The following is a 120,471-nucleotide window of genomic DNA, read 5'->3' on the forward strand; positions in this document are numbered from 1 at the left end:
AAGACAGGGGTAAATATTTCCCTCCAGAGCTTCTTGCTGACATAGAGTCTTTTGGCCTCTTTAGTGGACTGTGCTATGTGTCATAACTGAAACAATCACTTCGTCCTATGCCAAAGGAGCAAATGAAGGCTTATTCTGGAAGGTCTTTTGTGCTAAAATGATTTGAAGGTCACACTGCTTGGCACGGTGTTTGGACTGTCCCCCAAGCATGCCACCTCTTAGGGGACTCTCCCTGCTGGGCCCTGGAAGAAGCTTCTCAGAAAAAGCATGATTTCAGGTGGCTTTTGGATGAAGGGGAAGCAGATGGCCGAGTATTACATCACCTCGGGTAAAGGAAACAAATACGAAAATAATAGGATGTAGAAAAATAATAGCCTAATCTCCAAATCATCAGTGAGTGTTTGGGAAATGTTTATTCTCAGCGAACCCCAGGGATAGCAGAGAGCTAATAAATGATGAAGCCTGGCCCTGTGCTCCCCAATTCAAGAGCAGAACCCACCTTTTCTACCATTTTGTTAACATAATAATGATCATTCATCTTAATTATATTTATTTCTAACCACCACTATTTCTCAAACTCTAGAAGGTAAATATTATCAAATCTTTTTTTTTTTCCCCATAGGAAGAAACTGCACTTGGAAAAATGCAGTGAGTTACCTGCCCCAGGCCACACAGCTTGATAAGTGGCAGAAACTGGGCTACCTAATGCCAGAGACACCCCCTTACCTGAAAACCACCAGAGGGGCCTATAAGGAGGACCATTTTTCTGACCATGTTATAATATACCAAAATGATGCATAGAATTCTAAACACCTAGTCATTTTCACCAGTGAGATATGTTTTGGAGAACCAGGTTTAATTTTTTTTCTCCATATATGTTCATCGAGAAAAACTGGTGGGAGGTACCCCAGAAGGATAGTAGCAGGTATATGTTAACATACTGTGTCTATTGGTCTCTCTGTTCTGTTCTCTGTTTCTAAGTTTTCTCTAATGGAAAAATTGTCACATTGTGAAAATTCTCCCTCAAATAATCCTCCTGTTCTGGTAGATCTCCACACCCCTAGAACACTGCCATTAAATCAAATTCCATATATCCTGCTCCTGAAACCACCAGGAATAGTGAAATAATTGGATTACCATGCAGCCATGGTATTCGGCAAGAAAACATTCTATATGTGTTCATAGACGTAGGAGCGGGATCTGTGCAGTTTCACATGACGTGACCTCCTCACTTAGAAAAGCCCTAAGTTCTCCTTAATGCTCTGCTGCTGCCATCTTGAAATACTTAATGGATTTTGAAGAAGGGGCTGTGCGTTTTCATTTTTCAGAAGGACCTACAAGTTATGTAACCGGTTCTGCCTGGTATAATGGGTAGAGCACAGGGGTCAGCAAACTTTTCCTGTAAAAGGCCAGAGAATAAATAAGTTAGACCATGCAGGCCATGTGATCTCTGTTGAAACGACTCAACTCTGCCACAGTTGTAGAAAAGCAGCCCGAGCTGATGTCAACGAATGAGTGGGCGGTGCCTTAGCAAAAAATCTAATTACAAAAACAGGCAGCTGGCTATATTTGGTCTACAGGCTTTGGCTTGCCCATCCCTGGTAGAGCACGATCTTTCTTAAAGGCATATTATTGCAAAGTAGTAAGAGTAAGAGTCATAACACAGTCCATTTTCCGTACACAGACCATGGGAATGTGTGCCTTGGCCGCTGAAAAGCCAAACGGGACAATGCGTGAGTGGATGTACCTGCTACTTTCCATTTGTCCTTGCAGATCTGCTCTCCAACCTTCTCCTCCCTGCTCTGGACCCCAGAGGTTGACCTGTATGGACTGCATTCACGGGGTCCCTGTCCCTGTCTTCTGGGTTGAGTTCTGCCAATAGCAGGCACCACCAGATGGGAGAGTCGGAGCACAGTGATGTCGGGATGTTTATTCCTCCAGCTTCATCCCTGCAGTTCACCTGGAGGTGGCTGCATCCCTCAACTGAAGGCCACAGTCCCTGCCCTACAGCTGTCTTCATCCAGCTACCTTTGCCATAGCCTAAGGGTGACAGAAGCTCCTTGCTGTTACTAGCCCGGGGTTACCGTGTCTCCTTTGTTAGTTTATCAGAACTCTGCCAGGGACGCCTGGGTGGATTAGTCGGTTGGGCATCTGCCTTCAGCTCAGGTCATGATCCCAGAGTCCTGGGATTGAGCCCCGCATGGGGCTCCCTACTCAGCGGGAAGCCTGCTTCTCCCTCTCCCACTCCTCCTGCTTGTGCTCCCTCTCTCTCTCTGACAAATAAATAAAAAAAATCTTAACAAGGAACTCTGCCCACCCCTCTATCAACAGTTCCTTTACTAAATTTTCTTATTATTTCCTTGGTCAGTTTTACCAGCTGTCTCCCGAAAGCCCCTGGCTGAACAGTGAGGCAATCCAACAACTCACATCAGCACGAGCCACCACCACTCCTGGAGCTGAAAAGACAAAAGGGGGTGCTGCCAGAGCCCACGGGGCCCTGGTCACACCTGAGAGAAAATCTGGGCCAGGTCTTTCCCCTGGGCACTGGAGCCATGAAGGTGATTCAGAGGCAGAGAAAGAGAAGATAAATGCTCTGGCTTCTGCCTTCCTCCTGCCCTCCAATCTCAGGCCAGTGACTGTTACTGGTTCAACCCAGCTGGGAGTCAGCTCACAGGAGAGCCTGGAAAATGCAGGCTTTGGGGATCAGTGTCTGTGCTACAGCACAGGGCAGGTGAGGAGTGGGAAAGGACTCAGAGGCCCAGGCTTAGCACAGGAAGGAGAGGTTGTACTCGTAAGTAAGCAAACTTCTGAAAGGCTATTCGGAAGGACTCTTGAGAACATGCATTCGAAAAATTTCACAGTGTTTTCCAGAAAACAAACAAACAAACAAACACTTTTGTTTGTCAGTAGATTAAAATATTAAGGGTGCCTCTGTTTAACTTTTAGACTATGTTGGCAGAGTTCATTGACTAGGAAGACATTGATCTCTTTATCTGATAACAAAAGTAGAGGCAATCAAAAGAAAAGTAGATTAGGTTGGACTACGGCTTAATTAAGAACTTTTGCACATCAAAGGACACTATCAAGAGAGGGAAAGGGAAACCCATAGAATGGGAGAAAATATTTGCAAATCATATATCTGAAAAAGGGTCCATATCCAGAATATATGAAGAACTCCTACATCTCAACAATGACAAAAGAACAAACAACTCAATTGAAAAAACGGGCAAAGGACTCGAATAGACATTTCTCCAAAGAAGATATACAAATGGCTCATAAGCACATGCAAAGATGTTCATCATCACTAATCCTTAGAGAAGTTCAAAAGAAAGCCACAGGAACACCTGGCTGGCTCAGTCAATAGAGCATGTGACTCTTGATCTCAGGGTCATGAATTCCAGCCCCATGTTGGGTGTAGAGCCTATTTAAAACCAACCAACCAACCAACCAACCAACAAAAAACCCACACAGTAAGATAGTACTTTGTACCCAGTAGGATGGCAATTATAAGTAAATAACAAACAAACTCAAAATAACAAGTGTTGGTGAGGATATGGAGAAATCAGAACACTTGCACATTGCTGGTGAGTGTAGAAAATGGTACAGCCACTATGTAAAACAGTACGGAAGTTCCTCAACAAATTAAGGAATAGAAGTATATGATTCAGCAATTCTACTGGGTATATATACCCAAAGGAATGGAAAGCAGGGACTCACACAGATTATTTGTACACCCACGTGCAGGGCAGCATTATTCACACTAGCCAAAAGGTGGAAGCAACCCAAGTGTCCTTTGATGGACAAATGGATAAGCTAAAGGTAGTATATACATACAGTAGAGTATTAATCAGACTTAAAAAGGAAGGAAAGAAAAATGAGGCCAAGGAAGGAAATTCTGACATATGCTACAATATAGATGACACTTTTTTTTTAAGATTTTATTTTTCAGTCACCTCTACACCCAACATGGGGCTCAAACTTACAAACCCTGAGATCCAGAGTTGCTTGATCCACCAACTGAGCCAGCCAGGCGCCCCTAGGTGAAACTTGAAGATATCATCCAAGTGAAATAAGCCATATGCAAAAGGATGGATACTGTGTGACTCCACTTATATGAGGTACCTAGAATACTCAAATTCATAGAGATAGAAAGTAGAATGGTGGTTGTCAAGGGTGGATAGGGAGGGAGAGTCAGGGAGTTAATATTTAGTGGGTGGATTATTTAATGGGAGGATGAAAAGTTTCTGGAGGTGGATGGTGGTGATGGTAGCATGACAATGTGAATGTACTCAATGTCATAGGACTGCACACATAAATGATAAATTTTATGTTATGTATATTTTACCACAATTTTTAAAATGGTAAAAAGAGAGAGAAAGAAAGAACAAGTCATATGAACGAGTAGTGCTCTCTATTTAATAACTCTGCCTTCCTAAGATTAACAGCAAATGAAAATAACAATGTTTAATATTTTTTAAAAGATTTTTTATTTGTTTATTTGAGAGAGAGAGAGAGAAAAGAGGGAGGAGCAGAGGGCGAGGGACAAACAGACTCCCGGCCGAGCATGGAGCCGGATGCAGGGCTTGATCCCACAAACCCAAGCCGAAATCAAGAGTTGGATATTCAACTGACTGAGCCATCAAGGTGCCTCAGCCATCTCTAACTTTTACTTTTAATTTTCTTACTTTTTATTTTTTTCATCTTGCATAATGGAAACTTTTTTTTATTGTATTTTACTTTAATTCCTACATAGTTAACATGCAGTGTTATATTAGTTCAGGTGTACAATATATTGATTCAACAATTCAACAATACATTACTCAGTGCTGATCATGTTAAATGTACTCTTTAACCCCTTTATCTATTTCACCCGTCCCCCAGGCACCTCCCCTCTGGTGAGCATTAGTATGTTCTCTATAGTTCAGAGTCTGGTTTTGGTTTTGGTTTTTGATTTGTCTGTTTATTTGTTTGTTTGTTTTGTTTCTTAAATTCCACATATGAGTGAAATCATATGCTATTTGCCTTCCTCTGACTTATTTTGCTTAGCATTATACTCTTGAGATCCACCTGTGTTGTTGTAAATGGCAAGATTTCATTCTTTTTTATGGCTAAGTAATATTCCATTGTGTATATTACTATATACTCTATATATACCACATCTTCTTTTCCATTCATCTATTGGTGGGCACTTGGGCTGCTTCCATAACTCGGCTATTGTAAACAATGCTGCAATAAACATAGGGGTGCATATATCTTTTCGAATTAGTGTTTTCATATTCTTTGGGTAAATATCCAGCCGTGGAATTACAGGATCATACGGTAATTCTATTTTTAAATTTTTGAGGAAACTCCATACTGTTTTCCACAGTGGCTGCAACAGTTTGCATTCCCACCAGGACTGCACAAGGGTTCTTTTTTCTCCACGTCCTCTCTATTTTTTAAAATTAATTAGTAATTTAATTTTAAAAGTAATGAGTTAATAATTTTTCATATTTTACAGTTAAGTAAGCTCTATACCCAATGTGGGGCTCAAACTCATTACCCCAGGATCGAGAGTGAGCCAGCCAGGTGCCCCAATAGATTTTCTCATGTGTTATTTACAGAAATAGTTTTTAGATTAAAAATATTGCTAGCATCAGTCATGTCCATCAGAATAGAGTTTGGGAAAACTGTTGAAACCTAATTAACTGTATTCAAACTTTTTGGAAGAAAGAACATGTGAATAAGAGTGGTACTTTAGAGGCACCTGGATGGCTCAGTCCTTAAGAGTACGCAATGCTGGGCGCCTGGGTGCCTCAGTCGTTGAGCATCTGCCTTCGGCTCAGGTCATGATCCCAGGGTCCTGGGATCGAGCCCCACATCTGGCTTCCTACTCTGCGGGAAGCCTGCTTCTCCCTCTCTCGCTCCCCCTGCTTGCATCCCCTCTCTCGCTGTGTCCCTCTCTGTCAAATAAATAAATAAAATCTTAAAAAAAAAAGTACGCAATGCTTAATCTCTAGGTCATGAGTTCAGGCACCGCACTGGGCCTAGAATGTACTTTAAAAAAAAAAGAGTGGTAGTTTAGATTGATGTTATCTAATATGGTAGCCACTGGCCACTTGTGTCTATTGAGTACTTTGGAATGTGGCTGGTTTTCACTGAGACATGCTCTAAGTAAAATATGCACCAGCTTTCAAAGACTTATTACCTAAAAACAGAGTGTAAAATATCTCATTAATAATTTTTATATTGATTATATGAAGTGATATTTTACCTACATTGGGTTATGGCAAATATACTATTAAAATTAATTTGACTTGTTTCTCTTTCCTTTTTTTTAAAGGTGGCTAGTAGAAAGTTTAAAATTATATATATAGCTCAAATTATGTTTCTATTGGACAGTGCTGTGCTAGATAAAGGATAAGTATGTATCCTTGATTGAGCACTGTCTAAAGGATGCTGACACTGTATCTGGGCAGCTCTAAAGATACAAGCTTTCCCACGGGCATTGTTTAGTTCATCATAGTCTCTGCTAAGAATTCTCTCCCCGGGGCGCCTGGGTGGCTCAGATGGTTGAGCGTCTGCCTTCAGCTCAGGTCGTGATCCCGGGGTCCTGGGGTCGAGTCCCACATCAGGCTCCCTGCTCCTTGGGAGCCTGCTTCTCCCTCTGCTTCTCTCTCTCTCTCTGTCTCTCATGAATAAATAAATAAAATTAAAAAAAAAAAAAGAATTCTCTCCCCAGGCCTCCTCACAAGACCTAAAATTTCTACCTTTTGAGGCCCAAATCAATTTTTTTTTTTTTTTTTTTGAGAGAGAGATTGAGCTTCGCACGATCGGGGTGAGGGGCAGAGGGAGAGGGAGAGAGAATCTTAAGCAGGCTCCATGCCCAGTGTGGAGCCCAACTCAGGGCTCCAACTCATGACCCTCAGATTACGACCTGAGCTGAAATCAAGAGTCTGACACAGGGCACCTGGGTGGTTCAGTTGGTTAAGCGTCTGCCTTCAGCTCGGGTCGTGATCTCGGGGTCCTGGGATCGAGTCCCACATGGGGCTCTCTGCTCAGCGAGGAGTCTGGTTCTCCCTCTCCCTCTGCCCCTATCCTCTGCTTGTGCACGCTCTCTCTAAGAAGAAAAAAAAAAAAAGAGTCTGACACTTAACTGACTGAGCCACCCAGGCAGCACCCTCCCCTCCCAACCCCCTGGGGAAATCAACTCTTACATACAATTTATCTTTACTCTAAGACCTGAAGGAAATCTCCCTTTTCTGACCGATAGAATTATCTTAACCACTCATTTTGACATATAAATGCATTAAATCTTAATTCCCCAATCATATCAATGTAATTTTTTTTTAAAGATTTTATTTATTGGGGCGCCTGGGTGGCTCAGATGGTTAAGTGTCTGCCTTTGGCTCAGGTGATGATCCCAGGGTCCTGGGATGGAGTCCCGCATCGGGCTCCCGGCTCCTTGGGAGCCTGCTTCTCCCTCTGCCTATCTCTCTCTCTCTCTGTCTCTCATGAATAAATAAAAAATTTTAAAAAATCTTTAAAGATTTTATTTAATTATTTGACAGAGAGAGAGAAAGCCCCAAGTGGAGGTTGGCTGAGCTGTCTAACTCGGGGGGGGGGGGGTGGCAAAGGCAATATCAACCAGAGCTTTGTGGGGCATCATAACAGGTCTGGGTTTTATTCCACCTGCAATGCAAAGTCTTTGGAGGATTGTGAGAAAGGGAGAAACGTCATGTATGCTTTCAGATCACTCAGGCTGCCATTTATGGGTAGAAGTGGGAGAGGTAGAGACATTGGTTAGTAGGCTGTTGGAGTAGAGACAACAGTAGCTTGAACTGACCTATCAAGTACACATGGTGGGAAGTGATCACACTTTAATATAATGTTATGGGATATTGGAGCTAAAGCACACAGGCTTACATGAGGGATAGGATGTGGGGTGTGATGTAAAAAAATTAAGATATTTCTCAACGTTTGACCTGAGCAACCAGTGTATGATGATACCATTTATTGGTAAAGGAAAGACTTGGGAGGAGGCAAATTTGGGTGAAAAGTTCTGTTCTGACCATGTTAAATCCAAGATGTGTTTGAGATCTCCAAGGAGAGATGCAAGCTGGGAGCTGGATATATAAGAATGTGGCCTGAAGCTGCAAATTCAAGAGTCATCAGCTTAAAGATGGTGCTTGAAGGGTAAGTGTGAAATCAGTGTTAGAAATAAGTATCTCAACAAAAAGGAAAGTTATGTATTTTCAACTGCAATTAGGCAAACTTAAAAAACCCATGAATCATCCATCTTAAAGGCCTTTACACATCCCTAGAAGCCCCCTTCAAAATCACCAAGTATGCAACTCTTGCTCTTGGTATTCTAATTAAACCTGCCTTAGAATCTCAAGCACCACTCACAACAAGCAAAAAGCCTTGTATCATCATTGGTGAAAAAGACCTTCTCTGATGTATTTGCATCACATCAGTGCTGCTTTCTGGTTTTTAGAAAAATTACCATTGTGCAATATTGAGACCACCCTACAGTTTAGAGGGGCTTTTCCAGATTTGCCTTGGGGAAGTAACCAGTTGATGCTGTCTCCGTGGGGAAACAAAGTATACCCTTTGGGAAAGCAACCTGCTGCTTACAAGTTAAGAAATGCCACTGCATGCTTTTAACCAGCCCCAACCCCTAACTGCAAGAAGTTTATAATGTAATAATAACAGTAGTCGTGCTAGTTAGCATTATTTTCTAAGCATCTACCACATGCCAGGCACTTTATAGACAGAATTCTAACCTTCACACAGTCTTGATGGACAGGTATTATTCTCCCCATTTTACAGATGAAAATATCAAGCCTCAGAAAGATTGTGCATCTGGCTAAAGAAGCAGGTCTGCCTTTCCTTAGACTTTTTCAACAAGCCTAATTATTCAGGAAGCCTTATTCTACATAGGTGCATTTCACTTAGCTTTCGCATTTGCTCGCCTAAAAGTAGAAACCCTGTCATTCTTTTTTTCTTTTCTTTCTTTCTTTCTTTTTCTTTTTTTTTTGAATTGACCATGGTTTCCAGCTTATAATGGGTACTCAAATATTTACTGAAAGAATAAACTAGAGACACAGATATGACTACCCAAAAAACAACAGATTCATTAAAGGGGTAGCATGGAATTCTAAGAGTCCTGGAATATCACTTAGTCTAGAGGTCATTACCTTGCAGGCCCCAGGTGATGGATGGCCTCAGGAGTGTTGTGAGTGAGTGGCTTTCAGATTCTGCAATAAAAACAAAACAAAACAGAGATAATTCGTTAGATTACTCCTTTCTGCCCGTGGACGCCGCCGAGTAAGCATCGTTAAAGTCTCCCCTCCCACCGCCCTCATGTCTAAGTCAGAGTCTCCCAAAGAGCCTGAACAGCTGCAGAAACTCTTCATCGGAGGTTTGAGCTTTGAAACAACCGATGAGAGTCTGAGGAGCCATTTTGAGCAACGGGGAACGCTTACGGACTGTGTGGTAATGAAAGATCCAAACACCAAGCGCTCCAGAGGCTTTGGGTTTGTCACGTATGCCGCTGTGGAGGAGGTGGATGCGGCCATGAGCGCAAGGCCACACAAGGTGGATGGAAGAGTTGTGGAACCAAAGAGGGCTGTCTCAAGAGAAGGTTCTCAAAGACCTGGTGCCCACTTAACTGTGAGAAAGATTTTTGTTTGTGGCCTTAAAGAAGGCACTGAAGATCTTCTAAGAGATTATTTTGAACAGTATGGGAAAATTGAAATGATCGAGATCATGACTGACCGAGGCAGTGGCAAAAAGAGAAGTTTTGCTTTCGTAACATTTGATGCCCATGACTCTGTAGACAAGATTGTCATTCAAAAATACCATACTGTGAATGGCCACACCTGTGAAGTAAGGAAAGCCCTCTCTAAGCAAGAGATGGCTAGTGCTTCATCCAGCCTAAGAGGTCGAAGTGGTTCTGGAAACTTTGGTGCTGGTCGTGGAGGTGGTTTTGGTGGGAATGACGACTTTGGTCGTGGAGGGAACTTCAGTGGTCGAGGTGGCTTTGGTGGCAGTCGAGGCGGTGGTGGATAAGGTGGCAGTGGGGATGGTACAATGGATTTGGTAATGATGGAAGCAACTTTGGAGGTGCCGCAAGCTATAATGATTTTGGCAGTTACAACAATCAATCCTCAAACCTTGGACCCATGAAAGGAGGAAATTTTGGAGGCAGAAGCTCTGGCCCCTATGGTGGTCCAGGAGGCCAATACTTTGCCAAACCACGAAACCAAGGTGGCTATGGTGGTTCCAGCAGCAGCAGTAGCTACGGCGGTGGCAGAAGGTTTTAATTACTGCCAGGAAACAAAGCTTAGCAGGAGAGGAGAGGGACAGGGAAGCTACAGGTTACAGAGATTTGTGAACTCAGCCAAGCACAGTGGTGGCAGGCCCGAGCTGCTACAAAGAAGACATGTTTTAGACAATCCTCATGTGTATGGGCAAAAAATTCAAGGACTGTATTTGTGACTAACTGTATAACAGGTTATTTTAGTTTCTGTTCTGTGGAAAGTGTAAAGCATTCCAACAAAGGGTTTTAATGTAGTTTTTTTTTTTTGCACCCATGCTGTTGATTGCTAAATGTAATAGTCTGATCATGACGTTGAATAAATGTGTCTTTTTAAAAGACAAAACAAAACAAAAAAACACAAAAGAGTGCCTGGGTGACTCAGTCGGTTAAGCATCTGCCTTTGGCTCAGGTCATAATCCCAGGGTCCTGGGATGGAGCCCTGCCTCAGGCTTCCTGCTTAGCGGGGAGCCTGCTTCTCCCTCTCCTGTTCCCCCTGCTTGTGCTTGCTCTCTCTCTCTCTCTCTCTCTCTCTCTCTCGGTGTCAAATAAATAAATCAAATCTTAAAAAAACTACAAAAACCACCAAGTTATATTAGTTCTCAACATTCCAAACATTGGGAAATTGCGAACAAGAATTCAGATTTTTTTTCTTCTCTTGAAATCTGACAACACTGGACCCACATTCCTACAGGTTAACAAGGAGAGAGGGGCTGAGTAGGGGCTGCTCTTAAGCGCATTTAGATTTCCATTTAGATTTCCATCTAGGCTCGTGAAGGCATTTAAATTTGAACCTCAACTGTCAAACTCCCTTGTTATAGAAGCAAGAAAAATGAGGCCCTGTGTAGCATAGTGACTTGCTATAAGGGATCCAGGGACCTTCACTCCATGCCTTTTCCCACACCCTGCTGCCCAGGATATGCAGCATTGTAAAAGATCCGTGTTTGTCATGACTGTGCATAAACACACAGCTACAAAGGTGAGAGTATATTTTCAAGATGAGGAGAACGACTAAAAATATAGATTGGGTTTATTTTTAAAAATCTTGTCAGTTAAAAAATCACAAAATTTCTATTGCCCTTGGTCACAAAGTCGGCCTTTTTTTTAATGTTTTTTAAGTAATCTCTACAACCCAAGATGGGGATCAAACTCATGACCCAGAGATCAAGAGTGACATTCTCTCCCGACTGAGCCAGCCAGTCACCCCAAAGTTGGCCTATTCAAATCTGGAACTCTTCTTCGTATTCGTTAAGGAAATAATAAATCCCGGTTAATATTTATTCCAATTTGGAGCCAGCCTTGGTTTCACTTTCTAAATCACTCAGTAGTGATCTGGTGAGATGGTGAGGAAAGAATGAAATTAGACATTGGAGGGTGGGAGAGTAAGAACCAGTTGGTTTACAAGGGGGCCTCCAGGGACTATATTACATAAAGTGGTGCTTAATAATCTGGTGAACAGCACACCTCCAGAACCATGTCCAAATGTTAATTAAAATGTTTCTTCCTGCCTACCTCATTCTGTAGGGCCCCCTTAAGGTGCTCATTGAATTTAATTCCTCTCCCCCTGCTGTTCTCCCTTCCCCCAGCCAGGGCATCCACCGATGGGGGAGGGGGGCGAGGGAGTGCCACAGAGAACCGGAAAGACAAAAGCAAGAACCTCTGGACCCAATTCAGTAAATCATTGATCTGTAAGTCAGAAATACTTCAGATGTGTTTTTTGCACCCAAAGGTCAGTACTGGTCACATTTTTTTAAAAAGATTTTATTTATTTATTTATTTTTGAGAGAGAGAGAGAGAGAGAGAGAGAGAGCACATGCGAGTGAACATAAGCAAGGGGAAGGAGCCGAGAGAGAGAGAGAGAGAGAGAGAGAGAGAAAAGGAGAAGCAGACTCCCCACCGAGCAGGGAGTCAGATCCCAGGACCCTGAGATCATGACCTGAGCCAAAGGCAGATGCTTAACCGACTGAACCCCTCAGACCCCCCAGTGCTTGTCACATTTTAATGTGCTTTCCAGTCACTGGGGATCCTGTGAAAGTGCAGAAGGCTTCAGCAAGTCTGGGCTGGGGCCTGAGACTCTACATTTCTAACCAGCTCCCAGGCCATGCTGAAGCTGCAGGTCCAGGGAGCACGTTCTTGGGCCTCAAGGCCCTAGAGTAAGACCACTGGTCCTCAGACTTGCCCACCTGAGTCACCCGGGGGATCTGGAAGAAGTACTGATGTCTGGGTCTCCCCCACCAGATCCTGATTTAATTTGTGTGGGTGAAGCCTGGGCATTAGGATTTTCCATGGCTTCCCAGGAGCTTCTAGTACAATGCTCAGTTTGAGAAGCAATGCCCCAGGCTACAGCAGTGTGGTTTGCCAACTTTAGCATACCTCAGGGTCACCAGAAGGGTTTGTAAAGACACACACATTGCTAGGCCCCACCCTGCGGGATTTTAGTTGGTCTGGGTGAGGCCTGAGAATTCCCACTTCTAACCAAGTGCTGCTGATTCCGCTGGTCTGGGGAATCACACTTGGAGGACCACTGCCCGTGGGCCAGGAAAGAGAGAACACAGAGACGAGTCCTGGGGAGGCACTGATCTTCACTTAAGCACTTAAGTCAGCATAAATTACCAGAGCTTGGAAGCTATGTTGGCTGTGTTCATCTTGTCACCTGGAAAGGACTGTACACCATTTACAGCCACTGCATGAACCTGCTTTATGTCAGCACTCCAACCTGTCCATGTCGTGTGGACAACCCCCTTTGTGATGGTTCGGGCCAGTTGTAGCCCCTCTAGAATAGAAGCTGGTGGCCTCCTCGTCTGTCCCCAGAGAGGTGGTGCTGATGGTGAGAGTGAATGCCTGGCCCTGGGCAAGCTGGAGATTTCCCACCAAGTCTGGATGGTGGTAGAACATCCAAACTCGCTTTGGTTAAAGTCCATGATTCCATTCCAGAGGTGCTTTTGCGGCTCTGCTTCTTAGGCAAAGGGGGGAAGAGCTCAGCTGTAACCACAGGGACATTGAGAAGTGGTAGAAGGAGTAAGAATTCTTATGGGAACCAGATGGAAGAATGTTCAACATCCAGGGCCGTTCCCGAAAATACTGAGCTCCTTACTCCAAAGAGTTATTTTCCAAATCCATATAAAGTTTCTGCCAGCTTTTAATTCTTTTTTTTTTTTTTACATTAAAAAAAGAAAGAAGCAGGACACCTGGGTGGCTCAGTCAGTTAAGTGTCTGCCTGCAGCTCAGGTCACGATCCCAGGGTCGTGGGATCCAGTCCCATATAGGGCTCCTTGCTCGGCGGGGAGCCTGCTTTTCCCTCTGCCTGCCAGTCTCCCTGCTTGTTCTCTCTCTCTCCCTCTCTCTCTGACAAATAAATAAATAAAATCTTAAAAGAAAGGAAGGAAGAAAGAAAGAAAGAAAGAAAGAAGAAAGAAAGAAAGAAAGAAAGAAAGAAAGAAAGAAAGAAAGAAAGAAAGAAAGAAAGAAAGAAAGAAAGGAAGAAAGAAAGAAAACGCATGCTACAGCTAAGCAAGCATTAAGACAAAGCAGAGGTAAGGCCTAGCAGCTCTTTTTAAATATTCACTTTTATCTTCCCCAAAGAAAATTCCTTTACTTACCTATTTATTTTCTTTCAGGGACATTTTCTTTTTTTTTTTTTTTAAGATTTTATTTATTTATTTATTAGAGAGCGAGCGAGAGAGAAACAGCACCAGAGGGGAGAGGGTCAGAGGGAGAAGCAGCCTCCCCGCTGAGCCAGGAGCCCCATGTGGGACTCGATCCCAGGACTCTGGGATCATGACTTGAGCTGAAGGCAGTCACTTAACCAACTGAGCCACCCAGGCGCCTTTTCATAATCAGTAGTTTGAGTTAAGTAGCATTTTTTAAACTGAAAAAATTTTGATATATAACATTATGTAAATTTCAGGTGTACAACATGTTGATTTGATACATTTATGTATTGTCATTTGATTGCCACTGTACTGATAATTAGCACCTCTATTATATCACATAATTATTTCCTTTTAGTGGTTGGAATAATTAAGATCTAGTCTCTTCGCTGGGGCCTCTGGCTGGCTCAGTCAGTGGAGGAAATGACTCTCGAACTCCTATTCAAGCCCCACGTTGGGTGTGGAGTTTACTTAAAAATAAAATCTTAGGGCTCCTGGGTGCCTCAGATGGTTAAGCATCTGCCTTCGGCTCAGGTCATGATCCCAGGGTCCTGGGATCGAGTCCCGCATCAGGCTCCCTGCTCCTTGGGAGTCTGCTTCTCCCTCTTCTTTTCTCTCTCTCTCTCTCTCTCTCTCTCTCTCTCCCTCTGTCTCTCATGAATAAATAAATAAAGTCTTTAAAAAAATAAAAATAAAATCTTTAAAAATAATAATAAAATAAAATCTTAAAAAAAAAGGATCTAGTCTCTTGGCAATTTTGATGATCAGGATGCAGTACTGTGGTCTATATTCACTATACAATTACTATGCATTAGATCTCTAGGACTTATTTATTACCTGTTGCAAGTTTGTTTAATCCTTACAGAAAAATAACCCTGGAGATGTGGGAAACTTGACATTTATTAAGCACCTTCTAGGTCTCAGGGAGTCCACAAACTTCTTCGCATTCATTAGCTCATGTATTGTGGTAGAAAACTCTGCACTGGGATTATAACTGTTTGGAATTTTTTTGGAAAAAAAATTTTTTAAGCAAAATAGTCTATTCGGATAAAGCATTCTCACAGAGAAAATATATAGACACTAAAGCAGCCTGTAGAGCTCTGAATGTATGTGGGCCATTAAGCCATAGAAACTTTCTAGACCTTGCATGGTGGCTATTAAAACTCCTGCTGAGAGCTAGTGATTTAATTACACCGCAAAGTTTTAGCTATTGCTTCTAATGGTTTTACCAGACCAATGGGGGATCCCGGCAGGGTTAGTGGGTAGTAAGGTTAATTTTTGCCTGCTGGCAGAGACTTTAAGTATTTTTGTTTTGGTTTGTTTTGACATATGTACACCATAAATTATATACCAAAATAAAGTCATATATTAGGCAAGGGACCATCATTTTTTTTTCCTCCAAAATACTGTATTAAATAGTGGCCTTGAAAATAACTATGTTTGGGAGTACCTGACTGGCTCAATCGGTGGAGCATGTGACCCTTGATCTCAGGGTGGTGAGTTTGAGCCCCACACTGCGTATAGAGATTACTTAAAAAAAAAAAAAAAAAGACTATGTTTGTCCATTTAGTAGGTATGTTTTGAACCTACTGTATGCCAGGCACTGGGTTTACAATGGTAAACAAAATAGACATAATCCCTGCCCTCAAAGAGCTTTATCCCAGGACCTTGACACCATGACCTGAGCCAAAACCAAGAGCCAGACATTCAACTGAGTCACCCAGGTGCCCCTCTCAAGTCATACACACGAGAGAAGAATAACAGGAAGATAACTTATACTGGAGGTCCAGGGACAGTGACTTTAGCTGGGCCTTAGAGGATAAGACAAAAAGAGCCAGGTGAGGAGTTGGGGGGAGGGGGGAGAACATTTCAGCTTGACGTGAAATGTCCTTGAGGTAGGAAAGAACTTGGGAACTTCTGGGAACTTAAAGAAGAGTGTGTAGGACAGACAGGGTCTTAGTCAGGATTCTCCAGGGAAAGAAAACCCACAGGAGAGAGAAAGAGAGAGAGAGAAAGGGAATTGGCTCGTGTGATTATGGAGGCTAAATCCCACAATCTGCTGGAAGCCCAGGAAGGCCAGTGGTGTAGTTCCAGTCCAAACTTGAAGGTCTGAGAACCAATGGAACCAGTGGTTGTAAGTTCTGAGTCTGAAGGCTCATGACCCAGGAGTGCTGGTGGTGCAGGTGCCCATCCAGAGGCACGGGAAGACAGGTGTGCCAGCATCTATACTCAGGCAGGGATGGAGAATTCCCTCTTCCTCAGGCTTTTTGTTCTATTCAGGTCTTCAACAGATTGGCTGAGGCCCACCCACATCGGGGAGGGCAATCTGCTTCACTCAGTCTACTGATCCAAATGCTAATCTCCTTCCAAAACAACTTCCCGGGTTCACCCAGAGCGATGTTCAACCAGGTGTCTGTCTGGACATCTCAGGGCCCAGCTCAAGATACCACATAAATTCACCATCACAGAAGGCGATGGCCAGAAGAGGCAAGAGAGGAATGCAGGGATGTGTGGTTTGTATCGGGTCAACTCGATTAAGTTGGAAATATGTTTCCTAGGATCCTCTTCCCTGTTCAGTTTGGCCAGAAGAGGCAAGAGCAGGTGCACCAGCATCCATGCCTGGAAGTCACTGTGGTCAGACACAGTGATAGACAAGAAGATGCAGGGGATGCCTGCAGGTTCCACGTGTCTGCTCTCCTCGGCTCTGCATCCAGCTCTTTTCCTGCCTGCTGACCCTGCTGACCAACAGCTGTCCCTGTCCCACCTCCAGATGCTTGGTGGCAGTAGCTACATAGAGGCACCGCCTGCCAGAGAGCCTTCCCTTGGCTGTTCCATTATGGTGGCCAAACACGCTTGGCTGCTTAGACGGACTGGTGAAGTGCTTCCTTTGACCCTCTAGCTTCCCTCCTGGATCGTCCCTTTCCTAGCTCCTGTTTCACCTCTGTAAGGTCTAAATCCTAGAAGAAATCTCTTATCCCATAACCTACAGTGTTTCTGTGTTGAATCCTGACTGATACAGCGGACCAGACCATGGAAGCCACGGTAAAGAGCAAGAGAGGCTATTAAGGGCCCCTGAGCCAGGCAGCTGGCCTCCAGCTGTGGGGGGGGGGGCTCCTTTGACTACAGCCAAGATTCAAGTACCCCAGGATTCTTTTTTTAAGATTTTGTGTATTTATTTATTTGACAGAGAGAGTGAGAGAGCACAAGCAGGGGGAACGGCAGGCAGAGGCAGATGGAGAGGGAGAAGCAGGGAGCCCAATGTGGGGCTCAATCCCAGGACCCTGGGATCGTGACCCAAGCCAAAGGCAGTTGGTTAACCAACTGAACCACCCAGGCGTCCCAAGTACCCCAGGATTTTAAACAGACCAGGGCACTTGGCAGAAAAAGCTACAAGCCGACTCTTTCCCACATCTGCCCCCTGGCTAGTTGCCTCTGCGTTCTGACTTCGTTGGCAATGGTCATTAATGATTTTGCTCCTCACTCCGGGCAAGAAGAGGTGTTTTTCTCTAACAGGTAGAAGGATTAATGAGCAAGAGAAAGACTCCCGTCCTTTATGGCAGTGTTTAGAGGCAACAGCTTTGGGGCAGGAACAGGAACAGGAACAGGTTAAATGAATTGACTTTTGGACCCAGAGCAGTTGGAAATCTGCCCTCCTCCAGTGTGTATTGGATGGGGCTCCAGGGATTAGTACGTGTAATTGGCTGAAGGAGGGAACAGCGCCTACACTTCATAATCAACTGGAGCGCTTTAAAAATATACACATGCTCCACGGCAGACCATGTAAATCCGATCTCTGGGGGTAGGATTTTTGTTGTTGTTGTTGTTGTTTAGTCCAAAGTGATTTCTCTGAGGCCTTTTTTAGTCCAAAGTGATTCCCAAGAATAGCCAGAGCTGAGAACCCATGCAACCAGAGTGAAGAGGTTGCAAACAAGGGGACCTGTGGGCCATATCTGATCCAGGATATGCTTGGAATATCATGGATATTATTTTTTTTTAAAGGTTTTATTTATTTATTTGAGAGAGAGAGAGAGAACGAGAGATAGAAAGCACGAGAAGGAAGAGGGTCAGAGGGAGAAGCAGACTCCCTGCTGAGCAGGGAGCCCGATGCGGGACTCGATCCCGGGACTCCAGGATCATGACCTGAGCCGAAGGCAGTCGCTTAACCAACTGAGCCACCCAGGCGCCCTTCATGGATATTATTTTTGATAGACAGTCTTTTCTTTCCGGAATCTAAGGAGTTTTTTTTTTTTTAAAGATTTATTCACTTATTGGGGCGCCTGGGTGGCTCTCTAGAAAGGAGAGAATAAATTGTACTCAATAGGAGAGTGAGACTGGGAATCACCTTGTGAGATTGATAGTTTTCCAATGAATAACAGAAAAAGAACCAGGGGCGCCTAGGTGACTCAGCCAGTTAAGCATCCAACTCTTGGTTTCAGCTCAGGTCATGATCTCAGGGTCAGGAGATCAAGCCTCCCCATCAGGCTCCATGCTCAGCACCAAGTCTGCTAAAGATTCTCTCTCTCCCCCTCTTCCTCTGCCCCTAACCCCCCATCCCCTGCTTGCACGCACTTGCTCTCTCTCTCTCAAAAAAAAAGAAAAGAAAAAGAAAAAGAAAAAGAAGCAGTCATTTGACTCAAAAAAAAAAGTTCATTGCTATTGCTTTAACACGGTTACATTATGGCATTAAAGTCACTTTGCAATCATTCAAACTGAGTTATTGTTCTACATTAGATATCTTTTAAATGTGAACACTGTGACATTTATCAAATACAAAATCACCTTTTTACTTGTCATTATTTAACTACTGGCTTTGTTATCATGTACAAGCCTTTGAAAGGATAACCCATTTCACGTAAATAATAATTGAGTTTGTTGAGACAGTGAACCTACCAAACTGAGTGAAAGCTGTCTTTTCTATGATATCACTGTGTATTTTATATTTGAAACTTATTAATTATCCAGGAACTGATATTTTCATTAAAAAAATGAATTTTCTTTCCTTTTTTTTATAAAGCTTTTATTTATTTATTTGACAGAGAGAGACACAGCAAGAGAGGGAACACAAGCAGGGAGAGTGGGAGAGGGAGAAGCAGACTCCCCACTGAGCAGGGAGCCTGATGTGACAGGAGCTCAATCCCAGGACCCTGAGATCATGACCTAAGCCGAAGGCAGACGCTTAACCAACTGAGCCACCCAGGTGCCCCTAGCATTTGCCATTTTAACCATTTTAAAGTGTACAATTGTGTGGCATAAAGGACATTCACAATGTTGTGCAGCCATAACCACTACCTAGTTCCAGAACTTTTTCACCATCCCCAAAAGAAACCTGGTACCCATTAAGCAGTCACTTCCCATGTTTCCCCTCACCCCAGCCCCTGGCAACAGCTAATCTGCTTTCTCTGTCTATGAATTTGCCTATTCTGGACATTTCATTTAAGTGGAGTATGTGGTTTTTTGCATCTGGCTTCTTCCACTAAGCATAATGTTTTCAAGGTTCATCCATGTCGTCTTGTTGATTAGCACCCCATTCCTTGTCGGGGCTGAATAATATTTCATTGTATGGATATCCCATATTTTGTTCATTCATCTATTGATAAGACAGCTGAGTTGTTCCCACTTTGGGTCTGTTGTAAATAGCTCTGTGATAAACATTTATGTACACGTTTTTGTTTGAAAACCTATCAGAGTTCTAAGATCAAGATGCTTTGAGACATGGCTGAGTGTCCCTGAAAAATATGAACCAGTTGAAAAGGACAGTAAAAGGACTGAGGACTTGGATGTAAGGGTCTTGATAGTGGATTTGTTTGCTTGCTTAGTGCCTGTCTCAGCTCCTTGAGGGCCAGGACTATAGCTGGTAGGTTCATTGCCACATCTTGATAGACAGAATAGATGATGAACAATGGCCAGATCTTATATAAAAGCAGAACTCTGGGGCGCCTGGGTGGCTCAGATGGTTAAGCATCTGCCTTTGGTTCAGGTCATGATCTCCGGGTCCTGGGTCCTGGGATCGAGCCCCGAGTCAGGCTCCTCGCTCAGCAGGGAGTGTGCTTCTCCCTCTCCCTCTGCCTCTACCCTTCTCATGCCCTCTTTCTCTGTCTCAAATGAATAAATTTTAAAAAATCTTTAGGAAAAAAAATAGAACTCGGGCCCTCAGTCTGCAGCCCAGTGTCTACAGTAACCAGCCTGGGAGCCACACAACAGCCCTAGTAACAACTGGCCCTAAAAGGCCAGGATTTGATTAGTCACTGACAGCTTCCCTATGTGGTGTCCCTGCTTCTATCTTAGGACCAACTAGAGAAAGCCAAAGGTAGAGAAAGCCTCACCAATCACATAGGATGCCCTGCTTCTAGTTAGCCCACTTCTGACTTCTTCATGCCAATAGCCTCCAATGGGGGCACACCTGGATCCTTCCCTCTTTATTTTTCTTAATAAAGTTTTTACAATTTTTTTCATTTTTATTTTTTAAGTAGGCTCCACACCCAACATGGGCCTTGAACTCACAACCCCGAGATCAAGAGTCGCATGCTCCACCGACTGAGCCAACCAGGTGCTCCCCCCGCCAACTTTTTTTTTTTTTTTTTAACAATAAAGCTTTCCCACTCCTCTGTCTGCCTTTGACTCTCTGCCAAAACGCATATAATGGGGGCCGACTCCCTTGGTATATAGCCAGCTCTGAGTATATAGCATCTATTTGTTCTCCTTTGGATAGTCTTTGTCTATTTCCACAACCTCCATCCCCTGGGCGGGGCCATTGATGGTGTGAGCACACGCTGCTGAGGAGGGGCCAGTGTGGTCCTTCTACAGTCCCCCGCTGGGACACTCAGGCCCACAGCACACTCTCTGGTCTTAGCCCAGCCACACTCTCTCTCTAGACCTCTACACCTGCCCATGGAGTGGCCAGCTCACCGTCTCTACCAGGACATGCACAGGTCCCCTGGGATTAAACCTGTCCCAGACTTACGGGTGACCTCCTCTGTTCCTCTCGCAGCTCTTCACCTAGTTTCCACACCCAGGATCACCCCAGAGCCCTGCCTGGAAGGTAGGAGTCAGCCTACCTCCTCCCGCTTGTTCTCCCCAACCCCGCATCGGGCTCCCTGCTTGGCAGGGAGCCTGCTTCTCCCTCTCCCACTCCCCCTGCTTGTGTTCCCTCTCTCGCTGTGTCTCTCTCTGTCAAATAAATAAATTAAATCTTAAAAAAAATAAAAAGTGCAAAGTGCTACACAGGGCCACAGCCATGCCAAGCCCTTCGCAGTTAAAAAAAAAAAAAAAAAAAGTCCTGTTGGTTCTACTCCAGAATGCCCAGTGAATCCATCCCCTTCCCCTGGCTCCATTCCCGGGTCATTCCTTCATTGCAGCAAGAGCTCAGAACTGGTCTAGCTGCCTTCAGTGTGGGCTCCTCCAAAACAGCCAGGGGACATTTTCCCAAACAACCTATTTCTGCCTTGGAGACTGCTCTGCATAGCAGCCTCCTGGTCACCATCATGTTCTAAACTCTAGAAAGAGGCTTTCTGGAGCCCCCAGACCTGGTCCCTGCCCACCTTTCCAGCTGTAAACCTGGTACAACCTGTATTCTAACAGTGTACACTCAATAGCACGCGCCGCCCTCCCCGCCAGACCCCGCCGTTGCCTCTGCCTCTTCCTCCCCATGCGTTGGCAGGTGGCTTCTCTTTTTTCAAGTTTCAGTGACTCACAGCCTCAGTGGTGAAGCTGCCTTGCTGCTGCCACTATCATTCTGACACCAGATCATTTCGGGCTCATGGCACGAGGATGAGATTTGCTGGTTAGTCCCCTTCCTTCCCCTCAGTGTCTCAGTTCCTTGAAGGCAGGAATTTTTGTTTTTTACCTTTGTGGTCTCAGAACCAAACCTAATGCCTGGCACTTGACAGATATCAAAATGTCAATATTTGTTGAGCAAATATTTGCTAAAGCAAAGAGCTGTATTGGGGCTGGATTACCCAACTGGGATTAGTACCAATAGCCAAAGAGGGGAACCCCCACCCCCGCAAAGAATTTGATATTTGATAGTTGGATAAAAGCAATGAACTTGTCATTCTGCGAAAACAGAAGAAAGGAGAACTTTGTGTACTTCCTTACATTCCTTTTGCTGCCTAGAGGTTTTCCCCCTCTATTACTATGGTCCCAATTTTATTTGTAATAACTGACACATGAAACTTGCTTTTTTTTTTTTTTTCCATTGCAAAAGGTTTATCAAGAAAATAAGAAAGAAAAAAGACTCAGGCAGCAGGAGCCAGGAGTGGCCATGACCTCCTGGGGAGGCCAGGAAACTTGCTTTTGAATACATTTTAGGAATATCAAGGATGAACAATTACAAAACATATTAGTTTTTTTTTTTTTAGGACCCATGGAAGAGACTTCTTTCTTATTTTCTTCCCATCCTTCCAGAAAACATCTTACCCTCGGGGCACCCGGGTGGCTCAGTTGGTTAAGAGTCTGCCTTCTGCTCAGGTCATGGGTTCAAGCCCTGCATGGGGCTCTCTGCTCAGCAGGAAGCCTGCTTCTCCCTCCCCCTCGGCTTGCCGCTCCCCCCTGCTTGTGCTCTCTCTCTTTCTGTCACATAAATAAATAAAATCTTAAAATAAAAATCTTACCCTCTATTAAATAAATTTTTATTTTTCTTAAGATTTTAATTTTAATTAATTTTTTAAATCTTTTTAACTTTTTAAGAAGATTTTTTTTGTTTTAATTTGAGAGACAGAGTGAGCGAGAGAGAGAGAAAGAGCACGAGTTTGGGGAGGGGCAGAGGGAGAGGGAGAAGCAGATTCCCCACTGAGTAGGGAGCCTGGATGCTGAGGCTAGGAGGGGCTCGATCCGGCAGTCCAGGATTGTAACCTGAGCCAAAGGCAGATGCTTAACTGACTGAGCTACCCAGGTGTCCCAGTAAATATGTTTTTTTATCATGTGTTTCCCTCTTTGTCTAGCTTCTGTGAAGCTCAGAGCCACATTTGTGGCCCATATTTTATAATTACATAATACCCCAGTGCATGAATTTCTGACTAGTACTTTCTCAGATCATTATTACACCTTAATTTTCCCCCTGATTTCTCTACCTTTATTTTTTAAGATTAACTATATTATGGTTGTTAATAGACTTTATTTTTTATTTATTTTTTAAAATGTATTTATTTTTTTGTTTTGTTTTGTTTTGTTTTTTAGATTTTATTTATCTGACAGAGACACAGCGAGAGAGGGAACACAAACAGGGGAAGTGGGAGAGGGAGGAGCAGTCTTCCCACGGAGTAGGGAGCCCAATGTGGGGCTCGATCCCAGGACCCCAGGATCATGAGCTGAGCTGAAGGCAGATGCTTAATGACTGAGCTACCCAGGTGCCCCTAAAGTGTATTTGTTTAAGTTGTTAAGTGTATTTGTTTAACCCAGTGTGGGGCTCGAACCCACAAGCCCAAGATCAAGATTCACATGCTCTTCTGACTGAGCCAGCCAGGCGCCCCTAGACTCTTATTTTTCACAGCAGCTTTACACAAAGAGCAGGTTTACAGAAAAATTGAGCAGAAAGTACAGACAGTGCCCTTACATCCTCTCTTCCCTTAAATGTCCTCTATTATTATTAATTTGCATCAATGTGGTAGTTTTGTTACAATTGATGAGCCAATACTGTATGGTATTGTTAACTAAAGCTCATAACTTAACGTTAGGGTTTACTCCTTGTGGTGTGCAGTTCTATGGGTTTCAACAAATGCAAAACATCATGTATACACCCTTTCGGTATCACACAGAAAAGTTCCACTGCCTGAAAAAATCCCCTGTGCTTCAGCTATTCATCCCTCCTCCCACCACCTTGCTGTTGGTTTTGTTTCTATCTTGAACCGCCTAAGAAAAAGGACGAAGAGTAATCATCGTCATTTTATCCTATCATCATCTTCTTATGAAAACTTTCACACACCCCTCAAGTTCAGAAAGAGGATACCATGAGGGCCAGCGCGCCTTCTGCCTGGATTCAACAAGTGTTAACATTTTGTCATTTGCACTCTCTGTTATTTATTTATTTTTGTTTTTATTGGACTTTATTTTTTTTTTAATTTTTCAGAACCAATTGAAAGGAAGTTGCAGACATCATGGACACTTGATCCCTAAATACTTCAGTGCCTGCGCTGTAGGAATAAAGACATTCTCCTGAGAGATCTCCAGGCATCATCCGGCCTAAGGGAATTAACGATAATTATGAACTGTGTCTCTTATCCAGTCCATGCCCCGGTTGTCTTCAGAATGCCTCTAAGACTGCTTTGTTTTCTCAAACCAGGATGCTGTTAAAATTCACGTGTGCCAGCTATAGTCGTCTCTTTAATCTCTTTTCATACAGAACACCCCTCTCATGTCTTTCCATCTTTTCCTTTTTCTCACTGACGTGAAAAAAAATCGTATCAAGCACACATAAGATTTGCCATCCTAACCATTTTTATTTGATTTTTTTTAAAATTTATTTATTTGACAGAGAGACACAGCGAGAGAGGGAACACAAGCAGGGGGAGTGGGAGAGGGAGAAGCAGGCTTCCCACTGAGCAGGGAGCCCGATGCGGTGCTCCATCCCAGGACCCCGGGATCATGACGTGAGCCGAAGGCAGACGCTTAATGACTGAGCCATCCAGGCACCCCCATCCTAACCATTTTTAAGTGTACAGTTCAATGGCGTGAAGTTCATTCACACCATTGTGCAGCCATCACCACCATCCGTCCCCAGAACATTTTCAGCTCGCAGAACTGAAACGCTGCACCTGTTACACATTAACTTCCTGTTTTCCTCCCCCCAGCCCCTGGCAAACCCCGGTCTACTTTCTCAGTGACATGGACTTTTTTTTTTTTTTGATACAGACTGTACATATTCAATGTATATATCTTGATGAGTCTGAGGGTAAGTTTACACCTGTGACACCATCACCATAAAAAGTGTTGTAGGGGCGCCCCCTGCTTGTATCATTAACTATATGTAGTAGGCACTACATGCTGTACGGTAGATTTCTAGGACTTTTCTATCTTGGGTCCCTGAAACTCTGTTCCCTTAGACCAACAACCTCCTGGATTCCCCTTCCTTCCAGCCCCTGGAAACCACCATGCTACTTTCTGCTTCCTAGTTTGAGTGTTTTCGATTCCTAATATGAATGGAAATGTATGGTATTTTTTCTTCTGCGTCTGGTTTCTTTTACTTAGTCCTCCAAGTTCATCTATGTTATAGAATTGATTCCTATCCTTTTTAAACCCTTCCAAAAAAAAAAAAAAATAGAAGAGGGAACACTCCCAAACTCATTTTATGAGGCCAGCATCACTCTGATAACAAAGCTGGACAAAGACATTACAAGAAGACTACAGGCCAATATCCCTGATGAATATAGACGTAAAAATCTTCATCATGGTATTAACAAACTGAATTCAACAACACATTATAAGAATCATACACCATGACAAGACAGACGCATCCCTAGGATACCAGGATAGTTTAACATACCCAAATCAATCAATGAGATACACCAAATTAGCAGAATGAAGGATAAAAATCACATGATTATCTCAATTGACGCAGAAAAAGCATCTGATAAAAATCCAATATACCCTTTCATGATAAAACACATCTGAACAAATTAGCTATTTAAGGAACTTACCTCAACACAATAAAGACCAAATGTGAAAAGCCCACAGGTAACCTCATACTCAGTGGTAAAAAACTAAAAGCTTTTCTTCTAAGATCGGGAACAAGACAAGGATGCCCACTCTCACCACTCCTATTCCACACGGAACTGCAAGTCCTAGCCAGAGCAGTTAGACATGATAAAGAAAGAAAAGGCATCTAAATGGAAAGGAAGAAGTAAAATTATCTGTTTTCAGGTGACATGATTCTAATAGGAAGAAAACCTTAAACACTCCACACACACACACACACACACACACACACACACACACACACACACACACACAGATTAGAACCAAAAGACAAAAATCAGTAGTGTCTCTTTACAATAACAATGAACTTTCTGAAATGAGCGACATTAACTTTTAAAAGAATCAGGTCCGTTGTCACAAAAGATGGCCCACCTTCCAAATGCATCTGATTGGCTTCCTCCTGGTGCTAACTCTCCTCCCTGTCTTTCTGGCATGCTGGAAGTTACTTCTAGAGGCGTGATTGGATTCAGGCTAACTATTTTGGGGCAAGAACATTTCACAGGTGATTTGTCCCTTACAGTGCATTCCATTAGGAAGACACACTGCATTATATGCTGCAATATTTTCCGGGGTTTAAGGCTCCTGAAGGACTTAATCCAGCCTTGAGTTGAATGAAATCTCTGTCCTAGTACCACACCAAGAGTCTCCAAGTTGTTATCTCTACAGTTTTCTATAATTGTTTCCAGCAAACTTCATGCCAAATTTTCTCCCAGCCACTGTATCCTGCCTTCAAAACCAATATTAATCTTAGCAGCCAAGGATGAAAAGGAAATACTCAATTCAATTAGCTGAAAATGTCCCCCTACCACCCGCTGCCTCCCCTGCCTCCCCTGCTTTAATCTCAAGATGTGTTTTTATCCTTTACTTTTTTTGATTGCTAAATGGATACGAAGTTCTTTACTTTGAAGTTATCATCCTGGATGCATTTTCCTTCCAAAGGTGTTAAAGTAGACAATTTCAGAAAAGTTCAAAGAGCCATCTTAAGCTCTAGTCCCAGGTTTAATCATTATCTCTAGCTCATTAATCAGAAATATAGATGTCTAAATGAGCTTAAATTCTGTGCAGAAGGAAACACAAATGGAAAATACTCACATATCTCTGCGTGAGTTTGTAAAGGCTGGAGTAGGGTGCTGGTAATAATGATTATAAAAATAACTACTATTTACTGGACACCTGCATGGGGTTTTTTTCCAACACCCGTTCTCTGATTCTCCACACCAACTGGCTGTCCAACAATTCAGTTCTAATGCTACCCGTAGTGTCAGATCCCACAAGTTAAAGAGTTGTGTCCCACACGACTGCCCCCACTTTTTTTAAAGATGTTATTTTTAGGGGCGCCTGGGTGGCTCAGTCGGCTAAGCATCTGCTTTCAGCTCAGGTCATGATCCCAGGGTCCTGGGATCAAACCCTGCATCAGGCTCCCTGCTCCACAGGAAGCCTGCTTCTCCCTCTCCCACTCCCCCTGCTTGTGTTCCCTCTCTCGTTGTGTGTCTCTCTCTGTCAAATAAATAAATAAAATATTTTTTAAAAATGTTATTTTAAAATAATCTCTATATCCCACATGGGACTTGAGCCCATAACCCTGAGATCAAGAGTCACACACTCCACTGACTAAGCCAGCCAGGTGCCCCAGGACTTCCTCTATTTTTTTAATTAATTAATTAATTTATTTATTTATTTATTAAGATTTATTTAGGGGCACCTGGGTGGCTCAGTCCGTTAAGCATCTGTCTTTGGCTCGGGTCATGATCCCAGGGACCTGGGATCCAGCCCCATGTCCGGCTCTCTGCTCAGCAGGAGCCTGCTTCTCCCTGTGCCTGCCACTCCCCCTGCTTGAACTCTCTCTCTCTCTGTCAAATAAGTTAAGTGTGAGGGGGGCGCACAGAGGGAGAGGGAGAAAAGCAGACTCCCCACTGAGCATGGAGCCTGACTCAGGGCTCCATCTCAGGACCCTGAGATCATGACTTGAGCCAAAATCAGGAATCGGATGCTTAGCTCACTGTGGCACCCAGGTGTCCCACCCCCACTTTATTTATTTAAGATTTTTTAAAAATATTTTTTATTTGAAACAGAGCGAGCAGAAGCAGGGGGAAAAGGGACAGAGGGAGAAGCAGGCTTCCCGCGGAGCAGGGAGCCCGATGTGGGGCTCGATCCCGGGACCCTGGGATCATGACCTGAGCCAAAGGCAGACGCTCAACTGACTGAGTCACCCAGGTGCCCCTCGACCCCACTTTAGATGCCAGGCACAAGTCTCAGGCCACCCACAGACTTCTGACCAACAAATTTGGGGGTTCTAATTTGCTACAATGTTTCACAGAATTCAGGGATATATTTCACTTATTTTTATCAATTTATGACAAAGGCTAAAAGTCAGGAAGCAGCCAATGGAAGAGATGCATAGACAAGGTGTGGAGAGAGAGGTGCATGAAGCATCCTTACCCTCCTCAGGCGTGCTATCCTCCCAGCACCTTGATATGTTCATCAACTCAAAATTCACCAATCTCACTACTTCATGTTCCAAAGTCTTTCTATGGCTCCATCTCCAGCTCTCCGCTCACTCCCCCCCCACCCCCCCACCCCAGAGGTCGGCAGGTGGGGCTGAAAGTTCCCACCCTCTAATCACAAGCTTGGTCTTTGTGGCAACCCGCCCTGGCCCCATCCTGAGGCTATTGAACAGTCCCATCCATAATCACCTGATTAGCATAAACTCAGAGTTGACTAAAGGGGCTTGTTAGGAATAACAAAGGATAATCCTATCACTCTGGAGACTCCAAGAGTATTTGGAGCTCTGTACCAGGAGCCAGGGACCAAGATCAAATAGAATTATTATTTCACACAGGTACATATTTTCTGATTATCTACTCTATGCCAAGCGCTGGAGATATAGTGGGGGGCAGGGTAGGAAAAGCATGGTTCCTGCCTTCACTGAGCTTGGAGTTTAGTGGAGGAGACAGATAAGTAAATAGGCAATTACAATTCAGTTTAATCAGTGGTACTGTTAAAGAGAAAAAAAAAAAAAGAGAGAGAGAGCGAGAGTGAGAGACAAGAGGCCCAAAATAGAGTGACTTGTGTTAAGTCCCATGTCAGCAAACCAAGACTTGATATCTAAGTAAATTGCAGCTTCAGCCTCACCCAGGAGTGTAACCTTCAACCAATCAACATGAAATTACCTGGTCAGTTCTAGGGAGGTAATTTACATGATAGAAACCCCCTGCCCCCTAAAGAAGGTGACCTTGCCTGCAACAATCCACTCTCTATTAGTTCCTTTCCTGCCCTCTTCTGCCTATAAAAGCCTTCTATTTTGTCCAGCTCACTGGCACTTCTTTCTGTTTGTTTGAGATGTTGCCTGTTGCATGAGTCACTGAACGAAGTTTCTAGGTTGACTTTTGTTTTTTAAGAATATGAAAAAGAGGGGCGCCTGGCAGTTCAGTCGGTAGAGCATGTGACTCTTGATCTTGGGGTCTTGAGTTAAAGCCTTACATTGGGCTTGAGCTTACTTAAAAAGAAAAAAAAGCATGAACAAGATATAAAAAGAGTGGGGCGCATGGAGGAAAAGCACTGAAGGGTGAGGGGTAGGGGTTAGGATAAGACAGAGTACTTTACACTGGCTCTGAAAACTGAATATTCACATGCAAAAGAATCAAGTTGTGTCTTCAGAGGGAACACCGTATGCAAAATTAACATAAAGTGAATTAAAGATCTGAATGTAAGAGCTAACACTATAAAGCTCTTAGAAGAAAACACAGGGCAAAAGCTTCACAACCTTGGATCTGGCAGTGTTTTCTTGGATAAGACACCAAAGGCTCTGGCAACAAAAGAAAACATAAACCAGTTGTTTTCATGAAAATTAAAAAGTTTTGTGTATCAAAAGGCACCATCAACAGAGTGAGAAAGCAATTCACAGAGCAGGAGAAAATATTTGCAAACCACATATCTGACAAGGGATTAGTATCTAGAATACATAGAGAACTGTAACTCAACAGCAGCAAAACAACCCAATTTAAAAATGGACAAAGGACTTGAATAGACATTTCTTCAAAGAAGATATACAAACAGCTAATAAGCACCAACAAAAAGATGCTCGACATCACTCATCATTAGGGAAATGCAAATTAAAACCCCAATGACATACCACCTCCTACACATCAGAATAGATATTATCAAAGAAAACAGAGAATGACAGGTGTTGGCAAGGATGTAGGGAAATTATTACACTGTGTATTGATGTTGGGAACAGAAATTGGTTCTGTCACTATGGAACATGGTAGGGTGGGTCTTCAAAAAAAAATTAAACATAGCATTATCATATGACCCAGAAATTCCATTTCTGAAATTTGAATTTTTACAATGTTTCAAAGAATTAAAAGCAAGATCTCTAAGAGATATGTGTACACTCATGTTCATAGCAGTAGAACTCACAATAGGTGGAACCTGGATGGAGCCCAGGTGCCCATCCACAGATGAATGGATGAACACGATGTGCTATATGCAGAGTGGAAGGTTATTCAGGCTTATTAAGGAAGAAAATTTTGACACATGCTATAACATGGATGAAACTTGAATTCAGTATGCTAAATGAAATAAATTAGACACACACACAGAACAACTACTATATGATACCTCTAATATGAGGTACCTAGCGTAGTCAAAATCACAACTAGAATGGTGGTTGCCAGGCGTTGATGGGAGGAGGGAAATGGGGAGTTATTTTTTTTTTTTAAAGATTTTATTTATTTATTTGACAGAGAGAAACACAGCGAGAGAGGGAACACAAGCAGGAGGAGTGGGAGAGGGAGAAGCGGGCTTCCAGCAGAGCAGGGAGCCCGATGCGGGACTCGATCCCAGGACCCCAGGATCATGACCTGAGCCGAAGGCAGACGCTTAACGACTGAGCCACCCAGGTGCCCCAGGGAAATGGGGAGTTATTGTTTAAGGGCTATAGAGTTACAGTTTTCTAAGATTAAGACATCTAGAGATGGATGGTAGAGAGGGTTGCACAAGAATATGAATGTACTTAATACCACTGAACTGTTCACTGAAAAATGGCTCAAATGGTCAATTCTATGTTAATATATATTTTACTACAATTAACAACAACAAAACAGGACAATAACACGTGTTGATGAGGATGTGGAGAAACTGAAACCCTTAAACACTGTGGGTGGGATTGCAAAATGGTGTCACCAGTTTAGAAAGAGTCTGGCAGTTCCTCTAAAGGGTTAACAGGGAGTTACCATTTGACCCAGCAAACTCCTACGTGTAAATACCCAAGAGAAATGGAAACATATGTCCCCATAAAAACTTGTACTTACATGTTCATTGCAGCATTATTGATAATAGACAAAATGTGGAAACAACTCCAGTGTTTATCAGCGGATGAACGGCTCAATGAAATGTGATGTATCCACACAAAGAAATAATACTCATCCAAAAAACAGAATGAAGTATTGATGCATGCTCTAGTAGGGATGAAACTTGAGAACATTACACTAAGCGATAGAAGCCAGATACAAAAGGCCATAGACAGCTTGATTCCACATATGTGACACGTCCAGAACAGGCAAGTCTATCGAGACAGGAAGTAGACTAGTCGTTGCCCGGGCTTGGGGGAGGGGACCATGGGGAATGATTCCTATTGAGAATGATTTTTGTTTTTGAGCTAATGAAAATGTCCTGGGATTAGACAGTGGTGATGGATGCACATCTTTGGGACTATACTAAAACCCAGAGAATGGTCCATTTTAAAAAGGTGAACTTGGGGGCGCCTGGGTGGCTCAGTCGTTAAGCGTCTGCCTTCGGCTCAAGTCGTGATTCCAGATCGAGCCCCGCATCGGGCTCCCTGCTCCGCGGGAAGCCTGCCTCTCCCCCTCCCACTCCCCCTGCTTGTGTTCCCTCTCTCACTGTGTCTCTCTCTGTCAAATAAATAAACTCTTTTAAAAAAATAAAAAATAAATAAAAAGGTGAACGTGGGGCACCTGGGTGGCTCAGTCGGTTGGGCATCTGCCTTCTGCTCAGGTCATGATCCCAGGGTCCCAGGATCGAGCCCCGCATTGGGCTCCTTGCTCTGCGGGAGGCCTGCTTCTCCCTCTCCCTCTGCCTGCCATCCCCCCTGCTTGTGCTCTCTCTCTCTCTCTCTCCGTGTCAAACAAATAAATAAAATCTTAAAAAAATAAAAAGGTGAACTTCTGGTATGCAAATTATATCTCAATTTTTTAAACCTGAAAAAAGAAAGACTCATCTGGAGATCTTGCTACAGTGCAGATTCTGAGTCAGTAGATCTGGGGCTGGGCCTGAGAATCTGTATTTCTAACCTGTCCCTGGGTGGTGCCAACACTGCTGGTCTTGGAGCATACCAAGTGGCAAGTCTAGGCGGAAGTCTGCTCTTGATTTAGCAGTTTGGCTTACACAACCAACAGCTCTATCCCCTGAGCTCCTGGAAGGTCAGCTGCCCAAGAACAGAACCCTGAAGTCAAGGGCACTTCAGCCTCTCAGTGGCTCAGTATAATACCCACAGTCACTATAACTGGACAGTATCATGAGATCAATGTCTCCTGCTATGCAAACAGTCTCTGTGGCTTGGCCTGAGCATTTAGCAGCAAGAGACCATTAGCAGTCGCCTTGTATTACAGCCTCAGCACACACAGAAAAGGTACAACTAAAATAAAAAAGGGACAGTTCACGGACTGATTTAAGTTACTGTTTCTTACGACGGAGCCCAAAGTCAGTATTTTGATACTTTTCCATAAATCTTTTGGTTGTAATTATTAATCCCATGCCAGAAACCTCAGTTCTTTGAATCTGACATCCATAGCCCATGCTGCTGAGGACTGGTTTTAATTTCTTTCTTGAAGTCTGGAATAACGTTATAGTGGAAAGATAGACCCAATGGGAATGATTGAATCCCAGGTGAAAATCCACTGAAGGAGCCACAGACCAAAACCAAAGGCCAACTAACACTCAAAGAAATGTCTTCCTTTTCCAGAAATGATATTGTGTGGCAGAGTAAAAAGACAGTGATATTTACTGAATATCTCGTAGGTACCAGGCACCCTTTACGTGTTACTTGTTTATATTTAAGAATGCTTTTTTTTTTTAAGATTTTATTTATTTATTTGACAGAGAGAGACAGTGAGAGAGGGAACACAGGCAGGGGGAGTGGGAGAGAGAGAAGCAGGCTTCCCACTGAGCAGGGAGCCCGATGTGGGGCTCGATCCCAGGAGCCTGGAATCATGACCTGAGCCAAAGGCAGATGCTTAACAACTGAGCCACCTAGGCGCCCCAAGAATGCTTTTTTTAAGGAAAAGTAACAACATGTGACTATAATAGATATATTCATTAGCTATTGCTAGATAATGAACAATCCCCAAATCTCAGTGGCATATGAGGGCCAACATTTTTTTCTGGCTCATACATCTGTGGATTGGCTGAAGGTGACCGTTGTGGGTTGGGTTTAGTGCCAGGCCATGAGTTTAAGCCCTGCTTCCCACATCTCTTCTGAAACCAGCAGGTTTCTCAAGGCATGTTCTTTTCATGGAAATGGCGGGGATGCAAGATAGCAAATGCAGCTGCACAAACATATTTATTTTAAGGCCTTGCTTCCATTTCATCAGCCAATATCCCATTAGACAATGCAAATCACATGATGAAGACCGAAGTCAAGACATGGGAAAGGACACCCTCCATGAGGCTAGTATAGATGGAGAATTCTACTACAGAGCAGGAAATCATTGGGACAGATCTTCCAACATACCTCTTTGGCTTAGCCAAATAGGCATTTCTGTTTTTCTCCAACAGGGAGTCTGAAAGCAGGCAGCCCATTGGGGCAGTGTTCAATAATAATGCCATCTTAGAGAAAGGGGAACACTCCCACACTGTTGGTGGGAATGCAAGCTGGCGCATCCACTCTGGAAAACAGTGTGGAGGTTCCTCAAAAAGTGAAAATAGAGCTACCCTACGACCCACAAGTGCACTACTGGGTATTTACCCCAAAGATACAAATGTAGGGATCTGAAGGGGCACGTGCACCCCAGTGTTTATACCAGCAATGTCCACAATAGCCAAACTATAGAAAGAGCTCAGATATCCATCAACAGATGAATGGATAAAGAAGAAGTGGTATATATACACAATGGAATATTATGCAGCCATCAAAAATTGAAATCTTGCCATTTGCAACAACATGGATGGAGCCAGAGGGTATTACGCTAAGCGAAAAAAGTCAGTCAGAGAAAGACAATTATGATATGATCTCACTGGTATGTGGAATTTAAGAAACAAAACAGAGGACCATAGGGGAAGAGAGGAAAAAAAAAAAACAAGATGAAGCCAGAGAAGGAGAAAAACCATAAGAGACTCTTCATCATAGGAAACACATTGAGCGTTGCTGGAGGGCAGAGGGATGGAGGGATGGGGTAACTGAGTGACGGACGTTCAGGAGGGCATGTGATGTAATGGGCACTGGGTGTTATATAAGACTGAGGAATCACAGACCTGTACCTCTGAGGCCAGTAATACATTATATGTTAATTTGAAAAAAACAATGGCATCCCAGGCCTTTTCTCTTTCCTTTCTGCTATCTTCAGCATGCTGGATTCTGCCTTCATGCATAAATTTCCATGACTGTGTCACAGCTGCTCCACTTGCATCCCTCTCAGTATTGCCAATCCTTCTAGAATATTTCCTATACTTGTATGTAAATAAATATATGTAATATGTATAACATATATTCATGTAATATATGTTATATGTATGTAACATAGGTAATATGTATACTATTCAAATGGGATAACATTATTATATATTCAAATGGATAACACTATTATGAGCTTGCTTTGTTTTCTTTTTTTTTTTAAAGATTTTATTCATTTATTTAATTGACAGAGAGAGAGAGAGACAGCGAGAGAGGGAACACAAGCAGGGGGAGGGTCAGAGGGAGAAGCAGGCTTCCTGCCGAGCAGGGAGCCTGATGCAGGGCTCGATCCCAGGACCCTGAGATCATGACCTGAGCTGAAGGCAGTCGCTTAACCAACTGAGCCACCCAGGCGCCCGTAGCTTGCTTTGTTTTCTATTTATATTTTATCTATGACAAGACCAGCAGGAGCAAACAGGAAGCAGAAAGGGACAGGATCTGATTCCACAAGGCAAAAGCTTTCCCAGAAGCTTTCCTCAGCTTATTAGTCTTTGACAGAGACCGTGTCACTTGGGCATCATGGAAATGGGCATGCTGATAAAGGCCCATTGCTGCCCCAGGTGGAAGTGGTAACCGACAAAGGGTAGGCAACCATGCTGTTAAAAATTTCACAAAGATTCCCTGAGGGAAACATTATTCCCATTTCAAAGATGAGGAAATGTTGGCTCAGAAAAGTTAACTCAACCAAGTTGCCTCAGCCAGGATATAAGGATGTAATAGGATTGAATTTGAACATAAGACCATGTCCATCATGGGGGCGCCTGGCTGGCTCAGGTGATAGAGCGTGCAGCTCTTGATCTCAGGGTTGTGAGTTCGAGCCCCACATTGGGTATAGAGATTACTTAAGAAATAAAATCTTAAAAAAAAAAAAGACCATGTCCATCATGTTCATTTCACAACAAATCACCCATGCCCTATTTCTTTCCATCACTAATGTAAATGCAATGTGTGACTTTAGACATGTCAGTCAATCTGAGTGGGTCACAATGTCTCCATCTTTCCAATGTCCAGGTCAGAGTCAAATAACTTTATGAGGTTTTTTCAAGTGTGAATGTTTAGATCAATACAGAGCATATTTTCCCCCAGAGCATATATTCCCCCAGAGCATATAAATCATCATATTTCCCCCCAGAGCATATAAATGTAGTGAATTACTTTTCTCTGGCCTTAAAAATAACAGCAAAAAACTAAACTTCTTTTTAGCAAAACCAAAAAAAAATTTTAAGCATGGTTCTAATCAAAGACAATTAATCCTTCTAGAATATTTCCTATACTTGTATATAAATAAATATATGTAATATGTATAACATACATTCATATATGTTATATGTATGTAACATAGGTAATATGTATAACTATATATTTAAATGGAATAACATTATTATGAACTTGCTTTATTTTCTATTTATATTTTATCTATGACAATAAATATACATTATATCATCACTTGGAATGCCTGCTAACATTCCTTTAACTTATACAAATATACTACGGAGGCGCCTGGGTGACTCAGGTGGTTAAGCATCTCTCTTCAGCTCAGGTCATGATCTTGGGATCCTGGCATCAGACCCTGCATTGGACTTCCTGCTCAGCAGGGAGTCTGCTTCTCCCTCTGCCCCTCCCCACTGCTCGTTCTCTCTCTCTCTCAAATAAATAAATAAAATCTTTAAAAATCCCCAAAACCCAATATACTGCAACTTGTTTAACCGTAGACAATGTTTCCAATTTTTTGATGTTAAAGAGCTGTAACTTCTCATAATGGGATCTGTGTAACTGGAATGATACAGAATGATTCTGAATAGTACATTGATAGATTTTTTTTTAAAGATTTTATTTATTTATTTCAGAGAGAGAGAGAGAATGAGAGATAGAGAGCATGAAAGGGAAGAGGGTCAGAGGGAGAAGCAGACTCCCTGCTGAGCAGGAAGCCCGATGTGGGACTCGATCCCGGGAGTCCAGGATCATGACCTGAGCCGAAGGCAGTCGCTTAACCAACTGAGCCACCCAGGCGCCCCAGTACATTGATACATTTTAAAATATTTAAGTAATTATATATTTATTTAAATACATATTATGTGTATTTGCTTATGTATTATATATTATCAGAAACAATGTAGCTGGCATTTTTGATGGTCACATGATGTTTAATTTTAAAATAAAATTTATTTAGGGGCATCTGAGTGGCTCAGTCGTTAAGCGTCTACCTTCATGATCCCAGGGTCCTGGGATCGAGCCCTGCATCGGGCTCCCTGCTCAGGGGGAAGCCTGCTTCTCCCTCTCCCACTCCCCCTGCTTGTGTTCCTGCTCTCGCTATCTCTGTCTCTTTCTTTTTTTTTATTTTTTTATTTTTGTATTTTTTTTTAAGATTTTATTTATTTAATAGAGAGAGAGAGAGAGAGAGAGAGAGACAGTGAGAGAGGGAACACAAGCAGGGGGAGTGGGAGAGGGAGAAACAGGCTTCCCGCAGAGCAGGGAGCCCGATGCGGGGCTCGATCCCAGGACCCTGGGATCATGACCTGAGCCGAAAGCTGTCGCTTAACCAATTGAGTCACCCAGGCGCCCCTCTCTGTTTCTTTCAAATAAATAAATAAAATCTTAAAAAAAAAATAAAATTTATTTAACTAAATATCTTGAGCAGTTAAAAAGACTAACAAAATAGTATGGTGGCAGGTGGACAGAACACAGACTATGAACTTGGTGCCTGAATGACAAAAGTTTAGAAAACACTTCCATTGAGCACATGTTTTTGACTACTTGTCTAATGTTTTTTAAGATTTTATTTTTGGGCGCCTGGGTGGCTCAGTTGGTTAAGTGATTGCCTTCGGCTCAGGTCATGATCCTGGAGTCCCAGGATCGAGTCCCGCATCAGGCTCCCTGCTCAGCAGGGAGTCTGCTTCTCCCTCTGATTCTCCCCCTTCTCATGTGCTCTCTCTCTCTCATTCTCTCTCTCAAATAAACAAATAAAATCTTTAAAAAAAAAAGATTTTATTTTTAAGTAATCTCTACACCCAATGTGGGGCTTGAACTCACAACCCTGAGATCAAGAGTCACGTGCCCCACGGGCTAAGCCAGCCAGGCACCCCTTGGGATGAATTCTTTATAATTGCTTAAGAGGTAGGCATATTTTTTAAGGTTTTATTTATTTTATTTTATTTTTATTTATTTTTTTAAAGATTATTTGAGAGAGTGAGAATGAGAGAGAGAGAAAGAGAGAGAGAGAGTACATGAGAGGGGGGGAGAGTCAGAGGGAGAAGCAGGTTCCCCCGGGACTCCAGGATCATGACCTGAGCCGAAGGCAGCCGCTTAACCAACTGAGCCACCCAGGCGCCCCTAATTTATTTTATTTTATTTTTAATAAATTACTTTTATATTCTTTTTTTAAAAGATTTTATTTATTTATTTGACAGAGAGAGACACAGCGAGAGAGGGAACACAAGCAGGGGGAGTGGGAGAGGGAGAAGCAGGCTTCCTGCTGAGCAGGGAACCCAATGTGGGGCTTGATCCCAGGACCCTGGGATCATGACCTGAGCCGAAGGCAGATGCTTAACGACTGAGCCACCCAGGTACCCCTTTTTTTAAGGTTTTAAATATGTTCTGCCAAATTGCTCTGTATAAAGGATGCCTCAATTTACCCTGCCATATTCTGTCCCATTGGAATATAAGCTTCATGAAGACAGAGACTTTGCTTTGTTCATTTCTGTGGACACAACATTTACAGAAGTACTTAGAAGATAGATTCTCAATTAAAAACATGCTAGATGGATTTGTCAAGAACTTTCGAGGGTCTGAGACCCTATTCTACTTGCCAGTTAATAAGATGGCCTGCCAGGGGCACCTGGGTGGCTCAGTTGGTTAACCAACCAACTCTTGATTTCCGCTCAGGTCATGATTTCAGGGTCGTGAGATGGAGATCGAGCCCTGCATCAGGCTCTGCAATCAGTGGAGATTCTTTCCCTCTGACCCACCACCTATTCCTGTGCTCTCTCTCTCTTTCTCTCTCTCTCTCAAATAGGTGAATAAATCTTTAAACAAAAGGGGGGGAGGTGCCTGGGTGGCTCAGTTGGTTAAGTTTAGTTTAAGTTTGGTTAAGTCTTGGTTTTAATTCAGGACATGATGTCAGGGTTGTGAGATTGAGCCCCCAGTCGGGCTCTGTTCCCAATGTGGAGTCGGCTTGAGATTCTTTCCCCCTCCCTTCCCCTCCTTGGCTGCTCTTCCACCTGCACTCTCTCTCTTTCTAAAATAAATAAATAGGGCGCCTGGGTGGCTCAGTTGGTTAGGCGACTGCCTTCGGCTCAGGTCATGATCCTGGAGTCCCGGGATCGAGTCCCGCATCGGGATCCCCGCTTGGCAGGGAGTCTGCTTCTCCCTCTGACCCTCTTCCCTCTCGTGCTCTCTATCTCTCATTCTCTCTCTATCTCAAATAAATAAGTAAAATCTTTTAAAAATAAATAAATAAATAAATAAAATATTTAAAAAAATAGAAAAAGAATAAGATGACCTGCCACATCTTCATGGATGCTAGGAGATGGCACAAGACTCCTAGGTCAGAGACAAAAGACTATTGCTCACTGCAGGAACAATGACTGATGGACCAGTATTTGTGCCAGTTTCCCAACCCCCATTCCCAAAGGGCAGTGCAAAAGGGACAAGGGATTCCTGCATACACAATGGGATGCATTACAGAAAAAGAAGCTTAGGCTTAGGCCCCAAATCTTTCATAACAGGCAATAAATCTGCCTGGCTTTTGCCCAGAGGGAGACATTACTATTCTACATTAGACAGTAAACAAATTTGTCTTTTGTTCTGGAAGTAGATCCTATCTCTATCTTCCAAGGTTGTTTGCTGTACAACCTTACAAACACAATCTGGAAAAGCTCTGTTCATAAAACAGACAGAAACACAAGAGACCCATAGAGAATTGTCTCCTAACAATGTCTATCCATTACTTCTACAGCGCTGTCTTGGCTTTTGGCAAATTCTCCCGTGAGTATACCATTCCATTGGCCATTTCGATGAATCGGACCCACAGAAGCTAGAACCGAATCCATTTACTTTGCCTTAACAGCATTTAATTAAGGTTACTGTCCACGGGACTCCAAGCCATAGTATTGGCCTTGGCAATTCTCCTACCCATAGTCTTGGACCCAGCCAGCTGAATAAATACCATAAACCATCTGGATCCACCTTAGAAAGCCAGGTGGCTTTCTCCTTAAATTTTTGTTCTGACCTTTCCTCTTGGCCCAAGGCACTGGTCCAGATACAGCAGAGTGTACTAACAATTGTGCAGACTCCCCTGTGGCCTGCAAAAAGGAAGCCTGGAGCCCTTACATCATCCATCACAACTCTGGCCAGTGAGTTGAGATGGACCTGAAAGTCTTCCAAGGATGAGGTGGTATCATTTAATCACCAGCTAAGGTCAGGGACAAGTTGCATACCACCTGTTCTAATTGGATGACTTCCGCTGCAGGGATAGCCGCCCACAGGGTGTGAAAAATAATGAGCCGGCTATGGCCCTGGCTATATTAGGGTGCCTCATTTTGGAGAGATCTCTGCTGATCTGTGGAGGCTACAGGATCTACTTGTGACATTTCCTTAACACTTGAAGATCTCTCACATCCACCCTATGGCGTAAGTCATGGTGTTTTGCAGGAGAGAGACAAGCTCACATCTGGCTTCCACATAAGAATGCACACGGCCCTCGTGGAAAGAGAGCGTTGCTTACAAATGTTGGGGCCTCCCACAATTATCCCACGTGGAACTTATTCCAGTCAGAGGGTATGGGATGACACAGTCTCAAATGTCTTCTCCTGGCCAGTTAGTAGACCTAAAGGCACCCATACAGTTTGAATAGTTGAGGAACAACCTGGGGGCAGTTGGTTTAACCTGTTCTGTTTGTTCATGCCACCAGCTGGGGCATTTCTCCGCCCCCCACCCCCCAACTGACTGAGCAATGACTGTGGGAATGGAAGTGGAAAGAGGTTGACAGGTGTTTTGTGTGGGAGGTACGGGAGCTGGGGCCAAGTCTGGCTGTTCCCAGCGGACTTCTCAGTAAGGTGAAGGAGAACAGTGATCATCAAATCATTATCAAAGCCTTCTCATGGAGGGGGAGGCAGGGGAGTGGTGGCCAAACCAGTAGACAGATTTAAGGCATTTGCAGCAGTTTAGGAATGAGGGCATTTCCCTAGTTGAGGAAAGCTCTAGAAGTAGCTCTGAAAGACAAAGGACTGATGGTGTCCTTTCCTTCTCCATACTTCTGGGAGTTCCAAGGTGTTCCTTCCTCAACTGCCACAAAAATCAGTGTGTCCATTCCGTGACCTCACCTTTTCCAATCATCTCCTGCTCACACAAAGCCCTCTTGTCTGAAAGGCTGGCTCAAGGACAAGGGCATTTTTATAAAACTTACAGAGAACCACCATGGCCCCCACTTTAGGGTGCTATTTTAGGGGGATTCAGTGAGATGTTCATTTTCCTTGTGATCTAGGACCATGTTAATCCAAAAAGAGTCGTGGCTGACGCAGAATTAAGTTGGATTCTCCTTGGCCTCTTTGGCTATGTTTCTACCCCACAATGGTTAATTTTATGTGTCAAACTGACTGGGGCACGAGGTGCCCAGACACTTGGTCAAACATTATTCCTTGTATATCTTGGGTGTGTACAAATGATATGAACATCTGAAGCAGTAGAATGAGTGAAGCTGATCACCCTCCCCAGGATAAGTGGGCCTTATCCACCCCACTGAAGATCCTAATAGAATAAATGACTGAGCAAGTAAGAATTTCTTCTCTCTGCTTGACTGTCTTCAAGCTGGGACACCAGCCTTCTAGTCCCTTTGGATTGGGACTTGAAATGGAACTTATACCATCAGCTCTTCTAGGTCTCCAGCTTGCCTACCACAGATCTGGGACTTCTTAGCCTCCATGATTATACGTATATGATTTCTGTTTCCTGTTGTTTATGTCTCTCTGGAGAATCCAGACTAATACATTCCAGGAAGGGATAGCCTGCATTGCTAATAGCCCAGAAATGGTCAAGATGGAATTGTGAATTTTGAAAACAAGTCACTCCACTACCCCTTTCATTCTGATCATTACTCAGGAAGTGGCCAGGAGAAGATGGTCACTTTCTGAGGACAGCTGGATTCAGAGACCAGACTGTCTGACTAAGGTGGTTGGACCAGGAAGAGGGGAGGAGGAAGAATCAGAAATCTTTTTGAGTTGGTGGAGGACTGTATAATACCAGGTGCTCATATATGTTAGAGAGTGCTATGGGCTGAACCGCATCCCCTCAAAATTCATATGTTAAAATCCTAACCCTAGTGCCTTAGAATGTGACAGGATTTGGAGATAGGGCCTTTAAGGAGGTAATTAAGTCAAGTGAAATCATTAGGGCAGGCCCTAAATAAATTTATATATAACATATGTTTATATATATTTATATTATTTGCATATAAATATAAACTACCCCTGTGTCCCCAGTAGCCACAAAATTTCCATGGAAGCAGCCACTGGGATTGTGTCACCCTGATCCCTTGGACTAAACCAGGAAAAAACACCACTGGTGGGTAGAGGACAGCCTTGCACATCATCAGAATCACTAAAAACTGGGAGATTGCATTCCAGTGGATCCCGACCTAGATTCTTCATCGGCTTCTGAGCATCCACTGTGGCTCGAGATTCCTGGTCAGCACTGAAACCAAGTCCCATAAAGCAGCAGAAATCAGGAAGGTGAGAATCTCAGGTAAATCCCCTCCTATTTTCTGCTCTCTACATCCTACAAATAAAAAGGCCCTACTACTTCTTGGAAATCCCAGGGCACTCCAAGCCCCAAAGGAACTTCACTCAACACAGTTGTCAAATCGGGACTGGTTCAAGCAGCACCTTTAAGACTTTGAAAACGGACGGAAAAGATGGACACTGGCAGAAAGAAGAGAGTGACTCAGAGGCATCAGGCATCATTGTGGATTCAATGTATCTCATGTGACACATTATCTACTTCACATTCAGTGTGCTCCCAATAGAAGGCAAACTTTTATAAGGGCAGGGCTTTTTTCTTTCTAACTGATGTGAAATTCACGTAAGTGAACCACTGTAAAGTGTACAGATCAGTGGCATCAAGTGCATGCACGTTTTCCAAGCACACCTCTCTCTAGTTCTAAGATATTTTTTTTTTAAGATTTTATTTATTTATTTGACAGAGAGACACAGTGAGAGAGGGAACACAAGCAGGGGGAGTGGGAGAGGGAGAAGTAGGCTTCCCGCTGAGCAGGGAGCCCGATGCGGGGCTCAATCCCAGGACAACGGGACCATGACCTGAGCTGAAGGCAGACTCTTAACGACTGAGCCACCCAGGTGCCCCGATATTTTCATCATCATCAGGAGAACCCTGTGCCCGTGAAGCAGTCCTTCCCCATTATCCTCTCTAGCCTGCACCTGGCAAACACTAATCTACTTTCTGTCTCAGTGGGTTTGCCTATTCCGGACATTTCATATAAATGAAGTCATGCAATACATGTCTCGCCCTTAACATGTTTCCGCGATTTATCCACTATGGTTGTATGTTGTTTTTCTTTTTTAAGATTTTATTTATTTATTTATTTGAGAGAGAGCACAAGCGGTGGGAAGGGGCAGAGCGAGAGGGAGAAGCAGACTCCCCAATGAGCAGGGAGCCCGACGTGCGGCTCGATCCCAGGACCCCGGGACCATGACCTGAACCAAAGGCAGCTGCTTACCTGCCTGAGCCACCCAGGTGCCCCTTGATTTATCCACTATGTTGTATATATCAGTACTTCATTTCTTTTTATGGCTGAATAATATTCCATTGTATGGATAAGCCGCATTTCATTTGTCCATTTGTTTATGGACATTTGGGTGTTTCTACCTTTTGGTGATTGTGAAATAGGGTAGGTTTGTTTTTGTTTTTTTTGGTCCACTCCTTTTTTCCAGGGCCTAGAATTGAGGAATGAAAGGTGGGCCAGGTACTATTAATTTCTACCCTTCTTGGTACATAACAGGCATTGCTAAGAGGCTTGTAGATCTGAGAGCAAAAGAATGAATGACCAGAGAAGCAATTATGGTAGAAGGCACTGTGAGGGAGGAAGGGAGGGGCCCAACCAGAGAAAAGCTTTCTATTTTCTACCTTTTGAACTTGAAAAAATGAATCATGATGGCCACAGAGAGACATTTATATGCCTAGTTCTGAGGAAGGAGATTATTTATTATCAGACAACAAAGGCAAAATGATGCATTAAGATGTTGGGAGATTCACAGTAAGTCAAAAATAGGCGGAGAAGGCAGATCCTACCCAGGGGTCGAGCTCCAGGGAGAAAGTCATTGAAATCCAATTGCTTCCCCACAAAGGACTTCATTAAATTGCTGAAATTACCAGGAGCCTATTGCAAAAAAATAGAAAGGGCGAAGGGAGTAATTTCTCTTTAATTGTTGATGCAATTTGGAAGAAATTAAATTGCAATTACGTCCGTTTACTTATGAGAAGACCGAGTGTGAACACCCTGTGGGGACCCCTATCAACCCTTTGAAACTAAGATGGCCTTTTGATAGGGAATGGTTCCCTGGGGATCTCCCGGTTCCTTGGCGGGTTTGGCTACTTTGGCGCGCCCTCTCGTGGCCATGAGTGGAAGGTTCGGCAATTGCCCTCCGTTCCCTATCACAAGCAAGAATTTTCACTTTCAGCGCACAGGGGTGGATCCGCAAATTAATTCACACTTAAACCAGAAAGTCTGTCTCAAGCATGCGCCACGTGGGGTGCCGGAAGGGCTGTTTAGGTCAACTGATGTTAAACATTGTAATTATAAATTAATTATGATTATGGTTATAATTTCAAGTAGTTTTGACTATCTTAATCTTAAAAGTCAGCTTCCCCCATGTGCACATCCCAATTGGGATCACTTGAGTATTTGATAAAATTCCAGAATTTTCCACTTTCCTATGCTCAACGTGGGGCCTGAACTAACGATCTGGAGATCAGGAGTTGCATGCTCTCCCGACTGAGCCAGATGGGTGCCCCGGCTGCTTCTTTTTAATTACAATAATGTGGCAGCAAATATCCTTGTATCTTTGCATATCTGCAGGCATCCATCTGGGCACATTGCTATGGAAATGACAAAGCTAAAGTGGCCATTGAAGATCGTGCTAATATAAGATGTTCGTTTCTCTCAACAAAACAGTCCATTTTGGAGGTCTAGGGCCTGAATTGTGGAACACACAGCTGCCACCTCATGATCCAAACGGCTGCTCCAGCTCCTGCCAGCATGTCTGCATTCCAGCCAGAGGGATGAGGGAACGGTGATGGTGCAGAGCATGCTCCCCACCTTTCAGGGCGCAACCTGGAAACTGCACACAATCGTTTCTGATCACATATGATAGGTCAGGACATAGTCACATGACCTCACTGGCAGCAGAGGAGCCTGGGAAATGTAGTCTTCATTTTGGATGGCCATGTGCTCAGGAAAGAAGAAGGAAGGCGAGATTAGTTATCAGGGACAACTAGCCCTCTCTGTTCAGCAGCCACAAAGGTCAGGGTCAGTGAGATGAGGCTCCTAAATCAACTGTTCTCGTTTGAGGGAGACAGAACAGGATTTGGCAACTGAATGAATGAGGGGGATGAGAAAAAGGGAAGGATCTTAGATGACAGTGAGATTTTACTTGCTAATGCTTTACGAAAACACCTTTTGTACAAGTATTTCCCCTCAGCCACTGATGCATGCCTCTCCTTCCCCCAGAAAATACGAAATCCCTGATGATTCTTCTCCTTTACCCAGCTCATTTGGGCTGCTTTCCACCCCCAAATGTCCTGCCAGCCACTGTTGACTTAGGAAATGAAAACTAATTTTGGTGTTAGCTTTAGCACAACCTAATCTCGAAGCAAATCGGCTGCTGCTGCCATTGCAGGAGAACGAGGGACTTCAGAGTCGAATAGAAACGACTTCTCACTTACAGGCTCCAAGAAGGTATGCCGCAGCACAATGCTACTGTGGAGTTAAAAATAACCACTCTGAATTCTGCAAACACCATGTTCATTATATTTGCCTTTTCTTCTCCTGGGGATGCTCTGCCTTCAGGTCTCTGCGCCAATATCATCTTCCCAGTGACAAGTGGTGGTCACCCTTTGAGCCTTTCCACTCCACTCTGTTCATAGTCACTATTCCCTTTGCCTCTTTTGTCTTTATCACAGCACCTTCCTACCACCTGACAAATAAAAGGTTTACTTGGCAGGTGGGTTTTTTGTTTTTTTGTTTTTTTGTTTTTTTATGTCCTCACCCCTTTAGTAGATTACAAGCTCCCTGAGGGCAATGACTTGCATATTCTGGTCACTGCTGTCTTGCCGCTACCCAGAACAGTGGACTACCTTACATCTACTTGCTTAATGGCCAGTGCTGGTAAAGGTGGAAGGTATGGGCAATGGACCCTTCAGATAAACTGCTAGTGGCAATGTGGTTCAAGGACCAATTTTCTGGAAAGCAATTTAGCTTGACTCTTATTCTATATGTTTATCCTAAAAATATAATCAGTGACCCCACATATTTAGAATATGGGCCAGCAAACCTTTTCTGTAAGGAGCCAGATCGTACATAGTTGAGGCTTTGTAGGACATAGAGTCTCTGTCACAACTGCTCAACCTGCACAGAGTAGCCATAGGCAATATGTAAATAAATGCATGTGGCTGTGTTCCAATAAAACTTTATTTACAAAAATAGATGGTGTGGGGGGGCGCCTGGTTAAGCGGCTGCCTTCGACTCAGGTCATGATCCTGGGGTCCTGGGATTAAGCCCCATGGCCCACTTCTCCCTCTCCCTCTGCTCTGCTTGGGCTCTTTCTCTCTCTTAAATAAATAAATAAAATCTTAAAAAAAAATAGATGGTGGACCAGATTTGGCTCACAAAGCTATAGTTTGCTGATTTACATTTGGAACAAAATGTCACTTATAATGGCATATATTGAGAAGATCTGAAATATTCAACAATTGGGAATCAAACTATACTACATCCCTCAGGTGAAAATGATCTAGTCATTAGAAATGGTGTTTTCAAAGAAATCATAATGAACTAGGGATATGTTTAGAGCAGAATCATGTAGATGAGATCGGTTTAGCCATTAATTAAGAGCTTGAACTCTGGAGCCAAATCTAAGCTTGATTCGAAACTTGGGCACTTCCTGGCTGTTTGACTTTGGGCAAATTGCTTCATTTCTGGTAAATCTCAGTTTTTTTCATTTGAAAAGTGGAGATGAGAAATTACCTCTCTTGTAAGATTTTTGAGGCATGATACTACATACAGCATATTCCTTGGTATAAAAAAAGCGCTTAACAGGGGCATGTGGGTGGCTTGCTGGGTTAGGTGGTCCACTCTTGACTTCAGCTAAGGTCATGATCTCAGAGTCCTGGAATCAAGCCCTGTTTCAGGCTCCACACTCAGTGGGGAGTCTGATTGGGACTCTCTCTCTTCCTCTGCCCCTCCCCCTGCTCAGGCTCTCTCTCAATCTCTCTCTCTCTCTCTCTCAAATAAATAAATAAATCTTTTTTTTAAGTGCTTAACAAATAATTGTTCTCAAATGGGGAAATTCAAAACGGACTTGTTTTTATAGTTTCACAGATGACCGAAGCTGGAAGTAAACCTTCAAGGGTAAGTTCCTCTTAGGAGGCACTCAATAAACGTCTCCCAGCTTGAGGTTCCAAAAGGCTAAGGACGGATGCTGATTGGCTCATTTTGGGTCACATGACCCCACCTTGGACCAATCAGTGTGTCAGAAAGTAGAAGTAGAGAGGTTTGGCTCCAGCGGGCTCAGGTGCCTGTCCCTGCCAAGCAGGGAGAGTGGGGAGACAGTACAACCTGACCTCAGAGCTCGGTGCTGTATGGTCTACAGCCACTCAATGGGTCTTTTCTGTAAGTACCTACAGGGAGCAGGCAGTGGTGAAAATGGCAGGTGGGTCCTTGCCCTGGTGGGGTTTACAGCGCTCTTGGGGAACTTGCCGGTATTTGGTATATTGTGCCACATGACAGGAGCTCAGGTCCTATCATGACCCTATGTCCCAGGGATGCATGGCTACTGTCTCCATCCTTTTGAGCCCTTAAATGTGATGCAGTGATGTACAGTGGTAGGGGTTGGGTAGCCTGCTGTGGCTTTCTGGTAGCGAGGGACTGTTTGGGAAGACCTGATCTTCCCCCCTTGCTTTTTCTCTCCCTCCTCTTCCCCACATAAAACTCTATTCTCTGTATTCTCTCTGTCTACTTCTCTGTCTCTGTCTCCCTCAAAACACTCTACAGCTTTCTCCAATTATAACTGCCCTTCTACCCTGATGATTTCCACTACTAACATCTTTGTTTTACTCAGCTTTTTAAAAAAGATTTTGTCAGAGAGAACACGTGCACAAGCAAGGATCACGGCAGGCAGAGGGAGAGGGAGAAGCAGGCTCCCCGCTGAGCAAGGAGCCCCATGCAGGACTCCATCCCAGGACCCTGGGACCGTGACCTGGGCGGAAGGCAGATGCCCAACCGACTGAGCCACCCAGGTGCCCCTGTACTCAGAGTTTTACTTAGTGTATTTATAATCAAATTCAACTCTCAAAGTTCCTTTTATGCCTAACCCTTCCAAAACCAAGCTACTCTGTCCACGCTTGTCTGTGCATCAAAAGTCTTACTGGGTGTCAGTAGAAAATACCGACTTCCTGGACTCTACTCCAGGCCAATGGGCACAAACCTCTGGGTGTGGGTTTTGTGCTGAAGGTTATTCTAACAGCATTTTTACAGGGAATCTGATGAACAGCTAGGTTAGAGAATCACTTGCCATCATTGAATTTACTAAACTCGTAATTTTGCATTGATTATATGTGTATGAATGTCTCCTCTGCAAGATACTTGTGTGTTCAATACATTGAAAAAACGAACCACTGCCTACGCGGTGACGAGGTTCCCACAATAAACCAGCAGGTGGCGCAAGAGGCTAGGCCATAGTTGAAAAGTAAAAAAACAAACAAAAAACAACAACAAAAAAACCCCTTCTGTTCTCATTCATTTAGATCATGGGTGGGTCTGCATTTATGGTTTACAGACGGGCGCCTGGGTGGCTCAGTCGTTAAGCATCTGCCTTCAGCTCAGGTCATGATCCCAGACTCCTGGGATCGAGCCCCGTATCGGGCTCCCTGCTTAGCAGAAAGCCTGCTCTCTCTCTCCCACTCCCCGTTTGTGTTCTCGCTGTCTCTCTCTGTCAAATAAATAAATAAATAAAATCTTTAAAAAAACTTTTTTTTAAATAAAAATGGTTTATACAAACAATTCCACAAATTTATGGAACAATTTCTTTTTATGACACATTAAAAATCCTCTAGGGGATCTTTTAAAACTCATTTAAAAATGAATTTCCCTGGAAAAGGAAAGATTCTCTTTCCTCCAACAATCCCATCTATTTTCTTTTAACGGTTTATTTATTTATTTGAGAAAGAGAGAGAGGGAGGGGCCGAGGGAGAGTGAGAGAGAATCTTAAGCGGACTCCATGCTGAGTGCAGAGCTTGTAGTGGGGCTTGATCTCATGACCCTGAGATCACGACCTGAGCTGAAGCCGAGTTGGATGCTTAACCGACTGAACCACCCACGTACCCCCACCAATCTCATCTATTAAATATTTTTGAAGAGTATTTGGTATTTGAAATGTGCATATTTTAATTTTATTTTATTATTTTTAAGATTTTATTTTTTAAAAAGAATTTTTTAGGCAGTTTGTTCTTCTTAAGATTTTATTTATTTATTTGTCAGAGAGAGAGAGAGAGAGCACAAGCAGGGGTAGTGGCAGGCAGAGGCAGAGAGAAAAGCAGGCTCTCCACTGAGTGAGAAGCCTGATGCAGGACTCAATCCCAGGACCCTGGGATCATGACCTGAGTCAAAGGTAGACACCTAACCAGCTGAGCCACCCAGGCATCCCAAAGACTTCATTTTTAAGTAATCACTACACCCAGCGTAGGGCTTGAACTTATAACCCCGAGATCAAGAGTCACATGCTCTACTGACTAAGCCAGCCAGGTGCTCCATGAAACGCACATATTTTAAAAAATATCAATTCTCGGTCTTTTGGCCAAGATCAAGTGTAAAAATAAATACATGGTGGTACTGCCTGCACCCTTCCTGGGCCTTTGGTTTTTCCTTCTGTAAAATGGAGTCAGAAAAGATGATTTCCAGACTCCTTCCAGGCATGAGAGAGGTCCTGGGTGGAGGGGAGAAGGTTGAAAAATTCTGATTCCTGGTCTGGTTATACAAGTGTGCTCAGATTGTGAACACTTATAAAGCTGTATGTTTCCAGTAGGTGCACTTTTCTGCGTGTATGTTGTACATCGAGAGGTTAAAAACAAAAGGAAAGGGACGCCTGGGTGGCTCAGTCGGTTGAGCGGCTGCCTTCAACCCGGGTCATGATCTCAGGGTCCTGGGATCGAGTCCCACATCAGGCTCCTTGCTCAGCAGGGAGCCTGCTTCTCCCTCTTTCTCCCTCTGCTTGTGCTCTCTGTGTCAAAAAAAAAAAAAAAAATCTTTAAAAAAAAAAAAAAAGGAAAAATAAAAAAAAAAAAAAAAAGGCTCAGTATTAGTTTCCAATCACCACCATAACAGATAATCCAAATTTAGTGGCTTAAAATAACGCAAATTTATGGTATAGTTGCTATGGAAAACAGTATGTAGGTGCCTTAAAAAATTATAAATAGTATTACCGTACGATCCAGCAACCAACCAATTGTGGATAGGTATTCAAAATAATTGAAAACAGGATCTTGAAGAGGTATCTGCACACCCAAGTTCATTGCAGCATTAGTCACAACAGCTAGAGGGCAGAAGCAACCTAAATGTCCACCAACTGATGAATGGTTAATCAAAATGTGGCGTAGACATGCAGTGGAAGATTATTTAGTCTTAAAAAGGAAAGTGATCCCATCATATGCTGCAACAGCCATGAACCTTGGGGACCTCACGCTAAGTGAAATAAATCAGTTACAAAAGGACAAATACTGTGTGATTCCACTTAATAGGAGGTATCTAAAGTAGTTACCTTTTTATTTATTACTTATTTATTTTACTTATTTATTTATTTTTTTTAACTATTGGAGAGAGAGAGGGCGGGAGCAGGGGGAAGGGCAGAAAGAGAAGGAGAGACAGAATCCTCAGGCAGACTCCCTGCTGAGCAGGGAGCCCAACACCGGGCTTGATCCCAGGACTCTGAGAACAGGACACGAGCAGAAATCAAGAATCGGAGGCTTAACCAACTGAGCCACCCAGGCGCCCCTTATTTTTTACTTTTGAAGATTTTAGATTTTTTTTTTTTTTTTAATTTATTTGACAGAGAGAGACACAGCGAGAGAGGGAACACAAGCAGGGGGAGTGGGAAAGGGAGAAGCAGGCTTCCCATGGAGCAGGGAGCCCGATGCGGGGCTCGATCCCAGGACCCTGGGATCATGACCTGAGCCGAAGGCAGACGCTTAACGACTGAGCCACCCAGGTGCCCCTACTTTTGAAGATTTTAATCTCTACACCCAACATGGGGCTTGAACTCACAACCCCAAATCAAGAGTTGCATGCTCTTGACAGGCGCCCCTAAAAAAGTCACCTTTTTACAGAATGTAGCAATGGTTGTTGCCAGAAGCTGGGGGGGGGGGGTTGTTGTTGTTCAAAGAGTAGAGCTTCAGTTTCAGGAAATGAAAAAGTTCTAGAGATCTGTTGCACAACAGTGGATACTTAGCTAACACTACTATACACTTAAAAATGGCTAAGATGGGGGCGCCTGGGTGGCTCAGTCGGTTAGGGGTCTGCTTCCAGCTCAGGTCATGACACCAAGGTCCTGGGATTGAGTCCCCCATTGGGCTCCCTGCTCAGCGGGGAGCCTGCCTCTCCCTCTGCCTCTGCCCCTGCTTGTATGTGCTCTCTCTCTCTCAAATAAATGAATTAATTAATTAAAAATTTTTTTAAAAATAAAAAAATTTCAGATGATAAATTGTGTTATTTTGTTTTGTTTTGTTTTACCACAATAGTGATTTTAAAAAGCTCCCACAAATTTATTATCTTACCGGTCTGTAGGTCAGAAGTCCCCAGATGGGTCTCACTGGGCTCAAATCAAGGCAACAGCAGGGCTGTGTTCTCTCTGATGGCTCTGAGGGAGATTCACTGCCCTGCTCGTTCAACTGGGCAGAATTCAGTTCCCTGTGATTATAAGACCAAAGCCCCTGTTTTCTTGTGGGTTGTCAGCTGAGGGCTGTTCTCAGCTTCTAGAAGCTGTCAACTTCCTCGGTTCCCTCCCTCTGTCTTCAGAGCCAGTGTCGGTGAGTTGAGTCTCTCCTGTCTAATCCCTCTGACTGACTCTCCTTCTTCCTCCTCCGCCATCTTTAAGGGCTCGTGGGATTAGATTAGGCCCACCTGGATGATCCAGGCTACTCTGCAAAGGCCCTTTTCCTTCTGTACGGTAACAGAGTCATGTGTTCTGGAGAATGAGGATGTGGGCATATTTGGGGTGGCCATTATTCTGCCCACCATGGGCCCCCTGCAGCCCTTACCTGATCATTCTAATTTGTGTCCACACAATGGCAGAAGAGAAAGTACAAATGGGAGAATGGACGCCAGTATGGATTCTACCCTGAATAGAAGGATTCACATTTATCGAGTGTTTATTATGTGCCAGACACATTTCAAGCACCTCATAGGCCTCGTCTCATATAATTCTTCTAGGAGGTAAATGTTATTATTTTACAGCCAAGGAAATGGAAGTTTAAAGTGACTGAAGAACCTATTTAATATCACGCTGCCACTAACAATGGATTTGCTGCAAATTTGGGATTTATATTCATACAGTCTGCATGCTTAATCAATTGGCTATCTGCCTGTTTAATACATGTAATCATGTCGATGACAAAATATTAATTAGAAGATTATGCTTGTACATTGAAAAGGAATATCTGTAAGCGCTGAGTTCAAGAAGTGGGGAATTAATTAGACATAGCACCACGTTTATCTTATAATCAAAGACATTGGAGTTCAGAGGGATGGCAGGTATTTGTCCAAGGTCACAGAGACAGAGGTTTTAGAACCTTAGTCTTTTTAGATTAGAAGGGTCTTCAAATGATCATCCTTTTCATCTCTCTGCATTGGGTAGGACCTTATATAGCCTGACTTACAGAGAAAATCTAGCTTTGGGGGTATATGTGGTGGTCACGGGAACATGGTTATTAACTTGGTTTTTGTTTTTTTATTTTTATTTTTTTTAAGATTTTATTTATTTATTCATGAGAGACAGAGTGAGAGAGAGAGGCAGAGGGAGAAGCAGTCTTCCACGGAGCAGGGAGCCCGATGCGGGACTCGATCCCAGGACCCTGAGATCATGACCTGAGCCAAAGGCAGACGCTTAACCATCTGAGTCACGCAGGTGCCCTGTTTTTGTTTTTTTAATGTAGGCTTAACCCTGGGCTTGAACTCAGGACCCTGAGATCAAGACCTGAGCTGAGGTCAAGAGGCCAGTGCTTAACTGACTAATCCACCCAGGCGCCCCTTAACTTTGTTTTCTAATGACAGAAGGAAGGAAGCATTCTCGTCATTCTCACTTGTATTCAGAAGGCTACAGGAGAGAAGACTACATTCTCTGTCCAGCCTCCTGAGTGCTAGTTTTCACCCCGCGCCCAGCCTTCCTCGGAGTCAATCCTGATCCGTCTAAACCTAATGGTCTGGACAATGGTGCACGAGGGGCGTCTTCTGGGAGCTCCTGGGAAAGAGGGTCTTTGTTTTTCAAAACAGTTGCACAAAGAAGAAAAGGTTCCTGTTCCTCCCCCTGGACGTGTTCCTGCTACACATGATGCTTGGAACCGAGGCACCCGGCTTGTGACCACACAGGTCAATCAGAGGAGGAGACGCGGGGCTGGCGGAGCAGGAAGATGGAGGACTGGATGATTTTGTTGAGCCACCGAACTGATGGGCCCTGGATGCTCTCCGCTGCCAGAACTCTTATCTTTTAAGCCACTGGCAAGCTGGTCTTTCATCTGCAGATGGAAGACCCACAACCAATTCTTACATAGTAGTTGCAGTCTTTGTTTTTCCCTTTGGTTATAGTTTGTCTCCAGACCAGAATGGCACTGATTGTGTAAACTGCAGATCCCCACTCTTTTTTTTTTTAATGAGATTTGATTTTTTTTTTATTTTTTTAAGATTTTGGGCTCTTTGGGGAGTCCGATGCGGGACTCGATCCCAGGACCCCGGGATCATGACCTGAGCCGAAGGCAGATGCTTAACCATCTGAGCCACCCAGGCGCCCGCAGATCCCCACTCTTGCGATGCGCTAGGATGTGTCTACTCAGCCACAATCGAATGGAACACTTACTGAACTTCGTGCCCGGTACTGTACATGCATGCTTAGGCTCAGAGAAATAAAGCATTTGCTCAGGGTCACACAGTGGGTAAATGTCTGATCTGCACTTTTTTCCCCCCAAGGAAGCTGAGTGCAAGAAGGGGTTCATTTAGTAAAAGACGATCATCAAAATGGCTGTTCCTGCGCCTGCTCCCCTTTTCACGCTGTGCTCTCTGGAAGGAAGTCGGTATGCGCAATTCATCCTGGAAGAGTACAACATTCTGTTCTGCCTCCTTTCAGGCAAAGTATCTAAATTATTTAGAATTCTCTCGCGCAGGAGAATCTCTTGTCCATCTCCCCATTTATTTATTTATTAAATTATTTATTTGTATCAGTATGCACTCGTGAGTCTTTTTTTTTTCTTTTCTTTCTTTCCTTTTCTTTTTTTCTTCTTTTACTTTAGGTTCTATTCCAATGTTATTGTATTTATTTTGAATCTCAAGTTATTCCAGCTTTGGCCACTGGAACTCTTCCAGTTAGCTCCTGTGTCCCTTTGACATACCCCATCATGGTGATTTTGTGTTTGAACATTTCCTTACTTCCTGGCACTACAAGATGCTCCAGGTTCAGCTTGTGTATTTCTTGGCCCCGTGCTAGAATCAGCCATCCCTCATTTTATTGGAGAATGGTTTTACAAACCTAGATCTGAGAGCTAAATGTGCTTGTTGCTACCGAGGTGTTCTTGCTGCTTGGTCCTCTCAGAAGACCGCGCAGAGCAAAGTATCTGTATACTAACCTGTGTGTATACTGTTAGAACTGTAAATATTTCTATATGGAACCATCTGAATGTATATTAAGCTTGACATGAGTTCACACTTCTCTTTCTGTAAACCGTTCTACATGGGTCATTCTAGCCTTCTCTGCTTGTTTAATTATTAATATTTATTTTATTTATTTTAGAACGAGGAAGAATGGGGAGAGGCAGAGGGAGAGGGGAAGAGAAACACAAGCAGACTCCATGCTGAGCACGGAGCCTGATGCAGGGCTCGATCTCACGACCCTGAGATCAGACCTGAGCTGAAACCAAGAGTCGGTCTCTCGTCCACCATGCCACCCAAGTATTCCTCTGCTTGCTTATTTATAATCTCCCACTCCAACAATGAGAGCCTTGGTTTCCACCATTGCTATCCATTTACTTAACTGTTCAAGTAAACACATATTCTGGTGTTTCCTTTGTTTTGACCAAGTCAACTGAAAAACTACCCAAGAATATACAGATACATGAAGGAGGATGCTCACTGGTAAACTGATTTTCACCACTACCTGGCTCCCTTCCCTGCAGGAGGATTATACTTCCTTGCCATTTGAACCCAGACTTGGTCATGTGACTTGGTTTTGCGCCTGCCCCCCCAAGGTGAGCAGGTCACATGCGTCACTTCCCGTCAGAAGCTTTAAGCCAGGGTGTGTCTTGTCGCCTCTTTTCTCTCTGCTACACCGTCCTGCAAATTTCAGATAATGGCTGCTCCATCAGGCTGGCTCCTGGAGCAGAGATGACACAGGGCAGAAATAATGGAAATACATCATGAGCAAGAAATAAACTTTTCTTGTCTTCAGTAGCATTAATTACAGCAGCATCCTGACCGACAGAGTTTGTAACAGTGAAAACCGCAAGAAATGCGAATATCTGTCAACAGGGGACTCAGTTAATAAAGGATGGTATGTTTCCTTTTTTTTAAAATGATGGTATATTTCAATAATAGTTTACTAGTGCAGCTCTTGCCAAAACAAACAAAAGTCTGTCTCTATCACTGAGATGGGAAACTGTCCACATTGTTGTCAGTGCGAAAACAAGCAAGTTGTGGGACAGTGCGCTCAGTACGATCCCATGTTGTAAAACAAATAATTTTTGTACCGATGTTAGTATGTGCATGGGGAAAAAAAAAAACCTCCGGAGGAATATATACCAAACTCTCAGCAGCAGTTGTCTCTACATTTTAGATTTCTGTATTTGAATTTTGACAAGTTCTGAGTCAAGATTCCCTGTGCTCTGGGCTGAATCTGTTTCATCTGTCAGTTGGCAGCTAGGCTGGATTATGCAAATTGGCTTTCCCCTTGGATGGATTTGACAATCTACAAGGTTAAGTCTGGAGGCAAACATGTGGACTTGTTAAGTGGGGACAGGCTAATAAATAAGGCAATTTGAGCAGCATTCCTGGAATTTTTTCCAAGCCCATCAAAAGTGCAGGATGTCATTAGCACTCATCTTCATTCCCAGTGTCAACAATGATGATTACAAACTGATGGAAACTTAAATGGTTTCTCCATCTCCACTTGTCACTTATGGCTCTTGGATCATTATTTTCCTGGAGTAGTTTTAGCAACAATGAAGAACTAGGTTGGGGGGGGTTGTTTTCTTCATCTTTGAATCCTCAATACCTACCCTGGCTCCGGCTTGGCCCAGGGTAGGTATTCCATTAATATGATTCTGAAAATGTCGTTTTTTGGGAAAGATTTATTTATTTATTTATTTATTTATTTATTTATTTGATTTATTTGACAGAGAGAGACAGCGAGAGAGGGAACACAAGCAGGGGGAGTGGGAGAGGGAGAAGCCGGCTTCCCGCAGAGCGGGGAGCCCGATGCAGAGCTCGATCCCAGGACCCTGGGATCATGACCTGAGGCAAAGGCAGACGCCTTTTTTTTTAAATAAGATTTTTTATTTATTTATTTGACAGAGAGAGACACAGTGAGAGGGGGAACACAAGCAGGGGAAGTGGGAGAGGGAGAAGCAGGCTTCCCGCAAAGCGGGGAGCCCGATGCGGGGCTCTATCCCAGGACCCTGGGATCATGACCTGAGCCAAAGGCAGACGCCTAAAGACTAAACCACCCAGGCACCCCAAAAATGTCGTTTTCAATAATAAAAATCATTTTTGAAAAATATCTCTTTAATTTAAAAAATTATCATACAGTAAAACTGACCTTGTTTGGTGTGAAGATCAATGGATTTTTTTTTTTAAGATTTTATTTATTTATTTGACACAGAGAGAGAGCACAAGCAGGGGGAGCAGCAGAGGGAGAGGGAGAAGCAGGCTCTCCGCTGAGCAAGGAGCCCGATGGGGGGCTTGATCCCAAGACCCAGGATCCTGACCTGAGCTGAAGGTGGATGCTTCACCCACTGAGCCACCCAGGCACCCCAGATCAATGGATTTTAACGTATGTATAGACGTCTATAGCTGCCACCACAATCCGAATACAGAACAGTTCCATCACCCCAGAAAACGCTGCTGTGTTTTTTTCCCTTTATAATTACATTCTACCCCCCATCCCTAACTCCTGGCAAACACTGATAGCTTTACTTTCTCAAGAATGTCATATAGAGGGCACCTGGGTGGCTCAGTTGGTTAAGCGACTGCCTTCGGCTCAGGCCATGATCCTGGAGTCCCAGGATCGAGTCCCGCATCGGGCTCCCTGCTCGGCGAGGAGCCTCCTTCTCCCTCTGACCCTCCCCCCCTCTCATGTACTCTCTCTCTCTCTCATTCTCGCTCTCTGAAGTAAATAAATCTTTAAAAAAAAAAAAAAATGTCATATAGATGTGAGCATACATGTTAGATAATATTTTGAGACTGGTTTCTGTCAATCATCATCATCATCATCATCATCATCATTATTATTTTGCTGAGTAGTATTCCTCAATAACATTGTTATGTGTGAGGTTTTTGTGTTGGTTTTTTTTGAGCATCTACTATGTGTCATGCTCTGTGCTAGGTATTGGGGCTATAACAGAAGTCAGGACAGCTTTGGTCCCTATTCGTTTGGAGCTTGCAGACATCCTCAAGTAGGTTCATAGCACATCAGAGTGCTAAGGGGGCCCAGAGATAATCTCTCAGCTATTCCAAGTGTGGTCTTGGACCAGGAACATCAGCATTCCCTGAGGACTTGTTAAAAACGCAGAACCTCCTGGGACGCCGGGGTGGCGCCGTTGGTTAACGTCTGGCTCTTGGTTTCGTCTCAGGTGGTGATCTCAGGGTTGTTGAGGTCTCTGTGCTGAGCCTGGAATCTGCCTCAGATTTTCTTTCCTGCTCCCTCTGCCCCTCCCCATTCAGATAAATAAATAAATCATTTTAAAAAAATGCAGAACCGGGCGCCTGGGTGGCTCAGTTGGTTAAGCAACTGCCTTCTGCTCAGGTCATGATCCTGGAGTCCCGGGATCGAGTCCCACATCGGGCTCCCTGCTCAGCGGTGAGTCTGCTTCTCCCTCAGACCCTCCCCCATCTCATGCTCTCTCTCTCAAATAAATAAATAAAATTTTTAAAAAATGCAGAACCTCGGGCGCCTGGGTGGCTCAGTTGGTTGAGCGACTGCTTTTGGCTCAGGTCATGATCCTGGAGTCTCAGGATCCAGTCCCACATCAGGCTCCCTGCTCAGCAGGGAGTCTGCTTCTCCCTCTGACCCTTCCCCCTCTCATGTGCTCTCTCTCTCTCTCATTCTCTCTCTCTCAAATAAATAAATAAAATAAAATAAAATAAAATCCTCAACTTCCTTTAAAAAAAATGCAGAACCTCTTACACTTCAAACTAATGCAGTTGTGTGTCAACTATTCTTCAAATAAAAAAAAATGCAAATCCTCTGGCTGCATTCCAGACCTATTGATTACAGGCTGCACATTAACAGGATTCCCAGGTGGTTTTTCTGCACATTCAACTTCGAGAAGTCCTACCTTGCCCTCCACAGAGCTCAGAGATTCCTACATCCTTGCCCCGTCCCGATTCAGTCTTTGCATGAATGCCTCCAGCCACAGGTCTGACTCTGTACTTAGCAGCCAGACACTTCCATGAAGAGCAGCTCAAATTATTTGCAGTTTTTCTTAGTCTAAATGGAAATTCGCTTTTGTATAAATTCCACACTATGATTCTAGCTCTGACTTTTGGGTCAATCCAAAACACACATAGTCTTCTTTCACCTCTTATCTTTTTGGTTATTTACAGATTTAGTGTCCTTTTGTCCGGGCTGGATACCTCCAGGCGCTACAGTCATGCTTTACATTCATTTACTCACCCACTTTTATTGGTGCTTACTACATCCAGTCACTGAACTTGACTATCTCCAAAAATTTTGACAGAGAGTTAAGATGGGTTAACTGGATGTTATCGTTTTGAGTATTTCTGATAAAATTTAAAGGAAGGAAAGAACACATTTAATATGGGTAGCTATGACTAGAAGACGCAAGCCCAAATGCCTGGCAGCTAGCCAAAATGCACCACTTAAAGGGGGTTGGTGGCTGCTATCAGCACCAGTCTATTGTTCCTGCCTGGGAAGTAAGCCCCACTATTGAATCATCTTCTGACTTTTCAAAACAAGTCAGAAATTTGGGATTTGATGTGAATTTTCTGATTTTTAGATGTGTACAATTATACCAGTCAGGGTTATCCACTGCTAACAGAATTCTCTGTGGTTGGCTTAAGCAGAAGGGTTAATAGAAAGGCATAACAGCTCAAAAAAAATGACCTTAGGGTATAGAGCTGGGCTCAGGAAATGGGCAAGAACCACGAGAGGCCCAGCAGCTGGGAACATAGCAAGATTGTGCCAAGGGAGGTACCTGGTAAAAAGCTAACGTTGGTACCACTGCCGTGGGACGTTGGGCAATGCTGCCCCCCACCCCCGGGCCATCAGCCCCACTGCCTTCCAGCTGCCCCCTCCATTCATAATGCCAGGTGTGCCCTTCAAGTGGCAACACCTGGGTCCCATGTCCCAGGAACTGAGAAAGAGGGAATATCTTCCCCTTTGGCTTCCTTGAAATGGGAGAAGGACCTACTGGGGATTCTTATTTTTAGACTTTAAATGCTGGGAAGTTAAACAAAAAACTGAGCACAGCAACCATATTAGGAATGCTTTAGGCTACACGTTACCGCGAACAGCTTAAAACATAAAGACACAAGAAACCAAAGACCTGTAGTCACAGAGCTGACCCAGTAATTGCAGTGTCATCAAGGACCAGGCTTTTTCTCTCTGCAGTTATCCTTCCCATACTGGCTTTTTTTGCCCTTCGTCTTGTCTCATGACCATCAAATGGCCACCACGGCTCCAGCATCATGTCTCCATTCCAGTTGTGAATAAGAGGATGGGATGGCATCCCTGTGTGCTCCTCATGAAGCTGTGCCTTTTTTTTTTTTTAAGATTTTATTTATTTGACAGAGAGAGACACAGTGAGAGAGGGAACACAAGCAGGGGGAGTGGGAGAGGGAGAGGCAGGCTTCCTGCTGAGCAGGGAGCCTGATGCGGGGCTTGAACACAGGACCCTGGGATCATGACCTGAGCCGAAGGCAGACACTTAATGACTGAGCCACCCAGGCGCCCCGAGGCTGTGCCTTTTATCAGGGTTTGGTCACACGACCACCTTTAGCCTCAAGATAAAATAACATGGTATCTGACTTTTTTCTTTTATTTTTAAAAAATTTTCCCTTATTTTCATTAATTTTGGTAAATTTATTTTGAAATAATTTCAAACTTACAGCAAAGTGGCAAGAATAATATAAACAGCTTCCAAATATCTTTTACCCACATTGCCCAATTAACTTTTTTTTGCCATGTTTGCTTTATAATTCTGTATTTCTTTCATATCAACTTTTTCTGAATTATTTAAAAATAAGATACAGGGGTGTCTGGCTGGCTCAGTTGGTAGACCATGTGACTCTTGATCTCGAGGTCATGAGCTCAAGCCCCATGTTGAGCCTAGAGCTCACTTAAAAAAATAAAAATAAAAAAACAATAAAAATAAGTTGCAAACAGAATGCCCTTCATCTCTACACATTCCAGCGTGTATTTCCCAAGTACAAGTTTCTTCTTACACATAACCACAGTAGAGTAATCAAATTCAGGAGATGATACATTAATACAAGTATCTGGCTTTTTTCAATCTCTAGAGTGGATGGCAAGAAAGAAGGGAGTTGGGAATAGCCATTGGGGTAGAAATCTATGGCAACTAGTTTTGAAAAAGTCCCACCACATACAGTATCTATGGACCAAATCCCTCCTGAGAGCCACCTATTTGCCTTTACTGCTTTAAACTTCTTGCTGAACTACATTTCTTTTGATTAGAATCGTGAGAGTGTTTGCATGATACACATTTCCACTTTTCATATTGATGTCATCTACTTTCAAAATGGTGTTGGAAAGCATCTACTGGAGAGAACAGGCAGGTGTAGGTACAGTATTATTCTTTCCAAATTTTTACTGAATAGATAAAAAAAGATCAGGTTTTTTCTTTTTCTTCAATTTCCTTGTAATGTCAATTTCCTGAAAACCTTCCCTAAATGATATAATTATGTTGCTTTAATTCTCGCAATTTATAATGAAATCAGAGAGTAAAAGAGGGATATTAAGAGTTCCTCCTCATCTCCTCGAAAAATTAAATTCAAATTGTACTTGGAGAGATAGGAGATGGTCACATGGAATGATGTTTTTATATTGTCTTTTTAAATGAAATTGAGGATAGGAAGTGTTCTGTAAAAAGTGGGTGCTACAAGGGCCTGGCCTCTGGTGTGCTTGGGGGTGTGGGGATGGTTATGTGTGACTGGCTAAGGGAGAGTCAGGGATGGGAGAGGAGTTCAAAAAGGAGGAGGGACGCAGTAAGGTTTCACATGGGGAGAGGGAGAGACCTTTTGACTGGGCAATCTTCCATTACCTGAATACTGCAGCCCCTTCTGCCTTCTTTCATAGATGTGCTGGCCGGTCTGAGCCCCAGGCTAAAGGTTTAAGCAGGGAATGTGAAAGAATGGGATATAATACAGCTGGCTTTTCCACTCTGACAGGGAAGGAATTCTTATTGGAACTGGGATCTTAGGGGTTTGGCAGACCTGACTGACTGAGCAGGATCCTTGGCCACACGCAACAAGGTTCCCAGAGTGTTGGACCAGAAAAAGAGCACCAAGAACTGGGTTAAAGGTGTGACATGTGGCTGGAAAAAAGAAAATTTAGGGAGGCCTAGAATTTATTCCCTGTGAGTGGAAGACAGGTTGGAGGACAACTGGTATAGGACCAAGACTGTGTAGGATGTGTGGATATGGGAGGGCTGTGAGTGAATTGCAGGTTGTGGGGTGGTGGCAGGGTGGCGGTGGTGGCCGGGTAGGGGTGAGGGGCTGGGAGAAGGGAGAGTTTGTGAGAGAAAGATTTGCCAGATTAAAGAAATGAAAGATAGCCTCCCTTTCCCCCATTCCTTTGTTTCTGCCTTCCAAGACTATGATATCCATGTGCTGACATGGATAGAAACATTAAGGGAAATATTAGATGAGTTAACCTCTAAATAAGTCAAGCTGAGCATAGGTATTTGGGACCAGATGATTTAAAAATCTAATTTAGAGGCTAAAGAGCATGGCACTGGGGGTCAGATAGACCTGAGGTCTATCCTGGGTCTTCTGTTCATTAGCTGTGTGACCATAGACAATTTACATAACTTCTCTGTGCCTCAGTACTCCTTTACAAAATGGGAATAGTACTAAAATCTACCTTGTTGGGTTGTAGTAAGAATTAGATGAAACAATGCATACAGAAGGCCTAGTACACATTCTGGGGCATACGAGGCCATCAACACACCATGGTTTCTCTGTTCCTGGTGACTTTAGGGACATCATTCAATCTCTTGGGGCTTCTGAAGTTGGTTCTGTGGAGAGAATGATATAAAGGATGGGAAATCACCTTGAAAAGTTAAAAATGTACTTATAAACAGAATTTTTTTTAAAGATTTTATTTATTTATTAGAGAGGGAGAGAACAAGCACAAGCAGGAGGGGAGCAGAGGGAGAGGGAGAAGCAGGCTCCCCGCTGAGCAGGGAGCTTGACATGGGGCTCGATCCCAGCACCCTGGGATCATGGCCTGAGCCGAAGGCAGACACTTAACTGACTGAGCCACCCAGGTGCCCCAGTTTTGTTTTGTTTTTTTAAGAGAAGGGTTTTTTGTTTTTTAAAGATTTTATTTATTTATTTTTGTGTGCATGCATGCAAGAGAGAGAGAACATAAGCAGGGAGAGGATGTGGAAGGGGCAGAGGGAGAAGCAGACTCCCTGCTGAGCAGGGAATCCAATGTAGCACTCAATCCCAGGATCCTGGGATCATGACCTGAGCAGAAGGCAGATGCTTAATAACTTAACCAACTGAACCCCCCGGGCTCCCAACAGAAGTTTGTTTTTTTAATCATTCAAGAATATATAAATAAGGAGCTGAAGGGATTTTGCTGGTTGCATTGAAAGCCAGGGTTCTGGAGGCTACCCAGAGGCAGCAGACATTGATGTTGACAGAAGCTAAGATCTTATTCATGACCAGCTTGGGGTCTCCCAGTGGCTTGATTAGTGGAAACTGTGTGTAGGATATCATGGCAAATTGTGTGTAGGATATCATGACAGATACTGTTAGTTGCTTACATATCAACCATATTCTGGTTTTGTTCAGATATTCTGTGGTCATGAGCTTTAAAGAATTACTTCCCCAGCCCCACTGAATGGCGGTGGGGGGGGGGGTAAATCCTGAATATTTCAAGCCAATCTTAGTAATTCTGCTTCCTTGGCCAGTGACTGGTTCATAAATTGGCATTTGATACCATTCTGGCCGATGAAGGAAAGCCTGGCGGGGGTGGGCCTCTGTGAAAATTTCCATGTCTTATAAATGGACACAAGGAGGAAGTATGTCCTCTTTTCTTGCTCTGACCTTTGGATGTTGCTCCATGGAGATGTGATTTTTGGACCCATGTCAGTCATTGTGCACCCATAAGAAACAACATTATATTTGGCCATGTGGAAGGCTCTAAAGAACTTAGGTACCTGATGATATTGTTGAACAATTAGGGACATCCCTGCCCCTCAGGTACCTTCCTATATGATTGTTTTATATATTGATCCTATTCTGCAACCTTGTTAAACTCATTTGTTCTAGTGGTTGTTGTGTGGATTCTTTAGGCTCTTCTATGTAAATTATATCATCTACAAATAGAGACTGTTTTACTTCTTCCCTTCTGATCTTTATTCCTTTATTTCTTTTTCTTGCTTTATTGCAATGGCAAGAACTGCCAGTACAACGTTGAAAAGAAGTGATGAGAATAAGCATTCTTGCCTTATTTATTATTTCATCCTATTATATGAGATTATACATTTATCATTGCTTAAGCCAGTTAAACTGGGTTTTCTGCAAGCTTTAATGCTTCCAGCTGAAAGCATTGTAGCTGACACTATTATTAAAGGAAAGATTGATCCCAGAAGACTTGGTTATATGTAGGTTGGAGTTACCAGTGGTAAGGTTAAAATAATACATCTCAATTTACTTCTAACTGCAAATCTGTTGGGTTCCATTTGAAAATATAGCTTCTTTGCTCCTGGGGAACCCTGCTGTTCCCAGTGATGTTGAGAACTGGATTTGAGATGGGGTGACCCGATCAGGCCAAGATCTATGTCTCATACAGAAGCCTGCCTGCATTCCCTACAGAGTCAAGAAAGTACAAATACGGCTCCATATTTCTGTGATGGGCTCCCAGTCTCCTAGAAGGAAGGCTGGAAGTTGAGTTCACTGATGCCAATTATCCAAAGAGGATGTGATCCAGAAGCCAGATAAGGATCAACAGGGCTCAGCGGAGATTTGGCCTTCTCCAAGTGGAAGGAATAAAATCTTTGGTTGGCTCTGAAAATGAAAACTAAACAAAATCTCAGGCGATCACAGACACAGTTCTTTGCTATCTATGAGCTTTTAAAAAAAAAAATTAAACAAATGTTAAGATTCTCCCGTGCGGATTTTGACTCCAGCTTTTATGCTGAAGCCCAACATCACGTTCAAAGCACCTGCACATATGATGGGCTCCAGCAAGGGCTTTGGGAATGTCAGGTGGCGCCAGTAGGCACGTTTGATCCCCACCTGCTACCACATGAACGCCCAGACCCATGGACTGCCAGTGCCTTTCTGAGCAGTCACCCAGAAGCCTGGCCAAAATATCATGATGTCAAGTAAGATGAACAGAGGGCGCTTGGCTTTCACCTGCAGTGGCCACCTTTCTAATACCAGAGGCACTGAGGTTTTTCAGTTCCAAAAGCCATACGGCAGCTCTTGACCCGGAGGGAAGGCAAATGGGATAAGTGGCATTCTTCCAAAGCCTTTATTTTTGGTCGTTTGGGATAACTGGGTTTTAAAATGCTGGTGCCTGTCATATTCTTTCCAGCCTGACATTTTGGAGGAGGCGTGTCTAACTTTATAAATTTACGATGCATCATGAACCATGGAGAAGTCATTTCAAGAATGTATTCAGGCTGCTTCTACAGGGCCACTGCCACAGCTCTGACAGAGGTCGTTGATGGTGCTTGGGTGGGGGTTATGAACAATCAGTCACCGTTTTTGGTTTGCCCTGGTTCTGAGCAGAGCTGAGCCTGCTGGCTGTATTTACGTACAGTTCCGCTGTCAGTCAGTAGGGCACGTTCACAAGACTGCAGGCTGGGAAAACTGCTCTCTTCTGCTTGTCCAAATATCTCTGTATGGACAGCAATATCCTTTGAATAAAATAATAATATGAAACTCCCAGATCCCGTATCATCTGTCCAAAATAGCCCAGACTTTGTGACACTGTTAGGATGAACAAATGAATACTTTTCTATTGCAGCAAATCACACAGCATAGAATTTGCCATTTTATACTAAATGCCACTGAATTGTACTCAAAATATCCACTGTATTACTAATTGCTTTGTTGTAATAAGATTTGGTTAAAAGTAGTTCATCTGGCAGAATCTTAATTTCCATCTGCCAAAGCAAGGTCAAGGTTGAAATAGACATGCAGCCTCTCTGCTACTACAATTTTATTTTATTTTTAAAAAACACTTTATTTGAGAGAGAGAGAGAGAGAGAAAGCGTGCATGCTCACAAGCAGGGGAGAGGGGTAGAGGGAGAGGGAGAAGCAGACTCCCTGCCGAGCAAGGAGCCCATTGCAGGGCTCGATCCCTGGGATCAGGACCTGAGCCAAAGGCAGACGCTTAACCGACTGAGCCACCCAGGTGCCCCTCAGTGTGTGCCTTTATACTTACGTACGTGTGTGTGTGTGTGTGTGTGTGTGTGTGTGTGTGTGTGGTGTGTGGTGTGTGTGTGTGTGGAGAGAGAGAGAGAGAGAGAGAAGTGCCCAAGATCATAGGCAGTGGCAAAGCCAGAATTTGAACTTGGCTCCTCTGCTCTGGCTTTTTCTGTTACTCTATGCTGCCTCTGGTGATGGAATTAGCAAGTGGGGAGTAGCACCTTGAGCCCTATAAGGGAAGCCAGAAGATGGGTGGACCTGGTTTGAAGCCTAGCATTACTACCCAGTTGGGGACCAATTCAAAACCAATTCCAGAGAGCGAAAGAAGTTAACCGACTTACTGTTTTATCTTCTGGGTTGGACCGACCCAGACGCGTGGGCACCCGGATGGGCAAATGATGTGGTGTCCTGTTGAGTCAGGTGGTCAGGGTTAAAAATCTGGCTCTATCACCTACTAGGTTTGTGACCTTGAGCAAGTTACTGGAGCTCTGTGCCTCAGCTTCCTCATCTGTAAAATGGCAACAATAAATTGTACCTACCTCGTAGGGTTGTAACAAAGTCATCTTTATACACAGGAAGTCACTGTAAAAGGCAATGAGAATTTTCTCTATGTGGTTGCATTTCCAGGGATGTTGTAGCACCATCCCTGTGACTCGGCACCTACTGTCCCATCCCTCAGTTCAGCTTGGACCTTCTGGACCCTCTCCCAGCCCCAGCCACTTTGCTAATCAGGATCTTATCACATCTCAGTCTGGGCTCTCCCAGACAAGGAAGGGACCCCCTGGGTCCTGCTGGCCTCCTGCCACTGTCTGCACAGCCCTTAGCTGGGGAGACAGAAACCAAATCCTTCCCAAAGATGCTGAGGAAATTAGTTTAGCACCGTCTGCCGGGGTGCGGTGACTCAGAGGCTGCCAGCGTGGTGGGGCTCATGGGCTCTGGGGTTTGAACAAGATTGATGTTGTCATGAATGCAAAGCAGGGCAAGGTTGCTGGGAGGCCGGGAGGCTGGGAGGCTAGGAGACAGGGAGAGCCAGGGCCTTCTGTTTGCTTCTTGGTCTCCCTTCTAGGTGAGCTGAGGTTTTGGGCAGCAGGGCTCCCTTGTCAGCTCACTATGAGATGGTAGAGAAGCCAGAGGGCTCTGAGGAGAGGCCCTGGGGTACAGGGGAAAGCTAGCAGTTGGTTGGACTCATGTCAGCGGGCCTCCATCCTGGTTGCTTACTGTGTGACTTTGGCAAGTAGCTTAACCTCTCTGAGCAGCCATCTCCTTGTCAGTCAAGCAGGTATAACAATAGTAATTGGGGTTGCTGGGAGGATGAGTGAGATCTCGGATGTGAAGAGTAGAGCTTAGCATAGCACACAGTAAGTGCGCAGTCATCACACCAATCCCTAAGTTTGCTCCCTGTCTCTTCCTTTCTTCAAACATTCCCATCCCCTTGGACCCTTCAGAAGGACTCTCTGAAGGCAAACATTCACCAAAAGGGTGGAGAAGGAAAGGACCGGAGGAGGTGTTTTGTGTGTGTGTGTGTGTGTGTGTGTGTGTGTGTGTGTGTGTACGTGCAAGACAAGAGAGACACAGAGAAAGAGAGAGAGAGAGACGGGGGCGGGGGGTCCAAACCCTGGCTCTGCCACCCACTCACTAGCTGTGTCTTCACAGTCACTCAACTTCTTGGGGCCTCACCTTGCTCGTCAGTACAACAGGGACAGTAACAGCCCCTGCTCTGTAGGGCTGGTGGGAAGATTAAATGAGTCCATATAAAGCTATTAGTAGAGAGCCTGCTACATAGTAACTGCTCAGTCGTGACAGGCAGGAGTCCAAGATGGCGCCCTGGTGTCCACTCCCTGTACAGTCCCCTCCCCTGCAGTGTGGGTGGGATGTGGGAATATGGTGAGGCACCACTCTGCTGATAAGGTTACATTATTCGGCGAAGTCAAAGGACGTTGCAGATGTAATTAAGGTCCCTAGTAGTTCAGTTTACCAAAAGAGAGATTATCCTGAGTGAGCCTGATTTAATCACACGAACCCTTAGAATCTGGGTCTAGAGGTCAGAGACAGAAGAAATGAAAAAATGCAAAGCCTCCTCGGTGCTCTCCAGTTGGCCTTGGAAAAGCAAACAGCCCTGTGTGGAGAGGGCCCTGTGGCGGGGAAGAGCGGGAAGCCTCCAGGAGCTGAAACCTCAGTCCCACAGAGGGGAGGAACTGAGCTCAGGCAACAACCAGTGAAGTCTGGAAGAGGACCCCAGCCTCAGAGGAGACCTCGCCCCAGCTGGCATCTTGACTCAGCCAGGTGAGACCCAGAGCCATTATGGTATTAGGCTATTTACCCATTCTACAGTTAATAGATGTTCGGATTGTTTTCCATTCCAGTTGACACTTTTACTTTGCAAACTTTTTTATTTTTATTTTTTATTATTTTTCAAATAACAGGGCCAATATAAAGCAGGCTGGCTGTGAGAAATCCTGACACACGGTGTTCATGCTATGGTTTGGTTCTACCTGGGTAAGAGCTTCAGTGGAACTTACACTGTGGCCCCTCCCTTGAACTTGGAGCTGGAAGGAGAGATTACCACCTAGACCGGCTCCATCACTCTACTGTTTGCACGGAGAGGGGAGTGCCTTCCCTGGGATTACAGAGGAATAAATTTACAGAGTAAGTTCATGGTTGAGCTGGAATTAGATCCAGGTGTCCCGGAAAGAGCATGAGCTTTGGAGTTCCAGCCACGCACCAGCTTCATGATCTGGGAAAATTCCTAGAGCCCTCTGAGCCTCGGTGTTCTCATCTGTAAAATGGGGGAATCTAGTAACACCTTGCAGGAAGGATTAATGAGTTAATGTTTGTATGTGCTCAGCACAGTGCCTGGCCCTTAGCAAGCATTCAGGGAAGGGGGTCTGATCCCCAACCACAGCCCCCTCCCCCGCCCAGTCTGGTGTGCTTGTCATGCACCTCGCTCTCCGTAATAACCCGGAAGGGATCCCACGGTCTGAAAAGCTTTCGGTAGAACTTCATGAGAGCCAGACTCCTCTCAGTCACTTCCCAGAGATAACTATCTATTCATCTGGAAAGATCTATCTTGACTTATCTACAGTGAAGAGGATATTTTGCTCCTTTAACATCTGCTCTTGGTGAAGTCCAGACAGATGGTTTTTCCCAGGATGTGGAAGGAAAGTCCCAGAGAAAGGAAAATCAAGAGCTCTCCCCACCCCACCCCTATTGCCTTTCTTTTTTCTTTTGTCTCTGCCTGCAGTCTCTTTCTTCATTAAATCTTTTTAGGCTAAATAATAATACTCTTTAGCGTCTGGGAGTACACTTAAATTTTCAAGTCTCTTCATATCTTATCACGTTTTAACTTCACAGCAATTTAGCACTTAGCACAGGGCTATCACATGCTAATAGCTGACAGGATAATATTTAGGATAAATGATATAATTATATGATAATATTAATAATGGCTAATGTTTGTTGATCATTTACAAAATGCCTGGCACTGTTTTAAGTGCTTTTATGGGTGTTAATCTTTTTTTTTTTTAAGATTTATTTGAGAGGGAGAGAGCGTGCGTGCTCATGAGTGGGGGGAGGGGCAGAGGGAGAGAATCACCAAGCAGACTCCCCACTGAGCACGGAGCCTGACACAGGGCTCGATCCTATGACCCTGAGATCATGACCTGAGCCGAAACCAAGAGTAGGACCCTTAACCAACGGAGCCACCCAGGCGCCCCAATAGGTGTTAATCTTCACAACACCCCAGGTGGTAGATACTAATACTGATATCAATCTATAGGTGAGGAAACTGAGGCACAGACAGGCGAAGCAACTGGCCCAAAGTTGCACAGCTAGTCAATAGAGGAACTGGGTGTTGAATCCAGGCAGGCAGATTTTTCCTCCTTTTGTCCCCTTAGATCCAGTGGCTGCCCTTCTCTGCCCCACTGTGCTCCGGCACTCTGACCTCCATGACCGGTTCCCTCGTTCTCTGGTTTCCAGCTGGGGTCAGCCAGGGGGAGGCTTGGAGGACAGGAAGAGATCTGACTGTTTCTCACCTTCCTGCCCCCGCCCCCCTCCTGGCTGCAGTTCTGCTCTGCCAAGGCTCTGTCTAGTGGCCCTTCCTCCCCCATTCTGGCTCTCCTCTGGCTCTGGGGACACATCCTCTCTTCCTGTACTGACCGGGGTGGTCCAGCTCCCTGCTTCTGCTAGTCCTGCCTGTTGTACCACCTCCTCGTTAAACTCTTTTAAAATAAACACTGTAGCAGGTGCCCTATGTTTTTCTGGCTGAGCCACCAGGTAATCCCACCTCAGAGCCTGAATGCTCAGCCGCCACCTTACAGTGCCTCAACCCAGAGAGGAAGCTTTAGGATTCCCCTTGGAGAGGGAGATGAGAGAGCCTCTAGTCTAATTATCTCCTTTCACAAATGAGAATGCTTTAGGAGGTGCTGCATGAGGAAACGTCTTACCTCTGACTGTAGCAGATGCTGGTGGGGCCGCGGGCTCTCATCATTCTGTACAGACCCCCAGCTTCTTACTGCCATGCACCTGTGATTTTCTGTCTGGGCCACTTGGTGGCCCTAAGAGTCTGCTCACGAATCACTCCAGCTAAGTAGCTTCAAGCGGTTACAGATAGAAGCTGGTGGATAAATGCCCCAACTCCCTCGTCCCTTAGATGAGTTTTATACAGTCTCCCGGAGGTCCCCAGCTGGATTGCGTCCCAACTGCCCTAAGCAGTAACCCACTCACGAATGCGCCCTGTATTGGCTTCCTTCCCTTCCCTGTCTCACTTTCCCGTGCCCTACTGGTGCTTTCTGGGGTCATCTCACAAATAAGCTACTTATGTCAAATCCTTGTTTCTGGGATCTGCTTCTAGAGAACCCAAACTAAGGTAGGGACCACTCAGGGGTTTCTCTTGTCCTATACCTTCTTTTTGTTCTGGGAAGCAGCCTTCCCACTCTCAGTCCATGGCTTGGGTGGGATAGATCCCTCCCACTCCCCAGCTCCAAGAGAGCCATATCATACAGAGTACCCCAGCTGTCTGACCACAGGGATTGGTTCAAGGATGGGTCTATGTGATATTGTGATTTATAACAAGAAATAAATATTTGTTCTTCATCCACAGGCTCCTGGCTCATAGCTCCTAAAACCCTTAGACTTTCCTGTGATGGGATCAATTGTTATGCTAATCATCTAAGGATGGGGGCAGGCTGTCAGTGGAGCTAACCTTGTGAATAGAGAGAGGGTTGGAACTTTCAGTCCCACACCTCTCCCACTCCCATCTCTGGGGAGGGGAGAGACAGTCTGGGGACTGAGCTCAATGACCAAGGCCAATGATTTCGTCAATCCTGCCTATGTAACAAAGCTTCCATACAAACCTAAAAGGATGGGTTTCAGAGAGCTTCCAGGTTGGTGAACATGTGGAGATTTGGGGAGAGGGGGGCTGGGGGGCCACTCAGAGAGCATGGAAGCTCCACGCCCCTTCCTACATACCTTGCCCTAGGCATCTCTTTCAGCTGGCTGTTCCTGAATTATATTCTTTTATCATAAACCAGCGATCTAGTAAATACATGTTTTCCTGAATTCAGTGACTGTCTCTAGCAAATTCATCAAACCCACGGAGGGGGTCATGGAAACCTGCAATTTATGGCTGATTGGTCAGACGTACAGGTGACAACCTGGACTTGCAATTGGCATCTGAAGCCAGGTGGGGGTGTGGGGGTCAGTCTTGCAGGACTGAGCCCAACACCTGTAGGATCTGTCTATGTTATCTCCAGGTAGACAGTGTCAGAATTGGCCAGAACTGTAGTTGGTGATCGAATCTTAGAGTGTCACTCAAAGTCAGGCTCATAGAAATCAAGTATAAGGCTCCTGGTGGGGGGGCGCCTGGGTGGCTCAGTCCTTAAGCATCTGCCTTCGGCTCAGGTCATGATCCCAGGGTCCTGGGGTCGAGCCCCGCATCGGGCTCCCTGCTCCGCGGGAAGCCTGCTTCTCCCTCTCCCACTCCCCCTGCTTGTGTTCCCTCTCTCGCTGTGTCTCTCTGTCAAATAAATAAATAAAATCTTAAAAAAAAAAAAAAAAGACTCCTGGTGGGAAGAGAAGCCCTCCTTCCGTGGGGGCCACTGAACTCCATGAAGGGCAGTGGGACTGCCAGCTGACCTCTGTCACCTCTTAGGGGAAGCTTATCTACGAATGAAGCCAGCTCCAAGGAAAACAGTGCTGAGAGAGAGAGAGAGAGAGAGACTTCCTGATGACACTGTCTGCATCCCCGTTTTAGAGGCTTTATTATTATTTAGGTGTGGCAACGTCAACGGATGAGATGATTGCCATTAAAAAGATAACTTGTTATGCTCACAGATATGGAGAGAGAGAGTACATGTCACATGCTGGGGGACAGCATGCAAGCGGCAGTCACCAGGCAGGGCCGGGAGGAGGGTCTGTGGGTAAGAGCCTTAATTTTGTTAAAAAAGATTTTATTTATTTGACACACAGAGAGAGAGCGTGTGAACACAAGCAGGAGGAGTGGCAGGCAGAGAAAGAGGGAGAAGAAGCCTCCCCACGGATCAGGGAGCCAGACATGGGGCTCGATCCCAAGACCCTGGGATTAAGAACTGAGCAGAAGGCAGACGCTTAACCGACTGAGCCACCCAGGTGCCCGGTTAGGAGTCTTTATTGTGGTTTCCGTGGGAAGGAACAGGTGAGGCAGGTTTGAATAATTTCAATAGACTCTGGGGGCATTGGGGCTGTCCCTGATTGTTTGTTACCTGGTCCTGGGGTGGTTAGAGCAGGTGTATGGTGGCCCGGGGGGCGAGAGCCCAATAAGGGAGGGGATGAGGGGTGTAGACTCTGGATGGGCAGTTTGTACCTGAAAAGCACATCTGGAGAAGTTCTCCTGAGGAGTGAGGGTGACAAAGGAAGCAGCAGGCCAAGGCAAGGTGACTCGGAGCTGAGGCATATTATCGGGTTGTCTCGAACAAGGTGTGTGAAGCATATGCATGCCGTGCAGATGGTAAAGAAACAAGTGTCCAAGATACAGAAACACAGTGAATATTGTCCCTGGATCCAGCCATACCTTGATTTTAGACTTAGTCACAGGAGCCAATAAATTCCCTATTCTTCTCCTGAAGCCCTTTGACGTGTTGTCACTTGCAAACAGAAAGAATCACGCAGCTAGTTGAAGGCAGGCTTGGGAGTAAGAAGCAACATAATCTTAATATCCAGGCCAGTCTTTTTTTCCACTGCCCCTCTGACTGTGTTCAGTGTGTCCCAGACACGTGCCACGTGGCCCCGGACTGCGAGAAACAGGGTGGATGACATGACTCCGTGGAGATCCTAATGACATCCAGGTGATCAGCCACAGCCTCCCGTCAAAGCTTGACGAGCGAACAAGGGAACCGAGATGTGCTCAGCTGGGACAGCAAACCCATCAGCAGAGACTGGGCACCTACTCCTTCATTTCAGTCTCCCCAGGATGACAGATTAAAATTCCAGAAATGTGCACCTGTTCTGTATTCTGGAGATTGTTTTTGTGCATAAAGAGACCGCCTGAGGCCCTGTAAGCAAAGACTTAATGGAGCTGAGTCAAAGTCTGGGAATGTGATGAACTGACATCCTCGAATAGAGATGACTTGTGGGCATAAACTAACAGAGCAAATGCCATGGGGTGGTGACGCCATTGCCATTAAAAAGCGCTTTCCCATCCCTCAGGGTCTGCTACCAAAACAAAGCAGATACTCAGCCGCTCCAGAGAGTTTCAGCCAGAGCCCAGAAGTTCTCTGAATGTGCAAGAGTGAGGGAGATATTACCTTGTGTTGGTTGGCACAAGGGTTTGACAGCTGTAACCAAAACTCAAAATAATGTCAGCTCTAAAAAGATGAAAGTTTGCCTTTCTCTCTCAGGCAAAAGTCCCAGCTAGTGTGGGGACTCATTCTGTGACATCATACGGGGTGTGGGGTCCTCCTGGCACACTTCTTCCTTTAAGGGCATGATATAGAAGTCACTCATCTTGCATTGGCCAGATCTTGGTCACATGTGGTCATTATTCCAGGCAGCCCTGTGCCCAGCTAAAAATTGGGCTTTGGTACCTATAGAGCTCTGTTCCCAGCCTTGGCGCCATTGATATTTTGAGCCAGATGATTCTGTGTGTTGGGGGGTGGGGCGCGAAAGGAGGGCTATCCTGTATGTTATAGGGTGATCAGCAATATCCCTGGCCTCTACCCACCAGATGCCGGTAGTACTCCTCCACGTTGTGACAACAATAATGTATCTCCAGACATCGCCCAGTGTCCCCTCGGAGACAAAATTGTCCCTGCTTGAGAATCCAATTAATGGTGCTTTATAAGATAGAGCGTTGTCTCTCACATGAAAAAAATCCGGAGGCAGGTGTCCAGAGTCGGAAAGACAGTTCGGCATTGTCGAATGGGGACCTCTGCATTACTTGCTTCAAAGGAGATTTCTTGCCAAGCAGAGATCCAGGTTCCTCTGGCTTTCTGCCCCACACTATCGTTAGCATGTGCCTTTCAATGTCAAGGTCATCTCATGGTCACAAGTGGTTGCTGCAGCCACTGCTCTCCCATCCAAGTGGCAGGAAGGAAGGGATAGGAGCAAAAGCATGACTATCATCTGAGTCAGCCCCCTTTCAGAGAGCTTTCCCAGAAACCTTATCCAACAACTTCTATTTCCATATCTCATTGGCCAGAATTCTCCCTGAAAGGGAATCTGGGAAATACAGTTTTTCTAGCCAGGCATATGAATTCTTTTGGAAGGAATAAAAGGTGAATTGATGTATAGGCAACTAGAAGTTTCTGCCTTACCTTCCAAGGTGGGAAGAATCTGTGAGTGTCCAAAGGAGAGGATGATGGGGTTGGGGGGGTCGTGGAGTAGGGAGGAGTGAGAGAAAGAGAGAAAAAGGAGAGAGAAATCATTGCTGAGTCAAATTCTGAAAAGGAAGTATCACTCCCAGGAGCTGCTGGGTCTGGGTTGAGGAGAAACAGGCCAATGCAGAAGCGGGCTTCCCACTCCTATGCTCGGTCTTGCCCTTTTGCCTTTGGCTACTGGGGAGGCTAGCTGCATGGGAGGAAACTTGGTCAGGTTCAGGCTCTTCCTGGGTATACATAACTGACCCAGCAACTTGAGCTCAGCTGGGCAGTTCTCAGGGATGGAGATGCTGTGGCCTTGGGGATGGGTAAGGGTAATGAAGCTCTGGATCCTGTAGCCACTTTGGTGGGAGGGGGCAGAGGTCAAAGTGGCAGGAGGTGCTAAGCTCAAAAGTGCTGGGCGTGGGGCTTTTCCAGGGGCTGCTTGGCCAGATTCCTGGAGGAGTCCTGGCTCTTCTGTGAAGTTACCTTGGGCTTTTTGACCTTGGAAGTCTTGGAATGCCTGCTGGAGAATTTCGAGGCTTCTGAATTAGGCTGGAGCCCTGCCTGGGGTATTTGTGATGTAGGTCACCGGTTTTATGAGTGGACAGTGATAGGAGATTGTCTGGGATGCATGGGGGAGTCTGTGGCAAGTTGGATGGCTTTGGTCTGAGTCAGCGGTGGTTGGAGGGCACCAGGGGCCCTCTGGTGGGCAGTTGCCATGGGGACCTCTGCATTACTTGCTTCAAAGGAGATTTCTTGCCAAGTACCTTTCCTCTTTCCTTTTCTCATGGGTGAATGTTGGATGGGTGTGGCAACACCATTACACAGAACAAAATGGAAGGAAGTTTCTTTCCTGAATGACTGTGTGGATCAGAGTTGCTCCACCAGCCTAGACCACTCACCTCTGAACTCTTACAAAAGCGAGCAATAATAAATCAATAAACATAATAAAATATAAATAACAAAAACAAACAAACCAGAAATGACCATATTTTGGGATCCCTTTGTTACCCAACTTAGCTTATACAGGAATACAGAGTATATGTTCCTTTTTTCCCTCCTTCCAATCTTGTTTTCCTTCCCACTGCCTGCACCCATTCTCAACTCAGCCCAAGGCAAAAGGAACACTCATTTTGGGTGTCTGCTCACTTACTTTAAGCAAATTAGTTACCCAGCCCAGGAGTTCCTCTAGTGAAGGGCTACCACTGCGACATCAGGAACAGAGTGGGGCTCCCATCCCTGTGGCCAAGAGGCTACCTCATCAGCCCCAGCAGGTGAGCACCAACCATGTGATGTTCTCATAGCAGTCACCACGGGGAGCTGCAGCTTTCCCACATGGCAAGCCACCAGTGAGCACCTTACCTGGCTAAGACCCGGATGTCAGTTCCCCCAGCCTCTCTGTGCTCCCGCCACCCAGACCCTAAGTCGGAACCCATGCCCTACACCAATTTCTGCAGAGATCTGATCACACCAAGAATGTGGGAGAAATGATTGACTTCACTGAGGAGTTGTGGGGTCACAGGACTGTGGGGGCACATTAAGCTGGTCATGTCATCCCCCTGGTTGTCTGTCTGGGTGTTTCTGTTCTCCCAAGTTCTTCAGCTGGGACACCACAGAGCCCACGCTCTGACTGCTTCTCATATCTAGCACCCAACCTGAGTGTCTGGCCTTGCTTGGATTCCTATTCAACTCTTTATCCCTTTAGTGTGAGGAGCAATTCACCTTCTCTGTCCAAATCCACATCCAAACATCCATGATGATACTAAACAAAACAGAGGCTCTTTGGTAGATAAAACCCCTCGCTTTGAAAGGTATCTTAGTGGGGCATGTTTCGTTGTTTGAGCATGACCTTTGAGGGAAGGGCACAGTGTGGTCTCATCCCAAAACATCAATGTATTTTTATCTAAACAAATGTAGTTGAATTTTATCCAAATTAATCTATTTCCTATATAAATATAGGAAAATAAAGATGAAATTTCCCACCAGCTACTGAAGCATTAACAAATAGCATCCCCTCGATGCCAGACACCGTTCTAAGGGCTTCACAAATATTAACTCATTTAGTTCACCAAAACTTGGTGTTTGTTGGTAACTGAAGCACAGAGAGGTTAAGTAACATGCCCAAGGTCACCCAGCTAGTAAATGGGAGCTGAGATTCAAACCCTGGTGGTCTGGGTCTAGAGCCTATGTGCTTAACCACTATGTCATCTCTCTTTCCATCATTCTGAAGGAATAAATAAGTAGGGATTCCTCGTGTGCCCGCTGTACGCACAAGATTTGCTCTCTTAGGATGCCTTTGCGTTTTGAGTGATATACAAATTAAGTCAGGAATCCAGTTAAGGGTCCTGGCTAAACACATAAAATAGAGACAGCCCTCACATTCTGCGTGGAGCACTGGGTGTTATGCACAAACAATGAATCATGGAACACTACATCAAAAACTAATGATGTAATGTATGGTGATTAACATAACAATAAAAATTTTAAAGAAAAAAAAATAGAGACATCCCTGCCCCCAGGGCAGTGGCTTCTCATGGTGGCTCTCAGGAAGTTATCTGAATTTGGGCACCTCCGTGAGAAAGCCCAGGAGGACCGCGATATTATCATGGGGAGGGTGCTGGTTTTGGAATCAGCCAACTTGGAGCCAGAATCTTGACTCGTTCGGCCAATTACTAGTCGTGAGACTTTGGCCAAACTACTTAAGTTCTTCATAGCTCTGTTTTCATATCAGTAAAATGGGAATACTATCATTTAGCCCACTGAGTTCTCAGAAAGCCTCAGTCGAGATCATGCAAATGGAATGCCTGGCACACAGCAGGACCTTGATAAGCACTGGCTCCTGGTATTGTCCCCCCATTACAGAATGCATCCCACTCAGCTGCGAGTTCATTATTTTTATGTAAGCACTTGTCTCCCATACTGGGTTATAAGCCCCTCAAGGGTGGAGGCTGGATATAATCCAGGGTTTTCAGAGGCACAAGAGTAGGGTGAGAAGACAGTTAGCAAGCAACATTTCTTTAGATCTGTCCCCTCTTGTCCTACAGAACGTCCAGATTATCAATTCCTTCATGACTCGCAATGGGAGTCCCAAGGCACATGTGCTCACAACACAGACCTCTTGATTTTTATGCCGCTTCCTCCGTTTGCCTCTTTCTTCAGTGATGGGCTCTTGGAAGGAAATGACGGAGTCAAAGGCCATGGAACACATTCCCACCTCTCGCTAGAAACCTCCAAATTACCTCCACAAAAGCGTTACAACTTAAACGACCCAACAGTGTATGAGGGTGTCCATTTCACCAGAATATCTACAACAACAAATCTTTTCTGTTTTTTAGCTTTTTGCCTATCTGAAGGATGGACCCATCTGGGTCCTAGACTTTACTTCATTATGGAGTCTGAGCGTTATTTCCTATGGTTACTGGCCATGTGGTTTCCTATGAGACACCTTTCAGCAGTAGGGGCCACGTAGCTTGGATGACCACATTGGGACCTCTTTTTCATATTTTCAAATTTCTGTGCTCCCAATGCCTACTACAGGGTGTGGGACAAGGCTGGCTTTCATTTGTGTCTGTTGAAGGGCACTGAATCTTTTTGCAGTCAGCAATGGTCTAACTAAGCTGTTCCCTGGGGTTGGAAACCCTCCAGCTCTAGAAATCATACAAAAACAAATTGCAGAGAGTGAGTGGAATAAATATGTGAGCATTTCAGAGCCATGGTGGCTTTGATTGTTAAGCTGAGTGTCTTGCTGAGGGGCAGGTGTCCGGATAGACAGATCACAGGCTGTGGAGCCCTTTGGGGGCCAGACCCACTGTGCTATTTGCCAAGTCTGTCCCCAAAGATTCATTTGGAAGCTACCCAGTGAAGAGTCCAAGGCTATTGCAGGAAGCGCTGCCTCACAGGGCATGTGTTCGATGTGACCTGCCCTGAGCCAGAGGCTTCTTGGCTGCAAGGAATCCGGAGGGACAAATGTGAGCCTACCCTGACCACCAGCTCGCCACATCATGCCCTTCATGACAGCCAAATTGCCCATAAAATTACCCGCTTGTCCCTGAGCCTGGCCCTCTGGCCCTGGAAACTGGCCCTGGAGCCTGGCCTTGTTCTGGCTCCCTTCCCCCACCCCGGTCCCATCTACTATTATTTCCATTCCCTGCATCTTGAGCACAAGTGCTCCCACTTCCTTGGCTGTGAGCACAAAGTTTGCAACCACAGACCTCTGCATTCACATCCTGAGTGCTGAGCATGATGCCTGGTATATAAGAACTCAATCATCAGCTTAAAAAATAAATGACTCCTTACCACTCAAAGTAGGATCCCTGGATTAATAGCAAAGGCATTGGCTGGGAGCTTGTGAGATATACAGCATCTCGGCGCCCTGCTCCAGACCTGAAACAGGATGTGCACTGTAACAAGACCCTCAGGTGATTCACATGCACCTTCGAATTTGAGAAGCACTGGCCTAATTCATACACTTGTCCTGAAAGTCAGTGACATCAGGTATGTACATGTCTGGCAAAGAGCTTGGTACATTACAGATGTGCAAATAACATGAGTCATTTCTTTCTCTGACCCTTCTGCCCTAGAATGCAAAATCTCTGAAGCTAGGGGCCATGTCTCATTTCTCTTGAGATCTCTAGTCAAGTTTACCACCTGGCTCGTCGTCATCCTCGGTAAGTGTTTAAGTGCTGAAGACTTAGCATAGCTTAGTATAGCGATCTGCCCAATTGCAGGCGGCAATCCATTAGTAGGTGTGGAAATAAATTTAGTGGGGTGTAACCATATAGAAAAATAATTAGGGGGCGACTGGGTGGCTCAGTAAGTAGAGCATGTGACTCTTTGGGGTTGTGAGTTCAAGCCCCAGGTTCGACATGGAGATTATGTAACATATAAATAAATAAATACAAATTAAAATAGAAGAGATTAGAAAACATCAGAGTGCATCCCATGTAATAAGGGTAAGTTTTGAGGTGCCTGGGTGGTTCATCCTTAAGCGTCTGCCTTCGGCTTGGGTCATGGTCCCAGGGTCCTGGGATGGAACCCCACATCGGGCTACCTGCTCTGCGGGGAGCCTACTTCTCCCTCTCCCACTCCCCCTGCTTGCTTTCCCTCTCTCACTGTGTCTCTCTCTGTCCAAGAAATAAATAAAATCTTTAAAAAAAAATAAGGGTAAATTTTGACTTTGTGAGATTTTGGTTTTTGTCTCGTGTGTGCATGTGTGTGCATGTGGGTATGTCTGGGGTCCCTCTGTCAAGTGTATTTCTTTCTGAAAGTCAACAGTCCACCTTGGTCATGCAAGGCCATACTTAGCAATTCTGAGCGCAGGTTCTAGAGTCAGACGAAGAGGGATCCAAATCCCAGATCTCCTACTTATCGACTGTGTGACCTTGGGCCAGTTACTTAACCTCTCAGTTGCTTCCAACTGTGAATCAAGTTGTTAGAAACATCCATGTGCAGGTTTCTGTGTGGACATAAGTTTTCAAGCCCTTTGGGTAAATACCAAAAGGCATGATTGCTAGGTTGTATGGTAAGAATATGTGTAGTCTTGTGGGTTTTTAAAAAGTTTTTATGGAATTCTCTCTCTTTTTTTTAAAGGAGGCTCCTCCATACCCAGTGTGGAGCCCAATGCGGGGTTTGAACTCATGACCCTGAGATTGAGACCTGAGCTGAAATCAAGAGTAGGACACTTAACCGACTGAGCCATCCGGGCGCCCCTTAAAGTTTTTATTTAAATTCCAGATAGTTCACATACAGGGTTATATATTGATAGAACACTCCCATACGTCACCCAGTGTTGATCACAAGTGCGCTCCTTCATCCCTGTGTTCTCTGTAGTTAAGCGTCTGTTTCTTGGTTTGTCTCTGTCTCTCTTTTTACCCTCTTTGTTCCATTTGTTTCTTAAATTCCACATGTGAGTGAAATCATTTGGTATTTGTCTTTCACAGACTTACTTCACTTAGCATTCCACTCTCTAGCTTTATCCATGTCATTGCACATGGCATAAGTATGCTTAGTTCTATAAGAAACTACCGAACTGGCTTCCAAAGTATCTGTACCGTTTTGCATTCATTCCCACCAGCAATTAATGCGCGTTCCTGTTGCTCCACATCCTCCTTGGCGTTTATTAACGTCAGTCTTCGGGATTTTGGCAATTCTAATAGGTATGTGGTGCCGTCTCACTGTTGTTCTGATTTGCATCTTCCTCACGACATCTGATGTAGAGCAAGCCTAATATTTTCAAAGTTCATCTGCACTGTAGCGTCAGTACTTTGTTTCTTTTAATGGCTCAATAATACTCTCAATTATTCATAGTAGAAGAAATAAAGGAAGTAGGTCCTGGGTTTTTGTTCTTGGTTTTTTTTGGATTTGTTTTTGTTTTTTTAATGCTTCCACAACTACATGGGGGAAAATAGTAGTCACTTGTGTATCGTCGTCATGATGGTGATATCACCTCCACCGTACAAAGAACTGTCCCTAACCAAGCTGTTTCATGGCTTTAATATGCTTCTGTTTGAATTAGCTCTGTTGGAAAGAAGTTACTTGGGTTTCCTCCCCAACCCCAGCTTTCACTGGGCTGGTCATTTGGAGCTGACAAACTGTGTCGAATTTGTATTATATCACCTCAGCTACAATGGAAATGCTTTTCTCAGAACTCCCTTCCTTCTAGGGTTCCCCGTCAGCAGGAGCTGCAGACATATTTGTGCAAGATTTGGAAGTGGGAAATGGAGTGGCAGCCATGTTGCTGTCCACGCAATAGCGATTAGCCTAGGTTTTTGCTGCTGTTGTTCCTGTGGTGTGGTTGGGTCCTTTCTTTTGCTTTCCCAACAGCTGATCACCCTAGGCCAGGGGAAAGATTCAGATTATATCGAATCTGTTGGAAAGTATGCTCAATGAATGGAAAACTGTAACAAAGCATATGGATATACTTCCCAAATTTGAAAATAAGCAACAAAGAATAAATTGGAAATGTATGAGTCACTAGATGAAAGGCTTAATTATGCATTTTCCCATACGAATTCCTCCTGTGAACACTTCCTCAATAAGTCACTTGCACATATGTCCTTGTCTTAGGCTCTGCTGCTCGGAAGTGTGACCTAAGAGAGCACGGATTCCCGGATGCCTGGAATGTGTACCTCCTAAATGCTGGTCTGGGGTTCCCGAAAAGACCAGATGATAACAGCCCTCACCTACCTCTTTGGGGACAAGGGATTGTGTTTCCCAAATGCCAAATGCCTGCAGGTCCGTTTCATAAATCCCAAATGTCTCCAAGACCCTTAAGATACTGATAAGGTACAGGGGAAAAAAAGGGGAAACAGGTTTCCTTACACTGAGGAATCAGGGCCTGCCCCACAGCAGGCGGCAGCAGTAACTGGACTCAACCTCCACTGCGGGGCGGCCGGGTTAGGGGCCGGCAGCGGCGGGGCCTCCTCTTCCGGAGGGCGGCTTTTGGCTTCGGGGAAGGAGGCCCCGGCCCCGCGGGAGGGAGGGGGAGGGGAAGCCGGTGCGGGGATTGGCGGAAGCGCCGGCGCCAGTGCCCCGGCCACTCTTGCGCCGGACGCCCGGAGGGTCGCGCGACCCTCGCCCGTTAGCGCCGAGGGCCCCGACGTCACCGCGACGCCCCCCGCGCCCCGAGGCTGCTGTTCTTCGAGCCCACTCGCCGCGCGTCGCCGCCGCCTGGAGAGATGGAAGGCCCAGCCGCCGACGCCATCATGTCGCCCGAAGAGGAGCTGGACGGGTACGAGCCGGAACCTCTGGGGAAGCGGCCGGCTGTCCTGCCCTTGCTGGAGTCGGTCGGGGAGGCCAGCAGTGGCCCTTGCAGGGACGGCTCACTGCCCTCGACGCCACCCCCAGCAGAGGAGGAGGAAGACGAGTTGTACCGGCTGTCGCTGGAGATTATCTCTCGGTACCTTCGGGAGCAGGCAACAGGCGCCAAGGACGCGAGACCACTGGCCGGGTCTGGGGCGGCCGGCCCGAAGGCGTTAGAGGCCCTCCGACGGGTCGGGGACCAGCTACAGCGCAACCACGAGACGGCCTTCCGAGGTATGCTTCGGAAACTGGACATCAAAAACGAAGACGATGTCAAATCTTTGTGTCCAGTGATGGTCCACGTTTTCAGTGACGGAGTAACAAACTGGGGCAGGATTGTGACTCTTATTTCTTTTGGTGCCTTTGTGGCCAAACACTTGAAGAGGATAAACCAAGAAAGCTGCATCGAACCCTTAGCAGAAAGCATCACAGATGTTCTCGTGAGGACAAAACGAGACTGGCTAGTGAAACAAAGAGCCTGGGATGGGTTTGTGGAGTCCTTCCACGTACAGGACCTAGAAGGTGGCGTCAGAAATGTGTTGCTGGCTCTTGCAGGTGTTGTTGGAGTAGGAGTTGGTTTGGCATATCTAATAAGATAGCCTTTTAAGTGCAATGATTGACTTTTAACCAACCCGCACCAAAACCACCTAGGACTCCTGTGAAATCAAAGGTATTTATGAAGCTGGACTTTGAGCTGTCCAGGCTGTAACCCCCAAGAGTTCGAGGCTAGCAACGTACAACAGCAGGTGGCAAGAGGATTATGGCTAACAGGAATAAATACATGGGAAAAGTAGTCCTCCTTGAAGAGTCACTGTCTAAAAGAAGCAGAGGTCAGTTCAGCAACAGGCAAACTTTGGGAGGCCGTGGAGGAGGACTTTTCGATTTAGTGAAGATGGTGGGGTTGAAGAGACTTAATTTCCTCGTCTAGAACAGGAGAGTGGCCAGTAGCCAGGCTAGTCCTAGAGTCCATTAAATATGTCCACTGAATTCATTAACTTCTTATAGCGTTACAAGAGAAGCAGTGGCAATGGCATTGATCTGTATAAAATGGATTGAAGCTACAGCTAATAGAACTATGACTAGAAGCCTGAGTACTGTACAACAGAGTGTGAAGGGAAGCTTTTGCCCTATAATTAGCTTTCCCAGGTATACTTCCTGAATAGAAAGTCCAAGTGCTCAGGACTTTTCTACCTGTTCTGCTTTGGCTTGGTTTGAGTGGTTTAGTTTTAATAGCCTGGTGATGGCCAAGAATACTCGACTTAAGGCTCGATACTTAGAGTTGCAAATATGAGAATAGCCTCAATTTTTAAGGTTAAAGCATCTTGTAAATGTATTTGTCTGTAAAAATTGTATATATTTTTACAGAAAGTCTATTTCTTTGAAATGTAAAGGGATGAAGAGTCTCCAGAGACATCAGTTTTTGCATACCCATTTGAACTTGTGTAGTTAGGAACCTATTTCTTACAGCTTTTGTATTCTAAATATTGTTCTGGTCTTCTAGATTGTACACAGAACCAATTGGTGTAATTGTACACAACTTGGTTGTAATGGGACAATTCTGATTCATAACTATGCAGACTTTAATTTTCCTATCTGGTTGGTAAGTATTCCTTAGTTTTTGTTTTTATTTTTTTAAACCTGGGATTGAGAAACTGAGGGATGGGAATTCATCCTTTCACGGCCTTACATGTGGGTTTTCAATAATTGAGTCAAGGTGGAGTTTAAGTTTTGGGCAGGGGGCGCATGTGGGCTGATACCTTACAAAATAATGGGCTCTGATTGACGAGTAGCTACTCATTTGAGTTCCTTCCACTTGACCTAATTTAACTGGTAAAATTTAAATTGAGTTTATGAGGTCATCTTCAAAACTTTTGCTAAAAGATTTTCAGCTGTTCCAAATGGGACTTACTAACAGTGTGTATATACAAAGATCCCATCAGTGGATGAGAGATACTCGATCCCTTGTTTGGTCAATAAATTGTAAAATGATGGCTTGGGGGAAAAAAAAGGGAAACAAAGTGAGGAGTGTTATGGCACCATATAGTTGTGTCATCCCCTACCCCTCACCCTAGAAATGTATCTAAGAGCATGAGGGGGATGCTGGAATGGGAGAAATATCATGGACTTGCATGAATATTCCAATGCAATGAAATGCTGATGTTGGGACTTGGACTTTGGGTCCTGCCTGCTGGGAGCAAATTGTGAAATAGGTGGGCAACACCTCTGTGATGTATTGATATGTTTATGTCCCTGTCTCATCCATAGTTAAAACAACAAAACAAAAAAACCCACCCTACTTGGCCCGGGGTAGGGGCTTGGGGCTGATGGCTAAGGAGGGTGTGTGTTTCCTTCTGCGGGTAATTAAAATATTCCAAAAGGGATGACTGTGATGGGTGCACACACCTGGGAATGTTCTAAAAGCCATGAAATGATACACTTTAGGGGCACCGGGGTGGGTCAGTCGTTAAGCGTCTGCTTTCGGCTCGGGTCATGGTCCCAGGGTCCTGGGATCAAGCCCCTCATCGGGCTCCCTGCTCCACAGGGAGTCGCTTCTCCCTCTCCCACTCCCCCTGCTTGTGTTCCCTCTCTCGCTGTCTCTCTCTGTCCAAGAAATAAATAAAATCTTTAAAAAAAAATAAGGGTAAATTTTGACTTTGTGAGATTTTGGTTTTTGTCTCGTGTGTGCATGTGTGTGCATGTGGGTATGTCTGGGGTCCCTCTGTCAAGTGTATTTCTTTCTGAAAGTCACAGTCCACCTTGGTCATGCAAGGCCATACTTAGCAATTCTGAGCGCAGGTTCTAGAGTCAGACGAAGAGGGATCCAAATCCCAGATCTCCTACTTATCGACTGTGTGACCTTGGGCCAGTTACTTAACCTCTCAGTTGCTTCCAACTGTGAATCAAGTTGTTAGAAACATCCATGTGCAGGTTTCTGTGTGGACATAAGTTTTCAAGCCCTTTGGGTAAATACCAAAAGGCATGATTGCTAGGTTGTATGGTAAGAATATGTTTAGTCTTGTGGGTTTTTAAAAAGTTTTTATGGAATTCTCTTTTTTTTAAGGGAGGCTCCTCCATACCCAGTGTGGAGCCCAATGCGGGGTTTGAACTCATGACCCTGAGATTGAGACCTGAGCTGAAATCAAGAGTAGGACACTTAACCGACTGAGCCATCCGGGCGCCCCTTAAAGTTTTTATTTAAATTCCAGATAGTTCACATACAGGGTTATATATTGATAGAACACTCCCATACGTCACCCAGTGTTGATCACAAGTGCGCTCCTTCATCCCTGTGTTCTCTGTAGTTAAGCGTCTGTTTCTTGGTTTGTCTCTGTCTCTCTTTTTACCCTCTTTGTTCCATTTGTTTCTTAAATTCCACATGTGAGTGAAATCATTTGGTATTTGTCTTTCACAGACTTAACTTCACTTAGCATTCCACTCTCTAGCTTTATCCATGTCATTGCACATGGCATAAGTATGCTTAGTTCTATAAGAAACTACCGAACTGGCTTCCAAAGTATCTGTACCGTTTTGCATTCATTCCCACCAGCAATTAATGCGCGTTCCTGTTGCTCCACATCCTCCTCGGCGTTTATTAACGTCAGTCTTCGGGATTTTGGCAATTCTAATAGGTATGTGGTGCCGTCTCACTGTTGTTCTGATTTGCATCTTCCTCACGACATCTGATGTAGAGCAAGCCTAATATTTTCAAAGTTCATCTGCACTGTAGCGTCAGTACTTTGTTTCTTTTAATGGCTCAATAATACTCTCAATTATTCATAGTAGAAGAAATAAAGGAAGTAGGTCCTGGGTTTTTGTTCTTGGTTTTTTTTGGATTTGTTTTTGTTTTTTTAATGCTTCCACAACTACATGGGGGAAAATAGTAGTCACTTGTGTATCGTCGTCATGATGGTGATATCACCTCCACCGTACAAAGAACTGTCCCTAACCAAGCTGTTTCATGGCTTTAATATGCTTCTGTTTGAATTAGCTCTGTTGGAAAGAAGTTACTTGGGTTTCCTCCCCAACCCCAGCTTTCACTGGGCTGGTCATTTGGAGCTGACAAACTGTGTCGAATTTGTATTATATCACCTCAGCTACAATGGAAATGCTTTTCTCAGAACTCCCTTCCTTCTAGGGTTCCCCGTCAGCAGGAGCTGCAGACATATTTGTGCAAGATTTGGAAGTGGGAAATGGAGTGGCAGCCATGTTGCTGTCCACGCAATAGCGATTAGCCTAGGTTTTTGCTGCTGTTGTTCTTGTGGTGTGGTTGGGTCCTTTCTTTTGCTTTCCCAACAGCTGATCACCCTAGGCCAGGGGAAAGATTCAGATTATATCGAATCTGTTGGAAAGTATGCTCAATGAATGGAAAACTGTAACAAAGCAGATGGATATACTTCCCAAATTTGAAAATAAGCAACAAAGAATAAATTGGAAATGTATGAATCACCAGATGAAAGGCTTAATTATGCATTTTCCCATACGAATTCCTCCTGTGAACACTTCCTCAATAAGTCACTTGCACATATGTCCTTGTCTTAGGCTCTGCTGCTCGGAAGTGTGACCTAAGAGAGCACGGATTCCCGGATGCCTGGAATGTGTACCTCCTAAATGCTGGTCTGGGGTTCCCGAAAAGACCAGATGATAACAGCCCTCACCTACCTCTTTGGGGACAAGGGATTGTGTTTCCCAAATGCCAAATGCCTGCAGGTCCGTTTCATAAATCCCAAATGTCTCCAAGACCCTTAAGATACTGATAAGGTACAGGGGAAAAAAAGGGGAAACAGGTTTCCTTACACTGAGGAATCAGGGCCTGCCCCACAGCAGGCGGCAGCAGTAACTGGACTCAACCTCCACTGCGGGGCGGCCGGGTTAGGGGCCGGCAGCGGCGGGGCCTCCTCTTCCGGAGGGCGGCTTTTGGCTTCGGGGAAGGAGGCCCCGGCCCCGCGGGAGGGAGGGGGAGGGGAAGCCGGTGCGGGGATTGGCGGAAGCGCCGGCGCCAGTGCCCCGGCCACTCTTGCGCCGGACGCCCGGAGGGTCGCGCGACCCTCGCCCGTTAGCGCCGAGGGCCCCGACGTCACCGCGACGCCCCCCGCGCCCCGAGGCTGCTGTTCTTCGAGCCCACTCGCCGCGCGTCGCCGCCGCCTGGAGAGATGGAAGGCCCAGCCGCCGACGCCATCATGTCGCCCGAAGAGGAGCTGGACGGGTACGAGCCGGAACCTCTGGGGAAGCGGCCGGCTGTCCTGCCCTTGCTGGAGTCGGTCGGGGAGGCCAGCAGTGGCCCTTGCAGGGACGGCTCACTGCCCTCGACGCCACCCCCAGCAGAGGAGGAGGAAGACGAGTTGTACCGGCTGTCGCTGGAGATTATCTCTCGGTACCTTCGGGAGCAGGCAACAGGCGCCAAGGACGCGAGACCACTGGCCGGGTCTGGGGCGGCCGGCCCGAAGGCGTTAGAGGCCCTCCGACGGGTCGGGGACCAGCTACAGCGCAACCACGAGACGGCCTTCCGAGGTATGCTTCGGAAACTGGACATCAAAAACGAAGACGATGTCAAATCTTTGTGTCCAGTGATGGTCCACGTTTTCAGTGACGGAGTAACAAACTGGGGCAGGATTGTGACTCTTATTTCTTTTGGTGCCTTTGTGGCCAAACACTTGAAGAGGATAAACCAAGAAAGCTGCATCGAACCCTTAGCAGAAAGCATCACAGATGTTCTCGTGAGGACAAAACGAGACTGGCTAGTGAAACAAAGAGCCTGGGATGGGTTTGTGGAGTCCTTCCACGTACAGGACCTAGAAGGTGGCGTCAGAAATGTGTTGCTGGCTCTTGCAGGTGTTGTTGGAGTAGGAGTTGGTTTGGCATATCTAATAAGATAGCCTTTTAAGTGCAATGATTGACTTTTAACCAACCCGCACCAAAACCACCTAGGACTCCTGTGAAATCAAAGGTATTTATGAAGCTGGACTTTGAGCTGTCCAGGCTGTAACCCCCAAGAGTTCGAGGCTAGCAACGTACAACAGCAGGTGGCAAGAGGATTATGGCTAACAGGAATAAATACATGGGAAAAGTAGTCCTCCTTGAAGAGTCACTGTCTAAAAGAAGCAGAGGTCAGTTCAGCAACAGGCAAACTTTGGGAGGCCATGGAGGAGGACTTTTCGATTTAGTGAAGATGGTGGGGTTGAAGAGACTTAATTTCCTCGTCTAGAACAGGAGAGTGGCCAGTAGCCAGGCTAGTCCTAGAGTCCATTAAATATGTCCACTGAATTCATTAACTTCTTATAGCGTTACAAGAGAAGCAGTGGCAATGGCATTGATCTGTATAAAATGGATTGAAGCTACAGCTAATAGAACTATGACTAGAAGCCTGAGTACTGTACAACAGAGTGTGAAGGGAAGCTTTTGCCCTGTAATTAGCTTTCCCAGGTATACTTCCTGAATAGAAAGTCCAAGTGCTCAGGACTTTTCTACCTGTTCTGCTTTGGCTTGGTTTGCGTGGTTTAGTTTTAATAGCCTGGTGATGGCCAAGAATACTCGACTTAAGGCTCGATACTTAGAGTTGCAAATATGAGAATAGCCTCAATTTTTAAGGTTAAAGCATCTTGTAAATGTATTTGTCTGTAAAAATTGTATATATTTTTACAGAAAGTCTATTTCTTTGAAATGTAAAGGGATGAAGAGTCTCCAGAGACATCAGTTTTTGCATACCCATTTGAACTTGTGTAGTTAGGAACCTATTTCTTACAGCTTTTGTATTCTAAATATTGTTCTGGTCTTCTAGATTGTACACAGAACCAATTGGTGTAATTGTACACAACTTGGTTGTAATGGGACAATTCTGATTCATAACTATGCAGACTTTAATTTTCCTAACTGGTTGGTAAGTGTTCCTTAGTTTTTGTTTTTATTTTTTTAAACCTGGGATTGAGAAACTGAGGGATGGGAATTCATCCTTTCACGGCCTTACATGTGGGTTTTCAATAATTGAGTCAAGGTGGAGTTTAAGTTTGGGGCAGGGGGCGCATGTGGGCTGATACCTTACAAAATAATGGGCTCTGATTGACGAGTAGCTACTCATTTGAGTTCCTTCCACTTGACCTAATTTAACTGGTAAAATTTAAATTGAGTTTATGAGGTCATCTTCAAAACTTTTGCTAAAAGATTTTCAGCTGTTCCAAATGGGACTTACTAACAGTGTGTATATACAAAGATCCCATCAGTGGATGAGAGATACTCGATCCCTTGTTTGGTCAATAAATTGTAAAATGATGGCTTGGGGGAAAAAAAAGGGAAACAAAGTGAGGAGTGTTATGGCACCATATAGTTGTGTCATCCCCTACCCCTCACCCTAGAAATGTATCTAAGAGCATGAGGGGGATGCTGGAATGGGAGAAATATCATGGACTTGCATGAATATTCCAATGCAATGAAATGCTGATGTTGGGACTTGGACTTTGGGTCCTGCCTGCTGGGAGCAAATTGTGAAATCGGTGGGCAATACCTCTGTGATATATTGATATGTTTAAGTCCCTGACTCACCCATAGTTAAAAGAAAACCAGAAAAAAACCCACCCTACTTAGCCTGGGGTAGGGGCTTGGGGCTGATGGCTAAGGAGGGTGTGTGTTTCCTTCTGCGGGTAATTAAAATATTCTAAAAGGGATGACTGATGGGTGCACACATCTGTGAATGTTCTAAAAGCCATGATATGATACACTTTAGGGGCGCCTGGGTGGCTCAGTCGTTAAGCGTCTGCCTTTGGCTCGGGTCATGGTCCCAGGGTCCTGGGATCGAGCCCCCCATCAGGCTCCCTGCTCCACGGGGAGCCTGCTTCTCCCTCTCCCACTCCCCCTGCTTGTGTTCCCTCTCTCGCTGTGTCTCTCTCTGTCCAAGAAATAAATAAAATCTTTAAAAAAAAAATGATACACTTTAAAGGAATGAATTTTATGGTGTGTGCTCTAGACTGAATGTTTTGTTCCCCTCACCTACCACCCCCACTCATAGGTTGAAATTTATCTCCAGTGTCATGGTAATCAGAGGTGGGGTCTTTGGGAGGTGATTAGGTCATAAGGTGGAACCCTCATGAATGGAATTAGAACATATCTAAAAGAGACCCCTGAGAGTTCCCTCGCCTTTCTTGGCTTTCCACCAGGTAAAGACATAGTGGGAAGTTGGTGTCATTTATGAGCGAGGAATCAGTTTCTCACGAGACACTAAATCTGCTGGTGCCTTGATCTTAGATTTCACCTCCAGTAGTGTGAGGAAGAAACTTCTTTTGTTTATAAACTACCCAGTCTCTAACGTTACTCTCTGCTCTAACGTTACTGTTAGAGCAGCATGAACTAAGACAGCGTGTGAATTATATCTCAGAAAGCTTTTTGAAAAAGAAACCCACCCAGACATTTCTGGCACCCTCCCGTGGTGATAGCAGCGCTGGTGTGCAGTGTGGGCCACTTGAATGGATGGGGTTAGCAGCCGGGAGTAAATGGTAGGGTGTGCAATCTCTCCCCAGTTTATTGGAGAATGGCTACTAAATCTTGGGAAGACCCTTATACCAATAATGATCAAAATGATACCCAATTCCCAACATACCCCCAAGCCATCTCGGCTGCCACTTTGGAATTCGCCCCTCTCCACCCCATTCCACCTACGCCGACATAGAACAACTCTTAAGGTAGACCAGCAGGCCAGCTTTTCCCCAGTTCCTCCTATCTTCACCTAGGTCTGGTTGTCTTCTTTCTGCTCAGAGTGAGAGGCTTCTTCATTCCCTGAGTTTAATGAAAGGGCTCTCCAATCTTCAATTCTGAGAACTCCTGAGAAGGAAGTGACTTTCTAGACCATGAATTGTAGATCATTATAGATTACTGAGTCTCTATTGCTTAATGATCTTTTGGTTCCAAGTGTTAAGAACAATTATCCACAAGTTTGAAAAAAAGGAAAAAGACAGCTGTATAACTTCTCAAAATTAAATTAGAACACTATCTGCTTAAAGGTTATCTGATTTTCGAGGGGATATAACTGTTTGACTTTGCTATTGACTGGGCCCCAATTCTATAAAGATAGGTGTTAACTTGTAGAAAATCGATAAGTTGCAAACGATTTTTGTCCTGTGGAGATGCAGCTGATTTTTGCCTAGTAGAGAAGGTAACCTCAAAGATTATTGACATGTCATTATCTTAGAGCAGGGGTCAGCAAACTTCTTCCATAAAGGGCCAGATGATAAATATTTCAGGTTTTATGGGCCATACATTCTCTGTTGCAACTATTCCACTCAGCTGTTGTTGTATGAAAGCCACCACGGACTGCTGTGAATGAGCATGGCTGTGTTCCAATAAAACCTTATTTACAGACATTAAAATTTGAATTGTATGTTATTTTCATTTTATAGAATATTCTTTCTTTTTCCAGCTGTGCAAAAATGTAAAAAAAAATATACAAAAATAGGTGGTGGGTTTGATCACCAGGTCATAGTCTGCTAATTCTTGGCCTAAAGATTTTATTGTCCTGTAGGTCATTAACTAGTTTCATATTTAACTTGGAAATTTATTCCAACATCTTTTTTTTTAAAGATTTTTATTTTTCTTTATTTTTATTTATTTGAGAGAGAGAGCACAAGCAGAGGGAAGGGGCAGAAGGAGAGTTCTTAGAGAAGCAGACTCCCTGCTGATCAGGGAGCCCCATGTGGGGCTCGATCCCAGGACCCCGGGATCATGACCCAAGCTGAGCTGAGGCAGACGCTTAACCGACTGAGCCACCCAGGTGCCCCCAAGATTTTATTTTTTTTATTTTTTATTTTTTTAAAGATTTTATTTATTTATTTGAGAGAGAGAGAATGAGAGAGAAAGCACATGGGGGGGGAGGGTCAGAGGGAGAAGCAGACTCCCTGCCGAGCAGGGAGCCCGATGCAGGACGCGATCCAGGGACTCTAGGATCATGACCTGAGCCGAAGGCAGTCACTTAACCAGCTGAGCCACCCAGGCACCCAAGATTTTATTTTTTTTAAGTAATCTCTACACCCAACGTGGGGCTCAAACTCACAACCCCAGGATCAAGAGTCTGCACACTCCACCAGCTGAGCTAGCCAGACACCTGACATTCTTTTTTCTTATGAACCGTATGTGGGTGTATATGTGGTGGCAGTTTGGATGTATTAGTTTCTTCTATCCTCTGAAGAAGTTTTGCGATCTAGCTGGTTCCTTCATTCATGAATTAAATACATCTTTGACACATGTTCACCATGTATTTCCAATTGAATGTGGAATAGTCTGGCTATCTCTTTTGTTCCCTGGGCTCCTCTCCTCTCCACCAAGTGCTTTATCAAGACGTTTTCCTAATTAAAGTCAGGTCTGTCCCTAAGAGAAATTCTGATGCCTATGATTTCCCCCACCCCTCTACTATTACGAAGAGGCCCTTTGTGCAACAATACCTTCCTTGAAGGGGCCAACTGCTGGGGCTGGCAATGGGCTGGCCTGCATGGATGAAAGGTAATGAATTAATGACACTGATAGTGGCAAATGCACAGCGGGGCTTGGCAACGGGTTACCAGGGCCCACGTGGAGGAGAGAAGGGCGCGTGGAGCCTCCGAGGGCTCCTGCACGGCTTCAGCCCATCTCCCCCGGCATCCATGCTTGCGGCACAGCTGCGCACTCATTCCTGTGGTATCATTAACAGGGACCAGTGCTCCCGAGAAGACTTGGCTCTAACAGGCCAAGTTACTGCTGGAGACTTTCTATTGTAAGACGAACAGCAAGGACTCCAGTGGGCGTGGGGAGAAGCCAAGGCTCCTGCCGAGCGGAAGCTCACTGGATGCCTGGTTGTTATTCGGCTCCATGGGGGGTAGGTGTTAATTAAATAGTCCCTGGGTGGCGGGAGGGGGGCATTTCCCAGCTGAGGAGGACTGGAAAAACTGGCCCCTCTCCTCCCAATTCAAGATGGCCACAACCACTATAAACAAATGCGCACCCTCAGTGGAAATCAAAGAATTATTGTTTAAAATCAGTACTGGCAACGAAATCTTATTATTTTTGTCATCTTTGCCTAGGTTAGGGTGGAAATTGGTAGTACCTTCTTGAAGGCATTTGGCAATAAATACGTTAAACATATCAGTGTTTTGCCTTGATCGCTGCAGTTGGTCCTGGGTCCTTGGCCAAGTCAAACCTAGCCTTAGGGGTTATGAGAGAGAATGGGCTGAATTCATCCTATTTTAGAAGTAGCTACATAATGAACATCCCCTAGGGATCACGAAGTGTCACAGAAGGAAGGATCTGTGGCAACAAAGACATTCTCAAGTACTCACAAGAGGTGCAAGGTCACCCAGGTTGAATACCAAATGGGCGGTGTCCGGTCCTTGTCCTAGCTGACAAAGCAGGGATCCCAATCACCATAACGATGGCGAATGTTTACTGAGGGTCTGCTATGTGCCAGCCACTGCCTAAGTCCTTCTCGGGCAGTATCTCACCCGGTCCTCACAGCCTCAGCTTTGCATTTCCAAATGGGAGCCTGGCAAGGTGAAGCAGCTTGCCCAGGGTTACACCTTGCAAGCGTTGCGGCTGGGGTCTGAGCCATGATTTTGACTCCAAGCCCACAATCCTCACCTGGAGGCTCAGCCGGGCCCCTGGTGTGGGACCGTGGAGAGGACTGCATTGGCTTCCATGGCTAAGGTCCCTGACAGTCGGTAGATGTTAGGAGGTATGCTGTGCAGCCAAACCTGGATGGAAAAGAAAGCCCTGGATTCTTCTAACATGGCATATTTGTGAGGACTGGCTTCCTCAGGAGAATTCCCCAGCTGGTGAGAGCCTCCTTAAAAAGATGGAGGCCGGGCTGTTGGATCCGAAATTCACTTCAAAATAACAGAGGTCTGATTTCTCTTTTTTCTCTTTTTTTAATATTATTATTATTATCCTTCGAATTGGGCAAACCACTTAACTATGCCCCATGTGTTTATTTTGACAGCTGATACAGCTCCTGATTCTCTTTTGCAGCTCTACAGAGAATATCCTACTTCTTAGGAGCTGAGAACATGGGAAAAAAAAAAAAAAAACTCCCTCCAAAAAGACTCTTCACGGGGGTGAGATGTAGTCTTGCCCTTCTCTGGAAGACTGCCTGAGGCTGCAGTTAGCTTTTTGTGTTTTCAACGTCCTTCTTCCCAGTTTGAAATTTAGAGCTGGTTCCTCGCTGCCTTTCTTGTACTAGACATATATTGTTTTGTTTTCTTTTTTTCTTTTTTTAAGATTTTATTTATTTATTTGACAGAGAGAGACACAGTGAGAGAGGGAACACAAGTGGGGGGAGTGGGAGAGGGAGAAGCAGGCTTCCCGCGGAGCAGGGAGCCAGAGAACCTCTTTGGCTTTCACTCCTAGAGCAAGGGCCCGTGACTCGTCCTTGGCTGGTAAGTATCCTTCTGTAGAGCATCAAAGCCTTGTAGTAATAACCATCCAATCTAGTTATGCTTATCACGCTATTTCCTCTGTTCCCGATTGTATTGGTAATGAATGTACCATTACCTGATACATGGCTTCTGCTGGTGCATTCCCTGCCCCTGGGACACCCTCCCAGCTCACTCAATGAAAGTTTGAACCACCTTGTGCCAGGGACTGAGGGTGCTCCACCCACCACAACTGATTGCCTGCCTAGAGGGAAGCCATCCAGCTCCTCAGCCCTGCCTTGTTGCCTGCTTCTTCAGACCTCTCCCAGTATCTGTGGTTCTAGACTGGGTGTTCCCGTAGCAGTCGCTGAGACAGAGTTTGGCGCAGAGATCGCTTAGGGATCAATACCTGTGAAGGAAAAGCGGAGGAAAAAGTGGAACTGGGTGTGACCTGGCAAATTATCAGCCAACCTGGCAGGGAGATCCAGGAGAAATAAATATTGCCATCAGAGTGGACCACATGGGGTGGAAAGGGCCAGGCCTTCAGACCCGAACTTGACTCAGTCGGCGGCGATGCAGGCTTCCCCAGAAAGGATGTGACTTCTCCGCAGCTGATGCCGACACTGAAGGAGCTGACAGCTGAAAGCTCTCTGCCCTCTTCCTCGAAGGTGGATCTGGGTGGTGCATCTCCATGTTACTACAGCTGGAATCAAAAAGACATAGGTTGGGGCTGCCTGGGTGGCTCAGTCGGTTAAGCAGCCAACTCGGTTTCGGCTCAGGTCCTGATCTCAGGGTCGTGGGATCGAGCCCCGAGTCAGGCTCTGCATGAGCGTGGAGCCTGCTTAAGATTTCTCTCTCTCCCCTCCCTCTGCCCCTTCCCAACCGCCCCCAATAATAAATCTTAAAAAAAAAAAAAAGGTTCAAATCCCACCACTTCTGCTTACCATGTGACCTCATGAAAGTGGCTTAACCTCTCTCTGAGTTTCAGTTTTCTCATTTGTAAAATGGAGATGCATTCCCCTCCAGCTCTGACTGATTTATCAGGCAGCTCTGGGGAACAAGGAGCTCTGCATAGGGGACTCTTCCTGAAAATGAAAACTCATTCCCCAAGCATCACAACTACCTCTATTTTTTCTACTTTGGATGGCAATCTTTTTAAACCACGTATACATTTCCCTGCTTCCCTAAACAGATGATATTCAACAAGATTAGTCTTTTCTCGATGATTCAGGGTCATGTGCGCTTCATCTGCTTCAGGTATTTTTGTCGCCTGTCATCATATCTGGGTGTCACTGTGCCAGTCTCTGACAGCCCACAGAATCTCCCATCTTTTCTAGACTGTTGCTATTGAGATGCTGTGGGCAGGGAAGCCAGGCAACCAAGCCTGAGAATAATCCGTGAAAGAGAGAGGGAGAGAGAGGGTAGGGGAGAGCGGGGGAGATAGATCGATGACGGATGGATGCATGGATGGATAGATGATGCGTGGATGGATGGATGGATGGATGATGCATGGATGGATGGATGGGTGATGCGTGGATGGATGGATGGATGATGCATGGATGGTTGGATCTAGATGGATGGATGATGTGTGGATGGATGAATGATGCATGGATGTATGTATGGATGGATGGATGATGCATGGATGGATGGATAGATGGATGGATGCATGCATGCATTGGTAGATGGATGGATGGATGATTGGATAGATAATGCATGGATAGATGAATAGATGGATGGATGGATATATGCATGCATGGATGGATGCATGCATGCATGCATGGGTAGATAGACAGATGCGTAGACGGATGGATGCATAGATGGTTGAAGGAAGGGGTAAAAACAATCAAGAGATATATTTAGAGAGACCTGGATGATAGATGAACAGACAGACAGGGAAGCTGGTACTCATGACAATAAATATACATCACCCATACGATCATCACAAATGAAGCATACGATCTCAGCATGTGGACCTATCAACATGTATTTAACAATCCTTCTATTGTTAGTCTTTTTGGTGCCATCTAATTCTTCATGATTACAGATAAAACAGTGATAATCATCTGTATATATATATTCAATTATTTTCTTGGGGATATATTCCTAGAAGTGGAATTATCAGTTCAAAGTGTAAGCACATTTTAAAAATAGGATTACTTATCTATTACAAAAATATGCATGTGGATTGCAAAAACACATATAAAGTGTCCTGTATGTATCTCCCATAATCCCACCAGCCAGAGTTAGCCACTATCGACCTTTCAATAGTGTTTTCTGGGCATGTGTACTGTGAGCACCGTGAGAATGCACCTCAAGGGCCTCCTACTCCCAGGGACAAAATTGACTGAGGGTCCTGGCTTTTGTGGGTGAAATCCATCATTTTGTTTACTTGGAGGCCTTACTTCCCATAGGCTGCTCCCAAGCAATGACTAAGTGAGGCAGTCTTGTTCCTGGGGGGCGGCATTCCCTTGGTGGTGGACTTTGGCTCAGGGACACCCCGATGGCCTTGCTGAACTTGCTTTAGACTACAGGCCAGTCTAGGAAGCCTCCACCTTCTGTCCTTCACTGGAGGGCCGGACTTGCATCACAGACTGACACCTCTCCCAGCTTTCCCTGGTTCCCTCCACATTTTCTTTCACAAAGGCATTTCCTCTAATAAAATCCTTGCACACATAATCCATCCCTGTGCCTGCTTCTCAGAGGACCCAGATTAACACGTAAACACCTACAGTATAACGAGACACCCCTCCAAAAGCCCATACTAATTTATACTCATACCTACAGTATATGAGAGCCCCTCTTCACCTGTGCTTTTGCCAACACATTGGTCCCTGCCTTCAGACTGAGCCCCCAATGAGCAGGTGGATACTCCTTCTGCTCCCTTGGCAGTCCTCAGAGGCAAGTGCATCATTGCGACTGTTTTGATTGCTAGTGACAGAAAACCCAACCCAAACTGCCTTAAACACAAAAAGACTTTGATTTACTCGTTGAGCTGGACAGTCCAGACGTATCTAGCTTCAGGCTCAGTTTGGTCCAGAGGCTTAAATGATATTGCCAAAGATAGTTATCTCCGTGTTCTGCCTCCATGGTGTTGGCTTGATCCTGAGGCTCCAGTCTCTCCACTTGGGAAAACAAAAATGGCCAGTATAAGTCCACATCTTACATCCTTCAAGAGAAGGAGGGGTTACTCTTTCTCAGAAGCCCCGGCAAACATCTCCTCTCATATCATTGGCTGTACCTGGGTTATTTGGCCAATTCAACCCATCATCATGGCCAGGAGGATAAAACATTGATTGCTTAAGTCAATCAGGGTCCATGCAATCAAGAGCTGAAGACACCCGGCATTCCAAAAGGAATTGGAAGTGTGTTTTGTCAAAAAAAGAGCTAATGGAAGCCATATTGAAAACACAACAGGGTGCCTGGGTGGCTCAGTCGTTAGGCGTCTGCCTTCGGCTCAGGTCATGATCCCAGGGTCCTGGGATCAAGCCCCACATCGGGCTCCCTGCTCAGCGGGAAGCCTGCTTCTCCCTCTCCCACTCCCCCTGCTTGTGTTTCCTCTCTCGCTGTGTCTCTCTCTGTCAAACACATAAATAAAATCTTAAAAAAAAATAAACTATCTGCTGTGGAGAAGGACGCCCCCAGCCACCTAATTCGCCAGTCTCCCTGCCATCCGTGGCACTTCTGCAAGAGCCCTGGTCTCAGGGGCACCCACCGCTGGTGGGCCAGTACCATATCTGCACGCAACCCTCCTCTTCTGGGTCCGCGTGTACGCCATCATCTGCCTGGCTCCCGTCCCAGTAGCTGTAGTCATAGGAGGGGCCGTCGGTCCATTCAAACTGCCCTTCCCAGGCAGCCCCATCTGGAATCCAAGGAGGCAAGCTTGCGAGAGAAAGATCTGGCATTAGCGCCAGCCCCAGCTCAGGGAAGACATTGTAACATCTCCATGCGGAGCAGAACAGAAGTCCTCACGTGGATGTGAGACGCTGTTATTAGCACCACACAACAGTTTGGTGAAGCCTTATTTAAGGTGCCACGCCACGCTTTAGCCTCATTCTCCTCCGAGTGGGCATCCGCATCTCCCTTTCAGAGATGAGGAAACCGAGACTCCGACTGGTCTAGCCAAATTCATACTGCTCATAGAACCTTCGTGCTGGGATTCAAATCCACGTCTGTGACTGCAGTACCCAAGACCATACCTACTGCTCCACTTTTTTTTTTTTTTTTAATTTACCAGCGGACAGGGGTCACCCTTCATTTCTTTCCTTTTGTCCAACATATTGTGTATTTTTCTTGCCCGAGGTGGGACCGCTCTGTCCAATTACAAGAAAACGCCTGTTGGGAATGTGATTGGTGTTAAAATAAATGTGCAAATTAACTGTGGGGAGAACTACATCTTTGCAATGTTCTGGAACACAAGCCATTTCTGCATTTATTCAAGTTCGTAGAAAAGTCTCCCCCGAAGCACTGATGATTACAGAGGGGGCGTCAGATAATGGAAATACCATGCCGCCTCTACGAGAGAGTTCTCGAGCTTGCCGGTCCAGCTCTACCCACTTCTTCCCTGCAGGCTGGACGAGGGGCTTAACCTCTCGGGTCTGTTTCTGCACCTTTACAATGGGGCTAATATCTCCCCCAGAAAGCTACTGTGAGGGCTGACGAAGTAAAGCACGCAAAGGGCTCACGGTGTGCGGCCCTGAAAAGAAAAGTTTAAAAAACAAGCCCTTTGACTGTACTGTTTGTTATTATTATTCTTAAATCTTGTAATACAAGTTCCTTAAACCCCAATTAAGTGTGTTCATCATCCCATTTTATTTTATATATATATGTATATATATATATGTTTTAAACTTATTTATTTAAGTTCTTTCTACGCCCAATGAGGGGCTTGAACTCACAACCTCAAGAGCAAGAATTGCATGCTCTTCTGACTGAGCCAGCCAGGCACCCCTATAACCCCATTTTATTTTAATATTTATTTATTTATTTGAGAGAGAGAGAAAGCCCATGTGCACAAGAGGGGGGAGGGGCGGAGGGAGAGAGAAAATCCTCAAGCAGACTCCCCGATGAGCACAGAGCCTGACCTGGGGCTCGATCTCATGACCCTGACATCATGACCTGAGCCAAAAACCAAGAGTCAGACGCTTAACCGACTGAGCCGCCCAGGTGCCCCTCCCCCCTCACCACGGTCCCATTTTAAAGTTACTATTACAAATAGAAATGTGGGTTGTTTTTTTTTTTTAAACTGGTAAGAACGAATACTACACTTGATCTTAGCCAAAAGGCCGAGAAACGATTGTTTGTTTTTTTTTTTTTTAATGACAACTTCTATATAGTTTCTTGCCAGCTGAACTCTATGGATTTAAAAGATGTTATCTCTGTCGAGCCTGGCCACTATGGTTACCTCTGCCACCGTGATAGGAGCTCTGGCCGGCCTAAATTTTACGAGCCGTGATCGTGCGCCAAGCACCAGGCTAAGCTCACTGACTTTCTACAACAAGGCACTATGAAGAAACTGAAGCTCAGAGAGGTTAAAAAAAAAAATGCCCGAAGTCACCTACCACCCAGTCAGCCGCAGGACGGGAGCTGGAACCGGAGCCCGGTCCCCCACAGTACCCTGGGGCAGGGCTGGTAGCATACGCCTCTCCGAACAGAGACAGTATTCAGCTCACCCGGGGAAAGTCTAGGGATAAAATTTCCAGGTGGAGTCTGCGGTGATATCACCAGGTGTAAGATCTGGCGTCAGCTCTCCTTTTTGGCCTAACCCTTCACCATGAATCCATCGACACCTGCCCCACTCTGCATCCCAGACCCATTTGTCTTTAACGCCCTCGAATGGATCAGAAGCGCTCACACCTCAGACCTTTTGCCCATGCCCTTTCCTCTCCCTGGAATGCTTCTTCCTCTGACTATTTATCCATTAGATAGTAGCTTAAATGTCTCTAACCTAAGGGAGGCAGTGGCAGCCATGGAAGGACACTGCTTGGAGCTCCTTTAGGAGGACCGGCTACAGGGAACATGGCTGGCTGACCGCCTCAGCTCCCCTGCCCCTTGGGATGCGTCCCAGCATTCACAGTGAGACCGGGCTTCCTCCAGGCCGTGCCCCATCAGTGATTCAGCAAGAACTCAGGGGTGCTAGTGCTGGTCCATTCCTGCCCCATGCGGGCTTCCTCTCCTGGCCCTCCTTTGCCTGCAGACTCCCCACAGGCCTAGCCAAGTCTTTCTCAGAACTCTGCTATAATCAGAGGCTCCTCCTCCCTGGTCTTCCTTCCCCCCGCGCCCGTCCCAGGTCTCAGACCCACCTCGCTGTCTGGAGACCTTCCCTGCCTCCTTATGCCCCCTCCTCATTTTTTCTTCACAGCTTTTCCCCCTCATTAATCTCTTGCACATCTGATCACATTTTTGTGTCTGCTTTTTCGAGAACTCTGACCCAAACAGAGGCCTTCCCTGACCATACTATGTTCCCGTCATAGGTTCATTCACACCACTGTATTCTTTTTTTTTTTTAAAGATTTTATTTATTTATTTGAGAGAGAGAGAGAGACAGAGAGCACGAGAGGGAAGAGGGTCAGAGGGAGAGGCAGACTCCCCGCTGAGCAGGGAGCCCGATGTGGGACTCGATCCCGGGACTCCAGGATCATGACCTGAGCCGAAAGCAGTCGCTTAACCAACTGAGCCACCCAGGCGCCCATCACACCACTGTATTCTAACTGGGGCATCTCGGTGTCTGATTTCTCTCCGTTTGCTGGGCACGCAGCAGTGACCCGGCATATAGGTTCCATGCACAAGGTTGGCTAAATCGAAATGGCGTCTTGGCTGGGAAGTTCCAGGAGGACCTGGTAGTCACGGCTTCCTTACCTGTCTGTGATCATGAAGCCCTGTCCAGACGTCAGCTGGGATCCCAGGCACACAGCTGTTGACAAGGTCATATACAAAGACATTCTCTTCCCAGCTGCAAACATAAGGAACACAGTAAGCAGGTTACTCCTTGCCTCTTTTCATAGGACAGAGTTGCAAACTGAAAGCAATCCTTGTTAACCTTCCTGGACCACAGTAAATTGAGGGTCCGATGCAACCCTGCTTTTTCCTTCTTTAGTTACATCACCCATATGTGACTGCCCTACCATAGGCACCTCTGGATTGGATTCATGCCGGTTCAAGGCAGATCTCAACCTAAAGATTTAAATCTGCCTCAGAAACATGAGCAAACAAGGTGGATTCAATTGACAGTATCACGAAGAAAAAGAAAGAGGTTGGGATGCCTGGGTGGCTCAGTCGGTTAAGCGTCTGCCTTCGGCTCAGGTCATGATCTCAGGGTCCTGGGATTGAGTCCCACATCGGGCTCCCTGCTCGGCGAGGAGCCTGCTTCTCCCTCTGCCTGCCACTCCCCCTGCTTGTGCTTCCTCTCTCTCTCCCTACTAAATAAATAAAATCTTTAAAAAAAAAAGAAAGAGGTTTATACTGCATTGTGCCCATGAAACAACTTAATGAAAATCTCCACTAGACATTTTTGTTTTCTCTCGAAAGCCCTCCTTATGCTGCCAGTCCTTACTTACCCTACTAATTTTTTTTCTTGCATGCCATCTCCAAAATCTTTTGCTTTCCTGGAAAATTCAGCTCTGGGTTTGAACTTACAGAGCCCACTCCACAAACCAAAGCCCTCCAGTGAACATTCCACTCTCCTTTAGAAAGTGTCTTAGTCTTTTCTGGCTGCTGTAACTAAATACCATACACCAGGTGGCTTTCCAACAACAGAAATCTATTTTTCACAGTTCTGGAGGCTGGAAGTCCAAGATCAGGGGGCCAGCATAGTCAGGGGAGGGCCAGCTTTGGGGTCACAGACTTCTCACTGTATCCTCATATGGGGGAAGGGGGTAGGGAGCTCTGGGGGGCCTCTTGCAGAAGGGCACTAATCCCATTCATGAGGGCTTCACCCTCATGAACTAATCACCTCCCAAAGGCCCCACCTCCCAATACCATCACATTGGGGGTTAGGTTTCAACATATGAATTTGGGAAAGACGCAAAGATTTAGTTCAAATGGTATCTATTAAGCAGCTCCCTGAATAAGACTGCCTGGAGAACCGTGTCGGAACGAGTCAGAGTGCCAGAAGTCTGAGTGCTTCTGGAACGGATTTTTTTCCACAAACACAAAATTAAGAAGAATAAACATGTCTGCTTTGATTTGCTACCAATGGCTCAAGACAAATGAAATTTAAGAGTGGGCATTTTGGACAAGGCAGCAGCCTTTGGACAGCGGCCATTCAGACAAAGCCAACAAGAGCAGATATGCTTTATGGCAACATAAAGGGTATGCCAACATAGTCCTGTTTTGAAATGAGTTATTCGTTAGGTATTAGTCCCGAGGCTGGTAATTATTACTTTATCATAACTTCTTCAACCCACTAACGTTTACCTTTTAATGCCATGTGGAAGCCAAAAATGGGAATCCCTTGTCCAGGGAATCCGTTCCTCAGGGTTTGGGAACTACTTGAGTGGAGTGTGCCTGTTGTTCGTCCATTGGCTCTCACCTCCCTTGCCCACCCTTCTGAGCTTGGCCAATGGCATTTTCCAGGCTCGCCGATGTCCGGGCACTGGGTAAGCCATTACCTTCCTCCAGGGTCTTCCCGCAGCTCCAAGGACGATGTCCCCACATGACTACAACCCAAGAAGGAAAGGCAGTGTTGGAAACTGGGCCTTCTCCATGTGCCTGTGTCCATTTATCAGGGAGGAGAGTATTTCCAAGATGCCCCTTACAAACTTCCCCTCACATCCAATTGGCCGAACTGGGTTTTATGGCCAGTGGGAGCTGCAAAGGGGGCTGGAAAGTGAAATCTAGCTTTCTTAACTTCTTACACAGGCAGCAGGCAAAGGGATTAGTCATGGCTGTGGAGTAAGCTACTAGAAGGGTCTGCCCCAGTGCCATTTTGATGTGAGGATTCAATGAGTTCATTGGTGCCAAACACACAACACAGTGCTCAGGGAACATGTTAATGATCGAATGGAAATTTCCATGTGTCTATCTCTCTATCTATCCATCCATCTCCATTTCTTTGTTGTTTTTAGCAGCAGACAACCTTCAGCGTCCTTCACTGATTTTTTTTGTTAGGTGAATTATTTTATAAGCTCTTTGAAACAGGAGGTGAGAATCCCCCAGAAGACACCAATGCCTTCTGCTATGGTTTGAATATTTGTGTCCCCCCAAAGTTCCTATGTTGAAATCCTAACACCCAATGTGATCATATTAGGAGGTGGGACATTTGGGAGGTGCCCTGATAAAAGAGATGCTGGAGAGCCCTCTCACCCCTTCTGCCATGTGAGGACACAGCACAAAGATGGGCCATTTGTGAACCAGGGAGCAGGCTCTCACGAAGAACCCAACCATGGCTGGCACCCTGATCTTGGACTTCCAGCCTCCAGAACTGGGAGAAATACATTTCTGTGGTTCATCAGCACCCCCATCTGTAGTATTGTTGCAATAGCAGCCTGAAGAGACTAACACCGATACTATCGGAAGAAATGGAGGGGAAAGAGGGTGAGCGAGGCAGGGCTTGCATGCCCTGGGAAAGATGAGCTGACATGAGAACACTAAGTAAGAACTGAGCCCCTGAGATGCCTAGGGTGATAATAAATGAAACCATTAACAGCTCCCACTGTTGAGGACTCAGCCAAGCTAACTGTGGAAGAACTTCAGATGCTTGGTCTCCTTGGTCACACCGTGCACAGAGGAAGTGATGGAGCTGGGACTGGTCCAACACTATATGACTCTAGTGCCCTTAAGGCACATCACATCTCCTCCCGTGGGCTTCTCCATCTGGAACATCTGCTGTTCCCACTCCTTAAGCTTCCTAAATTCTTCAAGGTCCTGACCCAGGACCAGTTTTTCCAGGAAGCCTTCCATGAGCACCCCCTATCCACTCCTGGACCACCTGGAACACCCATTTCTGACCTCTTGGGGGTAGGCTGGTTGGTTTAGTTCTCTATTTCTCAAGGTCTGGTCTCCCCAAATGGGCCACAAGGACCACACAGACCAATATCAAGTCTTATTTCTGTTTGACATCTTCTCTCATGCCATCAGCAGGCTCGATTCAATATCGATGTTCCAAGAGTGTGTGGTCTGACATGGGAATGATCCAATTTCTGGGGACAAAGTGTTCTTCAGCCCAGTGGATCGCTGACCTTGGTCCTACCCAGCTGGGTAAGCACTGGCATCCCCCGATGCCTCTCTCATGCACAATTTGGCTACACTGACTGCTGAACATACATTTTGGTGGAGTGGCTGCCGTCACTTTTAGCGATTTTGCCATCTTTGCTCAACAACACCTGCTTGGGAAACTATTTCAATAATTTATTGCATTTCCCCCATATCTGTCAAAAATAACAGGAACAGAGAGAGAAGCCCAAGGTGCTACTGCAAGTAATAAGAAGCATGGATCAGATGAACTTAATTCAACTATCGCTCGAAACAAAGATGGAAATTATTAGGTAAGCAGAAAGTATGAGGATCTTAAGCTTCAATCAGATGCTCCGCAGACATAAACTGATTGTGTGTGTAATTATGAAAGAAAAAAATTGAAAAAGCATGAAAAAAACCACCAGAAATACAGACTCGGGCTGTGTCTCAAAGACAAGATGTAATTAAGGATTTTATAATGGTGTCCAGCTTTATGCAAACTGAATTTCATGTATAATTGATGAATGAATTGTTCAGGTTTAACTTTCCTACATGCTTTCAGGAAAGTATTATATGCCAACATGGAAAACTACCTGTAAAGGAGAGGAAAGGGAGAGACTGTTAGTGTAAGAAAGGCAAGGAGGAGCAGTAGGAGTTGAGAAGACAGGAAGAAGGTAAGTCGAGGCAGAAAAGAATGGGAATTGGGTCAGGGATTGCCGGAAGTCCCCCAATTTGCCTGGAATCCTTTCTGATGCCCAGCTAACCAAGGTTGAGGTTACAAGCACCATGAGCAGGCTGAGCTGCCCTTCCTGTGGGCTGGCTAAACGGAAAGCTTCATTTGGAATTTTTTTTTTTTTTAAAGAGAGAGAGAGAGCGAGTGCTGGGGTGGGGGGGTGGAGGGAGAGATAGAATCTTAAGCAGGCTCCACACTGAGTGTGGGACTTGATCTCACGACCCTGAGATCATGACCTGAGCTGAAATCAAGAGTCGGACACTTAACCGACTGAGCCACCCAGGCACCCCTGGAATCATTTTATTTTTTTTAAAGATTTTATTTATTTATTTGAGAGACAGAGACAGACAGAGATAGTGAGAAGAGAGCATGAGCAGGGAGGAGAGAGAGAAGCAGGCTCCTGCTGAGCAGGGAGCCCAATGCGGGGCTCGATCCCAGGACCCTGGGATCACGACCTGAGCCGAAGGCAGACGCTTAACCGACTGAGCCACCCAGGTGCCCCAACCCCTGGAATCATTTTTAAAATATACTCTTTAGCACATGGATCTCATTTTCCTCTATAGGCTCACAGTTTTTGAGAACTTCTTTGATCCATCCTTGTCAGTGCCAATCCTGCGCTCTGTTCTCTATCACAGGGAATTTGCCCTGAAGACCATTTCTCGCCGGTTTTCTTGTCAGCTGCCCTGCCTGTGGTGGGAGGCACAGATGAGGGTGGGAGGGAGGGAGGGAAAAGCCAGGGTATTTGTCTCCCTCTCTGCCTGGGGAGTCGCTGGCAGGGGCTGCCTCACCCCGGTGGCTCCAGATCCTCTAAGGCTGGTTTGCCCTCCCGTTAGGGGTGGGATTGGCTTCCTGCCGTTGTGAATCTCTGGACTGCCTCTCTACTGCCTCTTCAAGTTCTTAGATTCCATCACCCGTGTGTATTAAATTCTCTGTTTTGAATATTTGCAGTGGTTCGTGTTCTCCTCATAGACCTGACTGCCACACTATATTCCTCAGCACCACTGAGAATACAGTGGGGGCTCTCCATATTGGTTGGAAAACATGGAGGATTCGCTTACACACTAAGATAGAGGACCCCTTCTCCATTCTTACCAAAATTCGGGCACTCTAAAGCATAAAGAACCAACTGTCTTTCCGGCTTCAAGTCTTTGAGATTCTTGAAAAACAGAAGCAGGATTGTGAAGTTGTAGTTTGGGTGCCAATGGAACATAGCATAGTTGGCTCCAAGGAACCCACACATCGTCCAGGATGTCTGAGGTGAAAACAAGTCATAATAGGGTGATGAAAAAAATGCTCTAGGAGAGGTGGTCGATGAGTGCAAGTAGGGTGCCATGGAGTCAGGGTGACTTCAGTGAAGAGATGAGCCTGAAGGTTAAGGAGGTATTTATCTGGAGGAGAAGAGGGGGATAGGAATTCCCTGCAGAGGGAACAGAATGTGCAAAGGTATGGGGGAGCAAAAGGGCTGGACCAGACTGGAGAAGTTTGAGACGGTCCGTGTGGCTGGGGCTTGGGAGACACAGAGGAATGTGGAAGGAGGCCTTGGTGGGTGGGCTATGGAATTCAACTGTTCAGGTTCAAATCCCAGCTCCACCATTTTCTAGCTAGCTAACTTTAAGCAAGTTACCTTTCTGGAGGATCAGGTTCCGTGTCTGTGCAATGAAGATACCTACCTAATATGGTCTGAGGGAGCTTCAATATGATGATGTATATAAACGCCAAGCAAATAAATGTCAGTTATTATTCCTCACATTATAGTCTTTGTATGTATGTTATGTGAGTTGTTATCACAGGGTCAAGCCCTCTGCACAAAATCAGCACTTATAAAGACGTAAAGACGAATCTTCAAGCTTGCTATTTGCCACCCAGGATAAATGTTTTGCCTTCTACCTTTTCAATGAGAAATTGGGCTGGACCAATTTCAAAGAGAATTCGGGCTAGATCAAAGCTAGTTAGAATTACCCAAGAGAAACACCAGTGAGAAATGCCATTTTTCACTCCCCTTTCCAAAGGGGGTGCTTGGTTGGGCCATGGGGGATGGATGTCCACTCACCTGTGGTTGGAGGCCAGTTTGGTGGATTTCCTGCCAATGCAGAACTCAGAGCAGTAGAAGTTGGCCTCGGCCCAAGTCTTATTGAGAGGGAAAAATCTATAGCAGTGGCCTTTGAACTCCATCCAGAACAGTGGGCACAGGGAAGCCCGGGGCAGCTCCGGCATGCGCGTGGGCAGAAAGAAAACAGAATGGCAGGAGGGTGGGCAGTGTGCAGACATTGTTCCTATAGCTTGTGACATCTTTTCAAGAGTGAACATAAAACATTTCACATTATGATTAGTAAAATTCTACGCTTGAGGTCCAAAGAACACGTGCATACCTAACATTTACCAAATGACAAGAGTAATATACGCTCATTATAGAACACTTGGAAAATGTTACTGCTCTGGTGTATTTTTCTTCATGTCACGCTCGAATGCAGTGATTTGTAGAAATTCAATTGTTATATTGTACTATACATACCTGTCAGTATTCCGAGTTCCAAAAATGAGAACATATTTCCCCCACGTCATTATAAATTTTTGTAAACATTGTTTTAAATAGCTCTCGAATCCTCCACTGAGTGGCCCCCCTAGAGTTGATTTAATCATTCCCCTATTTGTGGATAATTAGACTGATTCCCTTTTTTAAAAACAATTACACCCAGTGCTGAGATGAACAGCCCTTGTGCATCAAGCTTTTTCAGCATTTCTGGTGATTTTCCGAGGAGAGATTTTTAAGGCTTTGATACAATTTTGCTAAATTGCCTCCTGAAAGCAATTTATACTCCCACGGTAATGCCTGAGAGTGCCCATCTCACAGTGCCCTTGCCACCGCTGAGTGTTATCACTTTCATGGCAATCTTTGCAAATTTTATAAGCAAAAAAAGGGCATCTTGTTTCAATTTGCAATTCTGAGCTCTCTGGTGAGGGCGGAGATTTTTCCACGTGTTTATTGACAAACGATAGCCCACCGAACTATTTATATCTGTAAGCCCATCGAACTGCTGGGGTTCAGGATGTGCTCTTAAGTCTGAAAAAAAAAAAAGCACACATGAAAAACCCATGATCGAGACAATAAAGTTCTCCCAAGCGTCAGCCCCCCCTGAAGGCTTCTTAGGAGATACTCTTTTTGGAAACGACTCAAGATGACTGGCTGCGGGGAGGAAGGCATGCTGAGAACCTTCCTTGAACAACGTTAGGTGGCTCATCTGTGGCAGTGGGCAGTGGTGAGATCTGCTGGACTGGGATCTGGAGGCCGGGGTCCCAGCCACCAGCAGTGGCACATTCCCTCCCTCTCAGCTGTCAAACTGGCTGATATTTGGGGTCCCTTTTGCAGCCACCCAAGGATGTGGGATCTTTGCCTTTCCAGCCACTGTAATAGCTGGCTGAGCTCTTGAATAATTAAGTAGTGGACAACATTCACGGAGCATTTGGGATGTGCCAAACACAAACAGGGAAACCGAGGCTTAGGTCAAGTGACTTGCCCAACGTCATCCTGCTAGTCAGTGGCAGATAGGGATTTGAACTCAGCCTCCCGACACCATAACCTTTGATCTTAAAGTCCGCAGGATGTTTCATCAAGGGAAATCAACAGGGCTGAGAATGGTTAATAGTCTTTTAGCACTTACTTCATGAGGTTGGTAGGCCAACTAATTGGGCCAGATCAATTCGCGGAATGCGTGGCATGTATGGACTGCTCTGTGATGGTATGATTATTATGATTAGCTCAGGGGTTCATAACCAGGGCTGTTGGGGCTTCGGGGATCTAGCGAATCCCCTGAAATTAAATGCAAAATCAAAAGTGTGTATGTGTGCATGTGCACATGCGTGTAACTGTGCATTTATTTGGGGGAAAGGAAGAGTCAGTTGTTTTAATCGAGAGCTCTGCTAAGCAGACAGGTTCCATGCCTCCCGTCACTGACCAGAGCCACTGGTCTTTCTTGTTTGACCAGAACCAGCCCTTCCCCCACCCAGGCAGCTGTGCTCGGCAGTCCTGGCTTGTCCCTTCTGGGTGTTGCTGAGCTCTTTGTAGGGATTTTGTGGCACTACATTTTACGTAGAGAGAGAGAGCAATAATTAAACGAAGGGGGCTGGAAGGGGAAAGGAGGGGGCAAGGGTCCTCACTCCCCTCTCCCCAAGGCCCAAAGGCTTCTCCTGGGTCCTAAAGCCTGGTGGATATTTGAAATCAAGTCTCCCTGTGGAAAACAAGCTCCCTCCTCCACACTGCTGGTTCCTTTGATTTTCTCCACTGAACAAACATGCCTGGAGTGAAACATACCAGAAAATGGGGCTGTGACAGGACACTGCTCAATTACTCCCTTTTCCACCTGGGCAGGCAGAGGCCTTTAATTGTAAGGATCTGGGAGGCAAAAAGCCACGTGTTTGCACTGGGATGATAATGAACTCCATCCTGCCTGGTATCCCGCACCCCCTTTGCCTCTGGGATTTGAGAAACTGAGAACTGAAGGATCTCAGGGGCCATTCATCCGCCTGAACCCCGAAATAGCCTTCGCTAGTCCGTGTCTCCCTTGTGAAGGGATTTCTCTAGGTTTATAGCTTTACAAGTCAGATAATGATGGCAATATCAACACTACTGAGCTTTCATCTGAGCCAGGCATTGTGTCAAGTTCTTTGTACATAACAATTCATTTAGCATTCACACATCCTACAAGGTAGGTAGGTACCACAATCACTTCCACTTTACAGAGGAAGAAACCTAAAAGACAGAGAGGTTGAGTAACTTGCCCAAGATCACACAGCTCCTAAGCGGCAGAGGTAGTTTTTAAAGACAGGCTCTATGGCTCCAGACCTAATTTAGGGATTCCTGCTGCTTAAATGCCCATTTCCTTTCGTCTCAGTCTTGATGGCCTGGTCCTTCACTCACTCCTTTTCCTTCAACAAGTCCTATTTGAGCACTACCTGGGCTCAGGCAGTTAGTTGGCTAAATGCTGGAGATACTGTGGCCAACTACACAGAGGTGGCCTCTGACCTCTTGGGTCTTACAGTCTAATGGAGACTGATATTAAGAAAAATAAGCACAGATATAAAATGTCATTAATGTGCCATTTGTGGATGTGTGTCATGCAGGCAAAAACTTGAGGGGGCAGCCCCCAAATTATTTTTGGAAGCTGGTTATTTGTTTGCCCCCTTTGTCTCCTTAGGTGAACAGGTGGCCGCCCCAACCCTCTCTTCAAGGAGCTTGGGGGGTGATTAAGACAGAGCACCAGAGTCCCATTCCCAGATGGGGGAAGTTCAGGGAGTTGCCATAGGAGCACCGAAACATGTCATACAAGGATGTGGAGATCTGGGAGGCTTCCTGGAAGGGATGATGTCTCATCTGACACCTGAAAGGTAAGAGTCAGAGAAAACGTGTCAGGTGCTGTGTGGACACAGCAGGTGCAAAGGCCCTGAGGTATGAGAGAATGGAACATTTGGAGAACATTTGCAAATGGTTCAGCCAAGCTGGGAATCTGAGGGTGGGGCGGGGGGAGGCAAGAGATGAGGCCAGAGGTGACGGGGGGGGGGGGGGGGGACAGGAAGGCATGTACAAAGGAGCTTGTTGCTCTGGAAACCAGGAGGCCAAATGGTAGGGTCTTTTTACCTCAATTACCAGCACTAAAGGTCACCAAGATCTCCCAGCTGGGGTGGGAGTCAAAGTCTTTGGGAGCTCCGAGCTTGTGAAGAAAAAAGAACACACCAGTGGAGTTCAGGGCTCATTTTTTTTTCTCTCTCTCTTTTTTAAAAGAATAAATTGTCACCTTCCCACTCAATCTGGCTGCCTGCTCCTCTGGCCCCAATCCAGCCGCCTACAAATGCACTACCCCGCTGCCTCCTGCCCAGATCAGCCTTGAGAGCCAGCCAGGAGAGGAGGTGAGGAAGGCTCCGGGGTCCACATCCCAACCCCCACCCCACTCCCACTACTGGGCCCCAGATGTCCCAGGAGACAGGAGGAAGAGTCTCTCAGTGTCCTGGAAGGTGGCGACTGGGAGGGCTTCCGTCACCCTCACTGCCTTTCCTTCCCGCTGTCTCCCTGGTTCACATGTCCCACCATCAGACCATCTTCCTCACCAGTGAGTCCTGGCTCTGGTTTCCAGAGCTGGTGGTCCTGGGCCTCTCGTGTCTGAGCTCTGCTTTCCCTTCTCTGGGCCACGCTTGTGGCCACATGATACAGAGGAAAAAAGCACTGGAACCTTTCTTCTATTGCCCAAACAGCGGCCATTCATTCATTCGGTGGTGAGTATGTAACTGCTGAGACCAGCCTCAGAGGGTGTCAGTATCATCCCCATTTTACAGCTGAGGAAACTGAGTCTCGAAGAGGTTAAGTCACTTATTCCCACAGCTAGCAAGTGGTGGTATTGGGATGAACTCAGAATTCCCTAAACACTAAGCACCTCCGGAAAACATCTTTTTTCTGCCCTTGGTTTTCCCATTTGTAAGACAAATATATTAAACACCAAATTTAACCACGTCATGGATTGAATGTTTGTGTCTCCCCCTCCTCAAATTCATATGTGGAAGCCCTAATCCCCAATGTCTTTGGAAGGGGGGCATTTGGGAGTGGAGTAGGGTTAGATGGGGTTATCGGGGGGCGCCCATAATAGGATTAGTGCCCTTATAAGAAGAGAAAGAGAGACCAGTGCTCCTGCCCACCCCCCCCCCCCCGCCACGTTTCTCTCTACCTGTGAGGACACAGCCAAGGTGGCCTCTTGGACCCAGCAAGAGTCCTCACCAGGAACCAAATTGCTCAGGATCTTGATTTCGGACTTCCCACCACTCCAGAACTGTGAGAAATCAATTCCGATTGTTTAAGCCTCCCAATCTATGTTTTTTGTTGTTGTTGTTGTTTGTTTTTTTGTTTTTTACCATAGGTTATAGCAGCCTGCGCTAAGACTAAAAGTTAATCAAGCCAATAAGTCCATGTCTCCTGGGTGCCTATTTGGCTTTGAGGTCTGTGCCCTCAAGTTGCTCACAGTCTGGGGAGAGGAACACACTCAGGACAATGAGTCATCATATACTAAGATACAGTCCAGAAATATGCAGAGTGCTCTGTGCCCATAGAGGTGGGGTGGGGAATCGGGCCAGAGTGTTCACGGGGCACTCTGGGATCTGACTCTATGATTCAGACTCCAAGGGGTATTCTAGGAAGTGCAGACATCCAGTTGCTCAGACCTCTAGGCTCCAGCTTGAACTCTGGAGTCCAACGGCCCCTGTTGGACACCCAGCTCTTCATGCCTCCATTTTCACATCTATAAAATGGACATGATGATAATGCCTACTTCGCAAGGAAGCCATGGCCTGGCTCATACTTGGCATTCTAGTAAGCATTAGGTATTACTGCAGCAGAGACAGCCTGGGCCCCGGAACCCGCCTGGAGCTGGGATTGCGGTGCCAGCCTGATTCCCCTGCCCACCCCTGAAGCCCTGCAGAAGCAGCACCCCACCCCCACCCCCCAGCTTCAAACGCCTTGCTGGAATTGCCTGTGCTGTGGAGAGTTCTTGGCCTCAGGAGCCAGGAAAGGAAACTTGATGGTAATGGTTGAAGAACCATAACAGCAAATATTTATGCAGCTTTTACTAGGTGCCAGGTTTCTTCTAAAGCACTTTACACTCATTAATCCCCTTGTACAATGTGATCAAAGCCAAGTTCGCAGAAAAGGTTTTGGGAAAAGGCTCTAGTCTGGCTAAACCCTCCCAAGTCTCTCAGACGTGTCTAAAGGGTTTTTTGGTTTTTTTTTTTTTCCCCAGCGCAAATCTCGAGGTGTGGCTGAGTTGCACTCTGTGCGTATATTTGCATGTTCATGGAAGGTCAGGAGACTTGGGGTGAGTGAAGAGAAGACAGATGCTCTGTTCTGCTTTGCACGGGAAGGCTGCGATCCAGAGGAGAAAGACAGACAGGGCGCATTCTCAACAAAGAGGGCTCTTGGATGTGCACTCACCTTCGTGGCCTGCAAAGGCCCACCAGTACCCTAGAGGAGCCCTTCTTAGTCACGCATCAACATGCACACTCTTGCTCACACTCTTGCTCACACACACACACACACACACACACACACACACACATTCTCATCTGGGTTGAAGTCACTTTCCTCTAGAAGATCTGTCTGCTCAGGCTCGAACTAGGCTTTCTGCTGGGCTGGGAACCTGGAGAGCCAGAGAACTACCCGTTGGCAGGGTCACTGGCCTCTGTAGGTCTCAGTTTCCCCAACTGTAACATGTTGGGCTGAATGGACTTCCCCGACCCTTCCTGCCAACTCCAGTTCTGAGCTCTCCAAGACTGCTGGGTTTGAAGTGATCTCAGTTCCCCCTACCGGCAGAATGAGGGTGAGCTGGGGGAGAGACCTCTGGAAAGTCCTTTCTCCAAGGGAGGCCTTTGTCACAACAGAAAGCTGTGTCTCCTGACCACTTCTATCATATCACCAACAACTGCAGTAGCAGAAGAACTAACAGTAATAACTCTCATTCTTTAAGCACTTAACATGTGCTAAGCGCTTCATCTGCACGATCTCATTGGAGATCCCCAAAACATTTAGTAGGCACCATTATTATCCCCATTCTCCAGAGGAGGAAACTTGATGCTCACAAAGAGGTGCCACAGGTACAAGTGAGTGGGAGAGAAGACTCCCCAGTTGCTCCCACTTGCAAACTTAGCCTCGGGCCCTTCCCACACACATGGGACGGAAAGGCGGGACCATGTGATATACAAAGGGAGACCTCAAGGATATTTTGTCCAACTTCTCTCCTGCTCGCCTACTGCATGGATGAGAAGACTGAGGCCTAAGAGCAAGGATGCAAAGTCACGGTTATGGACTGAATTTTTGTGCGCCCCCCCATTCATATGTTGGAGCATTAAGCCCCAGTGTGATGGTGTTTGGAAGTGGGGTCTTAGGGAGGTAATTAGAGTTAGATGAGGTCATGAGGGAGGGGGGCCATGATGGGATTAATGTCCTTACAAGAAGAGGAAGAGAAACCAGCATGTGCACATACTCTTTCTCTCTCTGCCACATGAGGACTCAACAAGAAAGGTGGCCATCTATAAACCAGGAAGAGAGCCCTCACCAGGGAACAGAATCAGGCAGCACCTCGACTTCCCAGCCCCTGGAGCTGTGAGCAATAACTTCCTGTTGCAGCCCGAGCTGACAAAGACAGAGTTTATGATAGATCGGAGCCCCTAATGCTTGCCTAGATAAACAAAGACCACCACTCACCTTGGTTTAAGGGGGATGCCCAGGTACATCTGAATTTCAGCTAAACAACAAATCACTTTAAGTCTATGTCCCACTCAATCTTTGAGACATGCTTATACTAAAAGGTGACTGTTTATCTGAAATTCAAACGTACCTGGGCATCAAGTATTTTATCTGGCAACCCTATCACCCCACTGTCTCAATTCACCCCAGCTCCGTAACAGCCCAAAAATGGGGTCTTATGGGAATTCTACACTTTCATTATGAGTTGTACTTTAACGGGGATCAAAACAGTATGTCTGTCACAGGCTTACTGCAGAGGTTAAATAAATCCATACACAGAAAGTGCTTAAAACAATGCCTGGCACATAGAGAGGGCTATGTAAATCTTAACTGGTTGTAGGTATTATTATTATTTTAAATATTATAAACAGTCTTTGGAAAGAACCCTCACAGTGGAGGTGACAGGCAAGATCCTCAGCCCAGAGCAGACGGCAGGATTCAGGAATCTTCCCGCCCAGACGGGGTTCCCTCACAGTGAGCACCCTGGTCTCCCCATTGCAAAGAGGAAGAAACGGAGCTCCTCTGAAGCCCTGAGACTTTCACGTGGGACACGGGGAGGCCACATGCCAGAGGCTGGTAACTGCTGTCCTAATTGCCGGGGACACAGAAAACCCAGAGAAGTGGGCCACCGAGCAGTGGCCTCCAGGGAGGTCATGAGACGGACAACTGTGTCCCCTTGCATGCCTAACCTGTGGTGGCAAGCAGCAGGTCTGAAAGGTCCCTGGGAACAGACGTCACAGTCAAAGTGGGGGTGGCCCCCGCACCCCTGATGCCAAATCCCAACAGAAATCCCATTTTCAGACCTTGCTGTGGTGCCAGACACCAAGAACAAAGCACTTCCCCACTTTATCTTACTTCCCTTGCAGAGTCACCCCAGAGGGTGCTACTCTGACCCCCATTTTCCGAAGGAAGCTGAGCTCAGAGAGGTTAAGAAATTTGGGCGGGGTCACACCGTTTTTAAGATGCTAAGCTGGGATTTAAAAATCAGGACTCTTTGGGTCTGAGCCAGGGACAATGCCCCTGGCTGGGGTGCGGGAAGGGGAGCCAGGAGGGCTGTCGGGAGGCTCAGCTCATCTCCCACCACTCCTCGGGTCAGGCGGGCCTGCAGCCCAGGCTAACCAGGCCTCACTGACAGAACCTCAAGTGTCTGTGAGGTGTTCTCCTCTCCTCCTGCTCCGGCCCTGGCCCCGGTGCTCAGCTGGGCTGATACTGATGTCCGTCTGTGGAAAGGCCTGTGCAGACAGGAGGGTCGGGAAGGCCACCGTGGCCCACCACCCCCACCTTTGCATCCCGAGGCCCGAGGAAGCCACTTTCAGGCCTGAGTGGAGGAGAGAGGCCCTTCCACTGGAGCTCTCTTGGGGGCAGGCGAGTGCTGCTGGGAGCTCAGGACACACTGGAGAGCCTCCAGTCTCCTCCTCCTCTGTCCCCTCTGCACCGGAGACAGCTCTGAGTGACAGCCTGAAAGCTGACCCCGGTCAGCCCCCTTCAGGGAACTAAGAGAAACCACCGCCCTGCTTCTGAGCCACTGTGTGGCCTTGGGCATGTGCAGGCTTCTCTGAGACTCCATTTTCTCCTCTGTGAGATGGGATAGTAACAGAGCTTGCATCTGGGCCTGTCACAGGAGATAAAAGCACCTCGGGCCCCCTCAGAGGAAATATATACCAGAAGGTAAAAATAGAAGTCAGAGGCCGGTGCAGAAGTGGATGGGGGAGGGGGGGCGCCTGGGCGGCTCAGTCGTTGGGCGTCTGCCTTACGCTTAGGTCATGATCCCAGGGTCCTGGGATCGAGCCCCGCATCGGGCTCCCTCCTCTGTGGGGAAGCCTGCTTCTCCTTCCCCCATCCCCCTGCTTGTGTTCCCTCTCTCGCTGTGCCTCTCTCTGTTAAATAAATAAATAAAATCTTTAAAAAATAAAGAAGTGTATGGGGCCTGTGTGCTTGGGCTCAGCTCGTCCCCACCCCACCCTGGCCTTGAAGGCCCTAGAACACCTCTTGCCTAGGAAGCAGCAAGGAAGGCCTAGGTGGGTTACCCTCCACCCTTTCCCTCTACCTTTCAAGGTTTCTTAGGGGTTAAAGGAGGTGCCAGTAGAAGGTTCTTGGCCCAGGATAAGTGCTCAACGAAGAGAAGCAAACATTATCATTCGTGGACAGGTCTCGTGTGTGGTTTGTTCCAACTTAACATAAATGTGTTCAAATCCACTGGTGTTTCATTGGGAAGGTCACTGCACTTATGAATTAGTATCTCCGAAAATCGGAGTCTTTCTCTCCCCTGCTTCATGTGTTGTCAGGCAAGTCACTCTGCCTTTCTGAGGCCTCAGTTTCCTCCTTAATAAAATAGGGGACACCAAGAGTACCTACCTCGCAAAGATTCAGTGAAATCATTTGTTTCTAAGACTCAGCATAGATGCTGGCAAATAGTAGGTGTTCAATAAAGGATAGCAAATTTTGCTACCATTATCGTGGATCCAGTGCAAGCCTTCTCCTGGCAGGAGACCCTGCATACTCCCTTCCCTCCCCCGCTTGCTCTCCTGAAATGCTCCATCGGGTTCTCTGACACTCTGTGTGGCTGGCACCCACAGGGAGGACTTGAACCTGTCCCAGGCACTCACTTGCTCTCTGGTACACCTGCTGCCATGCCTTCGAGGTCTAACTGCGTTGCTCTGTGGGCACCGGGTGGAGAGCCTGCCGAGGCCAGACTCAGGATACAAACACAGCTCAGGCCCAGTTTCCTCCTCATGCCCCACGTCTACCGGTTCCTCAAAACGCTGGGCTGGTGCACACCCCAGAGCGCACATGTATATTTATTTAGGAATGACATACATTTATTATGTCCGTGTTGTGCATCGATGACTTACTGTACTAATAGATCAGGTCTGTTATAAAATACCCCTCCCCCAAACTGACATATATATTTTTTGAAGGTTGATATAAAACATAAATATAAAATTTGCATCTTTTCTCCCCACTCTCCATCATCTGGTGCAATGCATTTCAGGGGCCCCTGCTGTCACAGAAATCAAGCACCCTCCGAGTGGGAACCCTCCAGGTGGGGAGGAGGGTGGTCCGACAGATGCCACTGGAAATTCTTTTGAAAAGTGGAGGATCCTTTGATTTGGCAAATGAACTAAATGATCTGTGTTGATAATGTGTCAATAGATGATGGCTGAAAGTTTTGGTAAATGGGTTCATGCCCCCTCTCTGGATGGAAACAAGTGGAGTGTTCGTTATACGCCCAATCCCATGCATTGGTGTCTCCTGGGAGCTTGTTCAAAAAGGCAGAATTTCAGGCCCCACACCAGACCCCCCGAATCAGAATCAAGGGGTTGTGTGTACGTTACAGTTTGTGAAGCATTGTTCTAGGCAGGGGTAGGCAAACTTTTTTTTTTTAATTCTATTTTTAAATAAAAATTGTATAAATCTAAAGTATGCAACCTGATGATTCAATAGACACGTGCACAGTGAAATGCTCCTACAGTCACACTGATTAAGGTAGCATCTCCTCACATGGTTACATTCTTTTTCGTGATGAGAGCACCTGAAATCTACTCTCTTTGCAAATTTCAGCATTCAGTCCAGTCCTGTATTCATTATGCCGTGCATTAGCTCTCTAGACTCATTCGTTCATCCTACTTTATTGTAACTTAAACTTCTGTAGAGCCAGATAGCAAGTATTTTAGGCTTTGCTGGCCACACGGACTCAGTCACAACTACTCAACTCTGCCACAGACTATAGGAATGGACCTGGCTGGCTTCCAGTAAAACTTCATTTACAAAAATAAGCAGCAGGCTGGATTTGGTCCATGGGCCCGAGTTTGCCAACCCCTGCTTTAGACCTCAAGTTTACTGACCAGAAAGTAGGTAATTTCCTTACTTAACAAATCAATCTGTCATTTGGAGGTTGCAGAGGTCTCTTTGTAACATAGTATATACATTCTCTGCCTTCCTAAAGTGGTATTATGGTGTGATGGCCTCACCCGCCCTCCCACCCCCAGATACACCTCCACACACCCTGTGCTCATGGTGGTCTGGGGATTCAGACCACCTCCTCTCCCCTCCTCTCCTCTCCCACCTCTCCTCTATCATCTAATCACCTCCATTAGTTTCTTAGCTTTTAAAAAAATGCTGTTTATTTACCAGTAAAACAAAGTCCCCTGCGCCCTCACCACGTTATAAAAGGGACAGTGGAGGCGAGTTCATTTCATGGCTTTCCCCTTCAGGCACCTGCTGCAGTAGGACCACATACTGTTATGTAATCCCATAAGCCTCAGTTTCCTCATCTGCAAAATGGGAACAAATCAGTTCTTGCCTCATACAAGTGCTTAGAACAGTGCTTGACACGGTAAGTGCTTAATATACGTTAGCTACCATTAGATCATGATGCAACCTTCAAAAATACCATACGGTAAGGTATATGGTTGAGCAGTAAAACCACCTCCCAAAGGATAACCCCGGCCAACTTTGAGGGTGATGCTGTCAGTTTTTTTCTAGGCATTAATTTTAGTTTTTATGTAGTGATGATCATTCCTGAGTTATTTATTTAAGACTTTATTTTCTAAAGAGATCTATGAGAGAGAGAGAGAGAGAGAGCGTGTGTGTGCACGGGGGTGGGAGGGGGGCAGAGGGAGAGAATCTTCAAGCACACTCCCCACTGAGCACAGAGCCTGATGCGGGGCTTAATCCCACCACCCCAAGAGCATGACCTGAGCCAAAATCAAGAGTCGGACACCTAACTGATGGAGCCACCTGGGCGCCCCTAAGATTTTATTTTTTCAGTAATCTCTACATCCAACACGGGGCTTGAATTTACAACCCCGAGATCAAGAGTCGCACGCTGTACCAGCTGAGCCAGCCAGGTGCCCCAATCCCTGAGTTATTTTCAATGGTCTTTTTGAACATGGAAAGGGCAGGTAGCTCAGTGACAGTGGCAGACAGGCCACTCAGAAAGGAAAGGAGTCCTTCTTTCCTCCCCTGCCGTGATTCCCAGTGTTTTGAAAGTGAAATATCAGAGCTCCAAACAGCTGTTCCTGGCGCCCTGGGACTCAGCATGTCTGAGCTGGGCTGGCAGAGGTCATAGCTTCTGTCAACTCCCGGGGGTGGACTGAAATCCTGAGGGGCTCTGGAATCTCAAGAGACGAGAGGACTCAAGGACTGGCTGTGGGAAAACACACTCGGCTTTCAAACTTCACCCCACCGCTCCCACCCCACCTCCTCCCTTTGAACTTGGGTCCCCACACTCCAAAGAGGGTGCGTAGGTGGCCGGTGAATCTCCTTTCCCATCTTACAGCTGAGGAGGAGGAGCAGGATGCTAATGGGTAGCCCACGACAGGGCACACTGAGCCCAAGTTTCTATAGAAACCAAGTCATTCCTTCACCTTTCAACACACTTCCCTAGTCTCCTGACAAACTCTCTCCTTAGAGACGTGGACAGCTCTGACAACCATCCTGCAACTGTCCCCTCTGGCCAACCAGCAAACATGGCCTGATGTGTGCCTCGCAGGAACAGTCTGCATGTACCGCATGTAGAGACGGTGCGGCCATTATCCAGGCTAATCCTCAAATGAACCGTGCGGGCTAACAAGAGTCGCCCTATTTTCAGACAGGATAGTCCAGCGAGCATAGTTCACCACACCAGAAATTC

The 120,471-nt window shown here is 45.5% G+C and overlaps 3 protein-coding genes and 1 non-coding gene across 4 annotated transcripts; 2 read left to right on the forward strand and 2 right to left on the reverse strand.

Moving 5' to 3' along the window:
* Nucleotides 1–1,729: 1,729 nt before the first annotated feature.
* LOC113932555 (induced myeloid leukemia cell differentiation protein Mcl-1 homolog) lies at nt 1,730–84,816 on the forward strand. Its single transcript, XM_035722213.1, is given in 3 exon segments — nt 1,730–1,733; nt 81,774–82,114; nt 82,117–84,816. Coding segments are annotated over 3 exon segments (1,128 nt in total). The 3' UTR covers nt 82,900–84,816.
* Nucleotides 84,817–86,938: 2,122 nt separating this feature from the next.
* On the forward strand, nt 86,939–90,039 carry LOC118356016 (induced myeloid leukemia cell differentiation protein Mcl-1 homolog). Its single transcript, XM_035722215.1, is given in 3 exon segments — nt 86,939–87,007; nt 87,065–87,388; nt 87,391–90,039. Coding segments are annotated over 3 exon segments (1,176 nt in total). The 3' UTR covers nt 88,174–90,039.
* Nucleotides 90,040–95,051: 5,012 nt separating this feature from the next.
* On the reverse strand, nt 95,052–116,125 carry CLEC19A (C-type lectin domain containing 19A). Its single transcript, XM_027611875.1, has 5 exons — nt 116,034–116,125; nt 107,610–107,774; nt 101,513–101,605; nt 98,369–98,502; nt 95,052–95,065 (listed from the first exon to the last, which is right to left on the reverse strand). The coding sequence occupies exons 1-5, from the start codon at nt 116,123–116,125 to the stop codon at nt 95,052–95,054; spliced, it is 498 nt and encodes a 165-aa protein (XP_027467676.1).
* Nucleotides 99,751–99,950, reverse strand: LOC113933807. Its single transcript, XR_003523510.1, has one exon. It is a non-coding gene; the product is annotated as a U2 spliceosomal RNA (small nuclear RNA).
* Nucleotides 116,126–120,471: the final 4,346 nt, after the last annotated feature.

Source organism: Zalophus californianus, chromosome 10 (assembly GCF_009762305.2).
Source record: "Zalophus californianus isolate mZalCal1 chromosome 10, mZalCal1.pri.v2, whole genome shotgun sequence".
Taxonomy (NCBI): domain Eukaryota; kingdom Metazoa; phylum Chordata; class Mammalia; order Carnivora; family Otariidae; genus Zalophus; species Zalophus californianus.

What these genes read in the sequence shown, in the direction of transcription:
- CLEC19A (XM_027611875.1), bottom strand. Translation starts at nt 116,125, where the DNA reads ATGCAAAGGTGGGGGTGGTGGGCCACGGTGGCCTTCCCGACCCTCCTG. An exon ending in AAACTGGCCTCCAACCACAG is followed by an intron (nt 101,606 to 107,609) that starts GTGAGTGGACAT and finishes TTATGTTTGCAG; the next exon opens with CTGGGAAGAGAATGTCTTTG. An exon ending in GGGCTTCATGATCACAGACA is followed by an intron (nt 98,503 to 101,512) that starts GGTAAGGAAGCC and finishes TGGGGCTGCCTG; the next exon opens with GGAAGGGCAGTTTGAATGGA.